At 46.7% G+C, this 130,931-nt stretch overlaps 3 protein-coding genes across 6 annotated transcripts; all 3 read left to right on the top strand.

The window, feature by feature from the left end:
- Positions 1–2,890: 2,890 nt before the first annotated feature.
- LOC122899098 (P2Y purinoceptor 6-like) lies at positions 2,891–3,922 on the top strand. Its single transcript, XM_044236755.1, has one exon. It carries the CDS (start codon positions 2,891–2,893, stop codon positions 3,920–3,922), a length of 1,032 nt encoding a protein of 343 aa, XP_044092690.1.
- A 45,169-nt stretch (positions 3,923–49,091) lies between these two features.
- Positions 49,092–110,824, top strand: DLGAP3 (DLG associated protein 3). Of its 2 annotated transcripts, XM_044237765.1 has the most exons (13): positions 52,663–52,906; positions 53,151–53,259; positions 70,600–70,683; positions 72,305–73,462; positions 77,853–78,058; positions 78,329–78,401; positions 90,470–90,683; positions 90,970–91,283; positions 91,650–91,735; positions 108,002–108,486; positions 109,424–109,515; positions 109,752–109,895; positions 110,606–110,824. In XM_044237765.1, the coding sequence occupies exons 4-13, from the start codon at positions 72,356–72,358 to the stop codon at positions 110,822–110,824; spliced, it is 2,940 nt and encodes a 979-aa protein (XP_044093700.1). In that variant the 5' UTR covers positions 52,663–52,906; positions 53,151–53,259; positions 70,600–70,683; positions 72,305–72,355. The 2 variants fall into 2 exon arrangements, with proteins under 2 accessions (XP_044093701.1, XP_044093700.1); XM_044237766.1 differs by lacking the exons at positions 52,663–52,906; positions 53,151–53,259 and adding an exon at positions 49,092–49,141.
- Positions 110,825–116,527: 5,703 nt separating this feature from the next.
- Positions 116,528–120,656, top strand: SMIM12 (small integral membrane protein 12). Of its 3 annotated transcripts, none has more exons than XM_044237762.1 (2): positions 116,528–116,625; positions 119,713–120,656. In XM_044237762.1, exon 2 carries the CDS (start codon positions 119,718–119,720, stop codon positions 119,994–119,996), a length of 279 nt encoding a protein of 92 aa, XP_044093697.1. In that variant the 5' UTR covers positions 116,528–116,625; positions 119,713–119,717; the 3' UTR covers positions 119,997–120,656. The 3 variants fall into 3 exon arrangements, with proteins under 3 accessions (XP_044093697.1, XP_044093699.1, XP_044093698.1); XM_044237764.1 differs by lacking the exon at positions 116,528–116,625 and adding an exon at positions 118,580–118,733; XM_044237763.1 differs by lacking the exon at positions 116,528–116,625 and adding an exon at positions 118,580–118,764.
- The last annotated feature ends 10,275 nt before the right edge of the window (positions 120,657–130,931 follow it).

Raw genomic sequence — 130,931 nt, 5'->3', positions numbered from 1 at the left:
TCTTTCCTTCTTGTGCCTAAGGGCAGAGTGGTTCGATCTAGACTGAGTGTGTGTTTGTATGTGTGTATATACATACCCTGGTATATCTGTAGTAGTACATAAAGATAGTCGTATACATAAAGTACATATAAAAAATGTGCTTGTGTACATTCACTACATAGAGTGTCAAAATAATCAGGAAGCCTCTTCTTTCACAGAGGTCCAGAGATGACATACCTTCAGTTTCTAGGTTGTGTAATTTGGCTACTTCACAATGACATCAAAGACTCATGATCTCTCAACTTTCTGCTCTGCTGCTTTTAATGTATTGGTCCTGCCCTCGGTGTTGCACGGAATACCCATGATGGACTTAGACTAGTAAAGGTTTGTGCACCCTGGTCGGCAATGAACAGAGAGGGTAGATGAAGGTTCCTGCCACTTACTAGCTTATTTGCAAAATAAAGCAATGACAGTAAACACTTCATAGAGTTGCTGGGAGGACTTAGTGGGCTGAAGTGCTTACAGTCCTGCCTGGACATAATAAGTGCTCAGTAAATGCTATTATTAAATAGCGTTTGTTATTAAATAGCCATTTGTTCTACAGATGAGAAAACCCATTCAGAAGGCTTAAGTGCCTGCCTGTCAGATCTGAGACTAGAATTAAGACTTGATTGACTCCAGAACCCACACTTTCCACCGCACCAGTTTCCCAAGTCAAAAGTGGGCAGGGATGACACCCCCTGTTCTCTTTGACAGGGTAAATGGGATGATCTGTCCGATGTGATTAAATCAGCCTTGCTTTCCAGAATTGCCCCTCTGCATGAAAATTCGGAAGCCCAAGAAAGTAGAACCTGGAACCCCTAGGATCCTGGCCTCTTACCATCTCTGCTCCTCCCAGAATGTGACGTCAGCCTTTCTCACAGGGCTGTAAGTAAAACCTCTCACAGCTGGCATTAGATCGAGGGTTCTTGTCTAGCACGGTTTGGCCTGTAAACTGATAAACAGCTCCAGGGCCCCCAGGCGCGGCTGTAGGGCCCTCCCCGCAGCTGTGGCAGAGGCAGTGGGCTGGCGGGCTAGCAGAATGGGTGGGCCAGCTGGTGTGGAGCAGTTGGGATTGACAGTAGCAGGAGTCTCTTGAGCCTCCTCCGTCTCTTGCTTCCTCAACCCAAGGAGAAGTCAGACCTCGGGAAATGTGCCCCCCAAACTGCTAACTAACCCTGGAACTTGGTTAGGTCAGCACCATGACATTCAGCTGCAAGGCCTTTCTTATACCTTTCTCTCCTCCATCCTGGGTCCTGGGCCCTCAAAGATGCTCCCTTCTCTTGGGACCCTGCCTGGACCCCACAAAACATCTCATAGCTGCCGCAGGTGGGCCCCAGCCCCTCCAGCTGTTGGGCCCATTCTTCAGGTGGTGTCCTGGGATTAGTTGGCTGATGGGAGGGTCTGAGATGTGTGGGTGGGAGTGGATTCTGCTCTGTCTCAGCTCCTTAAAGCCAGGCCCCCCAGAGCCCCAGAGATTGCTGCAGCAGCCAGAACAGCAGGAGGTAAGAGAGGACTGATGTGCTGGGATGGCAGGGGAGGTTCATAGTGGGCCAGCTGGGGGCGAAAATCATAGCGGACAGAGCCGAGAGGGAGGGGGAGAAGAGAATACCTTCAGGGTTCCAGAAAGGACTGCAGCCTCAGAGGTTCAAAGTATAAATTTTGGTATCGGAGGAACTGAGTTTTGGGACACCCTAGGAGGGTGACAATGCCAAAAATAGGGATAGGACCTTGGCTTGCGCACTTACCCCCCTTGGGGAAAGAAGAGGAATACGCCCAGATGTCTCTGTGTTGTTTTGTTTGCTCCGGGTGCCTGTGTGGGTGGTGTACACATTCATCTGCCTGCTGCCTGGAGGGGAAGGGAGCTAATGGTTATGAAGTGTCTCCCCAGTGTCAGCCACAGCGCTCAGAGTTTTACTTATGTTTCCTCATAATCCTCCCAACAACACTGTGAGGGAGGTATTTTAATCTCCACTTTAAGAGCAGAGAAGCCTGGCTCAGTGAAGCGGAGTAATTTGCCCAAGGTCATATGACAAATAAATGTGTGTATCTAGAATCTGCCTGATTCCTAGGCCTGTGCTCTTTTTTACTCTGCTGTCCAAAGTTTTGAATCAGACCCAGGACCTCTTTGTGGTCAATTCTGGGTCCAGAGGAAGGGAACAGGCTGGAAAGCCCGAGAGTTGTGGTAAGTTTTCAGCCCTGTCCCAGGGGATCCGGGCAACCGCCAGGAGAGGACCTTCAGCTACCCAAGTCCAAGGTCACTGTGCAGGGGCCTGTCCTCAGGGTCACTGCATCATAACCCTGTTCCTCCATCCATGCTTTGTGGAGGCAGGAGGATTGGGCTTTTTCTGGGAAGGATTCTATAGTCCATTCTGGTTTCTCCAGAACTCTGTTGGCTCAGCCTTGCTTGGGCTTACTGCAGATGCGCGTGCCTCCATATTATCCGAACCATCCTCCATCTGTGACGGGCGCTTCTACCCTCTCAGTCACCAAGGCTGGAAATTTCCAAGCTATCTAGGACTAAGCCTCTTTCTCATTTCCCCGCAGCTTGTCAGCAAGCCCATTCTACTCGAAATGACTCTGGAGTTCATCCCCTATTCTCCATTCTCGGGGCTGCCGGCTCAGCTCAGCCCTAAGCCTCTTTCACGCGGACTTCCTTGCTTCTAGTATCTCCTCCCTGCAACGACTGAGGCCGAGGAGGCCGGGGCCGAGGGAAGGTGGTATGGAGGGCTGCTTCTGTGGCTAGCCTCCGCCCTGACCTCTCTTCCGCCCAAGGTCTGAGATGAACGGCAGTGTTGGGGACCTGGGTGTCCGCGGCTGCAGCCCCTAGGATGACCCTGCTCGCTTCATCGTGGTGCCCGCTGCCTACACCATGGCTCTGGGCCTGGGGCTGCCGGACAATGTGGCCGCCCTGGCGGTGTTCGTCCGCAGCAGCCGGCGTCTGGGTCAGGCCCTGCGGCTCTACCTGCTCAACCTGGCCCTGGCCGACGTGCTCTTCACGCTCACGCTGCCGCTCTGGCTCACCTACTACCTGCGCCCGGTCCACTGGCCCTTCCCCGAGGCCGCCTGCCGCGCGGCTGGGGCCGCCTACTACTTGGCCACCTACGCGGCCGTGGCCTTCGCCGCGCTCCTCAGCTTGTGCCACTGCGGCTCCGTCCGCGGGCCCCGGCCCAGGGCCGCCTGCAGCCTCGCGCTGCGCCGCCGAGGACCCGCGCGCGCCGCCTGCGCCGCCGCCTGGCTGGCGGTCCTGGCCAGTGCCGCGCCCTCGCTGGCCGCGCCGCACGCGCTGGACCCCGGGCCAGGGGGCGCCGCTCGGTACCTGGAGCGCGTCTGGGCGCGCGCCGGCCTGGCCTACGCCACCGTGGCCTTCTTCGCCGCCGCCTTCCTGCTGGTGCTCGCGGCCTACGTGAGCCTGGAGCGGGCTCTCGGCGCGCCCTCGGGCCCCGGCCCGGTCCCCGCCGGCCCGCACCGGCGCGCGGCCAGGACCACGGTGCTGGGGCTCCTGCTGGTGTCCGCCCTCTGCCTGGCGCCCTACCACCTGCTGCTGGCGCCCTGGGTGGCCGGGCGGGAGGGCGCGGCGAGCAGCGACGGCTTTGGGTGCCGCGCCGCTTCCACCCTCGACGTCCTGCACGCCCTCAGCCGGGCGCTGTTGAGCCTCAACAGCTGCCTGGACCCGCTCATCTACTGCTTCTCCGTGTGCCGCTTCCGCCAGGACGGCTGCGCGCTGGGCTCTCGTCCGAGGCTGGGAGCGCGCGGCGCACACGCCGCCTCGCTGGCCGCCTCCTCGCGAGGCCCTGGCCTCTCCCACGCCTGCGGCACCCCTGCCACCCTGCGCGCAGGACACTGGATGGAGGAAGCCCTCGAAAGGACCCAGATTCCCGATCCTGACTCAACCACCGGCTAGCTGCCTCGCTGAAGGCTCCAGGCTCCCTGATGACAAGGAGATAGAACAGTCTTTGCCACGGGAATATTCCCTAGACGTTGGCATCTTTTGGATAGAGATAATATGCGGTGATCTGGCTCCTGCGTCCCGCTCAGCATTCTCTCATCTCCTTCTCTTCGTCCTCTGCCACCTCTGCCCCTCTCCGTGGGTTTAGTCACCTTCTCAGTCCCTGCAACAGACCAGTTTCCCTCCTTCAAAGCCTTTGTGCCTGACTTTCCCAGGAATGACACCCCTCTCTCTCCTTCACCAAGTTAATTCCTCTTTATCGTCACGTCCACGAAAGGAACGCTTTATAGGGAAACCCTTCTTGACCAGCAACACACATGCGAGCACACACAAGATTTTTGGGTTAGATCTGATTGTTCCTTCATAGCTATTTTCACAATTGTAATCAAGCAATTAAATTTTTTAAAGACTTTTTAAAAATTTATTTGATAGACAGAGATCACAAATAGGCAGAGAGGCAGGCAGAGAGAGGAGGGGAAACAGGCTCCCCACTGAGCAGAGAGCCCGATGCGGGGCTCGATCCTAGAAACCTGGGATCATGACCTGAGCCGAAGGCAGAGGCTTTAACCCACTGAGCCACCCAGGCGCCCCTATAATCAAGCAATTAGGTGGGGTAATTAATTTTTCCCCCTTCTAACTTGCCAGAATTTATTTATGTCGATCCAGAAGAAGGTGCCATTTTTGTAGAGCCAGAAAGGTTGAATATTGGCCGTTGTTCTTCCAGCCCAACTTAATAAATTCCGTGTTTACCTTATTCACTACTGTATCCCCTCTGCTTGCTACTGTGTCTTGCACACAGTAAGCCCTCAGTATATAAGGTGAATGAATGAAACCTGGAAATTATTAGCTTAAAATGCTCAAGGACTCACTCAGAAATTCCAGATTGCTAGATTTTCCTCAAGTTTTTTGGGGGGATTCTCCAAGCTTGTATTATCTGGATTCATTCTTAACTCAGTCTTGATGATTGCTTCCCTTTTTCTGTTGTTGGATACCTGCAATTCTGCTATCACCTCCACTGTGCCAAGACTCCTGTGCCAAGACTGGTGGTAACCACGCTGGAGATCTATCCTGCTATTAGCTGGGACAAGGATTGGCCAGAATTGCTGCCTTCTGCTTCAGCTGAACTGGGACTTTGTTAATGTGTGCAAATCCCTGCCAATGTCACCAGCCACCAGTGTTTTCCCTTCACATGCCTTGCCGACTCAGCAGTTGGCTTCAGTTGGGGAAGGGAGCCACTCCCACTTCTCAGCCATGTTACTAGAGGCCCCCCAGCAGGACTGCTTGGCTCTCAAGGAGTTTAGAACCATGATCGGGAGCAGTATGTTCATGTTGCCAAGTGGCTGGGTCAGGAAGGGCCCCCTAATGAGCTACCGGGTCTTACTTCTGAATTTGCCTTCTAATAATAACATTTGATAAATTCCTTCATTTCTTTTGATAAGTTACCTTCCGTTGGTCCCTTACTCCTTCTTTACATTTTTTTCTTTTACATTTTAAAAGTAATACATGTTTGAAAATAAATTCAAAGCATAGAAAAATGTGAAATAGAAAGTAAAGTTCCCCTAGTGGTAGCCATTGTTCATTTTTTTCTTGTGTGGATCTTTCTAGATTATATATTAATAGTCTTCACAAACCGACAAATGGGATAGTATTATAAAACTCTTCTGCAATTTTTTTCCTCATTTAATAATTTTGTACATCTCTTTATATCTTTTTACAATAATTATATTTTGTACATCTACCTCATTCTTTTTGATAGAGGCAGAGTATTCATTTTACTCAATTGTTTCACTGTTGCTTACACTTGTTTTCATTGTTTGCTTCTGTAAATGATGCAAATGTCCACAAATCTTTGCATACTTGTAAATCTGTAGAATAAATACCTGGCAATGAAATCGCTGGGTCAAGGAGCGTGTGTGCACTTAAGCTGTTTAATTACATCATCTAATTACCACCAGAAATGCTGCACTAATTACACACCCATCAACAGTTCGTTATAGGCCCTGTTTTACCACACCCTTACTGGAACTGGGTATTGTTACTGGCACTCTCTGAAATCTGGACACCTGTTTGCATAACAACTATGAGCATGGGTACTTTTTTCTCTTTTTCCTAGAAGGATGCTCAGTCTCCGCCATATTTATTTGAAACCTGGTGGGGGTGGGAGTGCGAAGGAAAGGGTGTCACCTAAGACATCATACCAGCCAAATCTTAGCCTGTCTTGCTTTTTGGAAGAATTAAACAGAAGAACAAATGAGACCCCAAAAGCACACTGGTAGGTCTATAATTATTAGAGAGATCTCCTTTGGGGATTATGTTGGTTCAGTCCATGCAATGGGGACCAGCATCTGGGCCAAGGTCAGGAGGCACCATTAGCCCACGTCATGAATTCATTTGCTCTGGTGGGATGAATTGCTCAGCCTGGGGGTCCATGAGAAACAATCTGGTGTCCCACATTAGGGCTGGCTGAGTCTCCTAAGGCTGAATTTGATTCTGTCCAAGTAAAAAATGAATCTCTATGGCCTCACCCATCCCTGTGATCTTGTACTACCTTGCTTTTAATGTGACTTTTCCTGTAGTAAAGTAGTCAGTTTCTTTTGGGAAATGTCTTACTTAGTCTTCTGTGTCTGACCTGGGGAAAAACAACTTGAGACTTCATTGCCTCTGGGAAGTCAGACCTGATGGAAAGAAAGCCACTGTCTAGAGTTACAGTGCGTGGGGATCATCTTCTTTCCTCCTTTTCCTCCTTCTGTTGACTCAGGAGAGTGGGATGTGGGGTGAGGACACAAAGGGAAAGAGCTGGAGGGATGAAGAACAGACTGAAGTCCTTTTGGATTATTAATCCCCTTACTTATTCCAGATCTTCAAGGATTTGACCTAAGACCCTCCCTCAACCCAGGACTGAGAAGAAGGGAGCCCAGGTTGGTTTGTCCTTGATTAGATGCTGGACATCCCCTTTCTCCAGGATCTGGGGAAAACTCATCTGCCAGGTGTTTTCAATAGCTATTAATTAATATGCCCTAGACTCCCTCTACCTCTTGCAGGCCAGGAATGCCCTATCCCTGGCCCTACCCACCTAGGCCCTTTGGTGTGGCAGTCCAAACATGGTTCCAAGAAGTTGCTGCTGACACAGAAAGAATCAATCTCCTCTTCTCTGCTGGACCCCACTCCCTCAGCTTAATAACAGTCTAGATCTCTGAACCCAGCCTAAACACATTCCTGTCCTTGGCCAGGGCTGGTCCAGGTTCTTGGCTCTGCATATACCTGGCTGGGCCCCTTGACCCAGTCTCCCAGACTTGGGTCATCCTTTTTGATGGCTGCAGTCTCTGTGACCTTACCTGTTCCCACTTGAGTCCTTACCTCCAACCCAGCTCCTTTGGCCTCTGTGGGGAAGCCCATTAGGTTTTACCTTAATTTCTTTCTCTGTCTTCAGGCCTCAAAGTGCTCTCTCTGGAACTGATGCTTTTCCCTGACATCTATTTCCCTTTCCTCTAACTCTAGAAGGATAGTGTTTTCCCCCCTGTGGCTGCAGCTATCCTTAAAAAAAAAAAAATTAATTAATTAATTAATTTGCAGTGTTTCAAGATTTATTGTTTAGGTACAACACCTAGTGCTCCACGCTATACATGCCCTCCTTAAAACCCACCACCAGGGCCACCCATCCCCCCACCTCCCTCCCCTCCAAAACCCTCAGTTTGTTTCTTGGAGTCCATAGTCTCTCATGGTTCATCTCTGCCTCGGATTTGCTCCAATTCACTTTTCCTTTCCTTCTCCCAATGTCCTTCATGTTATTCCTTATGCTCCACAAGTAAGTGAAACCATATGGTAATTTGTTTCTCTGCTTGACTTATTTCACTCAGCATAATCTCCTCCAGTCCCGCCCATGTTGATGCAAAAGTTGGGTATTCATCCTTTTTTTTTTTTTTTTTTAAAGATTTATTTATTTATTTATTTATTTGACAGAGAGAGATCACAAGTAGGCAGAGAGGCAGGCAGAGAAAGAGAGGAGGAAGCAGGCTCCCTGCTGAGCAGAGAGCCCGATGTGGGACTCGATCCCAGAATCCTGAGATCATGACCTGAGCCAAAGGCAGCAGCTTAACCCACTGAGCCACCCAGGCGCCCTATTCATCCTTTTTGATGGCTGAGTTATACTCCATTGTATATATGGGCCACATCTTCTTTATCCATTGGTCTGTTGAAGGGCATCTCAGCTCTTTGCAGTTTGGCGATTGTGACCATTGCTGCTTGAAAATTGGGGTATATATGGCCCTTCTTTTCACTACATCTGTATCTTTGGGGAAAATACCAAGTAGTGCAGTGGCTGCAACTATCCTTTACTGATCCTAAAACCACCTCCTGGACTTCATTCCAGCTTTAGGAACTACAACCCCCTTCCCACAACAAGCACCTGTAGGGCTTTCCCAGTTCTGCCTTTCCTGCTGTTGGTGTGGCATATGCCCACCACCTACACATAATAGAGACATATTGACATAAAATCTGCTTCCTCACCCCTCATTCTTAGTGAGCACTAGTCTAGTTCTGAAATGTACTTGCAGTTGGGGTGTTGGGTTCACATTGGTCCTTGGCATTTGTGGAGTGCTGGGCAAAAGTACAAATAGGGACTCACATACTATTACATCTAAATATTTAAAAGTTGTGAATTAGGTAATCTCTATACCCAATGTGAGGCTTCAACTTACACAACCCTGAAATCAAGAGTCGCATTCTCTTCTGACTGAGCCAACCAAAGCTAATGCATTGTTAAATAAAATGTGTTCCATTCTCCTATTTTAACAAATATAACTTCATAATGACAGGATAGGAAAATATGTGTAAAATTGTAGTTTTTAAGGACTGAAAGTCAACAAATTATAAAAAGTGAATGAATTAAATTTGACATATTATATTTAAACACTGTGTTTGAATCTTGTATAAGACATTATTGTCATAGAAAATATAAAATTTTTAATTTAATTTCTTGCTTGGAGTTCTTTCAGCTTTTTGGATCAATGCTTTGTAGAACTCATCATATTGGGACAAGTTTTGGTCATTGTTTCTTAAAATCATTTTGTGTCCTTTTCCCATTTTTCAGGTGTATTTAATGACTTTAAATTGTTCTATTGAGTCTGTTTATTTTTCCCAGTCTCTTTTTTTCCCCCTCTCTGTTCTTCATTTTGAACAATTTTTATTGTGTGTCTTCAACTTCACTGATCTTTTTTCTCCAGTGTCTGACTTGCTATTAATCTCATCCTTTTTCACATTGTAGTTTTATGTCTAGAAATTCCATTTGGTTATTTTAAAATCTTGACTTTCATTTCTCATTATGTTCATACTTTCCTCCAAGTTACTAAGTATATTTAACATAGTATGACAGTTATTTAAAGTCCTTCTTTGCTAATTCTATCATGTTTCTTATTTATGACCTTTGTTTCGATTTACTAATTTTTTCCCTAAGATTTTTAGAATTTATTTTACAAAGAGAGCACAAGTAGGGGTAGTGGCAGGCAGAGGGAGAGGGAGAAGCAGGGTCCCAAAGTGGAGCTTGATCCCAGGACTCCAGGATCATGACCTGAGCCGAAGGCAGATGCTTAATCAACTGAGCCACCCAGGTGCCCCTAATTTTTTTTCCTTTGATTATATGTCACATTTTCCTGATTATTGTTATGTCTGTTATTTTTTGTTGGACTTAGGCATTGTGAAAGTTATGCTATTGGTGTTGGTGTCTTCCTCTAAAAACTGTGGATTTTGTTTTATAAGATAGCTAAGTAACTTTCAGATTATATTGATCCTTTTGAGTCTTATATTTATAAGTTTTATCAGGGCTAGTTTGAAGTAACCTTTACTCTAGGGATAATTGAGCCATACTACCAGTGTATAATCCTCCTGAGATCTTAGTGAATGCCATGAGTGTTCAATGACGACTCTCCACTCTGGTTTGTCAGAGCTCAAATATTCTCCTAACCTTGTGGAACTTTGATGATTTTTCAGCTTGCCAACTACTTATGTGTTCTTTGCCCTGTCTTCTGGTGTGCATCTTTGTGTGAAAGACTTGGATGTCAGCATAAACTGAAAGAGACCCTAAGCAGATTTCTAAAGCTCTTTTCCAACAGAATTCCTCTGATTTGCAGCTACCCCAGGTTCCATGAATCCCAATTTTTGTTCTCTTCAACTAAACAAGATTTCCACACTTTGCTTAGGATCTTCTATTCTTCATTATGGTCCAGAGTGTATCCTCAGGCAGATAGCTGATGAATTTACTGGGCTCACTATGCTTGTTTTCCTCTTCTCAGATTCACAGTGTACTATTTGTTAATGTATGAAAGCAGTTGTTTCTTAGTTATTTTGGTGGAAAGGTGAGCATAATACCTATTACTCTGTCATTTTCAGAAGAAAAAGTTGAGACAGACACTGCTTTAAGATAGTGTGTAACTGGGCCAAAAATAGACAACTAGCTTGGTGGAATAGAATAGAGTGGAAGAAACAGGTCCAGACATATACAGTTCCTGATTTATACTTAAAATACCTCAGTGGAGGTAAAGGGAAGGCTTTTAAATAGATGATATAGGAGAAAATTAATCTTGATTCCTACCTCACACCATACCTAAAATTTAACTGGAGATGAAGCACAGACCTACATGTGAAAGGCAAAATTATGAAGCTTCTAAAAGAAGTAGGGTGAGAATATCTTCCCAGCCTTAAGGTAGGCAAAGATTTCTTAAATAAGGCATAAGAATAACTATAAAAGAAATAACGATGATTCTTTTTTTAAAAGATTTTTTTATATATTTCATACAAAGAGAGAGTGTGAGTGGGGAGAGGGCAAAATGAGAGGGAGAGAATCACAAGCACACTCCCCACTGAGCATGGAGCCTGATGTGGGACTCAATCCGGATGCTGAGATCATGAGCAGATCAAGACCAAGAGTCCAGTGCTTAACTGATTGAGCCACCCAGACACCTCAGTAATATATTTTTTTAAGTTTTTATTTGAGTTGAGTTGATACACAAAATTACATTAGTTTCAGAAGTACAACAGTAATTCAACAAGTCTATATGTTGTTCTCTGTTCACAAGTGTAGCTACCATCTGTCACCATATAACCCTATTGCAGCATCATTGACTATATTCCCTATGTTGTGCCTTTTTCTCCCATGACTTATCCAGTCCATAACTGAAAGCCTATATCTTCCTCTCCTCTTCACTCATTTTTGCTCATCCTCCATCTCCTTACCTCTGGTAACCATCAGTTTGTTCTCTGTATTTATAGGTTTGCCTGTGCTTTTTGTTTGTTTATTCATTTGTTGTTGTTGTTGTTGTTTTTTTAGATCCCAAATATGTGTGAAATCATATGGTATTTGTCTTTCTCAGTCTGACTTATTTCACTTAGCGTAATACCCGCTAGGTTCACCCATGTTGTTGCAAATGGCATGATCTCATCCTTTTCCATGGCTGCGTGAAAGGATGGTAATTTGACTTCATTATAATTACAAACTTCTCTTCAACAAATGACAAAATTAAGAAAGTGTGAAGACAAACCACAGACTTTTAGAGAATATTTGCAATACATAATTTAGAAAAAGCACTCTTAACGAATACATAATGAATCCCTTCAAATCAATAATTTAAAAAAAGACTGACAACTCAAGTTTTAAAAAGACAAAAATCTCAAACAGGCTGTTCACAAAAGAGGATATCCAAGTGGCTAATAAACCTTTGTAAAAGTGTTTGACATCATTATCTTTCAGGTGAAGTCAAATTAAGGCTCCAATGAGATACCATCTCCTACTTACACAATTTTAGAATGGCTAAAATTAAAAAAAAACTGACAAGTTCAAGTTGTTGAAGATGTAGAGAAACTAGACGTCTTATACATTGCTCATTGGTAGTATAACTTTATATAAACATTTAGAAAACTGTTTGGCAGCATATACTAAAGCTAAACAAACATGTGCTGCATGATTATAAACTCAGCTCCTCCGTGTATGCCCAAGAGAAATGCCTGCATATGTCCACTAAAAGATATACATGTAGCACATTCATAGCAGCATTTTCTTTGCCCCAGATTGGAAGCAAAACAAATGTTAGTTAAGAGTTGAATAAACTATGATGTAGTCATTTCTGGGATATTAAATAGCTATGAAAAAGATTTAACCACATTCAATAACATGGATGAATCTTACAGTTATAATGTTGAGCAAAATAGTCAGATACAGGGCCACTTGGGTGGCTCAGTGGGTTAAGCCTCTGCCTTCAGCTTGGGTCATGGTCTTGGGGTCCTGGGATCGAGCCCCGCATCGGGCTCTGCTCAGCAGGGAGCCTGCTTCCATTTCTCTCTGCCTGCCTCTCTACCTATTTGTGATCTCTGTCTGTCAAATAAATAAATAAAATCTTAAAAAAAAAGAGTCAGATACAAAAAATTACTCTGTATGGTTCTATTTTTATTTAAAGTACAGGCAAAGCTGCCTCTTTTTAATCAGATTATTTGTGGTTTTTTGGTGTTGAATTGCATTAAGTTCTTTATATATTTTGGATAATATTTTGGATATTAACCCCTTATCAGATATGTCACTTGCAGATATCTTCTCCCATTCAGTAGGTTGTATTTTTGTTTTGTTCATTGTTTCCTTTGCTGCACAGAAACTTTTCATTTTGTGATAATTATTTTTTACTTCCCTCATCTCGTAGTTCCCAACAAGTAATACAAGCTTGAGGATTCTGAGAAGATGGCAGAGGAAGAATCACCAGGAATCTGTCTCCCCTCTGAGAAGACAATTGCACTGGTAAAATCTGTCTGATGTAACTGTTTTGTAACTCTGGAGTCTATTGAAGCTTTGTAACTTCTGGGGGGAAAACTTAGGATGGTTAATTATGGTTAATTTTTGTCACTTCCAGTGCTTAGTACAATAGCACCATCCCCTCCCCCTCAGCTACATGGCAGAGAGCTGTGCACATGTTCTTGGAGCAAGTTGCACACAGTACATGGGAGATAGGGTAGGCAATAATGATCCTGTAACCCAAATATATCTGTGCTTTGATCACTAATTGTTGCTTCTGATCAAAGAGGTGCAGACAAAGAGCTGGGCAGTTATTGTTGTTGGACCTGTTCACCCCTCCCACCAGCCTTACTGTTGTTGAAAACACATCTCTTCTACTGAAGTGATTTGCAGGTGAGTTAAAGGCCTGAGTCGCTTTTTCCTCTTTCACTTTTTGCTTTTCCCTTTTTGGGAGCCAGACATTAAACATTAGACATTCAAAAGCAACTACATATACAGAGAAAATTAGAAAGCGACCACACTTGCCCAGAGAAAGGATCAGGGCGCCTGGGTGGCTCAGTGGGTTGAGCCGCTGCCTTCCGCTCGGGTCATGATCTCGGGGTCCTGGGATCGAGTCCCGCATTGGGCTCCCTGCTCGGCAGGGGTCCTGCTTCCCTTCCTCTCTCTCTGCCTGCCTCTCTGCCTACTTGTGATCTCTCTCTGTCAAATAAATAAATAAAATCTTAAAAAAAAAACCTAAGAAGACATTAAGCTTACACCTCATTCTGATCCTCAGCACTGAGACAGCCTAAAACAAACAAAAAAAAAAAACAAACACAACCCCCAGTAAACAAAAGCATAATAAAACCCAGCAAACCCTGGGGAAGAGGGAGACTCTGATTTCCTGAGTTACCATGATATTAGATTCAAATTTCTTGTGTTAAACAAAAACTGCCAAAGCACACAAAGAAACAGTGAAGTGTGGCCCATTCAAAGAAAGAAAAATAAGCCACCACAAACTGTCCCTGAAAAGCACCTAATGGCAGATCTACTAGACAAAGACTTTAAAGTAACTGTCTTAAAGTTGCTCAAGGAACTAGAGAAATATGTAGAGAAAATAAAGAAAAAGATGCATGAACAAATGAAATAACAATAAAGAGATAGAAGACCTAAAAGAAACCCAAAAGAAATTCTGGAGATGAAAAGTACACTAACTGAAATGAAAAATTCACTAGAGGGATTCAAAGGAAGATATAAGGAGGCAGAAAAAAGAATTGAAAACTTGAAGATAGGACATTTGGAAATCATTATTATTTTTAAAGATTTTTTTTTGACAGATAGATACATAGTAAGAGAGGGAACACAAGCAGAGGGAGTGGGAGAGGGAGAAGCAGGCTTCCCACTGAGCAGGGAGCCCATGCAGGGCTCTATCCCAGGACCCTGGGATCATGACCTGAGCCAAAGGCAGACACTTAACTGACTGAACCATCCAGGCACACTGGACAATGGAGATTACTGAGGATGAGAAACAGAAAAAAGAGATAAAAGAAAAGTGAACAGAATTTCAGGGATCTGTGGGATATAAACAGGTGGATTAACATAGGTATCCTGGGAGTCTTAGAAAGACTAGAGAGAGAGAAATGAGCAGAGAGAGTATTTGAGGAAATAATGGGTGAAAAATTCCCAAATTTGCTGAAAGACATGAATATAAATATCCTGGAAGCTCAATGAATCCAAGTAAAATGAATTCACAGAGACCTACACTAAGGCATATTGTAATCAAACATTTAAAAGACAGACATTCTTGAAAGCGGCAAGAGAGTGGTAAATCATCACATATAAAGAATTGTCAATAAGATTATCGGATTTTGCAGAAAATTTGCAGGCTGGAAAGTGGCCAATATATTCAAAGGGATAAAAGAAAAAAACTCTGTCAATCAAGAACCCTATATTGACAAAACTGTCCTTCAAAAATGAGGGAGAAATTAAGAGATTCTCAGATAAAAGCTGAGGGTATTGGTGGCCACTAGGCCTGTCCTACAAGACAGGTGGTGTCCTGCAAGGTGAAATGAAAGACACAGTAGACAGTAACTTATTTAAAGTTGTATGAAGAAATAAAGATGCCAGGAAATGTAAATACATAGGCAATTATAAGCACTAGTATTATTGATACAATGGTTTGTAATTGTATTTTTTATTAATTTTCTACATGGTTTAAAACACTAATACACTTATTTATTTAAAAAAAAAAAAGACTTTTGGGCACCTGGGTGGCTCAGTGGGTTAAGCCACTGCCTTTGGCTCAGGTCATGATCTCAGGGTCCTGGGATCCAGTCCCGCATCGGGTTCTCTGCTCAGCTGGGAGCCTGCTTACTCCTCTCTCTCTCTCTCTGCCTGCCTCTCTGCCTACTTGTGATCTCTGTCAAATAAATAAATAAAATATTAAAAAAATACTTTTAATTTTTTAGAGAGAGGAAGAGAGAGTAGGGGGAGGGGCAGAGGGAGAGACAGAACCTTAAGCAACTCTGTGTTGAGCATGGAGCCCATGTGGGGCTTGACCCCATGACACTGAGATTGTGACCTGAGCCCAGACCAAGAGCTGGATGCTCAACTGGCTGAGCCACCTGGGTGCCCCCAAACACTAATACATTTAAAGAAAAGAATTATTAATGTAAATCTTGTATTACTATAACTTTGGTTTGTAACTCCAATTCTTGTTTTTTACATAATTTCGGGTACTAATGCACTCATTCGTTTATGTTTTAGGGCACATAATGTATAAAAAAACAATTTTGTGACCTCAGCAACCAAAAGGGGTGGGGGACAGAGCTATAAAGGAGCAGTTTTTGTGTGTTATTGAAAATAAGCTGGTATAAATACAAATTAGAGTGTTATAACTTCAGGATGTTAAATGTAATCCCCATGGTAACCACAAAGAAAATAGCTCTAGAATATACACAAAAGGAAATGAAAAAGAAATCTAAATGTTTCCCTAAAAAAAAAAATCATCTAACGAAAAGGAACATAGTAATGTAGGAAATGAGGAACCAAAAAGCTAAGAGGCATGTAGAAAACAAATAGCACAATGACATAAGTAAGTCTCATTAGCAGTCATTACTTTAAATGTAAAGAGATGAAACTCCAATCAAAAGACAGAGCTTGGTAGAATGGATAAAAACACATGACTCAATGATACGGCATCTACAAGAGACTCAGTTGAGATCCAAAGGCACAAACAGTTTGTAAGTGAAAGGAAATGGTTCCATGCATTGCCATCCAAAATAGAGCAGGAGTGGCTATACTAATATCAGATAACATCATATTTAAATAAAATAAGTTTGCAGGAGACACAGAAGGACACTATATGGTAGTAAATGGTTTAATGCAGTAGGAAGATATAATGATTAAAGGCATACCTCATTTTAGTGCAATTTGCTTTTCTGCACTTGAGGATCCTGTGTTTCTCCTGATTGAAGACTTGTGGTAACCCTGCATTGAGCAAGTCTATCAGTGATATTTTTTCCAAGCCCAGATGGTAAATAGCATTTTTTTTTAGCAATAAAGTATTTTTTTAAAAAGATTTATTTATTTATTTTAGAGAGAAAGTATGAACAGGAGGGCTAGAGGGTGAGGGAGAGAGCATCTCAAGCAAACTCTGCACTGAGCATGGAGCTCAATGTGGGGCTGGATCCTATGACCCTGAGATCATTACCTGAGTTGAAATCAGGAGTCTGACAGTTAACTGACTGAGCCACCCAGGAGCCACTAAATATAACTTTAATATTCACTGGGAAACCAAAAAATTTGTTTGGCTCACTTTGTTGTGATATTTGTTGTATTGTGGTGGTCTGGAACCTTAGCCGCATTATCTCTGAGGTGTGCCTATAAAAACTTTTCACATATAGTGACAAATGATCAAAATATATGAAGCAGAAAAGGATAGAATTGAAGGGAGAAATAGACAGTTCTACAATCATACTGGAGACTTCAGTACCCCACTCTCAAGGAAATAGAAGGCTTAAATAACACAACACACCAACTGGATCCAACAGATGTATACAGAGCACTCTACCCACCAGCAGCATATAGATTCTTCTCAAGTGCATGTGCAACATTTTCCCGGACAGACCATATGTTAGGTCATACATTAAATCTCAATAGAGTTTAGGGGGCACCTGCGTGGCTCAGTGGGTTAAAGTCTCTGCCTTCGGCTCAGGTCATGATCCCAGGGTCCTGGGATCGAGCCCCACATCGGGATCTCTGCTCAGCAGGGAGCCTGCTTCCTCCTCTCTCTGTCTCTGCCTGCCTCTCTGCCTACTTCTGATCTCTATCTGTCAAATAAATAAATGAAATCTTTAAAAAAATCTCAATAGAGTTTAAAAGATAGATATCAACAAAGTATCTCTCTGACCACCATGAGATAAGGTGAAAAAAAATTTTTTTAAGAGTTTATTTATTTAGGGACGCCTGGGTGGCTCAGTTGGTTGGATGACTGCCTTCGGCTCAGGGCGTGATCCTGGAGTCCCAGGATCGAGTCCCACATCGGGCTCCCAGCTCCATGGGGAGTCTGCTTCGCTCTCTGACCTTCTCCTCGCTCATGCTCTCTCTCACTGTCTCTCTCTCTCAAATAAATAAATAAAATTAAAAAAAATCTTTAAAAAAAAAGAGTTTATTTATTTATTTGACAGACAAAGATCACAAGCAGGCAGAGAGGCAGGCAGAGAGTGAGAGGGAGACAGGCTCCCCGCTGAGCAGAGAGTCCAATGCGGGGCTTGATCCCAGGACCCTGGAATCATGACCTGAGCCAAAAGCAGAAGCTTTAACCCACTGAGCCACCCAGGGGCCCCTGATAAGGTGAAAATTAAGAAAAAACTAAAACAAAGATCTCAGGATTATGGAAATTAAATATATTTTTCAAATAATCAAAGGCTCGAAGAAGAAATCACAAGGGAAATTAGAAAATACTGAGTTGAGTGAAAATAAAAATGCAATATGTTGAAACTTATGAGAGAGCAAAAACAGTGGTAAGGGGAATATTTATAGTTATAAATGCTTATTAAAAACAGGAAGGATCTCGGGGTGCCTGAGTGTTTCAGTCAGTTAAGTGTCTGACTCTTGGTTTTGGCTCAGGTCATGATGTCATAGGTTGTGGGTTAGAGCCCTGCATTGGGCTTCTCATTCAGCAAGGAGTCTGCTTGAAACCTACTCTCCCTCTGCCCCTCCCCCTGCTTATGCTCCCTCGCTCAACAATCTGTGTCTCTCTCTATAAATAAATAAATAAATAAATAAATAAATCTTTGAAAGAAAAGGCAGGAATGATCTCTCAAATCCACAACATAACTTTACAACTTAAAGAACTAGAAAAAGAAGAATGAACTAAACCCAAAGCAAGCAGAAGTAAGGACACCATAAAGATTAAAGCAGAGATAAATGAAATAGAGAATAGAAAACAATAGAGAATATCAGTGAAACCAAGAGTTGTTTCTTTGAAAAGATTAACAAAAATGACAAATCTTTAGCTACATGGACTAAGAAAAAAAGAGAAATACTTGAATTACTAAAATCAGAAACAAAAGTGGGGGCATTCCTGCTGATTCTACAGAGATAAAAAAGGCTATTGAAGAGAACTATGACCAGGGCACCGGGGTGGCTCAGTAAACTAAGCCTCTGCCTTCGGCTCAGGTCCTGATCTCAGGGTCCTGGAATCAAGCCCCTCATCAGGCTCTCTGCTCGGCGGGGAGACTGCTTCCCCCTACTCTCTCTGCCTGCCTCTCTGCTTACTTGTGATTTCTCTTTCTGTCAAACAAATAAATGAAATCCTAAAAGAAAAAAGGGTATTATGAGAAAATGCATGTCAAAAAATTAGGTAGCCTATATGGACCACATCTTCCTTATCCATTCATCCGTTGAAGGGCATCTTGGTTCTTTCCATGGTTTGGCGACTGTGGCCATTGCTGCTATAAACATTGGGGTACAGATGGCCCTTCTTTTCATGACATCTGTGTCTTTGGGATAAATACCCAGGAGTGCAATTGCAGGGTCATAGGGAAGCTCTATTTTTAATTTCTTGAGGAATCTCCACACTGTTCTCCAAAGAGGCTGCACCAGCTTGCATTCCCACCAACAGTGTAAGAGGGTTCCCCTTTCTCCACATCCTCTCCAACACATGTTGTTTCCTGTTTTGTTAATTTTGGCCATTCTAACTGGTGTAAGGTGATATCTCAAGGAAGATGTGGTCCATATACACTATGGAGTATTATGCCTCCATCAGAAAGGATGAATACCCAACTTTTGTAGCAACATGGACGGGACTGGAAGAGATTATGCTGAGTGAAATAAGTCAAGCAGAGAGAGTCAATTATCATATGGTTTCACTTATTTGTGGAGCATAACAAATAGCATGGAGGACAAGGGGCGTTAGAGAGGAGTAGGGAATTTGGGTAAATTGGAAGGGGAAGTGAACCATGAGAGACTATGGACTCTGAAAAACAGTCTGAGGGGTTTGAAGTGGCGGGGGGGTGGGAGGTTGGGGTACCAGGTGGTGGGTATTATAGAGGGCACGGCTTGCATGGAGCACTGGGTGTGGTGAAAAAATAATGAATAATGTTTTTCTGAAAATAAATAAATTGGAAAAAAAATTAGGTAGCCTAGATGAAATGGACAAATACCCAGAAACACAAAACCTACCAAGACTACATCATGAAGAAATAGAAAAATCTGGAATGTAACTACTACAGTAAAGAGATTGAATCAATAATCAAAAATCTCCCAATGAAGAAAAGTCCTGGATGTGGTGGGTTCATTGAGGAATTCCACCAAAAATTACAGAATTAGTATTATTTCTGCTCAAATTCTTCTAAAAAATTTAAGACATAACACTTCTTTTTTTTTAAAAGATGTTTTTATTTATTTATTTGACAGAGAGAAATCACAAGTAGATGGAGAGGCAGGCAGAAAGAGAGAGGGAAGCAGGCTCCCTGCTGAGCAGAGAGCCCAATGCGGGACTCGATCCCAGGACCCTGAGATCGTGACCTGAGCCGAAGGCAGCGGCTTAACCCACTGAGCCACCCAGGCGCCCCAAGACATAACACTTCTTAATTCATTCTATGAGGCTAGAGCGACCCTGATATCAACCCAAAGGCACTACAAGACAAGAAAACTACAGACCAACATCTCATATGCAAAAATGCTCAACAAAATACTAGCAAACAGTTTTCAGGACTGTATTAAAGGATTATACACCATGACCAGGTGGAATTTATTCCTGAAATGCAAGGATTGTTCAACATATGAAAATGGATCACTGTAATACTCAACATCAACACGATGAAGGGAAAAAATCCACATAATCATCTCAATTGATGCATTTGACAAAATGCAACACCTTTTCATGATAAAAATACCCAACAAACTAGGAATAGAAGGGAACAACTTCAAGGTAATAAAAGCCATAATGAAAAAACCACAGCAAACATCACGCTCAATGATGGAATACTGAAAGTTTTCCTCTAAGACTAGGAACAGGCAAGGATGCCTAATTTCACCAGTTCTCTTCAGTATAGTACTGGAAGTCTTAGAGCAATTAGGCAAGAAAAAGAAATAAAAAGGCAACCTAGAGAATGGGAGAAAATATTTGCAAATCATATATCTGATAAGGGATTAATATTCAGAATATAAATAGAACTCCTAAAACCTAACCACAAAAAAACAAGCTGATTCAAAAGTTAGGAAAGGAGGGGGGTGACTGGCTTACTCAGTTGGAAGAATGTGAGGCTCTTGATTTCATGGTGGAGAGTTCAAGCCCCATGTTGGGTGTAGAGATTATTTAAATAAATAAGTGAAATTTAGGGGTGCCTGGGTGGCTCAGAGGGTTAAGCCTCTGCCTTTGGCTCAGGTCATGATCTCAGGGTCCTGGGATCGAGCCCCACATCCGGCTCTCTGCTCAGCAGGGAGGCTGCTTCCCCATCTCTCTCTGCCTACTTGTGATCTCTGTCTGTTGAATAAATAAATAAAATCTTTTAAAAAAAAGTGAAATATAAAAAAAAGAAACTTAGGAAAAGACTTGAATAGACATTTTTCCAAAGAACATATATGGATGGTTAATAAGCACATGAAAAGATGCTCCACATCACTAATTCCTGGGGAAATGCAAATCAAAATTATAATGAGATACCACCCCACACCCATTAGGATGGCTACTATCAAAAAACAATAATAGCAACAAAAAATAACAAGTGTTGGCAAGTATGTGGTGAAATTGGAAGCTTTGTACACAGTTGATGGGAATATGAAATGATACAGCGCTTGCAGAAGACAACATGGAGGTTTCTCAAAAAATTAAAAATAGAATGACCATATGATCCAGCAATTTCACTCTTGGATGTATAGTCAGAAGAACTGAAAGGAGGATCTTCAAAGGATAGTTGTACGCTCATGTTCATGGCAGTGTTAGTCATAATAGCTAAAATATGGAGCGACCCATGTGTCCATCAACAGATGAAAGGATAAGCAAAATGTGATATATACATATATTATACATATGTAATCATGGACTATTATGCAGCCTTGAAAAGTAGAGAAATTCTGCAGTATGCTGCAACATGAGTAAAACTTGAGGATGTCATGCTAAGTGAAAGAAGCCAGTCACAAAAAGGCAAATACTGTGAGACTCTATTTATTTATTTATTTTTAAAAGATTTTATTTATTTATTTGACAGGCAGAGATCACAAGTAGGTAGAGAGGCAGGCAGAGAGAGAGGAAGAAGCAGGCTCCCTGCTGAGCAGAGAGCCCAATGCAGGGCTCGATCCCAGGACCCTGGGATCATGACCTGAGCCGAAGGCAGCGGCTTTAACCCACTGAGCCACCCAGGCGCCCTGTGAGACTCTATTTAAATGAGGTACAAAGAATAGTCAAAATCCTAGAGACAGAATGTGTAATGGTGGTTTCCAGGGACCATCCAGAAGGCAGAATAAGGACTTATTGTTTAATAGGTATAGTGTTTCAGGGGCGCCTGGTGGCTCAGTCATTAAGTGTCTGCCTTCAGCTCAGGTCATGATCCCAGGGTCCCGGAATGGAGCCTGACATTGGGCTCCCCACTCAAAGGGAAGCCTGCTTCTCCCTCACCCATTCCCCCTGCTTGTGTTTCCTGTCTCACTGTGTCTCTCTCTTTGATATAAATAAATAAATAAATCATTAAGAAAATAGGTATAGAGTTTCAGTTTTATAAGATGAAAAGAGTTATAGGGATGTATAGTGGTGAAGGTTTCCCAGCAAAGTGAATATATTTAATATATATGAAATGTACACTAAAAATGGTTAAGATGGCAAAGTTTGTATTATGTGTATTTTATTATAAAAAAGGAAAAAAGTTTGTTGTTCAATGTGACTCTTGTTCCTGTACAATCTAGTTGAATGAAGTAATATTTACTTTTTGAAATTTTCTATGTAATTTCTTCTCTCACGATATTGCCCATTATATTACTAATCTCATTTTGAACTCTGTATCAGAAGTGATTATTCATTTTGTCATTACTATTTTTTTTCCATCATACGTGTTTGCCCATTCCATAATCAAATTTCAAAATCATCTCTACTATACCCAGAAAATAACTATTAATTTCTGGAAATGATAATAATTAATTGATATGTTAGTAACAGATCTAAACATAGTATTATTTTTTAAAGAATATCATGCCAACATTCTTTATCAACATTCATATTTGGTTTGTGCTATCAATTGTTGCTCCTTTTTTCCTTTTTGAAAGATTTTATTTATTTATTTGACAGAGAGAGAGATCACAAGTAGGCAGAGAGGCAGGCAGAGAGAGAGGGGGAAGCAGGCTCCCTGCTGAGCAGAGAGACCCATGTGGGGCTCGATCCCAGGACCCTGAGATCACGACTCGAGTGGAAGGCAGACGCCCAACTGACTGAGCCACCCAGGCACCCCAGTTGCTACTTTTTTCAAGACATCTTATTAGATATAATTTCAACAGTTCTCAATCCAGAGTGACTGAGGTACACATGTGTTATTGAATAAATTGTGTGTGTGTGTGTTGTGCAAGACTCTCCAAAACACAGGGACCAGAAATGGACTTATTTTCCTTCAATTTAAGGAGGATTCTATCTGAATCTGTGTTGTCTTTCCTAACATTTGGTCTGTCATAAGAAATTTTAAGTGTCTCAATATAGACAACAGTCCTCATTTCAAATATTTAGACCTATTGTCCCCCTAAGTGGGAATAGCCAGCATTTACTAAGTGTTTCCTACAACTCAGGCACAGTTCCACACATTTTATACTTATGTATTAGCAAGAACTGTATAAAAGTAGGTACTGCTATTAACCCTATTTTAAGATGAGGAGACTAGGGATAGAGAAGCTAAACAAATTGCTTAAAACATTAAAATATCTCAAGAATGTCAACACTCTGGTATTAAAATTTTCTCTCTTGAATCTAGGAGAAGCACAAAAACTCTTAGCATGGTTCCCAGTTCTTGTTTCAAAAAGTAAATCGAATTGATCTATCTCCAATATTTCCCTGGAGTTTTCCTACCATGGGTACACCTGAGTACTAGAGACAGTCTCCTGGGAGTCCCATGGGTATCTCCAACTCAATATGTTTAAAATCATACCAATAGTTTTCTCCTCAGTTTTGATTTTCCTCCTGTGATTTTTATTTCAGGGAATGGCCCTGCTCAGTCATCTGAGTCATATCCTGGGGTGATCTCAGGCTCTTCCTTTCTTCTCCAAGTCCTCCTTATTTAAACATATACTTTAGTGCTGTTAATGTGCTGTTTCTTGATTAGGACTGGTTATAGGCATGTTTACTTTGTGACGTATTTGTCAAGTGAACCACTTACAATTTCTGCATTGTATATAGGTATTACATATGTATGCACATTATCTATAACCCAGTTGCAATTCAATAGAATCATTTTATAAATTTGAAGATGTAATTTATTTAACATTTAATAAAGAAAAATTTACTTTTCTTTTTAGAGAGGGAGAGACAGAGGGAAAGGGACAGAGAGGATCCTAAGCAGACTGCATGCCAAGGATGGAGCTAGACGCAGGTCTCGAACCCACAACCCTGAGATCATGACCTGAACTGAAACCAAGAGTCAGGCACTTAACCGAATGAACCACCCAGGTGCCCCAAGAAAAATTTGCTTTTGAAAAATATCTTAAAAACTGCCCTAAAATGATATAAGTGTCACCGAATGTCATGGTTGAGTATGAACTGGTTCTCAGGTGTTTCTGAGAAAGGTTGAGCAAATCCTGATCTCTTTGTAACCATTCACATCTAGCGATTTACACAAGGCCTGACGAGCCCCTTGGAGAGAAGCCCTGAATTCTTTTCAGAGATACACAAATATGGCCGATGGGAGACGTGACCCTAACAGAAGCCAGATGATAGGGAAGGAGACTGGAAGCCACGGAGGGAAGACTCCCTATAAAAATGGGAAAAGTTGGGGGCGCCTGGGTGGCTCAGTGGGTTACGCCGCTGCCTTTGGCTCAGGTCATGATCTCGGGGTCCTGGGATCGAGTCCCGCATCGGGCTCTCTGCTCGGCAGGGAGCCTGCTTCCTCCTCTCTCTCTGCCTGCCTCTCTGCCCACTTGTAATCTCTCTCTGTCAAATAAATAAATAAAATCTTTTAAAAAAATGGGAAAAGTTGTTGAGCACATATGTAAACCAACTCCCACAATAGGAGGAGTTCTGGTTCCAGGCAGAGGACAGTGGCTGAGATCGTGAGACAGTGGCTCACGGACAGTGGCTCACAGATCAGAGACAGTGGCTGAGCCAGTCCAACGGTTCTAGCGGCAGGTGTGCATCCTGGGAAACATGGATTATGAGTTTGAATTGAAAGAGTTAGAGCACTGATCTCTAAAACACCAGGGGGCTCCATCCACCTTGCTGTGGCTCCCCTCCTCTCTTCCCCTGAGCATTTCTCAGCAGAGTCTCTTACTTCCAAGGAGTGAAGACATGGACTTTCTGCCTTGAGGGGCAATGCAGTGTCTAAGTTTCATGAGCTTCTGATTATAACTGAATTCTAGCTCTGCCAGCATGTGGCACAGCCGAGTTCCTGCTCCACTGGTGCCTAGGGGTGATGGTGGAGATAATATCCATAGGAAAGGAGTTTCAGTAGAAGTATGACTCTTGTGGAGACATTAGGTCCTGAGGTTATGGAGTCCCTGCCTGGATGTCTGTGGCAGTAAGTGAAAGAAGGATAGGACTAACAGCTCAAGCAATTTCACTGCAGGACCTCGCCAGCGGAGCATGACATAGAAAGAGCATTCTCTCTATTTCACGAGAGATAACTTTAATCTCAAGCAACAAGCCAAAGCAGCAGCATTTCAGCCCCACTCACAATGGTTCATGGCACTGATGGGAGCCAGTTGCCACTGTGGAGTGGCACTTCCAGGAATGACTGAGCCTTGAGCGTGCGGGTTTCTGGCTTGGCTCACCATGGGCTGACGCTCCCACATTTTGTTTGCTTGCAGAAATTCTGGGTTTTAATAAAGCGACCAGGATATAGTCGTAAACGTCGATGGGTGACATTTGTATTCACCAACTGGCAAAAGTTGAGATTTCTGATTATCTTTGTGCATTACGTATGTGTTTGCACGTGCGTGTGTGTGTGCACGTGTGTGTATTAAATTTGGTCTATACCCATGCTCTTGTTAGCATGTTGTTTCTTAAAACAAATTTGATCATTTCAGTCTTGCTTACATAAAAACTCTTCACTGACTCCTTATTGCTTAGTAGTTCAGCTCCTCAGCGAGGGTCACTGGACCCTCCGTAATTTTTACTCTTGCTTGTATCATTAATCTTATCTCTTGTGGGTATCCCCATGCAGTCTAATTAGCCTGAAACTTGGATTCCCACTTTCATTGAAGGTCTCTTATTTAAAGTTTTCTACAACTATTTTGGAAGTTACATACTCTCTTTCTGTCCTTTTGTAGATTACTCTTGCAATTTTTAGGTATTTATTTATACAGGTCTGAAGTTAATCTCCTTATCCTTCTTATCCCAAATACAAGGACCTTCGACACTTGAACCCTACCTTTTCCTTTTCAAAGATATAGGTTACCGTCGTATGTTTTTTTTTTTAAGATTTTATTTATTTATGTGACAGAGAGAGATCACAAGTAGGCAGAGAGGCAGGCAGAGAGAGAGAGAGAGAGTGGGAAGCAGACTCCCCGCTGAGCAGAGAGCCTGATGAGGGGCTTGACCCCAGGACCTTGAGATCATGACTTGAGCTGAAGGCAGAGGCTTAACCCACTGAGCTACCCAGGCACCCCCTGTCGTATGTCTTAATCCCATCTTTGAAAAACTCACTGGAGCATGTTATTACTATTTTATAAAGTCATAGTTTCTTTATGTGTACCCACATATTTGCCATTGCTTTGTTCTTTTATTTTTTAAGATTTTATTTATTTATTTGACAGACAGAGATTACAAGTAGGCAGAGAAGCAGACAGAGAGAGAGAGGAGGAAGCAGGCTCCCTGCTGAGCAGAGAGCTCGATGAGGGGCTCGATCCCAGGACACTGGGATCATGACCTGAACTGAAGGCAGAGACTTTAACCCACTGAGCCACCCAGGTGCCCCTGCGTTGTTCTTTATCACTTCTTGCATCCTAGACCTTCCATCTGAGATCACTTCTTACACATGGAATCATATTTTGTCCAAAGAACTTCCTTTATAATTTTCTTTAGGGAGGGTGAGCTAATGGCAGTCTTTTGAATTTTTTCTTTTGTGCAGTCTCTTTATTTCACCATAGTTCCTGAAAAGTCTTTTTAACTGTGCATAGATCTCTAGGCTGACTGCTCTGTTCCCTCGGCACATTGGACATACCATTCCACTGTCCTTGGGGTGTCTGTTGTCGCTTTGTGAAGTCAGTTGTCAGTTTATCTATTGTTTGTTTGAAGGCAAACTTTCTTTTCTTTGGCCGCTTTTAAATTTTTCTCTGTATCCTTGATTTTGCAGTTTTCAAAAAAAGGTTTTATTTATTTATTTGAGAGAGAGAATGAGACAATGAGTGGGGAGAGAGGGAGAGGGAAAGGGAGAAGCAGACTCCCCATTGAGCATGGAGTCTGATGTGGGACTTAATCCCAGGACCCTGAGATCATGACCTAAGCCCATAACTGACTGAATAACTATATTCAGGCTATAACTTGATTTTGCAGTTTTAACATGATGTCATAGATGTGGATTTATTTTTTATTTATCCTATTTGAAATTTGTTGGGCATCTGTTGTTTATCTTTATCAATTCTGTAAAGTCATCGGCTGCTAGCTCTTCACATATTGCCTCTGTTCCATTGTCTACCTCTTTTTGGGAGGCTTCTGACTTTATGCATGTTTGTCCATCTCATATTACCCTTCCTGTTTTGTGACCTCTCTCGGAGCTTTCTCTTTCTATAATCCCTTGCACATATATTCAACTCTTTCTGTTCACGGATTCTATTAGCACCTGCATCCAGTTGGCTGTAAAAACCCATTTATTGAGTTTCTAATTATAGTTATTATATTTTTCATTTCTAGAAGTTATATTTAGTTCCTTTTCTTATCTACTTGATCATTCGTTAAAATTCCAGTTCTTTGCTCATATTTCAAAATTGTCTTTTATTTTTTAATGAGTCTGAGACACACAGAATCAGATGGATCTTAATTCTAGGTTCATGGTCACTCACGGTCATCATTGGACACAGACCTCTTATTTTGAATATTAATGTATGTATGTATGTATGTATGTGTATATATTTATAAAAGAAGGTAATGAATGCTTGTAATCCCACCATCCAACCTAAAAACTAGAAGAGTTACCTATTTTCTTCTTCCCACCCTATAATTCTGCTTCCCCCTTCTGAAGTTTGTGATTATCTTTCACTTTTTAAAAAATGGTTTTATCAGGGCGCCTGGGTGGCTCAGTGGGTTAAGCCGCTGCCTTCGGCTCAGGTCATGATCTCAGGGTCTTGGGATCGAGTCCCGCATTGGGCTCTCTGCTCAGCAGGGAGCCTGCTTTCTCCTATCTGCCTGCCTCTCTGCCTGCCTCTCTGCCTACTTGTAATCTCTCTCTGTCAAATAAAAAAATAAAATATTTTAAAAAAATAAAAAAAAATGGTTTTATCAAATATATGTGTGACCTAAATATATTGTTTAGTTTGAATAGTTTCTGAATTTTGTGAAAAGAGTATTATGGCGGGTTGCCTGGGTGGCTCAGTCGTTATGCGTCTGCCTTCAGCTCAGGTCATGATCCCAGGGTCCTGGGATCCAGGCCCACAGTGGGCGCCCTGCTCAGAGGGAAGCCTGCTTCTCCCTTTCCCACTCCCCTGCTTGTGTTCCTTCTCTCGCTGTGTCTCTCTCAGTCAAATAAACAAATTAAATCTTTAAAAAAAGAGTATTATGGCATATATAATCTTCTGGGACTTTAAAAAATATCTACATTATATTAACTAAGACTTTTCTATATTTTTGCATACTCTATGTAATTTTCCATTGTGTGACTATTCCATGGTTATTTTATTCATTCTTCTCTTCGTGAGCATTTTGGTTGTTTCTACTTTTTTTTCTATTACCAACAGTCATGCTATGAATATTCCTGTATCTATGTCTTGATAAACATGACCAGAAGTTTCCACCAGGCACTTAACTAGGGGTGGAATGCCAGATTGTAGTATGTGAGACAAATAGCCGGTACACATCAGTAGAGCTACTGGCTAGTATCCAGTCTGGTTGGCCAGGCATCTGCTCTGACTGGTCAGTATCCATGTGGTATTGGCTATGAATATTTAGAATATTATCCCTAAGGGTCTATGAATGGCAAATGTCATGATCTAATGCCCACTTATTTTAAATGGTTATTCTAATTAATACTTCTACTAAAAATATATGAGATCCTATTGATCCACATGATCGCCAACATTTGGAATTGTCAGATATCTCGATTCTTGCCAACTGGATGGATATGGATTGGTATCTCATTCTGGTCTCGATTTGCATTTTCTGTTTACTGGTAATTTCAAGCATCTCTTTGGCTCTACGCATTTCCTCTGAGAATTCCCTGCTCATATATCTTTCTCATGTATCTTACTCATATATCATGTACTTTTCTATTCGATTGTCTTTTTCTTATTAATTGGAAGGGGGGTTTATATGAAGACATTTAAAAATCCTTGGTGCCAATTCTTTGCCAGTTATTTATGTTATGAATATCTCTGCCCCCTTTGTATTTTTCACTTTCTTTAAGATGATTTATGAAATAAAAAAGTAATCAAAAAATAAAAAAAATTATTTATGAATAGAAATTCTTCACTTTAATATAGTCAAATATATCAATTTTTTTCTAGATAGTACTTTCTGTATGTCTTGTTTAAGAAAATCTTCCAGGGGTGCCTGGGTGGCTCAGTCAGCTGGGTGACTAACTCTTGATTACAGCCTAAGCCATGATTTCCAGATCATGAGACTGAGCTTACACTGGGCTCCACACTGAGTATGAAGCCTGCTTGGGATTCTCTCTCTCCCTCTCCCTCTGTTCCCTCCCTTCTCCCCCTGCCCCAGCTTGTGCATATTTGTGAGCATATGTGCACACACACTCTCTCTCTTTCTCAAAAAACAAAAACAAAAACCAAAAAACAACTTCCCAATCCAAGTTCAGAAAGATATTTACCTATATTTCTGTGAGTTGTTACATTGATTTTATGGGTCAACATGACTGGATCATGTGGTACTCAGGTATTTGGTTAAATATTACATCTGGGTGTGTCTGTGAAGGTGTTTCTGGATGAGACTGACATTTCAGCAAAGCAGATTGCCTTCCCCCAAACTCAATGAGGTAAGTCGACCTCATCCAGTACATTGAAGCCTGAACAGAATGAAAAGGCTGAATAAGAAAGAATGGTCTGTGTCTGCTTGTCTTCAAGCTAGGACATGAGATTTTTGCCTTTGGACTTGGACTGCAACTGGAACTTATATCATCCACTCTCCTGGTTTTTAGACCTTTGGACTTGGACTAGAACTATACCATTAGTTCTCTTGGGTCTCCAATTTGTCTACAGTAGATCTTGGGACCTTTAGGTCCCCATAATTGCATGTGCCAATTACTTATAATAAATTTATATATATGTATATGCTTAATAAATATGTAAATTATATAATTATGTATTTATAGCTGGATATTTATATAACTCATAAACAAATATATATATTTGAATATTTAAAACATATTGAAATATATTTTGATATGTTGAATATATTTTTATATTATTTGAAGATCTTTTTGTTTTTAAGTAATCTCTACATCCAATGTGGGGCTTGAACTCACTACACTGAGATCAAGAGTCTCATGCTCTACCAACTTAACCAGCTAGGTTTACTGGTCTCATATATTTATATATCTTTAATAAATTTAGTAAATGCACTTTAAAATAAGAAAAAATATATATACATATAAAAATATATATCTATATATCTACCTATATCTTTTTTTTCCCACATGATAAGATTATTTTTATTTTTTTTCCAATTTATTTATTTTCAGAAAAACAGTATTCATTATTTTTTCACCACACCCAGTGCTCCATGCAAGCTGTGCCCTCTATAATACCCACCACCTGGTACCCCAACCTCCCACCCCCCCCGCCACTTCAAACCCCTCAGATTGTTTTTCAGAGTCCATAGTCTCTCATGGTTCACTTCCCCTTCCAATTTACCCAAAAGCACATACCCTCCCCAATGTCCATAACCCTACCCCCCTTCTCCCAACCCCCCTCCCCCCAGCAACCCACAGTTTGTTTCGTGAGATTAAGAGTCACTTATGGTTTGTCTCCCTCCCTATCCCATCTTGTTTCATGGATTCTTCTCCTACCCACTTAAGCCCCCATGTTGCATCACCACTCCCTCATATCAGGGAGATCATATGATAGTTATCTTTCTCCGCTTGACTTATTTCGCTAAGCATGATATGCTCTAGTTCCATCCATGTTGTCGCAAATGGCAAGATTTCGTTTCTTTTGATGGCTGCATAGTATTCCATTGTGTATATATACCACATCTTCTTGATCCATTCATCTGTTGATGGACATCTAGGTTCTTTCCATAGTTTGGCTATTGTGGACATTGCTGCTATAAACATTCGGGTGCACGTGCCCCTTTGGATCACTAAGTTTGTATCTTTAGGGTAAATTCCCAGTAGTGCAATTGCTGGGTCATAGGGCAGTTCTATTTTCAACATTTTGAGGAACCTCCATACTGTTTTCCAGAGTGGTTGCACCAGCTTGCATTCCCACCAACAGTGTAGGAGGGTTCCCCTTTCTCCGCATCCTCGCCAGCATCTGTCATTTCCTGACTTGTTGATTTTAGCCATTCTGACTGGTGTGAGGTGATATCTCATTGTGGTTTTGATTTGTATTTCCCTGATGCCGAGTGATATGGAGCACTTTTTCATGTGTCTGTTGGCCATCTGGATGTCTTCTTTGCAGAAACGTCTGTTCATGTCCTCTGCCCATTTCTTGATTGGATTATTTGTTCTTTGGGTGTTGAGTTTGTTAAGTTCTTTATAGATTTTGGACACTAGTCCTTTATCTGATATGTCGTTTGCAAATATCTTCTCCCATTCTGTCAGTTGCCTTTTGGTTTTGTTAACTGTTTCCTTTGCTGTGCAAAAGCTTTTGATTTTGATGAAATCCCAAAAGTTCATTTTTGCCCTTGCTTCCCTTGCCTTTGGCGATGTTCCTAGGAAGATGTTGCTGCGGCTGAGGTCGAAGAGGTTGCTGCCTGTATTCTCCTCAAGGATTTTGATGGATTCCTTTCTCACATTGAGGTCCTTAATCCATTTTGAATCTATTTTTGTGTGTGGTGTAAGGAAATGGTCCAATTTCATTTTTCTGCACGTGGCTGTCCAATTTTCCCAACACCATTTATTGAAGAGGCTGTCTTTTTTCCATTGGACATTCTTTCCTGCTTTGTCGAAGATTAGTTGACCATAGAGTTGAGGGTCTATTTCTGGGCTCTCTATTCTGTTCCATTGGTCTATGTGTCTGTTTTTATGCCAGTACCATGCTGTCTTGATGATGACAGCTTTGTAATAAAGCTTGAAGTCCGGAATTGTGATGCCACCAACTTTGGCTTTGTTTTTCAATATCCCTTTGGCTATTCGAGGTCTTTTCTGGTTCCATATAAATTTTAAAATTATTTGTTCCATTTCTTTGAAAAAGATGGATGGTACTTTGATAGGAATTGCATTAAATGTTATATCTACCTATATCTATATATCTCCTATGGATTCTGTGTCTTTGGAGAACCCTGACTAATACAACTTCAATTAAGACATTTGAGGGGCACCTGGGTGGCTCAGTGGGTTAAGCCTCTGCCTTCAGCTTGGGTCATGATCTCAGGGTCCTGGGATTGAGCCCCGCATCTGGCTCTCTGCTCAGTGGGGAGCCTGCTTCTCCTCTCTCTCTCTCTCTCTGCCTCTCTGCCTACTTGTGATCTCTGTCTGCCAAATAAATTAATTAAAAAAAAAAAGACATTTGAGTTTGTTTGACATCTAAGTCTTAAATCTAACTGGAGTTGAATTTTGTGTATTAGGTAGAGTAGGGATCTAATTAATTATTTTTCTAAATAGATCATCAGGTCTCTTCCTTTTCCTACTTATCTGCTTTGTCACCTCTGTTATACATCTAAATGCTATCTAGAAATCTGTTTTGAACAGTCCGATCATTTTGTCTCTCTGAGCCAGCACCACATGGTCTTGATGTTATACCTTCTTAATAAGTCCTGGTACCTGATAGGGCAAATCACAGCTCTTTATTCTCTTCTTTAGAAGTGTTTAAAGTAATTAACTAGATCTCTTAGTACCCAGTTTGGAGCTTTTAATACATTTTAATTTTAAAAGAACCCTGGATTCTTGGAAAAATGGCTATTTTTCATATCTGAATAGAAAATGTACAAAAGGAGTTGAAACACTTTCTAATAATAGAAAATGAGGAAATTACAAATATTTCTGGGATTGCAAATGACCCAGTAGCCAACTTGAACCTTGGTCAAAGATGGGGAAAATAAAGCATAAATAAAATAACTTTAACAGATTAAAATACATCAAATATGTTTAAATCCATAAGCATGTAATGATCCTAAAAAACCCTTTGGAATATGCTAATGAACCATTACTTTTATTTGGTTATCTTAACTTTGTATTGGGCTCAAAAAGACACAGTAAAATGCATCTTATATATATAGCTCTTAATATATACAATCTAAATGTATCATCTTAAATGGATCGCTTGATAAAATTTACATTTATATGCATCTTTGTAACTATCACTCAAAAGAAGGTAAAGAGTTATTCTTCTCAGCTCCTAATATGCGTATGAATCAACTGATGATTTTCAAGTTCTGATTCAGTGGGACTACTGTGAGACCTTGGATCTTGCATTTTAAAAAAACATTTTATTTATTTATTTATTTGAGGGAAAGAGCATAAGAGAGAACAGAGAGCACAAGCAGGATCGGGGAGGCAGAGGGAGAGGAAGAAGCAGGCCCCCCCCCCCCCCGCTACATTGAGTGGGAAGCCCAATGGAGGGTTCGTTTCCAGGACCCTGAGATCATGACCTGAGCTGAAGCAGATGCTCCACCGACTGAGTCATCCAGGTGCACACGAATCCCGCAATTTTAACAAGTACCCAGGTGATGCCAATACTGCTGATCTGTGGACCACATTTGAGAAGTCAGGATATAAATTCTCCTAGTTGTAATTTGTAGTAGTAGTAGTTTGTTTTTTGATGAATGATATTCATCTGTTAATAGAATTCATATTCTTACATTTATTAATTTATTTTCCATTGATGGTCAATTTGTTTCCAGTCTTAGGCCATTATGAATTAAACTGCCATGAACATTCTTGTACATGTATTTAGGTGGACATATACACTTATTTGGTGGGGAGTATATATCTAGGAGTAGAATTTCTGGGTCATAGGGTCTACATATATTTTTCTTTAGTAGATGTTGTCCAACAGTTTTCCAAAATGGCTGTAACATTTCACTCTTATCAGCAAGGTACCAGAATTCTTGTTGGTCCACAATTCACCAACAGTTGGTGTTGTTCTTGTTAAAATATAGTCTTTCTGTTGAGTGTGTGGTGGTATCCAGTTGAGGTTTATTTTGGCTAGTGGGAGATCCTCTTTTGAAGTTCCCACTCAAGTTTTTTTTCCCATTAAAATTTTTGGCTTTTTTGTTTTATATTGATTCATAGGGATTCTCCATATATTCTGGATTTGAGTTCTTAATTGAATACATGTATTGTAAATATCTTTTCCCAGTCTATGGTTTGTTTCATCACTATCTTTAAAGACCTTTTAATGAACATAAATTTAATTTTAACAATAGCTAATTTGTCAGTATTTTTTTCTTCAACCTTGGAAAGTTATGGTAAAATTCACATAACATAAAAAGTACCATCTTCACCATTTTTAAAAAAGATTTTATTTATTTATTTGACAGACATTACAAGTAGACAGAGAGGATGAGAGAGAGAAGTGGGGGGAAGCAGGCTCCCTGCTGAGGAAGGAGCCCAATGTGGGACTTTATCCCAGGACCCTGAGATCATGACCTGAGCCAAAAGCAGAGGCTTAGCCCACTGAGCCACCCAGGTGCCCCCATCATCACCATTTATAAGTGTACAATCAGTGGTGTTAAGTACATTCATACTGTTGTGTAATCATCACTACCATCCATTTCCAGGACTCTTTTACCCTTGCAAAACTGAAATTTCATACCCATTAAACAACTACTTCCCATTCCCTTCTTCCCTCAGTCTCTGGTAATCACCATTCTACTTTCTGTCTCTATGATTTTGATTACTCTTAGTACCTCATGTAAGTGGAATCAGACACTTACACTTATGGAATAATATAGTATTTGTCTTTCTATGACCAGCTTATTTCACTTAGCATAATGTCTTTCTTTGTCTCTTGTAAGGCTTTTTTTTCTTTTAAAGATTTTATTTATTTGTTTGTGTGTGTGTGTGGGAGAGAGAGAGAGTGAGCACAAGTAGGAGGAGTGGGAGACAGAGGGAGAAGCAGGCTCCCCGCTGAGGAAGGAGCCCAATGTGGGACTCAATCCCAGGACCCTGAGATCATGAGCCAAAGGCAGATGCTCAACCAACTAAGCCACCCGGGATCCCTTCTTATAATGTTTTTTTGATTTAAAGTTCATTTTGTTTAATATTAACATAGCCATTCCTGCTCTTATATTTACTGTCCTCTCTTGTGTTTAGTTGTTTTTTGTAGTGAAATGCTTACATTCCTTTCTCACTTCCTATTGTGTATATTTTGGAGCTCTTTTCTTTGTGGTTACTATGGGGATTTCATTTAAAAATTTAAAGTTATAGCACTCTAATTAGAATTTATACCAGCTTAACTTTAATGACACACAGAAAACTCTGTCACCACAATTTTGGTTGTTGACATCACAAAATTATATCTTGATATATGGTGTGTCCCCAAACAAGAACTAATAATTATTTTAAATGCATTAGTCTTCTAAATTATGTAGAAAACAAGACTTGAAGTGGCAAACTAAAGTTACAGTAATATAAGCTTTTACACCAATATGTTTTTCGTGAAGTGTATTAGTCTCCAAAGTCAAGTAGAAAACAAACAAAATGCAGTTACAAACCACTGTCACAATAATACCAGCTTTTATGATTGCTCAAGTTTTTACCTTTATTGAGATCTTTATTTCTCCACACAGCTTTGAGCTCCTATCGAGTGTCCTTTCATTTCAATCTGCAGGACTCCCTCAAGCATTTTTTTGTAGAGAAGGTCTAATGCTTAAAAACTTCCTCAGCTTTTGTTTATCTGGGAGTGTTTTAATTTCCTCCTCACTTTAACTTATTAAAAAGAAAGTTTTTAGGGCGCCTGGGTGACTCAGTGGGTTGAGCCGCTGTCTTCGGCTCAGGTCATGATCTCGGGATCCTGGGATCGAGTCCCGCATCGGGCTCTCTGCTCAGCAGGGAGCCTGCTTCCTCCTCTCTCTCTCTCTGCCTGCCTCTCTGCCTGCTTGTGATCTCTTTCTGTCAAATAAATAAATAAAATCTTTTAAAAAAAAGTTTTAAAAAATTTATTTAGAGAGAGGGGGTGGAGGGACAGGGACAAGCAGGCTCTGAGCTGAGCATGGAGCCCACTAGGGGGCTCAGCCTCATGACCTTGAGATCATGACCTGAGCTGAAACCAAAAGCTGGACGTTTAACCAACTAAGTCACTCAGGCCCCTTACCTCATCACTTTTAAAAAACAGTTTTATTAAGTGTGAGCTTTTAAACTGACAGTTTTAAAAAAAGATTTTATTTATTTATATGACAGACAGAGATCACAGGTAGGCAGAGAGGCAGGCCGAGAGAGAGGAGGAAGCAGGCTCCCTGCTGAGCTGAAAGCCCAATGCAGGACTTGATCCCAGGACCCTGGGATCATGACCTGAACCGAAGGCAGAGGCTTTAACCCACTGAGCCACCCAGGTGCCCTGACAGTTTTTTTTCTTTTAACACTTTTGATATATTGACTACTCTATTCTCATTTCCAGAGTTTCTGATAAGGAGTCTGCTTATGATCTTATTGAGGACTCCTTGGAATGTGACAGGTTACTTCTTTTTTTTTTTTTTTTAAAGATTTTATTTATTTATTTGACAGAGAGAAATCACAAGCAGATGGAGAGGCAGGCAGAGAGAGAGAGAGAGGGAAGCAGGCTCCCTGCTGAGCAGAGAGCCCGACGCGGGACTCGATCCCAGGACCCCGAGATCACGACCTGAGCCGAAGGCAGCGGCTCAACCCACTGAGCCACCCAGGTGCCCCAGTGACAGGTTACTTCTTTCTTGTGCCTTCAGAATTATTTCTTTTTTGTCTTTTGGCAGTGTGAATATAATGTGTCTCAGTGTGGGTCTCTTTGAGTTCCTCTTAGATTCATTGAGCATCTTGGATATTTATATGCATGCCTTTCACCAAATTTGGGAAGTTTTCAGCCAAGATTTCTTCAAATAGTCTCTCTGCCCTTTTCTCTTTTTTATCTCCTTCTGTGACTCCCACAATATATATGTTGGTCCCTTTGATGGTACCTCACAGGTTCCTTAAACTCTGTTAAAATAGCTTTTCAGGTTTTCTGTTTATGATATTTCCATTTTGTTCGTACATCATTTTTTAAAAACTTTCTCCACATCTTTCTTTAGTTTTTTGAGCATCTTTAAAATAGTTGTTTTAAAGTCTTTGTCTAGTAGAGCTACCATTAGGACTTTTTCAGGGACAGTTTCTGTTGGCTTATTATTTTTCTTTGAATGAGTCATACTTTTCTGTTTCTTTGTATGCTTTGTGATATATTGTTAAAAACTTGACATTTGTATCTAATAATGTGGTAACTCTGGAAATCAGAGTTGTCCCCTATCCCCAGGGTTTGCTCCTTCCTTCTTTCCTTTCCAGAGAGCATGCAAGTGGGGGCAGAGGGAGACGGAGAGAATCTTTTTTTTAAAATTTTCAAACACTGTATTTATTCCCAGCAACATCCACCTGAATTAGGTCTACTTTTTTAAAAAATTAAATTAATTAATTTATTTTCAGAAAAACAGTATTCATTATTTTTTCACCACACCCAGTGCTCCATACAATCTGTGCCCTCTATAATACCCACCACCTGTTACCCCAACTTCCCACCCCCCGCCACTTCAAACCCCTCAGTTGTTTTTCAGAGTCCATAGTCTCTCATGATTCACCACCCCTTCCAATTTACCCCAACTCCCTTCTCCTCTCTAACTTCCCATGTCCTCCATGATATTTGTTATGCTCCACAAGTAAGTGAAACCATATGATAGTTGACTCTCTCTGCTTGACTTATTTCACTCAGCATAATCTCTTCCAGTCCCGTCCACGTTGCTACAAAAGTTGGGTATTCGTCCTTTCTGATGGAGGCATAATACTCCATAGTGTATATGGACCACATCTTCCTTATCCATTCATCCGTTGAAGGGCATCTTGGTTCTTTCCACAGTTTGGCGACCATGGCCATTGCTGCTATAAACATTGGGGTACAGATGGCCCTTCTTTTCACTACATCTGTATCTTTGGGGTAAATACCCAGGAGTGCAATGGCAGGGTCATAGGGAAGCTCTATTTTTAATTTCTTGAGGAATCTCCACACTGTTCTCCAAAGAGTCTGCACCAACTTGCATTCCCACCAACAGTGGAAGAGGGTTCCCCTTTCTCCACATCCTCTCCAACACATGTTGTTTCCTGTTTTGTTAATTTTGGCCATTCTAACTGGTGTAAGGTGATATCTCAATGTGGTTTTAATTTGAATCTCCCTGAGGGCTAGTGATGATGAACATTTTTTCATGTGTCTGATAGCCATTTGTATGTCTTCATTGGAGAAGTGTCTGCTCATATCTTCTGCCCATTTTTTGATATGTTTGCCTGTTTCGTGTGTGTTGAGTTTGAGGAGTTCATTATAGATCCTGGATATCAACCTTTTGTCTGTACTGTCATTTGCAAATATCTTCTCCCATTCCGTGGGTTGCCTCTTTGTTTTTTTGACTGTTTCCTTTGCTGTGCAGAAGCTTTTGATTTTGATGAAGTCCCAAAAGTTTATTTTCGCTTTTGTTTCCTTTGCCTTTGGAGACATATCTTGAAAGAAGTTGCTGTGGCTGATATCGTAGAGATTACTGCCTATGTTCTCCTCTAGGATTCTGATGGATTCCTGTCTTACATTGAGGTGTTTTATCCATTTTGAGTTTATCTTTGTGTACAGTGTAAGAGAATGGCCGAGTTTCATTCTTCTACTTATAGCTGTCCAGTTTTCCCAGCACCATTTATTGAAGAGACTGTCTTTTTTCCACTGTGTATTTTTTCCTGTTTTGTTGAATATTAATTGACCATAGAGTTGAGGGTCCATATCTGGGCTCTCTACTCTAGAGATGGAGAGAATCTTAAGCAGACTCCATGCTGAGCACAGAGCTCAATGGGGCTCAATCTCATGACCTCAATCTCAGGTCATGACCTGAGCCATAATCAAGAGTCAGACACCCAACCAACTGAGCCACCCAGCAGCACCCTCCCCCTTTTCTTTATTTTTATTTTATTTATTTATTTTTTAAAAGATTTTATTTATTTACTTGATAGAGATCACAAGTAGGCAGAGAGGCAGGAGGAAACAGGCTCCCTGCTGAGCAGAGAGCCCGATGTGGGGCTCGATCCCAGGACCCTGGAATCATGACCTGAGCCGAAGGCAGAGGCATTAACCCACTGAGCCACCCAGGTGCCCTCCCCCTTTTCTTTAAACATAAATTCTTGTAAGCTGTTTCTGTGCCAAGGATCAACCTGAGGTCTAAACTTTAGGTCTTCTCAGCTGTTTTCTGAAGGTGTGCCTCTTTCTGGACATGCACAGTGGTAGTCTAATTTCTCCTATATATGTAGTTGCTTTTAAATAGCATAGTCTTTAATATCTGGTTCCCAAAAAGGGAAAAGAGAAAAATGAAGGGGGAAAAAGGCTCTAGACACTTAAATCCCCTGGAAGTCACTTTAGCCAGGGTGTAGGAGGGTGTCTTGCAACAATGGGAAGAAGCCCAACAACAATGGCCACCTCCTCTTTGTCTATATCCTGTTATTAGAAGTAACTTTCAGTGGTGGAGCATAGATCCCTGATATTTGAAAAAAGGGTCCTTTTGGCACTTTGGCTTCTGCAAGATGTCCCAAGAACATATGTACAGCTGCCTGTCACTCTTCTGGAGGTGGGGGATAGGCAAATGCTACTGTGCTAAAATTGCTGAATTTGACCAAAGTTAATAGCAATTCACTGTCAAAGTTTTTCATGGAAGCTGCAAACCTTTCAATAAACTCCAGAGTTCCAAAAGTAGTAACATCAGACAGATTCACCTATGCAATTTTTTCCTAGTTGAGGAGACAGGTTCTCTCTCTCTCTCTTTTTAAAGATTTTATTTATTTATTTGAGAGAGAGAAATTGAGAGAAGGGGCAGACAGAGAAGCAGATTTCTCTGATGCAGGACTTGATCCCAGAACCCTGGGATCATGACCTGAGCTGAAGGCAGACGTTTAACCAACTGAGCCACCCAGGCACCTGAGGAAACAGGCTCTTGGTGCTTTCTACTCCATCATCTTCCTAGAATCCTCTGTCAATATTTTATTATATAGTCATCATCTTTTTTATTCTGCTTAAGACTTTCCCACTCCAAGCTCATAAAGATATTTGCTTAAATTTTCACCCAGAAACTTTAATATTTTACCATTTGTATTTAGTTCTATAATCCATTTTGAATTGATTTTTTGTACTCAAGGTTTTTTTGGTTTTTTGTTTTTCATATTTTTTGAGGTCAAGGTTAATTTTTAACCAACTTATTATTTTTCAAACTTAAAACTAAAGGAAACAAATCAGCTGTTTTTCTTAACTTTTCTTTCTTGTTTTTCCTATATGAATATACATTAAGGTAATAAAATAATTGAGAAGAGAAATTTCTCTTCACAGAAGTGTTGCAGCTAATAATTGAGGAGGGAATTAAATAATTAGTATAACACCATTTTGCAAACTTTAATTCATAGAAGAGAGACATCATAAAAGAAAAGATTTCTAGATACAGTACATCTACTGATGGAAATATACAACATTACCTATAAAGAACTGTTGCCCCTGAATTGAACTTGCATCTAATCAAACCTCTAGATCTATTTACTAAATTATAAAAAATATGGAGGATAGAGAAATGTGACAACTCTGCAAACAAAACCCATCAACTATAGGAAATTCTCAAGATAAGCAATCTTCTTTCTGCAACAAATACATTTGCTGAAAAAAAAAATAGAAGGAATCTGTAGATTAAAAGAGTTAAGTGACATCAATCATTTATAATATATGGAAATCAGAGAAATTTGACTGCATATTTTACTAAATATTTGATTATATTTGATGAGTAAGGGATTATTGTTAAAGTTTTGGGTATGATGATCATATTATATTGAACAAAAAAGCTTGTATTTTAGAGATACATACTAAAATATTTGTTGAGAAGATACTATGGGGGCACCTGGGTGGCTCAGTGGGTTAAAGCCTCTGCCTTTGGCTCAGGTCATGGTCCCAGGGTCCTGGGATCAAGCCCCGCCTTGGGCTTTCTGCTCCGCGGGGAGCTTGCTTCCTCCCCTCTCTCTCTGCCTACCTGTGATCTCTCTCTGTCAAATAAATAAAAATGACAGATGCTGGCGAGGATGCGGAGAAAGGGGAACCCTCCTACACTGTTGGTGGGAATGCAAGTTGGTGCAACCACTCTGGAAAACAGCATGGAGGTTCCTCAAAATGTTGAAAATAGAACTGCCCTATGACCCAGCAATTGCACTACTGGGAATTTACCCTAAAGATACAAACTTAGTGATCCAAAGGGGCACGTGCACCCGAATGTTTATAGCAGCAATGTCCACAATAGCCAAACTATGGAAAGAACCTAGATGTCCATCAACAGATGAATGGATCAAGAAGATGTGGTATATATACACAATGGAATACTATGCAGCCATCAAAAGAAACGAAATCTTGCCATTTGCGACAACATGGATGGAACTAGAGCATATCATGCTTAGCGAAATAAGTCAAGCGGAGAAAGATAACTATCATATGATCTCCCTGATATGAGGAAATGGTGATGCAACATGGGGGCTTAAGTGGGTAGGAGAAGAATCCATGAAACAAGATGGGATAGGGAGGGAGACAAACCATAAGTGACTCTTAATCTCACGAAACAAACTGTGGGTTGCTGGGGGGAGGGGGGTTGGGAGAAGGGGGGTAGGGTTATGGACATTGGGGAGGGTATGTGCTTTTGGGTAAATTGGAAGGGGAAGTGAACCATGAGAGACTATGGACTCTGAAAAACAATCTGAGGGGTTTGAAGTGGCGGGGGGGTGGGAGGTTGGGGTACCAGGTGGTGGGTATTATAGAGGGCACAGCTTGCATGGAGCACTGGGTGTGGTGAAAAAATAATGAATACTGTTTTTCTGAAAATAAATAAATTGGAAAAAAAAAGTAACTATAGTAATATAACAAAAATAAAAAAAAAGAAAAGAAAAGATACTATGTCTAGGACTTGCTTCAAAATAATACAAAGAGAGGGAAGAGTGGAAGATATAAATTAAACAAGATTGGCCAGGAATTTATTATAATCGAATTGGATAATTGAGTAGATAAATGGGGGGGTGTATTGTATTATTCTCGTTTCTACATTTTTGGTGTGTGTGTTTGTGTTTGAAATTTATTGTGATAAAAAGTTTAAAAATTATGCCTCAGTCATTCTTGTTTGTTAACTTTTTCATATTGATTTTAGAACCAGCTTATCAAGTTACATGGTTTTTTATTGAAATTGCATCGAATCTAGGGATCAATACAAAAAGAACTGACATCATTATAAAGTTATAATTTTTTAATTCATGAATGTGAATTATCTTTCCATTGATTAGGTCTTTTTAAATGTCTTTCAATAAATATTTATACTTTCATATATCTTAGATTTATTATTAAATATCTAACATCCTGTAGATATTGTAAATGATGTACTTTTGCAAATTACATGTTTTACTATTGTGCTAATGGAAAAACATGCAAATAACTTTTTTATACTTATCTTCTATCCAGGCATCTTGCTAAATAGAGTTGCATCTAAAAATTTGTCTTTAGATTTAAAAAAAAATGATTTTATTTATTTATTTGACAGAGAGAGACACAGCAAGAGAGGGAACACAAGCAGGGGGAGTGTGAGGGAGAAGCAGGCTTCCCGCTGAAAAGGCAGCCCGGTATGGAGCTATCCCAGGACCCTGGGATCATGACCTGAGCCAAAGGCAGATGCTTAACAACTGAGCCACCCAAGAGCCCTGTCTTTAGATTTTTTTTTGTATTACCAAGTAAACAGTTATGTCATCTGAGAATAATGTTAGTTTTATTTTCCATCTTTAATCCTAGCATGCGTATGCCTAACAAACTGCCCTAAAAATACATAAAGGAAATTTGATAGGGCTACAATAGATATGAAATAAACAAATCCACCATCACACTGAGAGATTTCAATACATTTCCTTAGATCATTGATAAGTCAAGTAGATAAAAATCTACTAACTATGTTGAAGACATGAGCAATAAAATTGAATAACAGAGACTTGACATAAACATAATTCTGCTTCTTATGATTAGTACAAAATATTCTCCAGAACTCTCTTATTATCTATTGTTGCACAAATTCAGTGGTGTAAAAAAAAAAGCATTAAAAAAAATCTCAATGTCTGTGGGTCAGGAATTCAGAAGAAGATTGACTGGGTAGTTTTGGCTCAATATTTCTCATGAGATTCACAGAGATATTGTTAGTGACTGCAGTAATCTGATGGCTTGACTGAAGCAGGAGTATCTCCTTTCAAACTGATTCACCCAAATAATTAGTAAGTTGGTGCTAGTGGTTGGAAGAAGCCTCATTTCCTCATCATGTAAGTCTTTTCACAGTCTTACTGGAATATCTTCATGACATGGCATCTGGTTTCCCTTAGGGTGAGCAAACTCAGACAGCAAGGTGGAAGCTGCAAGGTGTTTTATGATTTAGCCTCAGAAGTCACATGCTATCATTTCTGCTATGTCCTATTGCTTGTACATATCAGCCTTATTATTCAATGTGGGAGGGGACTACCCAAGATATCTTGAGATGAGAATAATTGAGGGCCACCTTGAAAACTGATAACCATAAACACACGGATTAGATTTACAAACACTGATTATATATTAGTCACAGAGCAAGTTTCAACAAATTTCAAAGAATAAGTATCACAAAGGCAAGGATCTTTGATCACAATGCAATTAAATTAGAATTTAGTAACAAAAATATACACTAAATACTGCTATTTGTAAATGAAAAACACACTTTCAAGTAACTCATGTATTAAAGAAGAAATCATAATGGAAATTTTAAAATACTCAGAACTGAATGATAATAAAACATGTGAGGTACAGTGCAAATAGTTCATCAAGGATAACTTACAGCATTAAATATTTACACTAAAAAAGAAGAAAAGCTGAAGATTAAGAAACCAAGTTTCCAGTTTAAGTGGTGAGTTAAAGAATGAGTAAACCCAAAGAAAGTAGAAGTAAGTAGGTAAGAAAAATCAGAGCAGAAATCAAGAAATTAGAAGAGATTAGCAAAACTAACAAATCTTTACAATGATTAAAATATGGACAAATCTCTGTCAAAGAGAATCACAAAAATACAGAATCACAAATAAATATTATAAGGTAGGCACAATTACAGGGGAAGCAGAGATTCAAATGATAATGAGAGAATTTTGTCAACAGCTTTATGGGAATACATTTGAAAACCGAGACAAAATAGACATAGTATTAGAAAAAATAACTTATTAAAACTGACTCAAAAAGAAATAGAAAACCTGAAATAGTCCTTAAATAGTCCTGTTAAAGAAACAGAAACAATAGTAAAACAAAACAAAAAACTTCCATAAAGAAATCACTAGTTCCAGATGGTTTTGCTGATGTGTTTCACCAAACTTAGACATATCAGAGCATTCTAACCTTATTAAACTTTTTCAGAGAAAAGAAAAAAAAAAGATAGTACTCTTCCAACTCATTCTATAAAGCTTAGCTACCAAATAACTTAGATACCAAATCCTAATAACAAAAAAATGAAAGCATCAGACTTGTTTTATTCATTAACACAGATGTAACAATCCAAAACAAATATTACGTAATCAAATTCAATGATATATGTACAATAAATAACAAAACTCCTTGAGTAAGTTGAGGTTACTTCAGGAAACAAAATTTAAATATTGGGAAAATCTCTAAATGTAATTGATCACAACAGATTACAGGAGAAAAAAAAATATGGTCACGTCAAAAGATGCAGAAAAAGCCCTTGATAAAATTCAATGTCCATTCAATTAAAACTATATAAATTAGAACTAAAATTGAACTTCCTGTACTTGATCAAGAGGTTTCTCCAAAAACTCTACAATAAATACCATCCTAAAGAAGAAATGTCAGAGCATTAAAATTAGAAACAAGACAAACATACTCACCATTACCACTTCTTTCTAACATTGTGCTTTAGGATCTGGCCAGAACATTAAGAAAAGGAAAATAAGCCAAAGGCAACAAGATTATTTTAATTCTCTAAGTATATTAAACATGATTATTTTGTATTCCATGTCTTATAGTTTTAATTTAAATTATTTGCAGATGTCTTTCTGCTATTTGTTGTTTTAGCTGGTTCTTGTTCTCTATGTCATGTTTTCTTGTGTGTTTGGTGATCTTTGATTGTGTTCATTCATTTCCTTTGGAACTTTATCTGTGGAATTTATTTGAAGCCTTAGATTTATATTGGCTTCTGCCAGGTACCTGGGACACTACCAGTTTAGGACCATTGTATACTAAATTCTTGGTCTGAGGTTTTTCAGATCTTCTATATTAGATCGCATATGGATTGAGGTTTAAGTTGTAGTTACAGAGTCTTAGGAGGTGATTCTTCTTTCCTATACTCATTGCTATTGCTGAGGCTTAAAACAGTAATTTTGGAGGCACCTGGGTGGCTCAATTGTTTAAATGTAAGACTCTTTATTTTGGCTTGGGTCATGATCTCAGAGTTGGAGGATAGAGCCCTGCCTCAGGCTCCTTGCTCTCTATCAAACAGATAAATAAATAAATAAATAAATAAATAAAATTTGGAGAAAAAACCCAATAGTAATTTTCTTGCAACTTCCTGGATATTGGTATAGGGCAAGTTTTTTGTAGTTCACCTGTACCTTAGATTAGAGAGAGCCCTTTGGGATTCTAAATTAATGCAGGGGAGTGTTTGCCCAAGTTGGGAAGACCCTGTGCTTTATCTTCTTTCCCATATGCCCTGAGAGATCATGAAAACTGAAGTTCAATTTCATCTGTTAGCAAGTACCCCTATATCAGTTATTTATTGTCACAAAGTTATGGCATAACATACCATCAAAAAATTCAGTGGCTTAAATTAATAAGCATTTATTATTGCTCAAGAGTCCTAAAATTCATGGATGGTTCTTCTCATTCAGCAGGTCTCACTTAAGTGTCTGTAGTCAGCTACAGTTAGCTATATACCTCTGTTGCTCTTGGCTGGGCCCTCTCGTGTTTGCAGGTCAGCCAGCTATACATGATCAAGAGATGGTTGTTCAGGGGCACCTGGGTGGCTCAGTGGGTTAAAGCCTCTGCCTTCGGCTCAGGTCATAGTCCCAGGGTCCTGGGATTGAGCCCCACATCGGGCTCTCTGCTTGGTAGGAAGCCTGCTTCCTCCTCTCTCTCTCTCTGTCTGCCTCTCTGCCTACTTGTGATCTCTGTCAAATAAATAAATAAAATCTTAAAAAAAAAAAAAAGAAATGGTTGTTCTGATGGTCTCTTCAGGGAAAGCATGACTCTCTTGCACCTTGTCTCTTGTCTCCAGCAGACTATTCCAGGCTTATACCTATAGTGGAGGCAAGACTTCAAGAGAAAGACTAGAAGTTTGCAAGCTCTAAAGCTTAGGCTTAGAACTGGCACACCATGACATCCTCTCCATTCAATTGGTCAAAAGGTGTGGAAAAATAGAGTCCATCTCTTGATGCAGGGAGTTCCAAGTCATATGGCAAGGGACATGGATTCAAGGAGAGGTGAATTGGTGTCATTTTTGTAACCAATGGATCACAGCCCCCAAGACCAAAGTTGGCTTCAGTGCTCTGCATACTTCTCTGATTCTGCCTTCACTTAGATTTTGGCTGGGGTGTTTTTTATTTTCTTGCCTGCTCATTGATGCATTTAAGAAGATTAAAACTTTTTTTTTTTATCTACCATTTTTTAACACTTAACACGTTTCTGGTGGGAAGATCAGCTAAGCACTTAGTCTGCCATACTGCTTGAATGACAGACAGTTTGATGAGTTCTTGTCTCTGCACCTGTGTGGCTCTCTCCCCTAATTCTCTCTCCCAACTTGGAAATCTCCAAGGCCTCCTTTATGCTTCTTTGCTTCTTTGACGGCCCCTCTTCACTGAGGCAGAGCTGACTGTTGCCTCTAGACTCCAAGTATTTTGTGCCCATCTCTATTAAGACATGGGATCCCTAACACAGCAATCATAATTTGTGAAGTTCAGGGCCCATTGTTAAGAAATTATTAAGAATCTCAAGACAGTGACAGCACAGCATTAAACCAAGAGCGGGGCCTTTTAAAGTGTGGGGTTTTATGTGACTACATAGCTTACACTCCTACGAAGCTGGTTCTGAAAGTAATTATTGGTTACATCTCCATCTCCTTATACATTACTGGATGGCTGTGAAAGAACACTGCCCAGGGTAAGCCTGTTTGATTAATCTTAATCAGTAAATGGTTGTTGAATTAACAAATGAGAACTACACCATGTTCTCAATTCTAAAACACGTCAGCCCTTGCTTGGGTAACGGCTTTAAGAGGAGAAATAGAAAACCGTATTAAATGTCCCTATCCATTGTAAGATGTGTTCTAATTTCAGAATAGTTAGCAAAACGTACAACTTGGAACTCAGAAAACGTGGTGGTGCCTCTGGTGTCCTACCTGATGGCTTCATGGGAAACAAAATGGTTCTTTCAGTTCTAAAGCAGGTTCCTGGGACCAAGTTTCTACTTTATTTTCTGTCATATGTGTTCTTGCCTGGTCCCTGGGCTGGAAATGATCTGTAACCTTAGCTCATGATTGAAAATCCTTGTTGGAACCAGTCTTGTGGGCAGCAAGATAGGTAACCGTTCTGCCAGCGCCCCTCACACCGACTTCTAGATTTCCTTGGGGGAAGGGCTTCCCAAACTCCTTAATGTCATTTATGTCATATGGTATTTTTAAACATTTCTCTGGAGGAGGGGGATAGGGCTTAGCTCCCAGCTTTAACTCCTTTGAGCCTGTGACTTCTACTTTCCTTGCCTCAGTTTCCTCCTTTAAACAAGGAAGAGATCCAGCAACCCCAAAGGGTTACAGGGAAAAGGGAGTTGCTGGGTGAATGTTGAATCATAACTACTTCAAAGGTCTGTTCCTGGAGAGGAGGACAGTTGGTCTCCCAAAGCTCCCAAGCCCTCAATTCACCATCCCAAAGCTTTCAAGACCAGAAAACGTGGAGGAGGAAAGAGGGCTTTAAGGATACCCTCCTCTCCACCCCAACTTTCAGCGCCTGAGGCAATGTTCCCTCACACCCACCCTGGAAAATCAGAATCCAGGACCAGCCCTTTCCCCTCCATTTTCAGCCCCTCCCCCTGCGGCTTCCCCAACGCGCCCCCCCCCCCCAACCATTACAGCATCGCTTTGGGCGCCAAGACGGATTCCAGCCAGGAACTGCTGCAGTCAGCTTTCCTCCGCCTCTCCTGGCTCCTGCAGCTTGTGTCCTGGCTCTGCAGCCTCGGGCTGTGCTTCGGACAGTCCCCTTTCCCTTTCCCACCAACCCCGCCCCCGCCATGGCACAACCCCTGGCTCAGGGCCTAGAGGTGGGCGGGCACAGTGGGTACGGGTGGGGGCCCCAGCAAAGTCGGCAGGTATAGCGGGGTTCTCCCTCCACACTGGGAATGCCTGGGCTCTGCGGACTGTGGGTGGGGGACTCCTGTCTGTGGCTCTGAGGCCAGGCACAGCGACCCACTCTGGCGGGAGCTGGGGCAGAGAAAGGGGGCTCCTTGAACCCAGGCCAGGAGCCGAAGTCGGGTAGCTGACCGGGAAAACCCGAAGAGTCTCCTAAGGGGATGTGTATAGGGCGCTGTGTGTGACATTCAGGGTGTGACTGTGCCTCGGTGGGCGCGAGCCCGTGCCTGTGAGGCTGTGCGACTGTCTCCCCAACCGCCTGCCGCTGGGCTTGGGTCCCTGTGCCCAGGTCCGGCTGTGCGTGGTCGTGACACCGTGCGCCTGTTCCTGGGTCCGGCGGACGCGGACCTAGTGGTCCCCGGGGAGGGGAGCTGGTTGGCACCCCGGAGCTGGGCCTCCCCAGCGCTATCGCTCAGCCCAGCGGGCGCTCCTCGGAGACCCCGGCGGCCGTCGGCCGGCTGCGACCTCGGCCCTACTGGGTCCGGTGCGGGGGCAGGGAGCTCGGTCCCCCTCCCTCTCCCGGGCTCCGGGCTCGGCAGCCCTGCGCGGGGGCGGGGGCGGGGGCGGAGCGCGCGGGCGGGATCCCCCCGCCTCCCCTTCCTGGTCCCCGGGAAATCCAGCCTCCGTGGCTTGGCCGCCTCCCGCTCCCGCGCCCGCTGCCGCTCGGCGCTCGCTCGGGGCTCCGCAGCCGGCGCGGCCCCTCCGCTGGGGGCTCCGCAGTGCCGGGCCCCGTCCCTGGCCGCCCGCCCGCCGCCGCAGCGCCCCCGGCCCGGGCCGCCGGCACCATGTAACCCGGCCGGAGCCCGAGCCGGGCCAGGTAAGCCGCGGGGAGGGGTGGGGACGGGGCCGCGCTCGCGGCGCCCTCTGCAGCGCCCCCCAGCCTCGGCCTGGATGCGGCCCCGGCGCCGCCCACGCCCCGGGCTCCCGCGGCCTCGGCTCCGGGCCCCGGGAGGAGCGGGGGGACCTGGGCCTCCTCCGCCGCCCCCCGACCCCGCCCCCGCCCCGGCCTGGCGGCCCCCGGCCTGACCCGGAGCACCCGCGGGGGGACCAGGCGGAGCACGGACCGGCTCTCCGGGGTAGAGCCGCGGGGGTCGGCCAGCCCCGGCCCAGTTTTGGCCGGGGCTGGAGGCTCGGTTTTGGGAGGGAGTAGCCAGCCGGTTTGTGGGGGGAAGTGATGGTGCTGGGGAGATCCGGAGAGAAGTTTCCTTTGCAGGTGTGTGAGTGTGAGTGCGTGTCACTGTGCCTGTGATGAGTGTGTGAGTGTGTCACCGTGTGGGTCTCTGGGTGATTGTGTATGCCAGTGAGTGTATGCAGTGTGTGCGTGTGTCATTGTGGGTGAGTGTGTGCGTGTCAGTGGGTGTACGCAGTGTGAGTATGGAGTGTGTTACTGTGAATGTATCTGTAGACATGTGTGTGAATTAGTGTGTGTGTTGTCACCGTATGTGCCTGTGTATGTCTCTGTGAGTGTGTGTGTGTGTGAATAGGATGTGTGTGGGTCAGTGTGACTGTGAGTGGGTCCAGGTATCTGTGGCCTCTGTGTGTGTGTGTGTGTGTGTGTGTTGTGTGTGTGTGTGTGTGTGTTGGCTGTGTGAGAATGTATCTGAGCACAGGGTTCACTCTGAATCACTGACACCTGGGCTTTGTCCCTCCTTCCCCCCAGGGGATTCCTGGTGGTGGTCCCGGAGGCAAGGGACAGGGAGATCAGACTTTCTGAAGTCAGATCATCCCTCCTCCCTGGGGACTCCTCACCCCCAACTCAGGCAAAATCTGCATTGATCTCCCCACCTTGATCCTCACCTTCACCTACCTCCAGGGGTACCCTCTGTGATGCTATTCCTGTGTGCTTCCTGCCTGCTGGGGCCCCTGGTGGTAGTAGGGCCAGGGGTGAGCTGGAGTGTGTGTGCTGCTTCTTGGGGCCTAGGAACTTGTGTCATCCCAGTAATGTTCACCAAGGGCCCTTTAGTGCCAGTAGCTGAGGAGGCCAGGTGCAAGCTTCTGTCCTGCTGTTAGTCATCAGAGCAGGTGGCTGTCTCCCAGACTTCCAAGTCCTAAATTTCCAAGTTCTGGGTCATTTGTTCAGTCCCTGGGCTCCAGGTGGGTCTGGGCTAAAGCTCTTTGAAGTAATAATAGTAAGAAGACAATGCCCTTGTATCAGTCCATGGCTTTTGAAAAATACTCCACTCTCACCTCTTTCTTATCGCCCCAGTAGCCTCAGAAGCAAGCAGGACAGGGTAAGGTATATGAAATTGCCAGTATTCAACTGTTTTTCTTTTTTACCTACCAAAACAGCAATTTCATGTAGTTCAACTTAATATAACGCCAATGTACAGATGAGGATGTTGAGGCTCAAGAGGGAAATTGTGTTTCTCATGATTTCACCCTGGCTCATCAGCAAGACAGAAAGACTCCAACCCAGGTCTTTGGGTGATTCAGAGTTGGGCTGAGCCAAGGTTAAAGAGTGGTACTCCCTGGTGTGTTCTCTCTGACCCTGGGGGCACTGATCTCCCACTTCCACCCAGCTTTTCCTGAGTGCTGGGGCTACTTCTGCACCCAGCTGCCAAGGCCTAAAAGGGAGAGAGGGGGAGAAGAGAGGAGGGAGGGAAGGGAGAGAGGCTTCGTGAGTTGGCAGTGAATCAGGGTCTAAAAAGGGAGCTGGGAGGGCTAGGGTGGCAGGTGTTTCTAAAAGGAACATGAACATAGGATGAACAGCGTCAGATAAAAACCCTGCAACCCCACCCCCACTGCCCCACTGATCTAGCAGGCAGTGCCCACTGCATTTTATGCCAGGGGGCTCACGTCCAAGGAGTGAGCTTGTGTATAGGAGAGGAATCTTAGAATTGACTTGGCCTAATCCTTTAATTATAAAGTGAGGACACTGAAGTCCAGAGAAGGGAGGGGACTTGCCCAAGGTCACACAGCAAACTTGTGTGCTCCTGGCTAGTCTTAGCCCAGGAACTTTCCAACCCTCCATGTTACTTTCCATTCCTGGAACTCCCACCCCACACCCCCGCCTCCATCCATGCCCATCAGAGCTGAGAAGAGGGGATTTGAGGAGAAGAATCAAAGACTCAATAAGCCTAAGCCTCTAAATCCTTTAACCTGGGACCCTTTTAAAAGAGAGAGCTAGATGTTATTGGGGATGGGGATTCATAACCATACCCACCACTGACTAAGCCATGGGTTTGTCTTGATTTCTGCCAGTGAGGGGTTGGAGCTGCTAAAGGCCAGACTCCCAGCCTTTCTTCTGGGCAGTGCCTGCTTTCAGCTGCTGCCTGGCATCTCACATCATCTCTCTCCAGCTTTTGTTGGGGCTTGAGCTGGCTGAGCTCCATTTTCCTTCATCCCACCCAGTTTCTGATGCATTTTGCCTCTAGCTGGACTGACAATTCCTTATTTCATGGGTTCCCGTTGGGTGAAGAAACTTCTGGGGCTTTTCTGGGTTTGGAAGGGTCTGTAATTGCCCTTAAACCCTTTCTAATTAAACTTCCAGGAGTCTAGGGTAAATGATGAGATAATTGTCCCCATTTTACAGATGGGAACACTGAAATTCAGAGAGGGGTCTTCTATCTTGTGGTTTTTTTCCTTTTAATTCACTAAGATCAGTAGAAGAAGTTCTTGGAGTGAGGGGACGAAGGAGGAAAATGACAACAGAACCTTTTGTCTAGAGGGGCTTCTATAGACTCTTTCTAGTGTATTATACATCTCCACAGTCAGGAAACCTTTCCAGAGTCTGATTTTATTCCCACTTGGTGGATTCAACGTGTTATCTCAGTGGGAGTTGGAAGAACAGCTGTGTACCCTCCACTATACAAGCATTATGTCTTGATTCCTTCTTTACCCACCTGCCCCCCCCCCCCCAGTCTGAAGACTGCTGGCTCAGCGGGCCTCCTGCTGTCTGGGGAGTCTGGGTTTGAGCTGGGGTGAGGCAGTGGCACCATCGTTATGGTAACGAGCTGCCAGCTCATTGTTGCTAATAACTTGTCAAGTCCCTGGGCTCAGATGCAGCATGCCCTCCCACCAGCCCTTCTCCCCATGTCACAGAAAGAAAAAGTGAGGCTGTGAGGGAGGGGCCGACAAATAAGGGTGTGTGTGGGGGCAGTGGAAGGCCTTGTCCTTGGGTTACAGCTTGAGAGCTAGGGGTAGGTCCCTTAGGGGCTGATTTGCACATTTGATTACATAAGTTTGTGTATGATTGCAGGGGCTGTTACGGTGAATATATCCAGAACATACTTGTATAGACCTGTACATGCTAGCTGACATGTTCATGTGCTTTTACACAGCAACCCACATGTAAACATACTTCCAAGCACCAGAACATGCTTGTGCATGAATACTGCCTCTACCATCTGCACATAAGGCACCCAAGCAATCTGGGTTTGTGGGGGTGTCCAGGTATGTGGGTGGGGATCTGATCTTTTTCTGAGGCAGCTTCAAAGTGTCTTGTTAACAAAGGGACAGAATGGTACCAGGGTTCCTTCTTCCTTCCAGTCAAGAGCTCAGAATGGGAGTGGGCTGGGAATGATGTGAGGGGCTCAAGCATCTAGCTCCTGAAGGCCCCTGCCTCTGTGTCCTTTGAGCTCAGGTATCCCCTGCTCTCCCTCCCGCCCCCCACTCTCTGTTCTTTCTCATCCTCTCCTCTTTCTATGTGTAAATATTAAAGAGCTGAGCCTGCAGGGCTGATAGACATGGGGAGAGAATGAAATTAAAAAGGATTCCCTTGCCCCCATCCCAACACCCCCACCCTCCAGTCCCCCGCTCCTGCCTCCTCCCCTTTCCCTTCTCCCCTCCCCTCAATCAGTGCTTCCACATGTCTCTCCTCCCCCCAGTCCAGATGGGAGCTGGCTCCTTCAGAAAGGGGGCTCAGATCAGGGTGTGGGGAGCTACCTCTCTCTGCCTCCCCCCACCACATCTGCCTACAGGGCTGGGAGCCCCCACGTGAGTATTTCTCTTATCTTTGGGGTGCTGGTTAAGAAGGAAAAGTGGTTTTTAGGACCAGCTGTGAGTGGCGTTGAGAGGCTCTGGGCTTAAAGGAGGTGGGTGGGGTCCTCTCTCTAGGCTCCCTCAGGGAAGCCTCGTGTCTGGGTTTCTTTTCTCTCTTTGGACACAGGGAAGGGAGCAACACCAGGTGCTCCGGTGGATGGGCGCGAATGTGGGACGGGCAGGGGAGAGGGGCTTCTGTTCTGAAGAGCACCGGTGTGTGGTCGGGTAAATCTGGCATCCTGGGTTTCTGGCAGTGTCGCCAGGGCAGTCGCGCCAGGAGTGGCGCTGGGAGCTGTCCCGAGTGCTGAACGGGACACTGCAGGGATTTGCTCCTTCCGAACTGTCTTGGGTCTTGAATGGAGCTGCATTGGGACCCGATGATGGAAATGTGATTAGGCAGTGCTGAGGGCTCACTAGAAAAAATTCTCCCAGATGACCCATTTTCCAAGGACGGAGTCCCTGGATGGAAAGATAGATTTTGGGATCCTCCTTCTGGCTTTAGGCCTCACAGTTAGTTATTAGTGGTATTTGAAAACAAACAAACAAACAAAACTCTTTTCCTGTTTCAGTTCCCCCCTCTCCCCTTTCCCCAATCAGCTTTCTGTTAGTGTGGGGGTAGGAATGTGGCTGTAAGCTCTCTTCTCCTGGATAGTTTTTAGTGCAACAAGCTTAGGAGTACGGCCACCAGCTTTTCTCCTACTGGGTCCCACAAGTTCAGGCTCAAGGCAGTTCTGGATTAGGAGAGTTTAGGTTTTGCTATTTAGGCCTGGAGTAGATAGGGCTCAGGAGTTCAGGACAATTTGATTGACTTTGTGGCACCCCTCTGCCATCTGTCCAGCATACTTTGGAGTTGAGGACAAGGGACAGTGAAATATTCTGCAAGCCTGTCTCATTCTCTGCCCACCCAAGCCACAGCTCAGAGCAGCATTTGGGAGAGACTTTTGTTGGGGAGGAAGATTTCCAAGCAAAGGATTCAAGGAGTGGGTGGGGTTGTTCAATGCCATGGAGCAGAGAAGGAGGAGGCTAGTGGAGACAGGGCAATGGGAAAAGAGGAAGATCTGGGGAAGAAAAAAAAAAAAGCCTTGCAAATTAGGGGATAGGGTCTAGGTTTCAATCTTCAGCTTCCTTGGAAATCTTTTCCTCACTAACCTAAAATCATCTTAATTTTCTGGATTCTTGTGCTTTGTCTTTGTAACTCTGAAGGGAATAGAGCAAGGAGTTATTTCTCCCAGTCCCTTCCCTTGTCATCTCAGGGGGATGAGAGCCAAATGTCAGGATATGCAGATGAGACTGTGGGGAACAACAGGCAGGAAGGGTTGATGGCAGCTTCACCTCCCATCCCAAGAGCACAATCAAATATTCAAATGGGTTCCTTCTTGAGGGTAGAGCAGAGAGGATTTCCAGATGATGCTGGGCAAAAATTGGGTGTGGCAGGGAGTTCAAGAAAAGGAGGAAGTATCTGGGGACCCCAAACCAAGCCACTTCATTCTTTCCCAGGTGTTTCCTTCTAGTTAATAAGGAGCCCATCACCCATCATGTTTTTGATGTAACTCATGAAGACGATTCTTCTCTCCTCTAGCTGCTGGGGAGGAGCTGAGTTTTCCTATGCTGTGGGTGCTGGGAGGTGGTGGGTGTGGGTGTGGGTGCCTGTTTGGGGAGGGGAGGTGTTTGTGCTCCACTAAGCTCCTTTGGTTATATAACAGCTTTGATAAGACTTTACTTTGGAGCTGCTACTGCCTGAAGCAGTCACCCCTCCACCCCCACATGGAATACTGGATGTCCACCTCCCTGTCCCTGGCCCCTTGGAGAGTCCTGCTCTTCATGATCCAATGTTCCAGCAGCCACTTTCCTGCTGGGAGTTGTCTTCAGTTCCCCTCTCTGCTCCCTGCCCAGCTTCTGTCTTTTAAACCTTGCTTCTTTTGTTATCTTGAGCCAAGGTCATCACCTTTACATTTTTAAGCCTTATGGTCTGGCCTCTTTTTTTAAGCCTCAGGGTCTTTGGGCTGGGATAGAAGGGGTACACTGGACCTCATGAAGTTGTCCTCTAGGGAAGAAGAGAGGCGTTCCAGGAGGTTTTAGGGCCCAGAGATAATTTTCTGACTGTTCCCTCCTGTGCCCCGGTAACTGTTTTGGAGCCTGGGAGCAGTGGACTATACCCAGAGGTACTAGGAGGAAAAACTCTGGTCTTGATATTTTCTTTTGATTTCTCCTTGTTGGATTAAAGACTTGCAAATGTGTGTGGGGGGCGGGGGTGGGGGTTGCCTCTTGGGTGGAGAAGAAGTGCACTTATTCCAAGGTGCACCTGTTTCGTTGCTGCAGATGCCCCAGGTTGTCTGAGGAAATATTGGTTACTACAGGCGTGGGACAAGGGGATAACAGCCCATTTTTAGAATGACTTTTTTTTTTTTTCCTGAGAGTGGGTGGGAATGGGGTGTGTCCAGGAGTGGGGCATATCCTATTGATAGTAGGAACAACTTTCCAAATGGAGAAGTGGGAGCCTGGCAAGAAAAAGAGAAAGTGCAAACTTGCGATGCCGCTTGGAAAGAATATGGACTCCTGGCTTTGTGCGCAGGATAGAAACCAGGGGAGGGGCTGGATAGCTCTGCTATTCTGGTGCAGATGCATGTGTATTGCTGCCTGCGAGTGGGTCTGTCTGTGACTGTGCACATGTACACACATATGCATGAGTAAGCTGTGTGAATGTGTTCAGACACATTTGTGATTTTGTGTAGAAGGTGGTCACATGTATACATATAACTTTATGTGTGCGTCCATGTATTTATGGGAGTTTGGAGGCAATGGCTTAATTAAACCTATGTGTGTGTATGTGTGTGTGTGCGCGCGCGCGTGTGTGTGTTGGGGTGTTCACCCAACAATGCATATAGGTGAGTGTTTACATGTGATCGTGTCTGTGGGGACACATATGTGCACCCATGAATTAATAGCATGTGAATATATCTCCATAAGCTAGGTCACGTGAATTAATGTGGCAGAGAGAAAGAATGAGAGAGAGAGAGTGAGCGATTTGGGCTGAATATTGGAGCTGTCCAAAAGCTGTTTTCCCACACACTTGAATTTGATCCACTCTGATGCCTGTGGCTCTTCTCCAGAAAGCAGCCTCCTGAGGTGTCTCAAATTCTCATGTCACAGGGACCCAGTGGTTCCTCACTGCCATCCATGTGATGGGGATTTGCTGAGGAGAAACCCATCCAGGCCTTGGGGACAATGCAGTGAGGGAACCCAACCCAAGGCTGATCAGATACCATGGTACTGAGGAGCGTATGTGGGGAGAGGGTCTGGGAACTTAAACGTTAACATGATGACAAACACTTTAAGAATCAAGCAGAACAAGGGGGAGCTTCATGGGTGAAGGGAGCAGGAATATTAGAGAGGCCTAAATGTGCATATGAGTCTCACACCTGGCAGGGCATGTGGTGATACATGTGTACAATGAATATTATTTGTCTAGGCTTTAATATGTTTATCTTGACATGAATGCACTTTCTAACACGTACACGCATGAACGAATCCATAGGAATGTATATACCAACACAGGGCTTGTCTACAGGTCATGCAGGCTAACAAACTACATATGAAGGGAGTGTGCAGAAATACGTAGGTATATGCTAATGTTGGCCTGATGGCAACTGGTGAACGCACACCTGTGACCTCACTCACCCACTCACATGTTAACAAGAGTCTGCAAATTGTCCCTTTTCTACCACCTGTGCCTCACCCAATGCCTCCATTCATTCAGCCAGTGTTTATTTTATGCCTGTGATCTGCTACATTGTGTGCTGGCCACTGGGGATGGTCCTCGACCTCAGGTAACTTATGATCTAGAGAAGGTAAAAGACCTACAACCAAGTAAGAGAGTGTTAAGGAAAGTAGGAGGACATAAGTGTTCACTGGGGGGTGGCGGGGACCTATAGAGAGGTTGGTCAGTTCTGGAGCCGGAAAAGGAGGGGTTTGGTAAAGGATCCATGGGAAAGGAGGCCTTTGAGCCACAGTTTGAATTTGGAACAGGAGTCCCCCGGGTGGACAACTGCAGGAAAAGGTGTTTCAGTGACAGGAAATGGCCCAACTGGTCTCCCTACTCCCACCGTTGTCGGCCCCTCCTCCACAGATTCTCCCCTGCAAAAGCAGCCTGAGTACGATGAAGTCATGCCTTTCCAATGGCTTTTCATCTCAGAGGGAAATCCAGAATGTTTAGTGGGGCATGAGGCACAGAAGTGCTGTGTGTGAAGTAGCCTCCGGTGACCTCCCTGATCTCAGGTGCAGCCCCTACAAGGGCTTCCTTTTGGTTCCAGAAAGATGGTAAGCACAGTCCCCCCTCAAGGCCATTGTACTCATTTTTGCCTCAGCTTGAAATGTTCTTCCCCCAGGTAGCCATGTGATTTGCTCTCTCACTTTATTCATCTTTGCTCAAAAGTCATTTTTTTTTTTTTGAGAGGCCTCACCCATGGTCTTAGATATCCCCTTGTCTTTCTGTCCCCTCACCCCACTCCATTACTAAATATATTTGAGTCGAGCCCAAGGTTGATCAGATTCTGTGGTGCTCAGGGATGTATGTAGGGAATATACGTCCTCTACAGTCTAATACACGTTCTGTACTAGAAAATGAACTTCTTCAGAATGGGGCTTTGTCCATCGTGTTCACTGCTCTACTCCTGTGTCCAGAGGAGCGTGTGGCTCCGCTCATACTCAATACGTATTTGTCAAATCAACACTTTTTAGGTAGATGAGGCTAGCAGCGCACGAGGAGAACAGGTGGGGTTGGACCAAGATGCGGGGCAAAGAGACCAGTGAGGAACCCTCTGACATAGCTTTGGTGAGAACTCAGGAGGAGGACCGCTTTGATGTCAAACACTGGAGGTGGAGAAAAGGAGATGGAACGTGGGCACTCTCACGCACACGTGTGCACACGTATGATTTTTAGCCAGATCTCTTGTCTTAGCTGGAGAAGGCTAAGGAAGAAAGTAAAAATGTCTTTATGTGTGTGCAGTGTGTATGTTAGGAACACTCCAGGGCAAGCTGGACAGGCTCCAGCTAACCTTGGCTGACCACTCTCCCATCCTTTTGGATCTTGGCACCACCACCACACCTATGCCCACCCCTGCCAGCTAGGCGGCAGAGGGCTGCCGTGTAGGGGTCCCTCTGGTTCCATTTGGTCAGTGATACAGGGCTTCTGCCTTAGGGAACAACGTCCTGAACAGTGGGAGGGGTCTTAGGAAGACTTAGGTACACTGGGACAGAGGCATGCGGACCCCCAGAGGAGTGCTCAGAGCCCTTGAGCTCAGGCGTGGTCCAGACTTTCTGAGGCCGGATGTGGAGGGAGGAAGGGCAGCCTGTTCAGACAGCATTTTCCCTCCTCTCTTCCTCTCCCTGCTCCATTAGGGGCCCTCACTCCTGGTGGGGGTGGGTGCCTTGGCCAAGTATGGGCTCAGGAGTGAGTGCCCCCCCCCCCCGGCTGTGATGTGAATTCAGGTGTGTGGGGGTACCCGCGGAAAAGGGAGACGATTTCCAGAGCACAGGCCAGGGGTTTGGGGGTTGGGGAGGAATCTCTCTTAGAGTCTCAACTTTGGCCGTTATCCTCTCTCCCAAGAGACATGGGGACTCGCGCTCGCGTAGCACAGTGAGGGACTGAGGTTAGACCTCAGGCGGGGCCAATAGGCGGCTAGCGGGAAGGGACAGAGACTTGAGGCGCGGGGAAAGCTGGGAGGAGGGCCGGCTGAGAAAGGGAAGAAATGGGAGTGGTGGGTCAGCCCCGCCCGGCGCGGCTCCCCGACCTGGGGTGGGGGCGGTGGAGGCCTTAAATCCTCTTTGAGGGTTCCTCCCCCAGACCTCCAGGCTTGCGCCGGCGTTGCCTCATTGCCCCAGAGGCCAGGGCTAGAGTTCCTCGCAGGTTTTAGGTGTCTGGGGGCCTTCTGCCGGTCTCCTCTCCATCTGGACCAGGGGCGGGGGCGCTGCCGCCGCTCCCCTCCCACCTGGGCTCGGAGCTTGGGGGTTGGGCCGGAGCTGCCGCCAGAGCCGCCCACCTGCCCGCGGTGTCATGGCAACGACTCTGCCCACGTGGACGAAGAGGAAAGGGAGAAGAGAGGAGAGGAGGTATCACGACAGACAGGAGGCTGGGAGGAGGCTCCTCGGGGTCCTGCGTGCTGGAGCCCCCACCCTGCCAGTGGTCCGGTCCTAGCTGCTTTCACCCCAGAGCCCCCAGGGCAGGGTGGGGCTTGAGCGCCAGCCCTGGCCTCAGAGTGCGCATGTCCTTGGGAGTCCTGAGTAATGCTGATGACCTTGGCCTCCTGTGCTGGGGGCCTCCCCGGGCAGCCTCCTGGGGGAGATGGGGCTCTGGCATGTGCAGATCTCTCCTCTCCCTACCCTGCAAGTCGGGGATGGTGCCTGGGGCTGAGGGGATGAGAGCCCGACCTACTTCTCCATTTTCTCACTATTTTTCAAAAGGAAAATGACCCACTTTTCAGCCAATGGGACTGGGGCCTGCTCCCAGGCTGATTCCCTGAGCCCCCCTGCCCGGGCCTCTGCCCCATCCTCAGCCTATTAGCCACGTGCTGGACCCACTTCTGAAGGAAGCAGGTGCACCTGTGTGGAGGGGTCCTTCCCAGCCATCTGCACCAGGGTGGGGAGGGGCCTGCTCTGAGTGATGCAGGGGTATGCCAGGGCCCTACTGATCCTATGTCAGCTCCACTTTGGGTGGACCCCATTGGCAGCCACAGTCCTGTGCAGTTTGAGAGTCCTGCCTGCCATCTCCATACACTCCCAGGATGCATCTCTGGAGGGGCAGGAAGGTTCTGGGAAGGCTAGAGGAGGGCCACTCTGTATTAGTGGATGACAGTATGCTCTTTTCTCAAGCGTGGACAGGAAAGGCCTGCGGCCCTTGAGAACCATGTCTGTCTGTCTCTCTGCCTGCCTGCTAGAGCTCCTCCCGGAGAACACTCCTAGAGGGTTCTGTCTGTGCTTTTCTTCCTAAGCCCCTCCCTCTTTCTAGGATATTGGTCTGGGCCTCAGAGCCCCCTCCCTCCCTCAGCTATATTGGCCTGGGCTGGCTTGGGGGGTGATTAGGGATTTAATTATTTAGTTTCTCCAGCTCAATAGATTAATTCCATCCATCACAGGCAGGCTGAATCTTCTCCCCCTTTCATGGCTGCCTGGCCAACCCCAGAGGGAGGGAGCATCATTGCTCACCTGGGCCTAGTACTGGATCTGGGAATGATGGATAACGTTCTTGTTGGGGGAGGCTTTGGTGTATGACGTTGAACAGATGTGGGTGCCTACATGATGCGAAATGGACATGTATATTTATTGTATGGGGATAAACACACGAATGAACAGGTATGCAAGGTTTGTATCTGGGCAGCTTCTGTGCGTACAAGCATCAACGTCCACTGGATGAAAGTGCAGAAGTGTGTGAACCCGTGTGGGAATGTGTTCGTGTGTATCTTTGCATGTTACGTGGTGATGACTGTACATATGACAAGTGCCACGTGAGTTGTGTCGGGTGATCTGCATGGCTTTGTAATCTGACATATGTTCAGCTGTGAATAAGCAGCACATGCCGGTGTGCGAGGGAGGGACGGCAGGGATGGAGGTTTTCTGAGGCTGAGTGATGAGTCGGCACACTGGGGGTCCACTGGGGGGGCCTCATCAAACCATGCCGGTCAGAGAGCCATGCTACTTTTGACCTGCCGGGGCTTGGTCTCTCCGTGGTTGAGAATGTTAGGCCTGGTCTCAGACCAGATTCCCATCCCTCTTCCACTACCTTGGTGACCTTGGGCAATTTTCTTTGCATTTCTAAGCCTCAATGCCTCATCTGTAAAATGGAAGTAAAAATGCTAGCTCCTACAAAGGAGAGTTTGTGAGGGCGACACGAAGAAGTCCAACAAAAGTGCTTGACCCCATGCCTTTTTAGTTGTAGGCACTCAAAGAGCTGTACCTCGGACTCCAGAGTTGAAAGGCTCCAGGGGTTTTCTGTCTGAGATGTGGTCAGTGCTTGAGTTCATTCTATAGCATCCACCAAAGCAGCCCTCCCTCCAGCCTCTGCTTGCATGCCTCACTAGATAGGATATGCCCAGTTCTTCTGGAAGCCCACTACCCTGGAGCAGCTCTGCCTGCTGGGGAGTTCTGGTTCAGCTGTACACAGTCATTTCCCCCTGCCTTCTTCTGTTTCTCTTCTACTCCTGTGCCCCAGCTGAGGGTTACTCCTTCTTGATGGTGCAATCACATATCCTGAACTTATTGAGCACCTACTGTAGGCCAGGTCTTGTCCATACTGAGACAGATCAGATGGATTTGGTTTTCAAGAGGCTCACAATCTGCAGACAGTGTTTTGCAGGTTAAAGTAGGTGTTGATGTATGGACCTTAAGATGAGGTAGCAACTGCTGTGTCCTGGGATTGATGGCAGGATGGAGGGGTATTCACTCATAGGTAAGTTTTCTTGGAAGAGCATCTCAGAGGGCAAATTGGGGAGGACAGGCCATCCATACAGAAGGCTCTCTTCTCTCCATGCTGTCTCCCCCTGTGGTCCTGGCTCCTGCTGAGCCCAGAAGTCTGGAGAGGAGAGCAGAGGCTAAGATAACCTGGAGGCTGGGACAGGATCAGGCAGAGCTGAGAGAAGTGGGAGGTGTTACCCCATGAACCTGGCAGCCTGCCAACCAACCAGCATTCATGGGGCCCTGCAGGGCCTAGCCCTGTGTGTGACTCCCCTGTAGGAGAGGCCCAGAGGAGGAACCAGGCCCTGACGCAGGCAGGCCTTGTCTAAGTTCACACAGATTGCCTTATGGGATGGTGTGTTAACCCCAGAGGCAGACCTAAACTCTGGACTCCATCAGACAGCTGGGCCAGAGTGTAGGAAAGACCATGGGCCTGCCTGAGAAGCTGCTGCCCAGGGGATCGTTGCCGTGGCCTTGGGATCCTACCTGTTGTTCTCTGATGGCTCTGGCAGGAGGAAATCTGGAATCCAGAGCAGCAGTGGCAGCCCAAATTTCATCAAACACATACAAATCACAGAAGGCTCTAGGGTGCCAAAGTCAGGAGACTTTGGAAAACTATGTGTCCGTTGCCTTGGATAGATCAGCTTATTTTCTTTATTGCCACAACCTCAGGAGGTACATATCCCTGTACAGATGAGCCAACTGAGACTCAGATAAACAAGTTTTTCAGGGTCACGCAGATAGGCTGCAATACAATAGTTGGAGACAGATGACTGTCTTTCCAATACCCAGCAATAGGGTCACTGGGCTTTCCTTTCCGGATCCCAGCCGGAGGAGACACCACCATCCCTGGCTGCAGGAATCGGTGGGGCCTGCAAATCAAGAGCCTCTAGTTGTCTCAGGTGCCACTACCTTGGGCCACCAGGGCTGCTGTGTTATCTTCAGCATGCTCAAGGTGTGGAGGATCTTCAAAAGAAGCTCAGGCATGGGTAAAGCATAAAACAAATGAGTGTTCAGAGCACTCATTTGATCCAAACCCAAGTCAGGCATGGCTATAGCCTCTGCCCAAGGCCATTTGAGAAATCCTCTTAGAGACCCTGCTTCCAGACCTCACACATTTTAGCGACCCGCCCCCCCTCCATTGTTAATAGCACTGATGGACATTTTACCTGCACTATCTCAATCCTTGTGATGTCTTGATGAGAAGGGAACCCTTCTTGCTCCCATGTGGAACTTGAAGAACCTGAACTCAAGAAGATGAAGGGCATTTCCTTAAGCCCCATGTCTAGTAAGTTGTGGACCCAAGACAGGAACCCAAATAGTTAAACTTGAGACCCACAGTCTCTCTCACTCAGTGCCCCTGACCAGGGTCCGATAGGAGTCCAGTCCTGGGAGTCCTGCTTTGCAGCTGTGGGCAGGGATGACTTCCCCAAGAAGACTTCTGGAGACCTTCAGGAGGGAGAGCGTGGACATGACAAGAAGAGCTGGAGAATTGGTTCATTTGGCAGAAAGGGAAGAGCAGGCCAAAAGCAGTTGGCCATGGCTGTAGTTAGGGAGCATGAGATGGTGTTGGGGTTCAGGCTGAATTGTGCCTTGTGGGGCCTTTGGCAGCCCTGGAGGAGGAGGAGGAAGCCTGAACGTTGCTTCTGGTATCTCTTGGCTCTGTGGCCTCGGCTGGGAGAGGAGCTGGGGCCCAGAGAGTCTGAATGAAGGGACCTACTTGGGGGTGACTGGTAGACCCCAAACCCTGAGAGTCCCTCCACAGAGTCTCATTCTTCTTTGTTGTGTGGGGAGAGTCATTTCCCCGACTCTTTCTTCCTCTTTCCCCCAAACGCCTTCCTTGAACTATGCAAAGGGGCACATCTAGAGAGACTCAGGTGCAGCTGGAAAACAAACCATCAGTATCTGCCCAGTCGAGAGGGGCTAGATAAGTAAGATGAGCAGGGCTGGGTTTGGAGGCTGGGTTTCTATTACCAAATCCTTCAGGGGCTCTCTAGAACATTTAGAGGGAAAGGAATAGAGGTCCATTCTGTGGGCTGTTGAGCCCACAGGAGACAAGTGGATGAAGGTGGCAAGTGAGACTTTCACTCCTGCAAATACAGATAAATTTTAAAAAAATTATTTATTTACTTGAGAGGGAGAGAGAGAGAGAGAGAGCGAGCGCGCAGGAGTTGGGGGGGAGGGTCAGAGGGAGAGAGAATCCCAAGGAGACTCCTCTCTAGGTGTGAAGCTTGATGTGGGCTTCAGACCTCTGAGATCAGGACCTGAGCCAAAATCAAGACCCAGCCACTTAACTGGTAAGCCACCCTGGTGCCTTCAAAATAGATAATTTTTGAGCACTGATTAATGCCAGGCATTGTTTGAGACACGCAGAATCCTGTAGCACCTGAGACAGACATAGTCTGTGTCCTGGTGGGACTTATGTTGGACTATCAGCAGACATACTATAAACATGCAATAGATAAAGAAAATAATTTCAAAGAGGAGTAAGTGCTAGGAAGACAACGAAACAGGGTGATGTAGAGTGTACCTGGGGGATGGGGTTCAGCTTCTGTTAGTGAGTGGTCAGGGAAGGCCTCTCTGAGCTGAGACCTGAAAGATGAGGCAGAGGAAGCCATGGGAATATCTGGGGCAGAGCGTTCCAGCAGAGGGAACATCAAGTGCAAAGCCCCCTGACGTGGGATTTTCAAAGAAATTGTAGGTAGTGCGGCTTATTCACAGATGGAGCACTGTCCAGTGGGTCAGGAGATGGATTTAGACTTGGCTCTGCCTAAATGTCTGGAGTGTTTTGGAGCAGTAAGCCCATTTTCTGTAAAATTCCTACCCTAACCCCCACAGGAAGAGTTGATGAAATAAAGTAATAAAAGGGAATGAAAAAGACCCCGAGCCTCCCTGCTTCTGTCCCTCCTGCCTTCTTCTCCATCTTCTGGGGGCGGTAAGGGTAGAGGAGCTGTTTTCTGGGGTCTAAAGGCTGGGTTTGGGTACAAGACATACTGCATCTTCAGCAACAGGGCTGGTGGTGGGATTGAGAGAGGCCAGGGACAAGGGCACCAGACCAGTTACTAGAGATCCGGCCAAAGGCAGTTGGGCCAAGCCAGGGCTGGAAGGGCTCAAGGGGGCTCAGGCAGAGCTGGATGCAGAAGGAGGCAGGCAGCCGGGAGGAGGAATGCCTGGCCATGTGCAGAGGAGTATGGGCTACAGGTCCTCGGCTTTGTGTTAAGGCTCCCCAGCAGCTAGCCCTTTTATAGTGGACCTAAAACCCCCACCACATATGCTGCTGTCAGGATAGGGGATGGTGGAGAACTGGACAGGGAAACTGAGGCAGAGTCCTGGCCATTCCGGTTGGCACAGGGAAAAGGGATGGGCAGCCAAAGCCGGAAACTTTGGGGTCCCTAGAGTACACATGGCTGATGGAGGAGGCCAGGCCTGCAGCAGCAGAATGATTTCTAGGCTTCACTTGCTGCAAGTTCTGTTGTGTTGGAACTGGTATGGGAATGATCTCACAGGTTCCAGTGTGAGGGGACCAGATGGGGCTGATCCCCAGCAAGAGAGCCACTGTGCCCCTTTGCTGCCATCTGGACTATTGTGTCCAGCTTGTAGCTTGCCCGGACGCTTTGTGGGGAAGGCATAAATTGGTTAATACTTGATTTTTGGAATCTTTGTCTGCTTTGCCCAGGACATGGCCTTGTGTCAGCCTCTGAGACGTTGGCTGTTGCCATACACTCCTGGTTCCCTGGTGCTTAGGTGTGGACAGTCTTGACTAAGACTTGCTTTTTCCTAGCAGAATACCTTTGGTCTTACATGGTTGTCCAGGAGAGATTAAGTGACCCACCCAAGGGTCACACAGTAAGCCAATGGAGAAGTAAAAAAATAAAAAATAAGAAAGCACAGATAATGAGAAGTCCTTTCCTTAAGCATCCACCAGGTGCCCGGTACAGTACTAAGGGCTTTATGTGGTTTACCTGGTTAACCAGCACGTTGTGGTTAATCGCTTTCTGTTTTGTGTGTTTTTTTTTAGTAAGTTTTTATTTATTTATTTGATAGACAGAGATCACAAGTAGGCAGAGAGGCAGGCAGAGAGAGAGGGGGAAGCAGGCTCCCTGTTGAGCAGAGAGCCTGATGCAGGGCTTGATCCCAGGACCCTGAGATCATGACCTGAGCTGAAGGCAGAGGCTTTAACCCACTGAGCCACCCAGGTGCCCCCGTTAATTGCTTTCTGATAGCTCTAATATCACCACCATTTTACAGATGAAAAAAATAGGCTAAGAGAGGAGAATCGCCTGCCCAGGTACACAGAACTAGTGAGTGAGTGGAAAGGGACTGGAACCCAGACAGTCTGACCACAAAGGCAGCACCCATAACTGCTTTGATCCAGGGAGTTTGTGAGTTGCCAGAGTCTCAAGAAAGGAAAAGCACCTGAGTTGGCTGGACAGGGCCCTGGGGGAGAGAAGAGGAAGACACACTGACTCTATCCTCTGCAGCCCTTTTCCTTCCTCCATGTTCCATTCTTTTTCTGGAAGGTAATTGCTTGGGGCAGTGACAGCCTCCTGGCGAATTACACAGCTGGTTTCCCAGTGAGATTTGTAACAACAACCCCGCCAGCCTGGCAGCCCCCAGCAAGTTCCGGTTTAAGAAACTAATTGCTGGATTGTGTAGTTGGTGCTAAATTGGGTAATTTCTTGGTGACGGCATGCGTGCCAGTTCTTCCATTCCCAGATAGATTCGAGCTGCATCAGAGAATTTGTCATACACAGCACCCTCCCAGACTCCTCCTTCCCAGCTAGCTTAGGCTGCTTCTCTGGGCCCAAAGGTTTACCATCTGGGCAGCTCTCTGTGTCCTGGGATGGTAGACAGATGCCTTGGTGCAGGAAAATGGGGGAAAATAGCACCAGCCCCCAGAGTTGTCATAGGGCTTTAGGGACCTTCCTTTATTCTGTACTTATCTGACCTTGGACTTAGAACAGACTCAGCACTCCCCTGCACAGGGGAGAAGGGGAAACCACACTCTGGTTAACTCTGGAAGGGTATGGGTCTGGGTGAGGTTCTGTTTTTTGTTTTTTGGTTTTTTTTCCCCTTTTTTCTTCTTTTAACAGATTCACTGTCATTACTGTGTTTACTTCAGAATGGCGTTTAGTAAGGTTGGCTTCTCTGGGCTAGCAGCCCAAGTCAGAGGGAAGCTAAAGCTTGGGGGCGGAGGGGGCAGCACTGGGTTTGACTTTGGGCTTTGCCACCACCTCTAGGACCTGGGCCTCTCTCAGCCTCAGTTTCTTTTTCTATAAAATGGAAGTGGGGGGAGGTGATATTAGGTATCTCTTGGAATAGTTGTGGGAGGTACGTAAGATGCCGTAAGTGAAAGGCTTGCATTCACCCAACAAACACCTGCCCTTGTACCAAGCATCGTTCTAGGGGTTGGGGTGATGCGGTATGATGGACGAAACCCCTGCACTTCCCTGGAGCTTCCATTCTAGTGGGAAGGCGGACAGTCTCCAAATCATGCCAAATGAAAATGGTAACAGTATAGGAGCTATACAGGGTGTGCCTTGAGAGCAAACAGCAGGGAGATCTGACCTAGTCAGGGAGGCCAGAGAAAGCTGCCCCCGAGGAAGCAACAACAAGGCTGAGATCTGAAGGGTGTGTAGGAGTTAACAAGGCAGGGGTGGGCCGGCAAAGCTTTCTGGGCGGGGTTGTGGGAACCGGTCCCTGATGGGAGGGATCATGGGACTGCAGAAAGACTGGCCTGGTTGGAGCAGAGGAAGCAAGGGGGAGCATGTGATGAGAGGGTTGTTGGAAACGTAGGAAGGGCCGGACCCTGCAGGCCTTGGTGGACAGGTTATGGCATTTTATCTTAAGAACATCAATAAACCATTGATGAGTTTTAAACAGAGAAGTGACATGATTGGATTTCTGGGACCATTTGGATTGGAAGCAGAGTAGGAAAGGGAGACTAGTTAGGAACTTTTGCAGACGCTCAGATAGGAGACGGTGTTCTGAGTTAATTGGATTAGTTAGCAGTGCTCTCTACTTACAAACACAGGAAATCTGGCCAACAATGGTTTAAAGAGTTCATTCCTTACCTCATTTAGGCCCAGAGGAATGCAACTGCTTGTGTTGGTTCCAGGGCTCAGTGATTCCAGGACTAGCATTTCTGTGACTCTCTAGGCCTTTCTCTCATGTTGGCAAGATAGCTGCCTTAGCTCCAGGCATCATGGTTATATTCAAGCCTAGAAGAACGGGGCGGAAGGATGGTACTAGCAGGCTCCACCCCTTTATCATAAAGGCAACCTATTCCCCAGAAACCATCAGATTTTTATATGTATATGTGTGTGTGTGTGTGTGTATTTAGCCAAAAGTGAATTGTGTGGCCTCCAGTTACTGGGGGTGTTGGGAAAGGGGAAAGAAGGTTGAAAATGAGTTTTAGCTAGTCATATAGTGGATACAGCTAGTGGATATGGAAATAAGTGGGCAGATCTATTTTCAGGAAGCAAAATCCATAAGACTTGATGATGGGTGGAATTCTGAGTCCCATTCTTGCTTGTTTTGCCTCCCTATCGATTAGTAATAGGGAGGGAGCAGGAGAATTGGCGGCAAAGCGTACTATATAGGAGGAAGACTATATAATTCAGTCTACGTCGATGAAATGTTTTCTTTAGAAAATCCATAACCTGGGTATCTCCTTCCCTCAGTAATTTTTGTATTTGATTACAGTTTAGTATTTGGACACTGGGGATTTTGGAAATCCAGAATAAAGTCTTCACATGAGAGATTATATTGTGTAATCTTTTAGGGTTTATAAAATGGCTTGATATACATTTTATTATTTGATATGAAGATCCTGGGAGAGAAATGAGCAGGCATCATTAAGTCACTTATCTAGTGTCACATGCCTTCTGGTGTCAGAACTTGCAGTTTTTCCACCAGACAGTGCTGCCCTATAGGACACGGGTAAGGGAGGTGAGGATAACTCATCTGGAGAGGAGCAATTACAGGGGCCTGTCTCCCCTGAGACTAGAGCTGGGAGAACATGGATTGATGCTAAAGAGACTGAAGCTTCATAAGATCTTGATGGCGGCTCAGAGGCTTGGCAGCAGCACCTGTGTGTTGGCAGGGGGACCATGGCGGGGGGAAGCCTGGGAATGTCGACCATTGGGAAGCTCCGAGTGAGACTCCAGGTCGATGTGACCACGAACAAAGCAAATGAGATGGTCTGGGCTTCTGCCAATGTGGACTTTCATGCTGTGAGTCTCGAACGTGGGTTCTGCCTGGGGCAAGAGGAGGAGGACCATGATGTGGGTGAAGGACAAGCAATCAAAATTTCTTTCTAAAGCAGGGAGATGCCTTCAAGAGCTTTTCCAGCAACTGCTTGTGAGGCTCTTTTGGTCTGAAGTTGCCTCTGCTTCCCCAGAGAAGGCAAGTGGAGGAGAAGAACTATTGTCTAGAGTCAGGCAGATGATGTCTCTGAGGTCACCTCTGGTTCCCTGCAGGCAAGGTAACCAACAGCTCCTTCAGTCCAGGCCACAGGGTGGACCAGGGACAGGGTATGCCTCATCCTCTCCTCTATGGAAGATTTCCAGGACAGTCCACAATTCTCTTCATTGTCTCACATCCTTCAGGGTCAGGAAGTTCTTCCTGATGTCTGACTGTGTCTCTTCCACTACTATTAATCACGCCTGCAAAGCTAGCTCTTCTTCCTGACATCCTTGTGTCTAATAATGGCATCATTAGTCTTCCAGTCACGGCTGCTGCAAACTTCAGAGTCGTCTTCCTTCCTGACTCTCTCTCCCCCACTTCATCCCAGTATTTGCCAAACCCTAAGTGTCTGCTGGAACTCTCGCAGCCCACCCCTAAGAATTCCTTATTTGCCCACCTCTTCTGCCTTTGTGCCTTCTGTTTCTTTCTCTGGGAATTCTCTCTCCCCCGTCGCTTTGTCTTTGGAATACACAGCCATCTTGTTCTCCATCCTGAACACATTCTTCTCTGGGAATCCTCCTCAATTTCCCTCTGTTGGGTCTGGTCTTGTTTTCATCTGAACTGGTGTAATGTTTTGCTACCCCCTTCCAGTCCATTTATTCATCTACTTGGTGAACGTTTATTAAGGACCTGCTCTAGACAAAGCCCTAAGTTAGGTGTTGGAGATTCGGAGATAATTAGGATATGGTTCCTACCCTGCAGAAGACCACATTCTTGCTGGGGAGACAGAAACTGAAACAGACAATTTCAGTGCAGTGTTATGGTTTCTTTCATGGGGGAACCAAGGGTGTTATGAAAGCCTAATAGAGAGACATAACCCAGAATGAGAATGTAGAAAGTCTTTGAGGGTAGGTGGGGCTTCATCTGAGGAAGGGTTAGCCAAGGGAAAGAGATGAGGGGAGTAGATGGAAGGAGATTCTAGGAGGAGGGTGCTGCTTGTGCAAAAATAAAAGGACCTAAAATAACCCTGTCGTGTAGGATTGTTCCCTTGTTGGACTATAAGCCTCTCGATGACAGAGACCACACTTAGATCACCTCTATACACTTCTCACTCAGTCTTGCTTATGATAGCTGCTCAACAAATTTTGTGGAATGGAATGGTATTTGAGGGCAATGAAAAAGAATTGCAGTGGCTCAGCACCACGGACAGATCACACAGACACCTGCTGTTGGAGGTAGTCCAACCTGTGAGCTCATTTGCATGTATTTGCATAATGAAGCCGATTTCATTTCCCTGGGGGTCCAAAGGCTCTGCATCATGGGGGATCCAATCAGTCTTGGTTTGGGGGGTTGGGAAGGGAAACTGTCAGGGCCAGAAACTGGTCCTCTGAGGACTCTGGGACAATCTCTTCCTTGGCTCACTGCCCTTTTCTTTTCCATCAGGCGCTGGTGATCCTGAGGCCTTCTGAAGTTAGGATTTTGTCTGGTGGTGGGGATCCTGACACTGAGGATGGGAAGCCCCGGATGGTGAGTGGTAGGAGTCTGGGAGATGGGGAGTAGATCGAGGTTCTGAAATCAGAATAAGTTGGGGCATTCTGGAAGCAGCCCGACACAGTGGGTATGGAGAGGTGGTGGTGGAGAAGAAGGGAGGCCAGGTCTTGGAGGTGCTGCTGTCTGGAGTCTTTGAAGCTGTCATCCCCTCCTGGTCAGCAGATGGCCCAGGAGCCTGGTCTGGGATGAGGGAGGGCACCGTCTGCCAGCTCCTCAGTCCCTGTCCCTCCTGCTGACACCCCCCCCCCCCCGCTGTAGCTCCTGTCCTGGCAACTCTGCGGACCTGATTGGAGGCGGTTCTTGCTGAGAGTTGACCTCTCTGTCCTGTAGCCTTGGCAAGCCTGGGATGGTGGCCAGGGGCACGGGTTTCAATGCTTTCTCTCCGTCACCTCCCCATCCTGCCAGCCCACTGTTCCTGGGAGGAGGAACTCCTGAGTTCCAATCCCAGCGTACTGTTTAGATGCTGCTTTGGAAAGCCAGTGTTCCTCCTCTTTGGGGTTTCTCTTCCCTTGGTGACTCCCCTATAGTGGAATGGGGGTGGCCGATGGGGGTAAAAGGCAGAGGGGAACTTTCACTGGGGAACACTTGGAACCCAGGAGACGAAGAAGCAGTCATCTTAGGTTATTTCTTCCTGTCTCAGCCCTGGAGTGGGTGGGTGGGGGGTTGTGGGAGGGAGGAGAATGAGCCTGCAGCCAGATGGAAGGAACAGGGTGTGGAAGGAAGGGGAGGGGGTGGATGTGTAGATGTGGGTCCAGTATTTTGTTTGGTTACTGCTGCTGGAGGCTGTGACCCTGGGGCCTGACTCTTCACAGCAGTGGATATGGCTGGGATTGGGGCAGATGTGTGGCTCTGGATCAATTTGCTCAAAGCCAGCTTGTTTTTTTTTAAAAGGTGATTTTTTATTTTTTTATTCATTTAAAAAATATTTATTTATTTATTTATTTATTTGACACAGAGAGAGATCACAAGTAGGCAGAGAAGCAGGCAGAGAGAGAGAGAGGAAGGGAAGCAGGCTCCCAGCTGAGCAGAGAGTCCGATGTGGGGCTCGATCCCAGGACCCTGAGATCATGACCTGAGCTGAAGGCAGAGGCTTTAGCCCACTGAGCCACCCAGTTGCCCCCCAAAGCCAGCTTGTTAAAAGCCAGTTTACCTAATGACTGGTTTCTTTAGGGAGGAAAAAAAAATGTGTGTGTGTATGTGTATATATATATATATCTGTATATGAGTGTATATATATATATATCTGTATATGTGTATGTATGTATGTATATATATATTATGTCTTTTTGGGTGTCCTTTTATTTTTGGTAACCTAAGAATTTTTACAAACCCGTTTGGCTGAGGGCATTTTATCTTGTGAATAAGTACTTATCAAATTTGCAGCATTTGAGGAATGATGGCATTATTTTGTGTCCTTGTGAGTGTCTTTGTCTAGTATGACTGTTTTAAGGCATTTTAAGCTCATGTGGGGAAAGATAGTATAATTAATCACAATAAATTGGTATGCATTACCTAAAGGGATACCAGACACCTAAGAATGGAGATTTAGGGGAAGTGACCTGTTCAGTCTGAATCTTTTTTCTCCTTATTTTCCCAGGAGGTTCCTGGGGCCTGGCCCCCAGCACTATGAAGAGCCCTTGCTGAGGCCATGAGGGGTTACCATGGCGACCGCGGTAGCCATCCCCGCCCAGCCCGCTTTGCCGACCAGCAGCATATGGACGTGGGCCCAGCTGCCAGGGCCCCGTACCTGCTGGGCTCCGGGGAGGCCTTCTCCACTGAGCCCCGCTTCTGTGCCCCGAGAGCTGGCCTGGGACACCTTTCTCCGGAAGGGCCCCTGAGCCTGAGTGAGGGGCCATCAGTAGGCCCCGAGGGAGGGCCTGGGGGGGCCGGGGTTGGGGGGGGTAGCAGCACCTTCCCCAGGATGTACCCTGGCCAGGGCCCCTTCGACACCTGTGAAGACTGTGTGGGCCACCCTCAGGGCAAGGGTGCCCCCCGCCTGCCTTCTACACTCCTGGACCAGTTTGAAAAGCAGTTGCCAGTTCAACAAGATGGCTTCCACACGCTCCCATACCAGCGAGGTCCGGCAGGGGCCGGGCCTGGGCCAGGGCCAGCATCCGGCACTGCCCCAGAGGCCCGCAGCGAGAGCCCTAGCCGCATACGGCACCTGGTTCACTCTGTGCAGAAGCTCTTTGCCAAGTCCCACTCTTTGGAAGCCCCAGGGAAGCGGGACTATAACGGGCCCAAGGCTGAGGGAAGAGGTGGCTCTGGAGGAGACAGCTACCCTGGCCTGGGCTCTGGAGGCCCCCACACCTCCCACCACCACCATCACCACCACCACCACCACCACCACCAGTCCAGGCACGGCAAGAGGAGCAAGAGCAAGGACCGCAAGGGGGATGGGCGGCACCAGTCCAAGTCCGCTGGCTGGTGGAGCTCCGATGACAACTTGGACAGCGATAGTGGCTTCCTGGCGGGTGGGCGGCCCCCTGGGGAGCCTGGTGGTCCCTTCTGCCTGGAGGCTCCAGACGGGTCCTACCGGGACTTGAGCTTCAAGGGGCGCTCAGGCGGGTCGGAAGGCCGTTGTCTTGCCTGCACTGGCATGTCCATGTCACTGGATGGACAATCGGTCAAGCGAAGTGCCTGGCATACCATGATGGTCAACCAGGGCCGGGATGGATACCCAGGGGCCGGGCCAGGCAAGGGGCTCCTGGGTCCGGAGGCCAAGGCCAAAGCCAGGACTTATCATTATCTGCAGGTGAGGCTTTGGTGAGGGTGGGGCACAGGGTCCTCAACCTTCTGCAGTGCTGTCACCCAGTAGTTACCAAAAGGGTTGGATGGGAGTCAGTTGTCCCTGAGGTGGAGGCCTGGAGGTGGGGAGGTTCTGCCCTGCCTCACTGTGTCTCTTGGAGCCCCTTTTGGAGTCTCGCTTTCCCCATTTGTACAAGGGAGGGCCCCTTCTATTCTGACATTATGTGTCACTGCCAGGAAGACTTCCCTTCGACCTGCTGCTTGGACAAGCTGTGCTGGCCTCTGTCTCATGAGCTCAGAGGCAGAATGAGGTTGAGGGTAGGCAGTGGGCAGGACAGCGTGGCACTCCCTGGCTGTAGCTTTCCTTGAGATTGGAGGTCAGCAGTTGGAAAGCAGTTCTCCTGCCCCTAGGCCTTCTCCAGACCTCTTTTCTGCTCTGATCTGGGTGGTCCAGATACTGTTTGACTATGAAGGTCAGTTATTTCCAGAATCTGCCTCTGCTGAGGTTTGTCATGCTGGGGTGCCTGAGGTAGGACGCCATGAGGCCATGGAAGAGCTCTGGGAGCCTGTCCTGTGGGTTTTCCTGGGCTGGGGACACACCGAAGTCTGAGCCCACGATACAACACCAGGGCGGGGCTTCCAGGGAGTGGATGGAGCAGGTGATGGATGGCATGCTGTCCCCCTCCTTTCTCTCCACTTGTGCGGTGTCTGCAGATTAGGTGAGGAGCTCCTCCTCCTCCTCTTTATGGTATCCTTATCCATCCCACGCTGTCCCCTCTCCACCTCCTTACTAAGGTGGGGTCAGGGCCCTTCTCACCATCAAGCTTTCTCTTCTCTCCCTCTCACCCCTCTCCTATTCCTCCTGGCTTGCCTTTTTTTTTTTTTTTTAAGTTTTATTTATTTAAGCAATCTCTGAACCCAACATAGAGCTCAAACTCATGAACCCAGCATCAAGAGTGGCATGCTCTTCTGTCTAAGCCAGCCAGGCACCCGCTGGCTTGCTTTTTGAGGCCCCCCATAGGTTTAGGAGGAAAAGTCAACACAAGTTCTGGAAGTCTAGCAGACTTAAGAGTTGCCCCCCGAACCCCACATGCCACATATTTAATCCACAGTCATTCCCTCGGGGAGCATTTCCTGGGGGCTGAGGATGCAGAGATGACGACACAGAGGCTGCTTGTGAAGAGCTTACAGGGTTGGGGTGGGGTAGACAAGGAGGCAGGTAGAACAGAGCGATGAGGCTGTGATAGGAGAGAGCCCTCAGCGCCATGGGAGCATAGAGAAGGCACCGCACCCCCCGGGGGTGGCAGTGGCTGGGGGCTGCTCAGAGCAGCGTGCGAGGGAGGAGGACGCTGGAGCTGAATCCCAGTGGAGCTGGAGTTGGTCGAGCACAGACGTGGATTAAGGGACTTCCAGAAAGAGACTACAGCATGTTCAGAGGTACAGAGAATTGACCTTGCATGTACCTTTTGGGTGTCCCTGGCCTTGCCGGTAAGTTCTTCACACGTTAGAGCTCTTCTGGGTGGAGAACTTCCGAGAGAGCTCAAGGGAAAAAACAGGGCCACGTGGAAGCAGACAGTAGGGAAGTTGGGAGACTTGTAGGATTCAGGACTTCTGGATTGCCCCCTCCCTGGGTAGAGAGGTTCTCTAAACTGGGAATTGAAGGGTCCAGCAGAACGGGCCGAGCAGAGGACACGAACTGTCCTTCTCCCAGATCTGAGCCCTGGTCATCCCCGGAGCCTCCCTGCCACACCGCTGCTCCCTGCTGCTTCTCCAGGGCTGCCCTGACCTCTCTGGGGGCTTCCTTTTTAACATGCACCTCACAGTGTCCTGCAGAAGAGCGAGCAGCCGCAGTGGCTGTGGAGCGGGAGCCCTGCAGTGTGGCAGAGTGTGCCCTGGCTGTCCCATCTGCTGGCCTGCCTCTCTGCTCACCCGGGGCTCCTCTCTGGAGAGAGGCAGGGAAGGGAATGATCCCTCAGGGCATGGGGGTTCAAGGTATTTTAGGATTGCAAAGTCAGAGCCCTGGGTGGGGGAAGGAATGGATTTCAGGGGCCATGCCCCAAAGCAGGGGAAGCTGCCCCCATCAGACTAGGTGTCTTTGTTGGATCCTTAACCTCTTTGTTTTGAGACCCTATTTCTCCCATTGGACCCCAGCTCTCCCTCAACCCTCTGCTGAACCCCTCCTTCTACCAGAGCCCTTGTTTCTTTATGGAGTCTTGTCTCCTCCCTGTGTTCCCATCTTCTAACTGAGCTCCAGCCTCCTTGCTGAGTCATGCCCCTCTCTGTGGGTTCTGTCCATCTTGGGACCCCATTCAATCCCTGGGTCACTGTTCTCATCTTGATTTCTGTCCCCTCACCTAGCCCCCCCCCCCATAGTCATTGTCCCTCCCTGAACTCTATGCTCTCCCTGGCTCTTGACCCGTCTTAAAGTCTCCATCCTCACCCCATTCAACCTGTTCCTTACAACAGGTGTTTGAAATCTTCCCTACCTGCCCCAGCCCTGTCCCCATGCCTCTGCTTGTACGTCATTCTTCCTAGTGTGGGCCAACCATCACAGCCTCCCTCGCCTTCCTGTCAGCCCACCTACAGACTCATCTAGATCCCCAGCCACCCCCTTTCCCTTCCTTCTTGGCTCAGAGAAAAAGCCAGGGCCACTCATCACCATCCCATGCTGATTCCTCCAGCAGGACTTGAGCGCATCTTCTCAGGATCCCCTCTACCCCTGAGCTGACCATCCCCTACCTCCATCCCTTCCCACATTTAAAGATTGTCTTGGTCTTTGCTGGCTCTTTCTCTTATCCTGGAAATATGCTCAGGTCTCTCATCCTAAAAAGTCCTTCCTTACCTCCATAGCCCCTGTCATCTCTTGTCTTCCCTTCATACCCAAGCTCTTAGAGCATAGATTCTTCATCTTCACTTCCTTTCATTCTCCCCTTGATGACAGTCTGACATCCACATCCCCTGCCCTCTAAAATGTTCTGGCAGTAGTCTCCAGTGGTCTTTTGAGGGCTCTCCTTGAAAGGCACCTTTCAATGCTTATAATAATAACAATAGCTAACATTTACTGGGGACTTACTATGTGCTGGGCACACTATGTTGGCTTACTTACCCTTCCCACCAGCTCTGGGGCGTTGGCATAATTGCCATTACCAGTTTGCAGACGAGGAAACTGAGAGAGTCATCATTTTTGCTCAAGTTCATCTAGGAAGTGATGGGGTGAAAATCTGAACATGGATCTAGCTCCTGAGCCCGAATTACTAACCTCTGAATGTACTGTGGCATTTGACATTATCAACTCCTTTTATTCTGGAACTGTCTCCTGTTTCCATGACATGGCATTCTCCTGACTTCCCTCCTACCCCTCTGCCCACTCTTTCTCAGGTGACTTCATAGGCTTTTCTTCCTTTCTTTGCAGTCCCCTTTTTAAATGTCAGTGGATCCCTCCCCAGCGCTCTCTCTTTCCCCTGGGCTGTTTCATTCACCCCTGTGGATTCAGCTGCTGCCCATGACTCCCACGTGTCTGCCTCCAGCCCAGATCTCTCCGCCGCTGAACTCCAGAACCGAACACCCAACCACCTGCTCAGTATTTCACTGCCAAACTTAAGATGCTCAACCCTAACCTATCACCTCTCCCCCAAACCTGTTTCTCTGGGATTCTGTGGCTCAGTGAGCGACAGCACCATCCCCCGGGTCCTCAGCCAGCAGCCTCCCAGTCATCTGCGGCTCCTCCCCGCCCCCTCGCCCCCTCGCCCCCTACGTCTAATCAGACTCACTGATGCTCCTTAACACCTCATTTCCATCTCCTCGTCCCCCTCATTGTCATGGTCTTAATTTAGGCTCATCATCTCTTGCCTGGCTAACAGCATCAGCCTCCTAATTGGTCTCCCTCCTGCCATTCCATCCCTTGCCCTGCTCCAGGCCCTACACAGTGCATCCCCCCCTCTGGACCGTCAGAGCACTCTTTCTGAAACAAATCTGATGGCACTTGCCTGCTTAGAGCCCTCTGTGGCTCCTCAGAGAGGGAAGGGGGGAAGGGTTGGAGGATTTGGGATGTCGGCAGGTTAAGAGGAGGAAGGAGGAAGAGAGGTGAAAGGTGGGGGCTCGTGATACTTCGCTGCTGGGCTGGGTCAACAGAGGTCACTTTGGCCTCTGATCTCCATCCTCTTGGCTCCTGGCATATCACCTTAATTAAGTAGTAAGCAGTCCATGAAAGATGATGAGGCATCTCCTGTAAGGGAGGGGACAGCCTGAAACCTTACCTCTGGCTCTGCTTCTGCCTGTCCCTGTGCCAGCCCTGCTCCAGCTAGCAGAGCGCCTCCTGCTGGCAGTGGGGACAGAGGGTCCTGGCTTCTAGATGTAGCAGGGACACATCCGAGAGACAGAAGCCCCTGTCCCCGCAGGTGCCGCAAGATGACTGGGGGGGTTACCCCACTGGGGGCAAGGACGGGGAGATCCCCTGCCGCAGGATGAGGAGCGGCAGCTACATCAAGGCCATGGGGGATGAGGAGAGTGGAGACTCGGATGGCAGCCCCAAGACGTCTCCCAAAGCAATGGCCCGGCGCTTCACCGCCCGCCGCTCCTCCAGCGTGGACCAGGCCCGGATCAAGTAAGGGCAGGGAGGGCCAGGGCTTGGGCTGGGAAGCTGATCCTGGCGGGGGGGCGGAGGGAGGTTCCCTCCTTAGGGTTCAAGTGGGGAGTCTCGCCCTGCTCCACATAAAGAGGGGGTCCCTGGTGCCTCTTTGGGACAGTACCTTTACCCAAAAGTCTCCTGGGAGGATCCCTTTCCGAGGGATGGAACCTGCTCAGGGACCCCAATGCTGTTATTCCCCTTTCTCTCAGACCCCTGTTCTGAATACGGAATTTTGTTCTTTCCCAGCTGCTGTGTCCCACCCCGGATCCATCCCCGGAGCTCCATCCCTGGCTACAGCCGTTCCCTCACCACCGGACAGGTAGGGACCATCCAGCACGACTGAAGGAAAGGGTGGGAAGTGGGGTTCACTCTCATACTCAGCCTATACCTTAAAATCAGAGGTCCAGCCCCTGGACAGAGCACAGGTCTGGTTCTGGGGGAGCTGGGAAGCCTGCCTTGGGATTTCTGGAGCTGATTCAGACTGTGGGGGGGGGCGTTGTCTCAGTCACATCCTTCAAAACCACCAAGGATCCTCAAAGTGATGAGTTTGTAGGGGTGACATCAGGTCTCTGGGGTTCCCCAGCCATGTCCTGGCCTGAATAGTCTCAGCTCGCCCAGTGCAAAGGGCAGGCCTGTGGTACAGACGGGGGATAGGCAGAGATGCAGTCTGAGAGATGCCCACACTTGAGCTCTTTCCCCACCAGTCACCACCCCTGTGGGACCGTTAGTGAGACCCAGCAGAGCCTCTGGTTTTTCACCTTTAAAATGACAGTAGTAATGATATTTATCTCAGGGCCTTTGCGAGAGTTCAGTGAGAACATGTATGCAAACACAAGATGCCTGGCCCTCAATTGGTACTTTATAAATGTGAGTTCCTTCTCTAAGTGTGGTCTTTCCCCTTAACTAAGCAGAGGCACGCATGATTACATGCATGACATGGACTGGGATTCTAGCTCAGCCACTTACCCTCTGAGTGACCCGGGGCAGATTATTTGACTTTTTTGAGCCCCACTTTCTCTATTTAAAAATAGGCATCGTAATAGCGTTCTTGGCACATAGCCAGCACTCAGGAAAGGTTAGCTATTTTTACTGTTTGCTGGGGGAAAAAAAAAGCAATGCAAAAAAGCAATGCAGAAGTCTGTCCGGATTGGCTTCTCTTGTTTGCTGCTGCGGTCTTTGTTACATTTCCTGAATCAGGGAATCTGACGGGCACAGCTGTCTTTTCACATCAGACTAGCCTGTTGGCTAAACCCAGTGGTTAATGCTCAGTCCTCATTTTACTTGACCCATCAGCAACATCTAACATAGATGATGGCTCTCTCCTTCTTGAAACACCATACTCAGTTTGCTTTGACGACTCCATACCTTTTAGGTTCTCTTAGATTCTCACTCTGGATGTTTATGCTCAGTCTTGCTATGGGTGTCTCTCCAACTCTCCAGGATCTGAACACTGGATTTTTCTAGGGCTTAATTCCTGGACTTCTCTGGACACTCCCTCCTTAGGTGAGCTCACTCGGGCTCATGGCTTTGAATATTATTGAGGGCCTGATGACTTCCAAATGTGTATCTCCAGCCCCAGATCCTTCCATAATTGCCAGGCGTGTGTGTCTAACTGTGTATTGAAATTTCAGTTGGATGTTTAATAGACACTTCAAACTTAAGATATCCACAGTGGAGCTGTTGGTACCCTTATCCCCTACTCCTTCCCCTGCAAAGTGTCCTCTTCCATCTGTCTTCCCTGCTTCAGATCATGGCAAATTTATCCTTCTAGGAGCTCAGATCCAAAAGCCTGAAGTCAGTCTTGACTCCTTTCTCTTTTTCACCTCTCCCCATCCAGTCCTTCAGCAAATCCTGTTGGTCCCACCTTCCAAGCATATCCAGGATCCAAGCACTTCTCACCACCTCCATTGTCATTACTCCAGTCTATATCACCATGGCTTCTTTCCAAGCTATTGCCCTGCCCACTAAGTGGTCTCCTGCATGTGCTCTTGCTCCAATTCATTTTCTCTCAGCACAGCCCTGAGTGATCATTTCAAAATAGAATTGCATTCACTCAAAACCCTCGCCTTACACAGAGGACTTTGCTATGACTTATGAAGCCCTGCGTGACCTAACCCTTGCTCCCTGTTAGTCCCTCTCCTAACACTGTTCCCTCCCTTCGTCCACTCCAGCCACGCTAGTTACCCTCTGACACCACAGGTGTGCTCCAGCTTTTTGTCTCCTTCTGTTTGAGCTTTGTCTTTCATAAATAGTTTAAGGAATTTATCTTACATCTACTTTGACAATTGCTTGAGGGCTTAGTACATTTATATTTATTGTGATTACTGATATGCCTGGATGTGTTGTGTTGTTTTATTTTGTGCTCTATTTCTCCTGCTTTTTGGATGATGCTTTTCTACTCCTTTGCTACCTTCTTTTGTATTAGTTTCTTCGTTTTTTTAAATACCAAATCCCACACTACTTTGTTTGGCAGTTCTATATTCTAGTTTCATTCTGGTAGTTACTCTTGTAATTTTCATGTGCACATCTGACTTAGCAAAGTCTAAATTTGACAATTTCTTCTATCCTTAGGACGCTTCTGTTTTGACCACCTCTTCCTTTCTTACTTGTACGTGTTGTCTGATATCTTAGTTCCACCTTCTTTTTACCTCTCCAAGTTAGTCTTTATTATTTTTGCTACATTTTATGCTCTTAGTACTTGATTACATAGACTCACATTTGTACCTCCCCCATATCTTCTCACAGGTCATTCCTTCCTTTGAAATATTCCTCAGTGATTTTTTCAGTCAGTTTCTGTTAGTAGCAAACTTTGTTTTTAACAAAAAAAAATGGAGTCTACCCTCATTATTTAACATAAATCAGCTTATTTTAGAATCTTAGGTCAACATTTATTTTCTCTCAGCGTTTTGAAGATATTCTTTTGTCATCTGTCTTCTGTTGTTGCCTTTGGGAAGTCTGCAATCAATCTAATTGTCTTTGTGGATAGTTTTCATTTCTTTCTGATTGCTGTTGAGATCGTGTGTTTGATTTTGGTGTTCTGCAGTTTCACTATGATATGTGTGTATGTTCCCTGAATCTGAAGATTAATGCTGTTCATCAAATCTGGAAAATTCTCTCATGGTTAGTGTTTGCTGGTACATCTTTTTTCTTCATTTTACTTTCAACCTACTTGCACTTTTTCAAAAAATCCAATCTAACAATTTCTGCCTTCTGAATGAGTCTTTCTTGTTCATTCACATTTAATGTGATTATTGATATGATTGGATTGTATCATGTCATTGTTTTTCCTCTTTTCGTTCTTTGCTGTCTTTTGTATCAAATAAATGTTTTAGTGTACCATTTGAATTTCTTTATTATTAATTCCTTTTTACTATATTATTTGAGTTATTAGAGTTGCTCTAGGACTTATAATATGTATCATAACCGATTAAATCTAATTAATTCTGATAAAATATAGAAACGCTCCAATGTATCTCTTCTTTTTCCTCTCCTCATTTGTGCTATTATTGTCATGTATCTTTCCTGTGTATATGTTCTAAATCTAACAATTATTATAAAACGTAATGATGATGTTATAATAATAATTTTGTAAAATTTTGTGCCTTTCAAAGAAGTTGAGAGAAAAAAAGGAGCAGAGTATATTTACAGAGTCTTTTATGTTTGTCATTTTTTGTCCCTTTCATCTCTTCCTGTGGATTTGAGTTACCATTAAGTATCCGTCCCTTTTAGCCTGAAGAACTTCCGTGAATATTTCTTGTAAGATAGGTAACAAATTCTTCAGTCTATATGTCTTTGGAAACATCTTTAATTTTACTTCATTTTTGAAGAACAGTTTTGCTGAATATAGAATTCCTGGTTGGCAGTTTTTACTTTCAGCATTTTGAATATACCATTCTACTCCCTTGATGCTTATTGTTCTGACGAGAAGCCGGTTGTTAATCATATTACTGTCTTTTTGTGTGTGATGAATTGTTTTTCCCTTGCGCTGTTAAGATTTTCTCTTTGTCTATGGCTTTCAACATTTTGATTGTAATGTATCTGGCTATGAATCTCTTTGTATTTAACCTTGAGCTTCTTTAATCTGTAGATTAATGTTTTTTGTCACATTTGGAAAGTTTTGAGCTGTTATTTCTTCAAGTATCTTTTTCTCCCCCTTTCTCTCTTCTTCCTTTGGGATTTCTATCACATGTATACTGCCTTGCTTGTTATTGTCCCATAGGTCTCTGAGGTTCTGTTTATTTGTATTCTTTTTTTTCTCTCCATTCTTCACATTGGATAATTTATACTGATCAAGTTTACTGATCATTTTTGATGCTGAGCCCTTCTAGTGAAAAAGAAGGGCACTTCAGTTATTGTACTTTTCAGCTCCAGAATTTCCATTTGGATCTTAAAAAAATTCTTTTTGTTGTGATTTTTTTAAAATCCATGTAGTCATTGCTGTGCTTTCTTTTAAACCTTTAAACATTTCCCTTAGTTCTTTTAACATATTTGTAATAGCTGCTTTGCAGATTTTGTCTGATAAATCAAACGTTTCAGGACATTCACATTTTCTTGTTTATTTGCATGTCTCATGATTTTTTTTGTTGTATATTGAATATTTTAAGTAATATATTGCAGTGACTTTGGATTCATATTTTACCTTTTTAAAACTTAAGAAATTAATATTCTAGTTCATTAACATACAGTGCAATATTGGTTTCAGGAGTAGAATTCAGTGGATTTATCACTTACATTAACAGCTAGGACTCATCACAACAATTGCCCTCCTTAATTCCCAACACTCCTCTAGCCCATCCTCCACCCACCTCCCTCCATTAACCCTCAGTTTGTTCTCTACTGTTAAGAGTCTCTTATTTTTTTTCTCTCTCCCTCTTTCCCCTTCTCGCCACTCTTATGTTCATCTGTTTTGTTTCTTAAATTCCACATATGAGTGAAGTCATATGGTATTTGTCTTTCTCTGGTTGAATTATTTCACTTAGCATAATACACTGTAGCTCCATCCACATAGTTGAAAATGGCAAGATTTCATTCTTTTTTTTTTTCCAATTTATTTATTTTCAGAAAAACAGTATTCATTATTTTTTCACCACACCCAGTGCTCCATGCAAGCTGTGCCCTCTATAATACCCACCACCTGGTACCCCAACCTCCCACCCCCCCGCCACTTCAAACCCCTCAGATTGTTTTTCAGAGTCCATAGTCTCTCATGGTTCACCAAGATTTCATTCTTTTTGATGGCTGTGTAATATTCCATAGTTTATATATGTGTGTGTGTGTGTATACACACACACACGTCTTCTTTACTGATTTTTGTCAGTCAGTGGACATTTGGGCTCTCTCCATAGTTTGGCTATTGTTGACAATGCTGCTGTAAACATTAGGGTCCATGTACACCTTCAGATCTGTATTTTTTTTAATCCTTTGGGTAAATCCTAGTAATGCATTTGCTGGATTGTAGGGTAGTTCTATTTTTAACTTTTTGAGGAGCCTCCAAATATTCTCTAGTGACTGCACTAGTTTGCATTCCCACCAACAGTGCAAGAGGGTTCCTCTTTGTCCACATCCTTGCCAACACCTGTTGTTTCTTGTGTTGTTAATTTTAGCCATTCTGACTGGTGTGAGGTGGTATCTCAGCATGGTTTTGATTTGTATTTCCCTGATGGTGAGTGATGTTGAGCATCTTTTCGTGTGTCTATTAGCCATCTGGATGTCTTTTTTGGAAAAGTGTCTCTTCATTTTTTCTGCTCATTTCTTAACTGTATTATTTGTTTCTTGGATGTTGAGTTGGTAAGTTTTTATAGATTTTGGATACTAATCCTTGAGCATATTTGTCATTTGCAAATATCTTCTCCTATTCTGTAGGATGCCTTTTAGTTTTGTTGATTGTTTCCTTTGCTGTGCAGAAACTTTTTATCTTGAAGAAGTCCCAGTAGTTTATTTTTGCTTTTGTTTCCCTTGCCTCTGGCAACATGTCTAGTAAGAAGTTGCTATTATGTCTGGGTGCCTGGGTGGCTCAGATAGTTAAGTGTCTTCCTTTTGCTCAGGTCATAATCCCAGGGTCCTGGGATTGAGCCCCAAGTCAGGCTCCCCGCTCAGCAGAGAGCCTGTTTCTTCTTCTCCTTTTGCTTGCTTCTCCCCCTTCTTGAGCTCACGCTTTCTCGCTGGCAAATAAATAAATAAATAAATCTTAAAAAAAAAAGTTACTGTGGCCAAGGTCAAAGAGGTTGATGCCTGTGTTCTCCTCTAGGATTTTGATGGTTTCCTGTCTCACGTTTCAGTCTTTCATCCATTTTGAATTTATTTCTGTGTATGGTGTAAGAAAGTGGTCTGATTTCATTCTTCTGCATGGGGCTGTCCAGTTTTCCCAGCACCATTTGTTGGAGAGATTGCCTTTTTTCCATTGGATATCACTTCCTGCTTTGTCGAAGATCAGTTGGCCATAGAGTTGTGGGTTCTTACTTTACCTCTTGAAGATTGCTCTTGCTTTGTTTATGTGTTTGTTGATCCCTGGACTAAATCTGTGAACTCGGTCTTCTTTGCTAAATGTGGCCTCTGATAGATTCACCATTTTTTTTTCTTTCTTGTTTTTATTTTTAAGCCTGGTTTCCTAGAGGGTTTGCCCTTGTGTCTGCATAGCTTAGTGTTCAGCCAGAGCTTGTGTCCCAAAACCTTGAGCCTATGGTTCTATGTGTGGACTAGGGAGTACAAACTTCAGACTGTTTTTCAGCCTACCCTGGATTTTACTTTTTTGCCAGGCTCTCTCTTGTCACTGCTACACATGAACACAAGCTCCACTGGCCAGAGAGGTGTGGGCAGCTCGAGGCCTCTCTGTCTCTGTTGTGCATGCACTCATCTCTGCTCAACCCAGCGTATGTGGAATGCTCATCAAACCTTCTCTGGTTATCACATGTCCTGGAACTCCTCTTTTACATCCCTGCCTAGTCTGCCAGTCCATTGCTTGCCCCAAACAGTGCTGCAATCTCAGCTTTGCCTTGCTGTATTCCTGTTCTCCCCCTAGTTTCCCCTCTGTCCCCCACCCCCTGTGTAGTTCTTGACACCATACAACTATGTTCCAAATTAAGTGAGCCCCTTTTGGCAATGGCAGTGAAGCAGCTGCTTTTCACAGCCTGTCTCACCCTGGCTGAACTATTGCAAGGGTTGTAACTGGGAATTTGAGTAATGGGAGCAGCCTCAGGCAAGGACGCCACGGACTCCCGCTGTTCAGTCACTTTCAGGTCTACGCTTCTTTGTTGTATACCTTTGATTGATTTCCAGAGTGATGAAGTGGTTGTCTTTGACAGTTTTGTCAGCTTTATAGCTGTCTTGCCTGTCACTCTGTCATGCGTGAAGTCAGAAGTCTGCAAAGTTCTCCATCAGTCTAATTAACTCTTCAGATATTGCGGCTTCTATGTTCTATCTAGCCTCTCACCTGGAGCTCCTATTCGTTGTATGTGGGACCTTCTTACTCTTTCCTACGTGCATCTTAACCTGTTGTTCATAATTTCCATCTCTTTGCCTCTCTGTGCTGCCTTCTGGGTGAGTTCCTCAGATGTATCATCTGATTTACCAATTTTCTCTTCAGTTGTGTGTCATCTACTATTTAACTCATTAACTGTGCTTTTAATTTGACTTTGTTTCAGTTCTAGAAATCTGGTTTGGTTCCTTTTAAATCTTTCTAGGCTTCTTTTCAAAACTTTTATTCTCTCCTTATGTTTTCAGTTTTATCTTTTAAGTTCTAGAAGTTTTAAACATAGTTAATTTTATTTTTAAAAAGCATTTTATTTATTTATTCAGGAGAGACAGAGAGAGAGAGGGAGGCAGAGACAGAGGGAGAAGCAGGCTCCCCGTGGAACAGGGAGCTTGATGCGGGACTCGATTCCAGGACCCTGGGATCATGACCGGAGCCAAAGGCAGAGGCTTAACCAACCAACTGAGCCACCCAGGAGCCCCAGAAATTTTAAACATAGTTTAAAAGCTAATCTGTTTTAGCTAAGGAAACACTAGCTGCAGTAACAGATAAAGCTTGCATTCTCAATGACTTTACTTAATAAAGCTTAGTTTTTGTTTCTATCTCAGTTTGCGTTAGTTGTCTATTGCTACACAATCTATTACTCTCAAACGTAGTGTCTTAACACAACAAATAATTATTATCTCAGCATTTCTGTGGGTCAGGAATCTGAGTGCAGCTTAGGTGGGTGCCTTCTGGGTCAGGTGACTCACATGGCTTCAGTCAAGGCGTTGGCCAGGGCTGTAGTCATCTCAAGGCTTGACTGGAGGAATATCTCCTAACTCACTCACTCACATGGCTGTTGGCAGGCCTCGGATGCTCATTGGCTATTGGCCAGGGTCATCAGTTTTTTTGACATGTGGGACTCACCATAGGGCTACTCATAACATAGTAGCTTGCTTCTCCCAGAGCAGACTCTGAGAGAGAGTGTTCAAGGTGGAAGCCATAGTCTTTTTGTAATATAATCTCAGAAGTGACAGTCCATGTTCTATTCGTTATAGTAAGTCTAGTTCATAGTCAAGATGAGGGCCTACACGAGGGTGTTAATGCCAGGAGGTGGAGATCTTTAGGGGCCGTGTCAGACCTAGTATACCACATGGTCTGGTGTGAACTCATTTTCAGTGAAACTTTTTTTTAAAATTTTTTTATTTATTTGACAGACAGAGATCACAAGTAGGCAGAGAGGCAGGCAGAGAGAGAGGGGGAAGCAGGTTTCCTGCTGAGCAGAGAGCTGGATGCGGGGCTCGATCCCAGGACCCTGGGATCATGACCTGAGCTGAAGGCAGAGGCTTTAACCCACTGAGCCATCCAGGCGCCCCTTCAGTGGAACTTTATCTGTGAGAATCTTGAACAGTCTGGGTTAGGAGTGGGTCCCTCAGAAAATATTTTGCAGTTGTTTCTGCTAGACTATTCTTGGTTTGGGACAATTTCATGTTCATTTTTAATTTACAGGGAGGTGTCTGGGCCGTGTAGGCCCACAGGCCCACAGAGTCCTGTGTCTGAGTGAAGACCAGCTTGTGGGTACAAAAATCTTAGGAGATTAGCCTATTTTCCCCTCCCTCCAATGCTTAGACTACTGACTGGCTTCTTGTCATCAGCCTGTGCTGATAATTGATTTCTTTTTTTTTCTTAGTCTACCATTCATGAAAGATTTTCCCTTTCCCACGTTTATGGAGGTTCTCATTCCTAATGCTGTGTTTCATGTGGACCCAATGCCTTCCTCCTACACCCAAGTGGTTGTTAATACCTAAGTCCTTTGGTCCCTCAGACCAGCAAACAGTGCCCCCACCTCCCACCACCACTGGACTGTTTGCAGTACTGACTCACACAGTTAATATTCTGATTTTCTAGTCTTCTCTTTGCTTTTGTCCCCTGGGGACATATCTTTCTTTCTTGTAAGCTCAGCTATGCATATAAAACATTCCTTATGTTTTATCCAGTATTTCAGAGTGTTTTGAAATGGGAGTGTTTTCCAAGGTTAGCTAAATTATGGCATGGGTAAAGTGTACAGGATGCTGTCCAGCTCCCAGAGGACCCCACTGACTCTAGCACAGACAGTTTTCAATTAGACCCAAGCCAAGTATTTTCCTCTATATATCCCACATTCTTGGAAATACTTACTGATCCCAAGTCTGGTTTGGACAGAGGCTAATGTTCCCATTTTCTAAGAGGATACTTTGACTTTAACTCTACTGAAAGTGGGTCTGAGGGTAGCAAGTTGGAAGGCAGTGCAGGGATAACAGGAGAATTCACAGCACAATGTTACAGTTTTATAATCATAATACAGTAAAGATCAACACAGGTGCAGTATTCCTCTGGGAGTCTATATAAGTCTGTGTTTCCCTGAGGTCCTGGTCCCTTGTGGGAACTTCAGAATCTTGTCTTCACCAATAGAGGTGGAAAGGATGTGGCCCCAGGGAGTTTCTCATCCCCCCTCTCTGTCTGCTTTGGATGGAGTTGGCCACAGGAATAGCATATGGTTGGGATTTCAAGAGCTTCAGAAATGCTGGGAAGGAGAGGCCTCTCAAAGGTATTGTCAGTGTGATTTAAGAACCTCTTACTACTACTAATAGCCTATTATGTTTATTGAGCATCTGCTATATGCCAGATATTACGCCTAACACTTCACACACAGAAGAGGCTTGGAGATACAGATACAAGCTGCAGAATGAGATTCCTTCCATCTGTGGGATCCAAAATTGAGACCAGAATATTCTCTACTGGGTTTAGATCAACTATCATGTGCCCCAGAAGCAATCCTCTGAACTGGATTGGTTCTGGTTGGGGAATATCTTGAGCATAACCTAGAAATAGCAGGAGTTAGATCAGCTTCTGAGCTTCAGGAAATACCCAGGCACTGCTGGTTCTTTGTACCCCAGGGGTCCAGAGATAGGAAACTGAGAGGTGGACTTGCAGAGGGTCACGATGAAAGCCATGGCTGCCCCAGGAGTGTGGCTTGTGCCACACATAGTGCAACTTCACTTCTACAGGATCTTGAATGGATTTTTCCGTGACCTGTGATTTCTCTACACTTGTAATGAAGTTCCTTTAGAATGGGGGGGCTGCAGAAAGAAGTCCATACACTCCTTTTTGGTATCCGGGCCCACACTGGAACCTCTGAATCTGAATTTCCAGCAAATTGTGTCCCTGAGTTTCAAGGTAGCCAAAGTGAAGAGGGGTATATAGTTAGAGAGCCCAGGGTTCAGGTCCTTGGGATGGAGCTTGAGTTAACATAGGTTTAAAAGGTCCCCAGGAGATTCTGATTCAGCCTGGCAAAAGAGCCACTGGCATTTGACTTCAGCTAATCACTTACAAGCTGGGCATCGTTGTCAACTCATCTGCCCCATCTGAGCCTTAGTTTGCCCCTTGGTAGAACTGGATGGGAATTTCTACTCAGTTGGGAGTAGAATTTAGTGATATCATGTTATGCTTTGGAGGTGGAGTTATGGAAACATTGAGCTGCATTTTATACGTGGATCAAACCACTACGTTATCTGTTGATTTCACACAAATATGATGTTACGAATCCTTCCTGGGAGATGTCACAAGATGCAGCCAGGTGACATTTGCTGTCACATTTGCCGTGTGGATACTGCTGAGGACCTTGTCGGAGACTTCATCCAATGCCCTCCGCATAATCACTTGGTGGGGGGAGGGGGATTTCTCTCGGCCTCTGTAACAGGAATGGTTGTGGTTGTAATGAGTGGTGGCCTATTTCCAGGTAGACCCTGAGACCTTCACATGCCGTTGACCAAGGGCTGGGTGTGTATCAGTACCTGCACCAAGTGCCTATGTTTTTCTTTGAGTCCCTTAGGTAGTAGCGCCCCCCCATGAAGATGGTACCATTATCATTCCCATTGGGCAGGTGACTCAACAGCCCCAAAGCTTTAAGTAGTTTTCCCAGGCCACACTACTGGGTGGTAGTAGAGCCAACTCTTGAGTCTAGGTTGGTCTCCTTCTATAGGCTCTGCAGACAACCTGTGGGCTATACTCCTTGATGCTTTTGAAGCTCAGGGTCAAGTGTGCTCATATCCTGTGCTCTGGAGGTAGGGCTTCTCCCTGGGACCACCCACCTTTATTTTTCCTTTGTGCCACTTTTCTCATATAATATGAAAAGAAGCTGCAAACTCCATAGTACATTTAGTCTTAGTGCAGTGCTGTGGGACATGGTTCCATGAACAGAGTTTTTGTTTTGCATTTTCCTTAGTTGCTTTAATTTTTTTTACACACCATGGATTCTGTACCACAAAATATCAACATGAAAACAAGAACCTCAGTCAGCAATGGCTGAACTTGCCTTAGAGGATGAGCGTAGGGAAGGAACCAGCAGGCCAAATCAGAACCCTAGTCAGTGGGAGAAGGCTTGGAACACTTGAAGGTTAATAATTTTTGCTCCATCACTTACCCACTGGTTTCTGCGCAGCCCCGTGGTATGTGTCTCCATAGGTTGCTGTCAAGCAATTTTGTAATGGAATAGATCATAAATAATAAAATAAAAGGTGACTTTCCCTGCATTTCCCCACCTCCAGATTGGGCTGGAGGGGGACATCCCTGGTCCTCTCTCTCATGATTAGGTGAGAGAAATGTGAGGGGCTGGACTTGGTGAAGAGGAAGATGGGGTGGTCCCAGGAGTATAGGAGAGGCACAGATGGGATGGAGGGAGGAGTATTTAAAGGAAAGACTAGACCCTAAGATGAGCCCCAAGGCAGGCCTGGACAGCAGCACACGGCGGTGGTGCCTCTGTTTTTCTTTGCACGGAGTGAGGGTTTCTTTTCGTTCAAAGGCAGTGTGAGACCATACATTACTAAGGCAAAGCGCCTCACAGATACTTGCTTCCATCCCAGCACCCCAGTAACTCTTCTCCCTACCCCTGTCCCCAGCTCAGTGACGAGCTGAACCAGCAGCTGGAGGCCGTGTGCGGGTCCGTGTTCGGGGAGCTGGAGTCCCAGGCGGTGGATGCCCTGGACCTGCCCGGCTGTTTCCGCATGCGGAGCCACAGCTACCTCCGGGCCATCCAGGCCGGCTGCTCTCAAGACGACGACTGCCTGCCCCTCCTTGCTGCCCCTGCCTCTGTCTCAGGGAGGCCCGGCTCCTGTGAGTGTGCCCTCTCTGCCCCTGGCCCGCCCCTAGCTTGGAGAGCGAGCCGGCGTGCTGGTGCGGGCCCAGGCTACAGCTGTGCTGCGTGACCTTGGGCAGCCGGCTTGCCTCTCTGGGCCGGGCGCTGGGGAGAGCGAGCCTCGACACGTGGAGTCCGCGTGCCTGCTGGGTCCTCCGGCGCCGTGGGTGTGTGTGTGTGAGGGGTCGGTCGGTGGGTGGGTGGGCCACAGACACCAGCCGGGCGCGTTTCTCACCCGCTGCGTTTCTGCGTTCATGGCCACAGCCTTCAACTTCAGAAAGGCCCCGTCCCCCATCCCGCCGGGGAGCCAGGCCCCGCCCCGCATCTCCATCACCGCCCAGAGCAGCACCGACTCCGCCCACGAGAGCTTCACGGCGGCCGAGGGCCCCGCCCGGCGCTGCAGCTCCGCGGACGGGCTGGACGGCCCGGCCATGGGCGCGCGCACCCTGGAGTTGGCGCCGGTGCCACCCCGGGCCAGCCCCAAGCCCCCTACACTCATCATCAAGACCATTCCCGGCAGGGAGGAGCTGCGGAGCCTGGCGCGGCAGCGGAAGTGGCGGCCGTCCATAGGGGTGCAGGTATGGAAGCAGGAGGTGGCGAAGCAAGGTCAGGCCCTGGCCTGTTGGGGACGCGCTGAAGGGGTTGGGGCGGTTTCTCTGAGCTGCACGTAGCCCCCGTGTCTGGCCATCGACTGGACTGTTAAAACCAGTGCCAGCCCCACTCCCTTGTCTCTTGTCCTGGAGACGTCACCTCTACTGGGGTTGGGGAGTGGTGGCCAGTTTGACGCCTCTCACCTCCTGGGTCACTTTTCTTGTTCAGGCAGACTGTCTTGGCAGAAGCTGCCCCCTGGCTTGGGGCTTAGCTTCAGCTCCCCCCGCTCCTCCAGGGAGGGCTTGTATCCCAGGTCTAGCCCTGGCCACTGACTCTCGCAATCCTGCCGCCAGGTGGAGACGATCTCAGACTCAGACACTGAGAACAGGAGTCGAAGGGAGTTCCACTCCATCGGAGTCCAGGTGGAAGAGGACAAGAGGTAGGTCTGGGTGGGGCCATCTCAGCCTTCCCCGGGGAGAAGAAGAGAGAGGACCGCATAAGGCCCTCTGCATAAGGTCCAGCCTGCCTGCATGCCCTCTCATTCTGGAGGGGAAACCAAGCCCTTCTGATGGCGAGCAGCCCCACAATATCCTCAGACCTGTTACCCCGGGCAGTCATCAGACCTAAAGTGAGTTCTCCTTGTATGCATGCCTGTCCCGGCTGCTCCGAGGTGACAGGAGTGGTTGGAGGAAGGGGTAGTAGGGAGAGGTAACAGGTAGGTGCTGAGCAGGCCTGCAACAACCGTCCTTTACGGGGGATAACAGGATTTTTCCAGTCCCTCGTTGCTTCCTGTGGTGTACAAGTATGTGAGCTCACAAAGAAACAAATAAACATGAAGATTGCCTCTCAGGAGCCCCTGGCAAATGTCACACTCCTCCTCACTGTGCTTCCTCAAGCATTTAACCAGTCAGGGGTACCCATGATATGCCCGAGTCTGTGGTGTGCCTGAGATGGTAGAATTACTAGCAGCCACTCTTCTGGCATGACGTGGCCTCCAGAAACATGGTTTCCTTAATTCCCAGCTGAAAAATCAGCATTTTCAGCTCTGGAAGGGTTACTGGGAGGAGGCCCTTGGTCTTTGGCTTCCTGTGGGAAGACACTTGGTCTAATGGCCATGTGGCATTGCCACCGTGGCCCATCTGTCCTCGGGTGGCAGTGTCCCCAGGCCAGTGGCTCTAAGTAGGGCGTCTGTAAGGGTTTCATGGTCATCTGGACATCTGGAAAACTAGACTCCTAGCAGCAGCCCCTCATAGGTCTGTTCCCAGTTGCCATTGTTGGGCCTTTTGCCTTCCACTCAAGTTCCCCTAGCTATTTCTGGGAGTCCCTGGGAGTATGGATTGTGTGGGCCCCTGATCAAGTCTTTTTGGGGTTCCCGTGGGCTTCACTATTTTTCTCCATGCATACTCCAGCTTCTTGCAGTTCCATACGCTCCTGAGGCTGTGAGTGCCTCCATCAAACGTGAAAATAGTTGCCTTGTTGCCCCTATTATTCCTGAAGGCTAGTGTTCTCCAAACTCTTTTTTTTTTTTTTTAAGATTTATTTACTGAGGCACCTGGGTACTTCAGTCGGTTAAGTGTCCAACTCTCAGTTTCAGTTCAGATCGTGATCTCAGGTTCATGAGATTGAGCCCTGTGTGGGGCTCTGTGCTCATCAGTGAGTCTGCCTGGCTCTCTCCCTCCCCTTCTGCCCCTCTCCCATCAAATAAATAAATAAATAAATATAAGTCTTTGAAGATCTTATTTACTTATTTAAGAGAGAGAGAGAGAGAGAATCTTCAAGCAGACTCCTTGCTGAGCCAGGAGCCCTATGCAGGGCTTGAACACATGACCCATGAGATCATGTCCTGAGCTAAAACCAAGAGTCAGATGCTCAACCGACTGAGACACCCAGGCACCCCTCTTTCAAACTCTTAATATTCCACAAAGATCTCAGAAAATTAGCACTTCATGGCAAACGCAATTCACAAGTCCATGACCTGAGCTCTTGTGAGGTGGGGTGGGAGGCATGGAGGGATGTAACTCTGTGTTGAGAACTCTTCTCCCAACTCTGGTGCTGCCCCAGGGACCATCAACCAAACCCATTGCCCCCACTTAGTCTCTTATAAGGTTTCTTGGTCCTTCATCCAGTTAGGCCCCTGGGGGTCCAGGGGTTCCTCTTAACAAGCCTGAATCCTGGGAGGACTGCAGTAGGCATTCTACTGAGATTCAGGCTAAATCAGCAAACTCTGTCATTTGTTCATTCATTCATTCATTCAGAAAAATACTTATTGCGCATCTGTTATATGGCTGTTCCTGTTGAAGGCTCAGGGAAACATCAAAGAAATGAGTCTGGCTCTCATAGAAGTCATGGTCTAGAAGGGAATCGAGGCAATGAATAAAGGTTTCACAACTAAAAATATGATTATACATTATGGTATAATATGTCATGGGATATTATTATATGTTATGGTGAGACTATGAAAGCAGAAAGCTCAGAGAGAAGGGATCTTCTTTAGGGTGAGCGGGTGACATTTAAGCTGAGACTCGAGGATTGACAAGAAACACTTAGGTGGAGGTTGGGGGTGGAAGCGTTGCAGAAAGAGGGAATAGCATATGTGAAGGTGCTAGATAGAGCAGGACAGAATTTGACACGCAGCAGGAACCGAAAGAAGGTTCTGGGGTGGTGTGAAATGGATGGGGCAGCGGTGAGGGAGTGGATCAGAGAAGAGGCAGGCAGTAGGTCGTGCAGAGCACGGGAGTGATAAAGAACTGGAATTTAATTATAACTGATGAATAGCCATTAAAAGGTGAAAGGAGCATGACAGGATCTAATTTATGTTTACAAAAGATCACTAGCTGCTAAGTGGAGAATGAATTTGAGGGAAATAATAGTGAGCGTGGGGAAGCTAGTAAGCAGGAATGTTTCCTGATCCAGAAGAAAGGTGACAGTCTTTTGCATTATGGGGGATCTCTCTTTCTATTGTATTTTATAATTGGGCACTACTGGGGTATGGGAAGATCGTAAAGCTTTATACAGCGATTTTGTATTTAACAACATTGGTGCTGTCTCTTAGTGGGACTCATAGTTTACCTGAAAATCATGATGGGTTTTAGTTAGTCATGTTTTCTGTAAATGAGGATATTTCTGTCTTTTACTTTCTAAATTTAAATTCAATTAATTAACATATCATGTATTAGTGGTTCAGAGGTAGAGGTCAGTGATTCATCAGTCTTCTATAATAATACCCAGTGCTCACTACATCACGTGCCCTCCTTAATGTCCGTCACCTTGTTACCGCATCCTCCCACCCCTCTTCCCTCCAGCAATCCTCAGTTTGTTTCCTATGTTTAAGAGTCTCTTACAGTTTCTCTCCCTCTCTGATTTAGTCTTCTTTTATTTTTTCAAAGGAGGATATTTCTTTCTTTCTTTCGAGAGAGAGAGAGCTTATGCACGAGTTGGGGGAAGGGCAGGAGAGGGAGAGAGAGAATCTTTTTTTTTTTTTTTTTAAAGATTTTATTTATTTATTTGACAGAAAGAGATCACAGTAGGCAGAGAGGCAGGCAGAGAGAGGGAAGGGAAGCAGGCCCCTGCTGAGCAGAGAGCCCGATGTGGGACTCGATCCCAGGACCCTGAGATCATGACCCGAGCCGAAGGCAGCGGCTTAACCCACTGAGCCACCCAGGTGCCCGGGAGAGAGAGAATCTTAAGCAGGCTCTGAGCTGGTTGTGACAGGGGTCTTGATCTCATGACCCTGAGATCATGACCTGAGCCGAAATCAAGAGTTAGATGCTTAATTGCCTGAACCACACAGGTGCCATTAGAATGATATTTCTTTTAATATCCTTTTCTTATAATAATGCATTGAATAGGACTTCTAGTTCACCGTTGAGTGGAACAGTCTTGTCCCATTCCTGACATTAGTGGATAACTTCTCAAATCCTACACATAAGTAAAATGATGTTTGGTACAGATTTTGATGGATACTATTTATCACGTTAAGGATACTATTTATCATGTTAAGGATACTATTTATCACATTAAGTTCCTAGCAGGCTAAGAGGTTTCACTTTTATTTCTGTTTAAACAGAAAACAAGAGTGGCATTTTATTGAATGTTTTTTCAGAATCTACTTAGATGATAATAGATTTTCTCCTTTCATCTGTGAAATGTTGATCCGTTATTTCATTCCTGGGATGAACCCTGCTTGATGCTGTTATCAGTTTGGATGAAGTTTGGCTGGAACAGGACCTCAGTAGTCTCTTCAGTGCATTTGTCTCTCACTTAGAAAAAAAGAAGCAGCATGGATGTTGAAGTGCATTGTCAGAATCCAGGCTTTTTCCGTCTTGCTGCCCTTTTACTCTGTGTATCACCTCTGTCCTGGGAGCTGAAGTTCAGGCTCCAGCCATCCTGTCTGCATTCTGAGAAGTACCAAGGAGGAAGATTTCCTGAAAGTTACACTGGCACTGGCTGAAACCTCATCTGGTGGTTCCATCTACTGCAAGGGAGTCTGTGGTATGGAGTCTTAGTTGGGAAGCAAGGCACAATGAGCAGAGCACATAGCTGAAAATCAGGGTCCTTATGACTAAAGACCAGAATGGGCATATGGAATTCTAGCAGTTCTTGTCACAGTCTTGCTGTGTTATTTTTTATATACGTTACTGGAGTTTTGAATAGCCATTACTTTGAGATTTTTATAATCTGTATTCACAAGTGATATTAGCTAACGATTTTGCTTTATTGTGGTTATTTAGTTCAGGTATTTAGGGGATGCTGGACTCCTGAAATGAATTTGGTAGCATTCTCTGTGTTTCTGTTCCTTGGAACAATTTGTGTAAATGAAGAATTATCTAGTTCTTAAAGGTTGAGTAAAGGTTGCCTCTGTAAAACTATCTAGGCCTGATGCCTTTTGGGAATAGGAGGAGCTTTTGGAATTACAGCTTCAGTTTCTTGTGTGGTTATTGACTTGCTCTTGTTTTCCTTTTCTTTTTGAGTCAATTTTGGTGATTTATATTTTTCTATAAGATGGGCCATTTTACAAAAATTGAGTTTTCAAAAATTTTTGGCACAAATATTCTTTCAGTGTTATAGTGTTATAATTTCATATGTTTTCATTGTATCTGTAGTTCATTTCCCCTCTTTTCATTCCTAGTACTACATATGTATGTCTTACCTCTATTTCTTAATCAGTCTTGTCTGAGGTTTTATTATTTTATCATTTTAATATATTCTTATTTATGAAAAATTATTTTATTTTATTTTTTTAAAGAGAGAGAGTGAGTATGTGTGCAAGTGGGTGGGGGGTGGGTAGAGGGAGAGGGAGAAAGAGAATCTTAAGCAGGCTCTTTAGCTAGCATGGAGCCTGTTGTGGGGCTCAGTCTCACCACCCTGAGATCATGACCTGGGGATCATGACCCCAGCTGAAATCAAGAGTCTGGTGCTTAGCTGACTGAGCCACTGAGGCATCTCTTAATATATTTTTTAAAGTTATATTTTATCAGTCTTTAAAAACTCGCCTTTGGATTTGGTTGGTGTCTCTATTGTTTCTCTCTCTTTTATCTTTTTCTTTTTCCTACTATCTTTGTCTTTTTTTTTTTTTTTTTAACAACATCTTGAACATTGTTTCTTATTTTCCACCATGTGTTTTTAAGGCTATAAATTCCCTTTTAACTATACTGCTAAGCTTATAAGTTTAGAGATGCAGTATTTCCATTGTTCAGTTCTAAATAGCTTGTAGCTATTATCATAATTTCCTTTTACACCAAGGAATTATTTTGAAGATTTTTTTTTAAGTTTCCAAATTTTGTTGGGAGGGAGGGTTTGGGAGCTCCCTTTTCACTACTGACTTCTAAATTTGCTGCAGAATACAATGCATTCTATGTAATATTTTTATTACTTAGAATTTGTTGAGGCTTCTTCTGTTTTTTATGTATATATAATATATATCTACATGATATATATATATATATATCTTATATAGATGGTCAGACTTAACGTATTATATTTTTCAAGTGTTTGAATTTTTTTTTTTTTTTTTTGGATGTTTGATCTGCCAGTTCTGAGAGAGTTGTATCAAAAATGTCTCAGCATGTGGTGCCTGGGTTGCTCAGTTCGTTAAGCGTCTGAGTCTTGATTTCGGCTCAGGTCATGGTCTCAGGGCTGTGGAGACCCAGAACAGGCTCTGGGCTGGGCATGGTGGGGCCTGCTTAAGATTCTTTCTCCCTCTCTGCCCCCACCCTTCTCTCTTAAAAAAAAAAAAAAAAGTCTCACTCTGATTGTGGATATGTCATTTCCCCTGGTAATTTTATTAATTTTTTCTTTAGCTTGAAGATACTATTCATAAGTATTCAGGTTTATGATTGTTATATCTTCTTTGTGGGTTGGTTCTTTTATCATAAATAGGCTCCTTTTCATCCTTGCTCTGGGTTTTTGCCTCCAAGTCTATTTTGCTTGATTTTACTAGTATGGCTGCTTTCTTTTGGTTAATTTGCCAAAATATCTTTTCCCATTTTTTGATTATCATCCTCCCCATACCCTTATGTTGTAGATCTGTTGCTTGTAAGCCAAATGGAGCTAAAGTTCAATAGACATATTTAATCTATTTATATATCTCTTTATTACTGATTTATTTGGACTTATTTTTATTATCTCTTTAAAAATTTTATATTTGATATGCTCTTTCTTCCTTTTTTTTTTTTTTTAACTTCAAGTAATCTCTATGCCCAGCATGGGGCTTGAACTCACCATCCCAAGATCAAGAGTCACATGCTTCACCAGCTGAGCCGGTCAAGTGTCCGGTCATGGGTTTTCTTTGCTTTCCTCCTCCCTTAATTTTCTGTCTTCTATTGAACTGATCAAAATTACTTTATTTCTCTTTGTCCTCCTCCTGGTTTGGAAGCTTACATTTTCTATCGTGATTTTCCTCAAAATTTTAGCAAATGTACTTAATTTAATGTTTTTCTAATAAAGTCTAAAATTAGTGAGTGTATCTGTCCTTTGTAGGCAAACGCCAAGAACCTTGGAACACTTTAATTTCCTTCTTAACTTCCTCCTCCCATCTTCCATGTTGTATTTGTCTAGTATTTGGATTATACCTCTTTAAAAAAAAAAAACCAAAACTGCTAAATCAGTTGTTTTTATATCTTTTATGGTTTAATGGTTTAGATTTACAAACATGTCTTAACAATTTATGTGTTCACTATTACTTGTCACTACCCACTCCTTCCTCATGGGTTCTGTGTTTTTTAAAGTACTGCTTGAGCTGGGACCAGTTTTAGAGTTCCTGTCTCAGCTTGAGGTTTCTGCATGTCAGTGGTGGTACTCATTGGAACCCACACCCACACACAAAGCAGCCTTAATGTTCTTATTCTCAGCATCCTACTTCCTGGCCACATTCCTGGAGCATGACCTGAGTCCACGTTGTGAGTGAAATTGACCCTTCTTGGCTGCTGGCTTTATGCACAGGGTTTCCTTCCAGCATCCCAGGATGCATGGATTTGGGGGCTCTCCTCTCATCCTCTGGGCACTACCATCTAGCCTCTAACATATGTCTGGCCCAATATTCCTATGGCTCACTTGGCTTAGATTCCCGCTTACTTCTTAGGTTTTGATTTTCCTTTTTGTCTCTAGTACCTGAAGATATCTCTCTTCCTATATTCAAGCATGGCCTTATAGCAGAAACACCTTTTGACTTCATTTTATCTGGCATTTCTGTGTGTTTGCGGGTGTGTGCGTGTGTGTGAGTGGGAGTTTCTTAAGTTAGCTCAGTCTACTGTACTGATCAGTTGTCTGGACCAGGCTGATAGCTGCAGATACAGAGAGAAGCGGACCAATTTGAGAAGCATTTTGGAGCAAAGTCACAGAAGGGTGGAGACAGGCAGAGAGTGAGGTCTTCCTTGCTCCTGTGTAGGTATTTGTGAGGTCTTGGTGGGGTGAACTGGGGAGGGGGATGTCTGAAGAACTGAATTGCCCGGCACAGGTGATCATACTGGGAAACCAAGGGGGTGACAGGTGGGTAGAGGAGAAATCTGGCACATGTCTCTGGCCAGGCTCCCTTGCCTGTCTGCTGCAGGCATCCTAGTTATACACCTGCACTGTCCTTTCTGTCCCTTATGTCCCTGGCACTTTAAGTCTGACATACCACACACCATGCCCCAAATGGTACATAAAAGCGAGCCATGACTACCAGCAGCCTCTCTAGGCAAATATCCAGGAGCCCCCACCTGCCGCCGCCCCATTTTCTTGGACTTTCTTATCCTGACTCCCGTCTCACTGCTCCCCGGATCTGTTGTCTGTCTCTGCACATGGGTTTTAGAAATTGCCGGGGAGGGGGGCACCTGGGTGGCTCAGTTGTTAGGTGTCTGCCTTTGGTTAAGGTCGTGATCCCAGAGTTCTGGGATCGAGCCCCACATTGGGCTCTCTGCTCGGCGGGGAACATGCTTCTCCCTCTCCCTCTCCCTCTGCTGTGTTCCCTCTCTTGCTGTGTCTCTTTCTGTCAAATAAATAAATAAAACCCTAAAAGGAAAAAAAAGAGATTGCCGGGAGGAAAGATCTCTCCTTTTCTACCTTTCAGTATGTTCCCTGCCAGCCTGTTGGGTGAAGAATTCAGATTTATTGCTCCTTATAACTGTCTTTGGTGGGTTTTTGCAGTTGCCCCACCATCAGTGGTAACTTGGTTTGGAAATACACAGGGGTGGGTGTTGGTGCTTTTTTACTTCCATCTCCTCTGCACTTCCACCAAAATTCATTTGCCCACAGATATTTATTGGGTCCCTGTTATTTGTCAAGTACTTTGCTGGGCTCTGTGGATACAAAGGTATGTGGAACTAGGGGTGCCTGGGTGGCTCAGTGGGTTAACCTCTGCCTTCGGTTCAGGTCATGATCTCAGGGTCCTGGGATCGAGCCCCACATCGGGCTCTCTGCTCAGCGAGGAGCCTACTCCCTGGCCCCCTGTCTGCCTCTCTTCCTACTTATGATCGCTGTCTGTCAAGTAAATTAAAAAAAATTTTAAAACAAACAAACAAACAAACCCAAAAAACAAAGGTACGTGGAACCAGACAGCCCTTGCCCTGTAAAGCATACTGCCATGTTAATCTGAGGAGTTCATAAATGGTGTAGAAGTATGTCTTGGATGGTGCTACAAAGGAGAGATTTGTGCACAGTGAGGGTGTATCATAGGGGACTTTAAACTATCAGAGGGGTTTAGTGTGACTTCCCTGAGGAAGTGACATTCGGGCAGAGATCTCAGTGAACAATTAATGCAATCTAACAAGGTGAACAAAAACTAACTAGGTGGAAGTGGGAGATAAGAGTGTTGCAGGTGGAAGGAATAGCATGTGCTAAGGCCCCGTGGTGGGAGGGAGCATACTTAAGGAACAGTTATCAGCACTGTCACATCCTACAGCATCTGTCTATGTAGACCCAGCATTTTATTCTGTCTCTGGGTCAGAATAAAAGAATGCATCAAATATCCTTGCTAAACATCAGAAGACTATTCCTGGGGTCCTTGAAGAACATAGAAACCATGTCGTTTTTGCCTCAAACTCTTAACTATAGGGATTCCCTTGTATCTTTTACCTCTAGAGCCTCCCTATTAAGACCTTATCTTAAATTCCATATTTAGCAAAAACAAACAAATTAAGCAAACACCGGAATGCTCAGTTAAATTTGGGTATTAGATATGAATGTTGAAAAATTTTTTTGTAAGTAGTTCCCAAATATTGCATGAAATATGCTAAAAAATTGTTATTTATCTGAAATTCAAATTTAAAAGGGAGTCCTGTGTTTTATCTAGCAACCCTACTTATAACCAATTAAGCCCAAACAGGGCCAGCAGGAGAACTCTATGTAGGAAGGCCACCCCCTTCCCATCACTCTTTCCTTAGCATCATGATAATTTCTGGCTTTGGGCTGAAAGAAAAGGGCCCCTTGAGGCCCGGGAAGGAAGCTTCCATCCTCATGAATATTTTTTTAAAATATTTTATTTATTTGTCAGAGAGAAAGGGAGAGAGAGAGAGAGAGAGAGAGCGTGCGCACACAAGGGGGGTGGGCCAGGAGGGTGGCAGGCAGAGGGAGAAGCAGGCTCCCTGCTGAGCAAGGATGCAAGTCCCCCAGGGCATCATGACCTGAGCCACAGGTAGACGCTTGACTGACTGAGCCACCCAGGCGCCCCTTCATGAGTTTGTACTCCCAGAACAGTCATGTGAAAGCAATGCACTGTGGACTGACCACAAGCTGTGGGTGTGGATACTGCCTCCTTTCCTCAGACTTCTACTGAAGGACAGTTCCTGACTCACTCACTCTTCCTAAATCTCCCACCCTGATCCCATCTTGGCATCACTCTCACAGCCCCCAGACTGGGGTGATAGACTCAGGACTTGATTGATTGATCATATGTTTAAACCCTTAGATGCTTTCTCATGTAGTACTCAGCTAGTACAATGGCTGTGTCTTGCTGCAGTGCTACCGCCCTACCCCCTCCCTGCCCAGTGCCTCCTCCCCACCCCCTGCCAGCTTGCTGCCAAATACTCCTGGTAAAGCCTTTTGACAACTCCTGGATGTGGAACATTCTCTGGACACTGTGTCTCTTGGGATAAACCAGTTTCTTCCCAGAGCCCTTTGTGTTATCCCTTAGAGAATCACAGTAGAAATGTCACCCTGAAATAACCAGATAAGAACTTCCAGAATCATCAGGAATGTGATCATTGTCACCCCCAAAGAGCTCGAGGCGGGGGGACCTCCTCAACCTTGTTAAAAAGCTCGGGGAGAAAATATTGTGACAGGCCTTGTTGTGAATTAGTGATGACTCACCACGGAGGCCGGTTTCTGTCCTGTGTTTACAGCTGTTGGGAAGACCACAGCAAATACTGCCAAATCCAGAACTAGATAGGGGCATAAGCTCTGGACTTCACTACCCTGAAAATTCATCTGATATCGTTAGGATTAGGTTTGGCTGTGAGTTACGGAAAGCCCCCAAATAAACAGAAGTTTATTTCTCTCCTGCTTAGAAGTCCAGAGATTCATTTAGAGCTGGTGGGTGCTGTGCAGTGTCAGGACCCAGCCTCCTTCTATCTGTTCCTTCTCCATCCTCAACACTTGGCTTCCAACTCATATTCCCAGATGGCTGCTTGAGTCCAGCCATCGTGTCTGCATTCTGGTCAGCAGGGAGGAGGAAGGAACAAAAAAATGGCACATTTTCCTTTTAAGAACGTTTCCTGGAAGTTGCACATACCCTTCTGTTTATAACCTGTGAAATAGGACTTCGCCATATGGCTATACCAGGGAAACTGGTAACAGAGTCATTACTTGAAGTGGCCATGTGTCCAGCTTCAAACTGTGGGATCCTATTACTGAGGACAAAAGGGAGAAGGGATATTGGGGGATGAGTAGTGGTCTCTACCATCCTTCCTTCCAGCCAGCCAGTCCCACCAACCAACTCCCCAACCAACTCCCCCCACCCCCATCAACCAACCACTCAGCCAACATTTATGTGAGGAATGGCTCTATTTATAAGGGAGACAAATGCAAATTACTAACTATAATACAGTGTGCTTTGGAGTATAAAAGAGGTTTTATTCCGAAAGCTGTGTGAGAACAGATGGAAGTGATCAGCGGCAATCACAATAATTAATAACCACAGTGCCCTCGTTGGGTTCTCAGTGCTACATTCCCATCATTGTGTTTGTCCAGCCCCCTTTCTTTTCAGGGAGAGCTACGAACCTCCGGGCCTTTCCATATAATAGCTAACATTTACAATGGATAGGCCAGGTGCCGGTCTCAATTCTTTACAATATATTATCTCATGAGAATTCTGTGATCATTCTCATGGGTAGACAAGGAAATCGAGGCATAAGCCGTAGAGCTGAGTTTTCACTCCAGGCAGTGCCTGTGCTTAGCTGCTTGGCGGGGCGACTTCCCACAAAGCTGCCCATTCTCATTTTTTCCCTGACCCTGCCCCACCCCCACATCTCCGGCAGACCACACCTCCCCACTCACTTCACTGTAATGGTTGGGGTCATCCGGTGGGAGCTCTCTCCACTTCTGGACCAACCCCCAACTTCCTTGCCTCCCTTCCCTCGCCTCTGCCTCTGCCACCAGTCCTGCCTGAGGTTTAGGCATCGTCTCCCCGGTTACAGCCGCCCCCTCCCTCAGTCCTGGGGAGGCAATGGAGTGGACTGGAGTGGCGAAAGCACTGGCCTCCGTAGCCGGACTGGGCTACATTAGTAACTGTCGGATCGTAAGAATCCACCTTTCCTCCTTAAGCCTCTGTTCTCCCATCTGTAAATAGGGATGATAGTAACACTTACTGTGAAACCGCTTCTGAGTTTTGAGCATATTTTTATGCAAAGTACTTAGTCGGACGCATAGTAAGTGCTCAAAGGATGTTGGTTATTCTTTATACTCCTTATGGTCGGTCCTTGGACGACCGCCTCTTTCTTTCTTTTCCATCTTTAATCGATTTCTCTTTACAGTGCTGTGTTAGTTTCCTATTGCTGCTGTAATTATCACAAGTTTGGCATCATCAAATAATACATTTTTGTTATCTTGCATTTCTAGGGGTCAGAAGTCTGAACTGTGTTTCACTGAGTTAAAATCAAGGTGTTGGCAGGACTGATGCCTTTTGGAGCTCTGGGAAAAATCCGTTTTGTCACTTTTTCCTGTTTATAGAGGTTATCCACATTCCTTGGCTCGAAGCGCACTTCTTTCTTCAGAGCCCCAGTGGCAGGCTGAGTCCCCACACTCCATCATTCCAACCTTGATTCTGTCATCCCATCTCCTCTGATTTGGATATACCTGTCTCCCTCTTTCACTCACAAGAACCTTGGTGATTAAATCCAGACGCTTCTTGTCATGGAAAGATCCTTAACATAATCATATCTGCAGGGTCCATTTTGCCGTGGAAAGTAACCTACTCAGAGCCTCCAGGAGCTAGGATGTGGACCTCTTCAATCATTACTCTGCATACCCTGCAGTTTCTCTCCTCTCGAGATATGGAATGGGAGCACCATCCTAAATAAAACATCCCTCTCTTTCCCTCCCTCCCCCAGCTTTATTGAGATATAATTGAAAAATAACCAAAATATCCCTCCCTTATAGGTACACTGTCTTGTCTTTTCCTCCTTTCTCAACCAAGCTCTTTGAAAAAATTGTCTTGCCTAGTTTTCTAGACCTCCTGCCAACCTCCTCCATCTGTGTCAGCCCCGTACCCCACCAAACTGACTCTTGCCTTGGTTCCCAGTGGCTTCCATTTTGCTAAATCAACGGACACCATTTTCCATGTTGATTATTTATTCCTTCTTCAGACTCTCTGTCTCTGTTCTGCTTTTAGGTGACTTTGCCCTGGTTTCCTTTCTCTTCCTCTCTGGCTTAAACGCCTGTGGGGCTATATTGTCTCCACCAGCCCCTGAAATGTCCATGTTCCCCAGGGCTTTATATCTTTGTTACATTGCTCTTTTCTTGGGTGACCACATTCCACACGTGCTGGTTTTATTATTTATTTTTAATTCTGATTTTTAAAAATACTTTATTTTTAAAATAAATAACATAGGGCTCGATCCTATGACCCTGAGATCAAGAGCTGCATGCTCCACTGACTGAGCCAGCCAGGTGCTTCTCACTACTGGTTTTATTATTTTATTTTATTTTTCTTCCAAATTTTTATTTAAATTCAAGTTGGTTAACATATAGTGTAGAATTGGCTTCAGGAGTAGATTTTTTTTTTTTTAAAGATTTTTATATATTTGAGATAGAAGCACGTGACGAGGAGGGGCAGAGGGGGATGGAGAAAGAATCTGAAATTGACTCTGCGCTGAGCGGGGAGCCTGATGTGGGGTTTGATCCCACAGCCTTGAGATCATAACCTGAGCTGAAACCAAGAGACGGACGCTTAACTAAGCCACCCATGCACCCTTAGGAGTAGAATTTAGTGATGGATCTTTTACATACGACACCTAGTTCTCATTACCTCAAACCCTCTGTAATGCCCATCACCCATTTAGCTCATGTCTCCACCTGCACCCCCCTCCAGCGACCCTCAGTTTGTTCTCTCTAGTTAAGGGGCTCTTATGGTTTGCCTCACACTGCTGGTTTTAAATACCACTTGACAAAAACTCCTATTGGGACTGTGCCGATCTCTGGCCATCAGTTGGGAGTATTGGTGAAGACTGTGCTTCTAGGCATCCCATGAGCTCCTCAACTCTTTTGGTCTTCCTTGAGGTAGATATGGTGAGGCGATCTCATGGAGGTCGTGACTTGAGAACCATGAAGCGTGGGGTACTTAGGCATCTTCTGTTCCAGACCATGTGGCCTGTCACCATCCAGACCAGTTGTGATCTTCTCAGGACCCTGAGAGGCTTGGTGGAAGGCAGCACATGCAGTGGGGCTGAGAGACAGATCCATATTTTGTGAGGGAGACCAGGGAAGCAGATAGGGAAGGCAGGCCTTCGATGATGTCTTCACTGGGGCAAGCCCCACCTTTACGTGTGTGGTTTGCAACTGCTGGAGCTCTGAAGGAGCCAAAGGCGGACCGGAGCTCAGAGGCACGAAAACATTGGCGGTAGAGCCAACGTGTCAGAACATTTCAGTTAGACACATGATACTCTCACTGGAGACAGAGAACAAATTAAGCAGAAAAGTTGGGGCTGCTTCCACACCCAAGAAGGCTGCTGAGGGCGGTACAGTGCTAAGGACGAGATGACTTGAGTTGGAAATGGCCAGAGAGGGAGGAGGAGGAAGGCCATTCTAGAAAAAGGAATAGCACGTGCAAAGGCATCGAGTCAGGGCTAATATCATCTACTTGGGGAACAAGAAGAATGTGGCGAGGGGGCTGGGGGGGTGAGGTTGGAGAGGAGGACTGCTTCCGGACTAGATGTCAGCATTGGGTGAATGCCAGCGGAGGGGGATTGAAATTTTTCTTTTGGCATCAGGGAGCTGGGGAAGAGTTTTGGGCTGGGGAATGCGCTGGGCAAAGGGCAGCTTTAGGAAGACTGCTCTGGATTGGTGAGGGAATGTTGGGCCCCTGATCTGAAAATATGTAAGGGTTAATTTTTGAGAGCGGTAATACTTTGGTGCTTACTGGTCCATTTCTATCATTTTAGGTAGTATATATGTGTGCGTGTGTATTTATATATAGTCATATCTCATGTAATATATTTTACACACACACACACACACACACACAGACACACACACACTAGATGGAAGGTGAGCGACTCCCCAAAGGCGCACAGCAACAGAGCCAGCATTAGAACTCAGATCTCACTCCTCATCCGGTGCTTTTCTTTTGTGCTGAGTGGAGGCAGAAGTGTCTTGAAAGGAGGCTGATTCCATGGCAAGGCAGAGAGTGGAACAAATCCTGACCAGGGCAGGACAGGGTGGATGCCGGGGTGAAGACCATGTGGGAGGCAGTGAGGATATGTTCTTGCTTTCTCTTTCTCTCTCTCTGGGTGGGGGTGGGGACACAGGGCTTGTTGGAGACTGCACATGAGTGCATCTCTCTTTCCTGGGTCCTGCAGCATCCTTCTGGGCCTGGTTTCTATGACAACAGGCTCCCAGCAGGCAGCCCGCCAGCTGGAGGGAAGCAGGCAGGCAAGGCAGGCAGGGAGAGAAGGCCTGGGCAGCAGGAGGAAGGCTGAAGTTGTGGGGGTTGGAGGACACTCCAGGGAAGCTAGAGGGGTCCCCCAAGACCACCTCACTCCCTCTCTTTTCAGACCATAATGGGGTGGAGGTGGCTTAGGACAGATGGGTCTGTCTTTTATGCTCCTGAAATTTCCAGATGTCCAACTTTTGTTTACCTCTCCCCACCACCCCCACATTCCTAACTCCCACTTCTTCAAGGATTGTCGGACCCCAGCTCCATGGCTTCAGGGACCATGGGCTTTCGCATAGGAAAGAACTCTGAACTGGGGGAGGGGGTGACAAAGAACAAGGCCAACTGACATTCTGTTTTGCAGAGGATTTGCATATTAACTCAAAGACAAGAAATTTCCAGGCCCCATGTCATTCCTGCCAACAACTTAATTCACCTCCACTGGCTCTGGCTGACTATGTCTGGCCGGGCTCTGGGCTGGGCTGTGGGGGTCCCTAGAGGAGAAGTCCTTTCAGCTGCAAGCTCTTCCCACTCTTGGGCCTCTCCCAGGCAGTTCTTCCTGATGTTCTAGCAGCTGGTGTGGTGGGAAGTGCTTGGGCTGTGGAGTCAGCCACCCTGGGTAGCTACTCTGTAGCGAGGTGACCACAGTCCTCTCCCCCTTCTAGTTTACCCATTTCTGAAGGGCTGAAGACAAACTCCTGCCCTTGGTGCAAACTAGCAAAGGGTTACTATTTGTTAAAATGCTGAAATCCTTCTGTGGTCACTGGGAAAGAGCTGCTAACCTGGCCCTTCTCTCGCCTCTTGGCTCTGCCCCACAGTCCAGCTTCTGGAGGTCCTGCTCCGTCCCTCTGGGTGTGTCCATTCTGATTTGGTCGGTGGTGCCAGCATCTCTTCTGCCCCTGGAGTACAGATCGTTAGATATTTTGAATATCAGCCCTGTCCAGAGGCAGTGCAGCAGGAATTCTGTACCCCCCTGCAGGGACTCTGTATTTAAAGGTCAAGAGTTAATATCCATCCCACTGTAGGTTTCTTTTCTCATTCCTTTTCCTTTTGGCCTGGGGCGGGGCGAGGGGAGGTTGCCCGGGGTGGGGGGCAGGGATGTGACTGGGCAGGAGCAGCGATGACTGCCACTTCTCTCACCAGGCGGGCAAGGTTCAAGCGCTCCAACAGTGTGACCGCGGGTGTGCAGGCGGACCTGGAGCTGGAGGGCCTGGCCGGTCTGGCCACAGTGGCCACAGAAGACAAGGCCCTGCAGTTTGGACGCTCCTTCCAGAGGCACGCTTCTGAGCCCCAGCCCGGGCCCCGGGCCCCCACCTACTCAGTCTTCCGCACGGTCCACACGCAGGGCCAGTGGGCCTACCGCGAGGGCTACCCACTGCCGTATGAGCCGCCGGCCACTGATGGGTCGCCAGGCCCTGCCCCTGCCCCCACCCCCGGCCCTGGGTCCAGCCGCCGTGACTCCTGGATGGAGCGCGGCTCACGTAGCCTCCCCGACTCAGGCCGCACGTCCCCTTGCCCGCGGGACGGCGAGTGGTTCATCAAGATGCTGAGGGCGGAGGTGGAGAAGCTGGAGCATTGGTGCCAGCAGATGGAGCGGGAGGCGGAGGACTATGAGCTGCCCGAGGAGAGTGAGTGAGGGGTCCTGCATGCGCGAAGGGATCGTGGCTGGGGCTGCGCGGTGCTGTGGAATGGGAGAGCACTCCGCCTGGGCTTGAGTGTGCGTCCTCGTGGTTTGCTTCTTTGACCTGGATCTCCGTGGGTCCCCCTTGGCCGCAGGGCGTGCTGGGAGCTCTTGGAAGGAAGCGGGGAAACAGCTTCAGAGGACAGGGTGGGTCTGGGCAAGGGACCAGGTGGAAGGGCACGGCAGGGCCAAGTCACCCAGCCCATGGAGGTCAAGGGGACTCTGTTCCCATCTCGCTGGTATGGGAATCCAGGACTGACCCAGGGAGTGGGACCACACTATAAGGTGGAGGGCGAGGCAGTGCACAAGGTCAGATCACCGTCTGAGGCCTAGGTGAAGGACATTCTGCCCCAAGACATAGCTCTGGACTGAGGGAGGCCACAGCCCTTCCCTCCAAGTCCATCTGAGGGGAGACACAGCCATACCTCAGAATCCCTAAGTTGATGGGATGGTGACTACGAAGATGAGAGTCATGCACATGAAACTTTCAGTAACTCTTGATGAGTCAAAGAATCACCTACTGATGAGTGACAAAGTTCTGCCAATGGGTGGTCACCGAGCTGGTGCCTGGGTAAGCCTGGAGGGCCAGGTGGGGGCTGGTTTCCCTCTGTTCCATGACACAGGAGGAAAGGAGGACACAGGAAGATAAGTGCTTACGAAATGGAGGTTGTCTGAAGAAACGCTGGTGTCTGAGGATCCAGCCTTCTTGGTGCAGTGGGTTAGGAGCCATTTGTTAGGGACTTGGGGATGGGATGGGGAGGGGGTTGGAGGGGACAGACAGAGAGTGCCAGATAAGGCAAGGTTGAGTCATTCCGGGCAGACTTCTCAGAGGCTGGGAAATGAGAGGCATCCGTCCCTCCTCTGAATCTGCTTCTGCTCCCCAGTCCTGGAGAAGATCCGCAGTGCCGTGGGCAGCACACAGCTTCTCCTGTCCCAGAAGGTTCAGCAGTTCTTCCGGCTATGTCAGCAAAGCATGGTGAGTGCCCATGGGCTGGAGCCCCCCAGGAAGGTATATGCCTGGAGGTGAGACCAGGTGTTTGTGCCCAAGACAGAGTGGCCTGGGTTCTTTCTTGTTTCCCTACCTCCCCCTCCCCTAGACCCCATTCTCCCAGGCTGAACTTCCTGGTGGGGATGGATGGGGCTTTCTCTGGACCTGGCTGGGGTGCAGACCTTCCTGACCAGCTGTCTCTCCTCTGTCTCCCTCTATTGAAGGACCCCACTGCGTTCCCCGTGCCCACCTTCCAGGACCTGGCGGGTTTTTGGGACCTCCTGCAGCTCTCTATAGAGGATGTGACCCTCAAGTTCCTGGAGCTACAGCAACTCAAGGCCAACAGCTGGAAACTCTTGGAGCCCAAGGTAGGGGGAGAGTCCCTTCAAGCCAAGAGGCCAGACCCTGGAAAATGCCCTTTCCCACAGAGGCCTGTGTGGGGAGAGGAAGGGAGCCAAGGGCATTCACGGGCAGCAAAGGCAGTCCTGGATCCGTGATGGTGACCGTCTGCTTCTAATAGGACCACACTCTTGGTCATGGCCATCTGCTTGGCCTTGTGCCCATTACTGCCTGAGCTGCCAGAACCCTATAGCCACCTCCGACCAGCTGTAGTCTGAGGAAGCAGAACTAAAGCTTCCAGAAGAGGGGACTGCCCTTAGTTTGGAGCTAGGCACGGAGGGGATCTTGGGGGGCCCCTCAGCACTCACTGCACTATACATTGTCTGTGATGAGGCCCAGATGCCTGGTAGCGAACCCCCATTGCCCTGCGTGAGTCGGGGCCAATGCATTCCTCCCGACTGGAGGGAAATCGCCACTTCTCACCTAAGTCCCTGGAGGAGCCCGGGAGGAGCGAGCGCTCGGACGCGAGTTGTCGCGAACGGCGCCACCAGGGGGCGCCCGGATTCGTAATTTTTAATGAAAAGTGGCTTTTGACCTTGTCCCAGACACACCTGGGGCTTCGGGCCGCCCTCCCGCGTCGGAGCCGCGCGGTGTCAGTCCCCTGGGGCGGCGGAGGCGGGAGCGGGGAATGGGGGGGGCCCCGCCCGGAGACTGAGCCGCCAACCCCCTCTCCCGGCAGGAGGAGAAGAAGGTCCCTCCGCCGATACCAAAGAAGCCCTCGCGGGGCCGGGGCGTGCCGGTGAAGGAGCGCTCCCTGGACTCGGTAGACCGGCAGCGGCAGGAAGCGCGCAAGCGGCTCCTGGCGGCCAAGCGCGCCGCCTCCTTCCGCCACAGCTCGGCCACCGAGAGTGCGGACAGCATCGAGATCTACATCCCCGAGGCCCAGACCAGGCTGTGACCGGCCCGGCCCGCCCGGCCCGGGCCCGGGCCCGCGGTTTTCTACCCGTACTGTACACCCAGCGTCGAGGTCACTGTGAACGCGGGCTGCCCCGTGCGCCCGCCCCGCCGGCACCGCACGCCCCGGCTCCTCCTGCCCGTCACACTCTCGTGGGTTTTTTACCTTCCTGACCCCACGCGAAGGCGCCCGGGCTGGGCTGGGGGCCGTGCCTCTCCGCCCTGCGCCCCCACCTGGACCCCCTTCTCTCCTGGTCCGACGCTTCGTCCCCACCTCCTCCCCACGGGCACCATCTCTGCCATTACCCCTTCCCCCCACGGGCCAGGCCGGGCCGGGTCCCCCATCTGGGCTCTGCGTCCCCTCTCCCCACCCCGCGGGGCTGGGCTTCGTGGGGATCAAGCTTCGTGGCTTTTTATGAAGAATCCCGAACCCCACCTAGGAGCCTGCCCCACCCTCCCAGGGGCTCACCCTCAGCCCTCAGCCCATCGGGCCCAGGGACCACAGTGGCTGGACCAACCCAGGACCAGGGCGCCTGGGCCTCTCCCCTTTCCCAGCTGCTGGGGAGGGGAGATGGGGCTTCCCCTCACCACACCTGTGGCTGTTCCCACATCCCCTTGAGTATCCCAGGAAAAATAAAACGGCAGAACTGCACTCGAGCCGGCTGCTCTCTCCAGAAGGAGCCACCCCTGCCCCGTGTGTGGAAGCCAGGAGTGTGTGTGGGGTGGGTAGGAGAACAGCGGGGGGGTGGGGGTGGGGAGGCAGGGGGCGGGGGAATGGAGGGAAGGCAGGCCCGGAGCCACTCCCTCTGTTTGGGGAGGACGTGGTAGCCTGGGCCAGCCGGGGCAAAGGGGATTCGGCCCCCTGGAGGCCGCAGAAGAACCTGAGCCCTCCTGGAGGGACCCAAGGGCCGAGGAGGGAAGGGTTTTCTCTCTACCACTCCTAGTTCAATCCATTTCTCTTTCTGCTCCCCACTGCTCCCAGGCTTCCTCCCGCAACAGGCAGCCCAGAGCCCTGGCCAACCTGCCTGTGCTCCATAAACAGGGAGTGCTGTTATTCTTAGATACTGATGGATACTGGTTTCCCTTCCCCTAAGCGTCTGGTGTTGCCTCTGCTCCTCCCCACCTGATCAGCAGCAGAAACGCTTTTCGATTTAGTGTTATCACCTTTTTTGATAACTCCTCTGGATGGGCACTTTGGTGGGGGTTCCTAGGGGAGAAGGAGCTTTCCTGGGAAGTTAAGTAACAACCCTGAGCTAGTAGTGTGGGCTAATGTTTTTGGGATGTTTGCTCTGGGCCAGGTGGTGGGGTGGAGGGGGGAGGGCTTTACATGAATGTAGCTCATCTTTAGGACAGGTGAGAAAGGTGCTCAGGAGGGGTTCTGTGACCTGTCCAATGTCACAGGGAGGGCTAGGAGTGGTGGACCAGGTCTGTCTCACGCCAAACCCGGAGCTTTTAGTTCTACAGCTTTCCAAGCCCAGAAGGGTTTGGTGGCAGCCCCCACCTGGTCTGGCAGCCCCATCCATGTGTCACCCTGAGGCAGGAAGAAGAGCCACCCAAGGCTTTGACTGCCCTTCTGGGCCACACTGGACTAGGCCATTCTCATTCATTTATTCAGCAGGCGTTTATCAAGGACCACTGTTGGCACTGGCCAGCACCTGGGAGATGGCCCTGAACAAGTGTAGTTTCTACACTTCTGGTGCTAACAGACAAGTAAACAAGCAGTTACAGAATAAGGGTGAGTGCTGGAAAGAGCTACTGGAGGAGGGCCAGCTCTGGGAAGAATGCTCCAAGATCAGACAACAGTTGTGCAAAGGCCAGGAGAAGAAAGAGCATCCGGAGTGCAGAGGCGTGACCATGCTGGGCTTTTGGGTCAACTTGAGACAGGTGGGCCTGGGTCCTCAGAGCCACGGGGAGCCATGCATGGAAGGGTTTTGAATAGGTTTTTATGGGCCAGTGTGGGAGGCCACCTGAAAAGCAAGAAATCTTACACACACACTTATATGAGACTACCAGAAGGTGGAGTGAACCCCATATGATCCAAATTCCCGCAAGTGAGTCAGCTTGGAGCTATTCTCACACAGATTCCTGGGCCCTGTCTAACATTGGGAATAGACTCTCTGCCCCCAAGTGAGTTTTTAACAGGTGGGCAAGGTGGTTTTGATGGGCAGCCAGGCTTGAGACACTTAGGTTGGATGACCATCCCAGAGTTTCCACTGGAAATGCCCATTTGTCTATTTCCCCTGGACTTGCCAAGGGAGCCTTTAGCTGGGTCACTTCACCTCTCTGAGACTGAGTTTTCCCATCTCTAAAACTGGAACATGGGCAAGGTTTGCACTAGATGGTACTCAGAGTAATCCTGGAAGCAGATATTGTTGTTACCATCATTTACAGGTGAGAAAACTAAGGCTTCGAGAGTTTAAACAACTTACCCCAAATCACAAAGCCAAGAAGTGGCTGAATCTGTGTTTAACCTTCTACACTCTACAGCTCTTTATGGGTCTATGTTTTTTTGCAGAATCTGGGCTTGGTCCTGGGCCAGGACCATGAAGTATAAATGGGATGGGGACAGAGGAGCAACGCAACCCTGAACAAGTATAGTTAACATCTTGCTACAGACATGGCATCTTAATCTCCCCATGTGGGAGTCTCCCCTGGGGAGCCCAGCACCACGGACAAGTGAAGGATTAGGTCCAGTCCCTGTGCTTTCGATTGGTCCCAGCTGGGCAAAGCCAGGCACATAAACAGAATGGCATGTACAGAGGCATGTACATCTCCCAGAGATGCTGAGGAGACCAGAGGAGGAAACCTCTAGCAGCTGGTTGAGTCTGGGAAATCTTCCTGCAAGAGGGCCTTTTGAACTGGGTCTTGCAGGATGAGTTAGAGTTTTGCAGCCGAAGAAGAGAGGGAGGACATTCATTTCAGGCAAAGGGATCAGCTTGGGCAAGTGCACAGTAGGGTATGTGTGTGTAGGATCGTGGGAGGAGCAGAGACTGGAGGGAGGTGACAGGCTTGGATGGGGTGGAGAGGGTATGAGGAGACGTGACCAGAGGGGACCCATGGGAAGAGAGGCGGTTTAAACTGGAGATTTCATTTTTTTTTTAAAGATTTTATTTATTTGACAGACAGAGATCACAAGTAGGCAGAGAGAGAGATGGGGAAGCAGGCTTCTCGCTGAGCAAAGAGCCCGATTCGGGGCTCGATCCCAGGACCCTGGGATCATGACCTGAGCCGAAGGCAGAGGCTTTAACCCACTGAGCCACCCAGGCACCCCCGAGATTTCATTTTTTTTAAAAAAAGATTTTATTTACTTATTTGAGAGAAAGAGAGAGAGAGAGAGAGAGCGCGCAAGCATGCACAAGCAGGGGGAGTAGAAGAGGAAGGAGCAGGCTCCCCACGGAGCAGGGAGGCCAACACAGGGCTCAATCCCAGGACCCTGGGATTATGACCTGAGCTGAAGGTCAATGCTTAACCAACCGAACCACCCAGGCTCCCTGGAAATTTCATGGTTTTATGTAAGTTTTTGAAAGACCCCTTTGGCTAAGAATGGAACTGGACTGGAGGGAGCAATGGAAGGTGGAAGGTGGAAGGAGACCATTGAGGGAGTCGCTAAGGTCGTTCATGTAAGAGATGAGTGATGAAGAACTTGAGAGACGTCCAGGAGAGACAGGTGCTCCGAACTGAGTTTGGGAAATAGTGCAAAGATAGATTTTGAAAACGTTAGTTAGGGTTTTGGCTTAGTGAATAAGTAAAACCATAAGTGAACATAGGACATTACAGAAGGATGAATCAATTTGGGGAATACTAAACATACCAGTGACCATTTGTTGAACACTCAGGAGGCGCCAAGTATCATGCCAAGCTTTTTATACACATTAGGTCGCTAGGACTCAGAACCATCCTTGAGGACAGGTACTCTCATTGCATTTGTTTAAACGAAGAGTGTAAACCGCCTTTCTGAGATTAGCAGGCTGCAGGGGCAGGATTTGAACCCACTTTTGATTCCTAGGTCTGTGCTCTCAAGCCCCACTCCATTCTGCCTGACCGAACTTCTAGCCCTCACTTGAGACTCAGCTCAAGGGCAGGTTCCTCTGGTGAGCCCTCCCTGATTCTTCCTGGGTTTCTCCTCTGTGAGACCTATGCATGCTTCTGTGGTCACGTTTCTCACACTCCCTTGGCAGTTTGTAGAGCCCTCTGCTTCCCCAGCGGTTGGTCTGAGAACTCCTGAAGGCAGGGGTGGTTCATTTTTGCATCCTCAGTGTTTAGCACGTGTCCATTGGCTGGCTGAATGCTAATTGTTCTGGGCAATTGTCTTCCCTTCTCTTTTCTATACATTCATTTAGGGAACAAGTTCTGCTAGTAATAGTTTCTTACATATTTCTCTGTGCTGTTTCTTTCTATCTCCGCTGCCAGAGCTTAGCACTGACCTCTTTGAGATCATAGAAGAAGGACATCTAACGTATGATGGAATCTAGGAGGCTTCCTCTGGAGGTATTCCTTAAGCTTGAAAAATGAGCCAGAGCTATTTTGGTAAAGAAAGGCACTCCAGGTAGATAAAAACGCATAATAAATGAAGGCACAGAGGTGTGAAACAGTCTGCATGGGGGACTATGAGGGGTTTAGCCTGTGTTACTAAAGATAAAGAAATATGCTTGGCTGAGACTTGTGGAACAGAGGTGAGAAGGCAGGGCTAGTGGAGGTGTTATTTCCTCTATACAGTTGACCCCTGAACAATGACAGCGCTAAGGGCACCCACCCCCACAACAGTGGAAAATCCATGTATAACTTTGACACCCCCCAAACTTAATTACTAATAGCCTACTGTTGACCAGATTCCTTCCTGATAAAATAAACAGTTGATTAACATGTATTTTGTATGTTATATGTATCATGTATTGTATTCCTATAATATAATAAACTGGAGAAAAGAAAATATTATTAAGAAAATCATAACAAAGAATGTATTTCTAGTACTATTCTGCATTTATTGAAAAAAAAATAACTAAAAACAACCCACGTGTAAATGGATCCACACAGTTTTAAGCCCCTGTTGTTCAGAGGTCAACTGTACCTGATGAAATAGATGTCTGTACAGGGCATGGGGGGACACAGGAGGAATGAATACTTGTATCTGAGGGGTAAGGCAAGACTTAGGTTTCACTGTATTTCAATTCTTTGTATACCGACAACAGAACCATTTTATTTCCTGTGGCTATGTCCTGGCGCAGCACTTAACATGCATTATCTCATCAAACCCTCACAACATCGTGAAATAGGTGTTATTACCTTTATGCATAAGAGGGAAAGGAGGCTCTGGCCGATTAATAGTGTTCCCAAGGTCACGTGGCTAGAAAATTGGCCTACATCAAAGAGTTCTTAGAGTTCTAGACTATATCCTGCTAAGGAGATCTTCTTGGAATCAACGAACGTGTCTTTTATTTTTGTGTGTCCAGACCTAGGACTTAGAGACGACCAATAAACATCAGTTTAATAAATGAATGGATGACGTTCCACTTTTCTCCACGCGAAAAGCACGTGACGTCATTGGGAATCCCTCCAAGCCACGAGGGGGCGCAGTCCCCATCTCCGCGCAGCGGAGCCCGGGGCGTACGCTCAGCTCCCTCCGGCCCTTTGACTGGAGCTCAGCCTATCGGCGCGCTCGGAGAGAGCTGGCGCCGGTGGGCGGGGTCCCGGGGCCAAGCCCCGCGGGCCGCTGGGAGGGGCGACGTCGGTGCTCCCCGCGAGCGAGCTAGCGAGAAGGCGGGCGGAGGGCGGGGGCAGGACCGTGGAGTGCGGGCTGCGGCGCAGGTGAGCGCGAGGTCCCAGCGGGCAGTTCCCTCTCCCCGAGCGGCCGCCGGGGCCGCCCGTTGTCAGGTGACGGCTCCTGGCAGTGAGTGACCTCTGAGTTAGGGAAGGGTGTCGGCTCCCGCCCTGACTGGGCCTGACATCTTCCCAGGGCTCGGGGGGCCGAGTCTGGGCGCCCAGCAGACCCCCGGCGGCCAGCGCTTCTCGGGGTCAGGCAGGGGGGTGAGAACGGAGGCTGCCGAGGCCACGAGGGTGGTGAGATACGGGCAGGGGACCGGGAACCCAGAGGAGAGAGAAGGCCAGATTCTTGGGACTCGGACCTCAGTTGCGCTCGCATCCCTGGGCCGGGCTCGAGTGACGGTCAGGGCCAGTCCTTCCACCCTGTCAGGTCTCCTCTGTCCCTCGGACTGCGGCTTCGGGTCTCATTGGGCTCAGGGGCGCCCGCACAAGGGCAGGTTTCCTAGCCACCCACTTGACCTTTACCGGACACTCAGGCTTCCTCTGTGCCGGGTTGGAAAGACGTTCGAGTATTTGCGGGACGCTTTTGCCGCCTTCATTTTGATACCCTGGGGATGACTTGTTAGGGAGTGTTTAACTTCTTGCATCAGCAAAGTAGCCTGCTGTATTCCTGCCGCCCTGTGAGGGCGAGGGGTTGGGCGTCTGCTGAGGTTTTACACTGGTGCGTTGTTAGAGCTGTCATTCATTCACTTAACAAACTTTTCTGGGAGCACTTTATGGCAGACAGGGCAGGAAGGTGGGGGATGGATGGGTCACAGTGAGGGCCGTAGAGACATGGTCGTTGCCCTTTTGGAGCTTCAGTGTTTTGAGAAAGGCAGACAGGTGGGGTAGGCCTCCAGGGTAAGGTCTGACAAGGAGAAAGTGGTTCTAACTGTTGAATAAATGAATGCATTGACTTATTTGGGAATGATTAGAATGTGGGCGGGACATCAGAGAGAGCCCTTTGCTGCATGTGGGAGATGCTATGAATTATGGACTCATGTTTGGTTTGTTTTACAACAAATTGGGGATCTGAGTGGAGGATTGCTGTTTAGGGTACATATTTACTTATGCATAGCTTGCATAAAAGGTAGAAAAGAAAATGAAGTATTAGGTTTGAGGTTCTTCAGGGGTGTTTCTTTTAACATCGTCTGAGTCCTATAATCTCACATATCTCTGAGTAATCTTAGAGTTTGCCAAAAGGGAGACTTCCATATAGTGACATGCCAAGTTGATGGAAAAAAATTGCAGGAAGCACTCCCCAAGTCCAATATTTGGACAGAAACAGTACACGTATCTGCAGTATGTTCTTGCCACTAGAAAGAGCGCAAGCGTTGAAGTTTGGAGAGGCCTGGATTCAGAAGCAGTGGTTCTGTCACTTCTAGTGATCTTGGACAAGTTTGCATAATGCCCCTGAGCCTTTGTGGCCTTAGACGCAAACCTGGGCTAATAATTCCTACCTCATAGAGATGTTGTTAAGATCAGGTGATGACCAGCGGGTGACTTGTCCAGCATAGGCCTGGTGCTGAGACAAAGGACCCAGGGGGGAACATTGAAGCTGCTACAAGCTTTTCCCTGATAATGGTCCGTGACAGTCTTGGGTCCACAGAATGCTGGTATTTCTTCGAAGAGAATTGGAACCAAAGAAAGAGCATCATTCTGTTCTTGGTGAGATTTCAGTTGTACACTTTAGAGATAGCCAAGTTGGAGAAACACCTACCTAGGTGCAAATGGAGTGAGTGATCTTTTGTTTGAAACTTTGGGGCAAGTTATTTAACCTTCTGATAATACCATCTACCTCATTGAGTGCACATGAGGGTAAAAGGAGATACTGTATTTAAAGTGCTTAGCCCAAGGACTGGCACATAGGTCCTCAGTAAATGGTAGCTATCATTATTATGATAATGTAAGTAATCTTTTCTTTTTTTTTTTAAGAGACTTTATTAGTGAGCAAGAGAGAGCAAGTAGGGGGAGGAATAGAAGGAGAGAAACAAGCAGAGCTGTCCTCTACTCTGAGCATGGAGCTGGGCTCGGGACTCGATCTGACAACCTTGAAATCATGACCTGAGCTGAAATCAAGAGTCAGAGGCTTAACCAACTGAGCCACCCAGGTGGTCCGTGAATAATCTTTGATAACTGTTAATGGTAATAGTCTTGAGACTAAATGGCCATTAGAGTGAACCAGTTTGTGTATTTCTGTATTTTTTTTTTTGGTAATGTCTTCATTTCAGGGCGCTCCAGAGCCATTCCACTCTCCCCTGCACCCTGCCATGGCTTTTACAATGTGTGTGTGTATGTGTGTGTGTGTGTGTGTGTGTGTGTGTGTGTGTGTGTTTTAAAACAGAATAATTCAAGGCCTATCATGTTCAGAGTATGTATAATGTGTTGGTGATATATTTAGGAGTTTATTATGCAAATATGAGGGTATGGGTTTGGTTGGAGGGAATGTATTTTGAAAGGGGTATGGACAGCAGTTTTGCAAAGTGTAGGTATGTCTCATTTTTAGAAAGATCAAGTTCAGAATAGGAAAAAATAATTATCTAAAATCCAGAATGGCTGAGTAATGGATTAGGGTTTTGGCCATTCTTTGTGTGAGGTAAAGGAACTACTTCTCATTATCTGGGAGCCAGGAGAGTCACAGTGGGACTATACACAGTGGGAAAAGTGTGGCTGGCTCTGTTCATGGAGAAATTGCTTAGAGCAGAGGAAGGCTCTTTTCCATTTCTGAAATGTCGGTAAAGTGTGGAGGGAGGGCCTGGGGCCAGTCACAGGCTTGAATCTTTGTTAGGTAAGCTCAGAGGTTCTCTTGTGGGGAACACTGTCAAACACGGTTGCATAATGGTCAAAGAGTATAATACATAAAATAGAGATTCCTGCCCTCTTCCTCAATAATCATGTCTTTCAGAATTTTCTAGATTGTTTTGGGGCCCTAACTGTTGCCCAAGCAATGTACCCTCTTGCATGACTGTGTGGTAGATGCTCAGTCAATTGTGCCAGGCTGCCTAGCGAAAGGAGATCCCTGGTGGGTTGTCTGTATTCGGTGGGAAGGGGGATGCTGGTTTCTCCCTAATGCTGCCTTGTGCTTTTCTGCAGATGTCATGTGGCCTGTGCTTTGGACCGTGGTGCGTACCTATGCTCCCTATGTCACATTTCCTGTGGCCTTTGTGGTCGGGGCTGTGGGTTACCACCTGGAATGGTTCATCCGGGGGAAGGATCCCCAGCCTGTGGAGGAGGAGAAGAGCATCTCTGAGCGCCGGGAGGACCGCAAGCTGGATGAACTGCTAGGCAAGGACCATACCCAGGTGGTGAGCCTTAAGGACAAGCTGGAATTTGCCCCTAAAGCTGTCCTGAACAGAAACCGCCCGGAGAAGAATTAACGAAGGACACAGAGCCCTATGGGTCCTTGTATGGGCCATGACTGGCCCTGCCACCATGTCTACCCTGCTCCAGAACCCACATGGGATTTGCTGTGTTGCTCATTCTTGCCCCTCCCATACCACCCAGCCCCACATACACTGGCCGCTCTTCTGTTGCCAGGCGGACACGTGAACAGCTGAGGGGCCAGGAGAGAGGAGGGGCCTTGAGGGTTCTGGCCTGAAGACTGCATGTGTTGTATGTGGTCGAAACTGCTCAGGCTTCTGCGCTTCTGGGCGCACTTTGGGGAGGAGTGTCATGAAATGAATGGTGGCTGGCTGTTTCTTTGGGGAGGTACTTTGGCTTCAAGTGGGAGTGGCTGGGGTTGGCATGCTGCCTTAAGAGGGATGCCTACATGCCTAGGTCCAGTGTACACTGGGAAGAATTCAAAAAGCTGCCTGACTCCCTTCACTAGTTTGCCCTCTTCTTGTACTCATTCTTCCTGAAATTCTGTCCTGTCAGCTCAGGAATGAGACTCCCTGGGGAGAAAAGCCTTTTACTGTCCTTGGAAGCCCAGGCTGTTTGCCTTGGGACAGGTGAATTTGCTTGAAAACAGACACCCCCCCATCACTGTATGGTACAAAACTTCATTAAAGTTGCACCTGACAACCATATTGATCTAATCCGATCTTCCAGATGGTGTTGGAGTCTCCTTAGGTGTTACGCAAGTGCAGGCATCTCAGGGTTGGATAACATTGACCTTTAACCAAGGGCTTTGGGGCCCAGGCACTGAGTCCTGGAGGTGCAGGTTTCCAGGAACCTTTTTGTCATGATGAGATGAGGTTTATAGGACCTTCAAAAATGTGAATTCAGTGTAGACCAGGGAGATTAACGGTTGCTATCAAAATTTTCAACTATACACAGACATACATTTTCTCCTGTAAAAGTAATACATATACATGAAAGAACATTTGGTAGAGATTGAAAAAATGGTTGCCCCTACTCCAGGGCTCCAGTACAACTAAAAAGGTAGCATTTTGTTACCTTTCACTAATTCTTGGCATAGTTTTTTAATTTTTTTAAAAAGATTTTTATTTACTTGAGAGAGAGAGTACACAAACAGGGGAGGGGTAGAGGAAGAGAGAAGCAGACTCCCTGCTGAGCAGGGAACTTGACTTGGGGCTCCATCCCAGGACCCTGGGTCCATGACCTGAGCCGAAGGGAGATGCTAAACTAATTGAGCCACCCGGATGCTCTTTTATTTTAAGATTCTTACCGTTACTATCCATTTAATTTTATATATTTTTTACATAGTGTTTTATATTGTAATCATTTTTCTGTCTTACCACATGGTCTCCATAATCATAGTTGTTTTTAATAGCTGCATGATTGCCCATGAAGTGGGAATAAAGCATAGTTCGTTTTTTATAATTTCCCAGTTGCCGGACACTTGGGTTGTTTTTGATTGTTCACTAGTGTAAGTAAGTATCACAATGACTGTCTTTTATAAGGCTTCTCCTGCATTTGCAGTAAATGGCAGGACCAGTAAATGGTATTTTGGATGAAGTGGGATGAGCAGTTTCAATTCTAAATGTCTTTCCTGCATGGCTGCAGGGGTTTATACTAAATGCTTCCTCATGAGATGTTACTGGAGCTGTTGGAAGGGCAGTGAGAGCAGAGGGCAGGAAGAGGCATGAGGACCTATTGTCTCGTGAAGTCCACTGACATTTAACCTAAGTGAGGAGAAGGAAGGAAGGAGCACATGATGAAGAATGCACAGTCTTTAAAAACGGGGGAGGGTGTCTGTCCTGCTTCTCTTATCTTTGGATCTGAGGCCTCATGGTGTTAACAGGCAGGCGAAGGTGGGAAGCTGAAGGAGTAGAGATGCTAGCTGTGGAGTGGGAGGAGCTGGGAAGATGTGGAAGGTGGTAGCCAGAGAGGAGGAGAGAGTAAGTCGCTAGTGGCTCCTCCTCCGTCCCTGAGGCTAGTGGGCAGGCTGAAATGAGCTGCTGTTGCTTTTAGGGAATAAATCTGATGGGGATTGGAGGGGGTGAGCGTCGCCCGCTGAGGTAAGGGTGAGATTTCTTGTTCTGAAAGGATGTGCCAACCTCAGCTTGGTTAGTCACTGGCTGGTGGGCGGGCCTCAGTGACAGCCCAGTGCTGCCCCCCTGTGGCCTTTCTGAGAGAGAAGAAGCCTGGCATTGCTTCCCTGGGCTTCAGGAGGAGTAACAACGTCCTGCCCACAGGGGTCAGTCGGGTGACTTCAGTGAGCAGGCCAGGCCAGGAACTAGATGGACAGGCCTGACTAAAGAGGGTGGTGGCCATATGGCCTTTTCCAATCTGTGCTGTTTGCCCAATGATGCTAAAATTTTCAGTTTTTTTCCCTAAAAGATGCTGGAAATTTAGATTTTTGTGCAATTTTTTTGAAATTTGGTTTATAAGTGTTGGCATTTTATTTTGTTTCTTTTTAAATTCTAAGCATGCTCACATACCCATGGCATTAATTTGACCCAAGGGCTACCGATTTTATGACCTCCCAAACTAGCCTGTCCTTCCAGTGAAGTCTGAGAGGTATCCAATTTTTTCCCCCCCAATAATCTAACAACTTGGTGGCAAATATTAGGGCCCAGGAGTGGTTTCTCTTGAAACACTTCTGGGTGTCATGCACGTGTGTTGTTTAATATCTATTTAAGCAGAACACTGGGGGACAGAAAACCTACAGAAATGGCAGCAGCAGAGTTTTCCCACAGCCTGAGACTTTTCTGGACTTGCAGATATTTCAGAGGAAGCCTGCCATGGCTCCTGTGCCTCCTCCCAGGGCCTGGCCACAGGAGCCCCATCTTTGGAAACCCAAGTTGTTCCCTTCCAGCCATCTCACTTTATGCCCCCTTTTAAGTAATTTCATTTCCTAGGGCTTGCCCTCACTGAATCTCTTCCTCTGGCAAGTCTATTAATATCCGCAGCTGGGTCTCTCTTTCCCACGGCCGCCTGGGACCTGCTGCCACTGAGGGGGCGTGGACATGGTGCATGATTTCTTGCCTCTGCTTGGGAGACTTTGGGTAGCAGGGATTCTGAGGATGTGGGCAAAGGCAGGCTGAGCTTGCTGGGATGCCCCAGGGTACTGGTTTTCTTCCATGCTTGCTGATTCACCTTGGAGGCATGTATCCCATTGTTGGGCTGGCCCAGCAGTCACAATTCACTGAAACACATTAGTGAGTAGCAGCGCTGGGTGCTTTTTGCTTGGTGCCCCCCCCCCCCACCTTGGGTGTTTTCCTGGCCCAGTGATGGTGGCGGCTTTAGAGGGGGGTTATCCTGTCTGAGCTGGGTAGGATTCACTTCTCTCCCTCTCAGCCGCCCAGTGTCTGGTGCTTTTCCACTCTCTAGAGCCTTTCCTGTGCCTGTTGCTGTGTTAGCACAAGTCAGCTGGGCAGCCGCCAGGATAAGCCTGCCAGGGAGCCCTTTGACTCTTGTCGGCCTCCCAGGGTTCCAGGCTGCTGGGGCTGGTGGCCGGGTGAAACGCTGTGGCATGGGGCTCCCTGGAGCTGCCTGGGAGCTGGGCAGCAGTGATGGAACAGCTCCTGTCTTGCCTCCCTTTTCCTTTTCAATGTTCGTGTGGCTGCCTGTGCACTGGCAGAGTGGCAAGCCAGGCTGTGCGGCAGAGGAGAATAGAGTGTGCTCTGCAGTCTGACAGACCAGAGTTACGAACGCTGCCTCAAGGACTAGCTGACCCTGGGCTAGTCACTTGGCCTTTCTGAGCCTCACTGTCCTCATCTGTCAAATGGGCATATGAATACCTATTTTCTGCTGAGTCGTAGCAAGTCCAAGGTAACTTATGTGAGGTTTTTAGTAGAGTCCATGGCAACCAGTAGGTGTCGATGTTAGCTGCTTTCATTTGACTGTAGGAAAAGCCTCCACTTCCTGCAGTAGTGGCGTGTATCCTTGTGATCCCAGTGAAGTGGGGATCCGGAGGCAGGAGCAGCCTTGGCTGGGAGATTGATGATGGGGACCCTCATGGGCCTGGCAGTGGAGGGGGGCTTAGGAAAACTTTACAGAAAGGACCATGTTGCATAAGAACCCAGCTGGCCAGACCCGTGTTGCTTAGTAGGCATCCCACTGGTGCCGTCTGCGGGGTCAGAGATGGAAAGTGGGGAGCAGAATGCCCAGGAGTCATGGATCAGGAGCACAGGTAGAGGAAAGAGCCATGGATTTGAGGGCAAGGAAACTGGGTGACCTGGGACATGACCTTTCACTTCTGGCCTTGGCTTCTCTGCCTGCAAACTGGGGATGTGAGTGTGTTCCCTGCTGATGGTGTAAAAAGAGGGGGAAACTAGCTCCGAGAGTGTTTTGGAAATGTGCAAGTGCTAGGCTCTAGCCCAGTGAAGCCTCACTGCGCATCGGGGTGATAGCCAGGCTGGGTAATGAAATCAAAATAAATGCTCTTTACTTCCTTTTCTGTCCACGGTCTCTCCAAGTATCTGCTAAAAAGCAGTCTTTGGTATATCAGCTTTTAAGAAAGAAGAAGAGTAGTTGAATGGCCGTCCCATATTGTACGATGGGTCTGCAGATAGCTCCGTAATCTAGTGTGTGACTGGGAGAAGTCCCTTTGCTTCTCCGAGCGTCCTCTTTGGAGTGGGGTTAGTTCTGTCTCCCTCACGGAGCTGGGACGATCGAGGGGATGTTTGGAAAACACCCAGCATGGTGTTTGGTGTGGAGCCTATCCTCCTGTCCTGTTTCTCAGGCTATCTGTGACTCCCCTGTCCCCTTGGGCGTTCCCTCAACAGCCTGCGGCCACCCTCCTCTGCCTGGCCCATCTCTCCTCTCCCTGCATCAGGGCCGCATTATCTTGCCTCAACTTCCTGTTCCTGCTGGCATCTTCTTTCTCTAGTACATCTTTGATGAGGTCACTGCTTGAAGACCTCCATGGCTTCTTTGAGCCTCTTGCCCCAGCCTCCCTCCCGCCATCCCCGGGACAGAAGCCAGCCTTTACCTCTTCCTGAATGTATTGTGCTTGTTCAAACCTGGGTGCCTCCATGTGCACCATGCATTGTGCCTCCTTGGCTCTTTGGCGAACTACTGTTCCGTGCTAAGATTTGTCAGGTGTAGGTCCGTACCCGCTTTCCAAAGCAGGGGCTGCACCTCCCTTCCTGCTTCTCCAGCCCTGGGGTCATGCTACTGTGGCATTTATGACAAGGCACTGTAACAGGTGTGTGTCTGTCCCCCCCACCCCTGCCCAAGACTGCGAGTTCCTCCAGGGCAGGGGCCTCGTCTTAGTCACCTCTCTGCCCCTTGCAGAGGGCCTGGCACAGAGTCCTTTCAAATCAATGTGGGGTGAATGCAGAGGTCCTCGAGTTTGATTTGGGGTTGGAGCAGGTACTGGGCTGGGCGTGGAGAAGAGCCCCTCTGGAAGACAGGGAGCAGGGCCGCCCACAGCCTTGAGCTCATGGCAGCAGTGTTCTGGTAATAAGCTAAACCCAAAGAGACCTCCGGCTTAAATTTCCCAGGGGAAGAGGGGCTTGGGCAGAGGGCAGGCTTTCCCCACTGGGTGGGACCTGGCCTGGTAGAGCCCGTGATGAATTTGACCCTGATGACTCTGTAGTGGGGAACAATGTCCTCAGGAAAGCATTCAGGAAACCCTTCGTGTAGTAGTGATCAAAGCTCTGCGGCGGCTCAGCAGGGTGGATGGGACGCTCCAAGGAGCCAGCAGGGCCCTGGGTCGGAGCCCAGGGAGTCACTTAATGCCCTTCCCAGGTGGGGAGCTCCCTCAGCCTTCGCAGAACTGTGGGCCAGTCTGGGGGGACACGGAAATCCTGGGGAGGCCTGGGAATGCCTGGGAGTCTGAGGGAGCCCCTGCTTCTGGAGTGTCCCCGTTTCGTCTGCCTTTATCCCTTAGGCCTGGGGTGGGGTGGGGGCGGGCTGATCGGCGAGGCGCCCTTTAGCTTCCTCGTTTCACCTCACAGCTGATGCAAACCTTCCTGTGTTCACAGGAGGCCGTTTTCACTTGTCCCTCATCCCCAAGGACTTCAGTCAGAAGGGAGAAGAGCAGTGGTTCTCCTCCTGCTAACAAAGGGCATTGGAGGCTCCAAGCGGGAAATGGCTCACCCCAGATAACACCAGGAATTCTTGGCAGAGCTGGGCTTGTAGCCACCCTGTGCCCCCTCCCCTTCCCAGTTTACGTATTGTCATCACACCAGACTGAGGTCAGGTGGCCTGCAGACCTTTGACTTGATGAGGGAAGCACCCTTTGAGTGCCTGCTGGCCAGAGGGCACAGCTCGGGTGCAGCTCAGGCCCTCCCTTTGCGGGCGGCTCCAGGGACTTAGCTGGGATGGAGGCTGCCAGCTGCCTCGCCTACCCCTCCTCGTACATACGCAGCCCAAAGATAAACCTTTAGGGGTAGTGCTGCCTCTTTGATGTTCTCCAGATTGTTTTCCCCACGTGCGGGAGGGTAGGAGGTCACAGTCTTTCCCACAGATGGAGCCCTGTGTGTTTATAGTTTGGTCAGTCTATGACAAGGTGGATTTTTTATCTGCTGCGGTCCCTAAATTCCTGTCTTTGGCTGGCTCTCATCCCCCTGACTGTGCTGGGGCCTCTGTGGGCTCAGAACCCAGCCCTCCCCTTCCCCTCCAAGAAACGCAGCTCTGCAGTTAGGCTGTTTGGGTTCAAAGCCCACTACTGCCCCCTACAGCTCTGAGGCCTCTGCCAAGCCGCTTGGCTCCTCGGGTTCAATCCCACTTGTCAGATGGGCTAATGTGCGACTTGGCTCAGAGGGGTTATTGTGAAGACTAAGGGACAACACACAAGGCATTTGGAACCAAGGCTCACTGATGGTCAGCACTGGGGAAAGGTGGCTATTTTAGTTGGTAGTTTTTATGTTCCATGCAGGTATTCTTGCCTCAAGACCCTGTTCTCCTTCTGGGCTGAAAGGGAGTGCCCGAGGGTAGAGGGGAAACGGGTGCAGAGAGGGCTGGCAGGAGGCCAGGGCGTCCTAGTCCTTAGCCCTTTCGCCCTTTGGCTTTGCGCTTTGATGCTTCTTTGCTCCCTGCCGCCCTCACCCGCCAGTTCCCTCTGTACTGCCTTGGCATCTCATAGCACCCACGACTCTGGTTGGGTCCCCGATCCCCACACAGCCTTGCCTTGGGTGGCGCACCGATTGGCCTGCAGGCAGATGAGGTTTCTGGAGGAGGCTGTAGAAGCTGGGCATCCGAGGGGTAGGGCCAAGCCGAAGGGCTCCTGCTGGGGTTATTGTGGCTCTCGGAGGGGCAGCCCTGCCAGAGCCCTCCTCCTGCTCCCCGAGCCCAGGGGAGGCTCTTAGTTTGTGAGGGCTGCTGCAATGCCATACCACAGGCTGGGTGGCTTCAACAACAAACATTACCCTCCTCTCAGTTCTCGGGGCTGGAAGTCTGAGATCAGGTGTGGCCTCTCTCCTTGACTTGGGGATAGCTGCCCACTTACTACCCTTACATGGTGGTCCCTCTGGGCCCGTGACAACTCCTTGGTGTCTTTTGTGTCCAAATCTCCTATTCTTAGAAAGACCATAGTCAGGTTGGATTAGGACCCACTCTCATGGCTTCATCTAATTTAATCACCTCGTTAAAGGCCTTATCTCCAAATATAGTCACAGTATGAGGTTGCTGGTGGGGGGGGTCACGGCTTTAACATAGGAGTTTTGCAGGAACACAGTTGAGCCTGTAACAGGAGAGTAGGGCAGGGCTGGGAAGAGGCTGCTTCAGCCACAGCAGAGAGCCTTGGGCAGGGAGTACCCAGCCCCTTGAGGTGGGGGCCCACTGGTCTCAGGCACTGCCATGGTCCTGGGGTGAAGCTAGTACTGCCCCCCCAACTCCTCTCCCTAAGGGGCCTAGGGTAGGAACTATACGCCTGAGGCCGGAAGACTCTGCGAGCTGATTATCCCTGTGGTCTCTGGGGTGAAGGAACAGTCAGCGGGCCCCAGGCATGGGTCCTGTCCTTCCCCTGCCTTATCAGAGCCTGGACGCCCTTCCGCCTCCAGGCAGCCGCTCCAGGCCTGGCCATGGCCCCAGGCTCTCCCAGTGGGGGCTGGCTTTGCGGGGATAACTCAGCTGCCCTTGTTTTAGCTGAACTTTGCAACTCACAGCAGTACCCTTTCAGGTTGGGAGTGGTAGAAAGGCACCAAGAATCTGAGTATCGTTTCTATTATTTTTCCAGAAGATATACTTGCCTGATTGGGTAGGTTCATGCTGATATTCTCATATAGAATTTTTCCTTTGAGCTCATGTGTTTTTTTGATAAAAGCAGAGCTGGGTGGGAAAATGACCCAGATGTTTGCTGGGATTCAGAATTGGTCACAGGTAAAGGGCCAGCACCTTGCCTTGGTCTGGAGCCCACCTCCGTGTCACTTTTCACGCAGCCCCATTAGGTAGACTAGCGAACATTTTAGGGGTCTCTGATGGTACGCTGCCTTTCCCCAGTCGTTGGTATGTCCCTCCAGGCCCCGTGGCCCTGAGGGTCAGGGGGGCAGAGCCAGCAGTGCGGGCAGGGGTAACAGGATGCTTTAGGACAGGCTGTTAGCCACCTCTTGCCCATCTAATTCCATGAGTCCCAGGATTGCGTTGTTTCTGGCTTCTTGGAGAAGAGCAAGCTGATGGGCACCCTGTTTCTCCTGTGGGCCTCTCTGATCTCAGGCACCCAAGGCAGACAAATCCCAGCCAAGAAAAGGGAGACGAACTTGCTTGCTGCGCTGTAGGCGAAGCACCCTGGTTGGGCTGGATGTTTCACTGCATCTCACTTAATCCTCCCAAGCGGCCTGCAGGGGTTGTCTCCACGGAAGGACGTTGGAATCTGAGACTCAGAGGCCGAGCTACCCTCTACGTCACAGCTGGAGAAGGTGGTGGCACTTACGCCCAGGTCTGCAGACTTCCGAGTTCTTTTCTACCCCAGGGAGGCCTGGCTGTCCCTCTTGATTTCACGGTGCGCTTGGCCTTTTTTCCCCAGAGACAGGAGGGGGCAGGGTGGAGGGGGGAAAATTGATGGGGGCTTTCTCCCCTCCTTTTCATCCCCAGAGACCTCTTTGCTCTCCCTGTTCCTGGACCCGGTGGGCCTGGGTCTCCTCAGCAGCTCAGCTGCAGCTCTCAGGTCTCCAGCGGCCAGCCGGGAATAAAGGGCTTGTCACCCCTTGTCACCCCTTGACCTCTTGTCCTGCCTTCTCGCTGCAGCCCCCACCACCCAGGCAACCACAATGGCCTGAGGCTGATTCAGTGCCTCCTTTATCGACAGTGGAAAACAATACTCAGGGGCAGGCTCCTGGCAGGGTGGGTACAGCCCCCTGCCCTCCCTAGAGTTGCTTCACCAGTGCCAGGAAGCCGGGGAAGGACTTTCAGTGTTGGGGGTATGGGGTGCAAGTCCCAAGAGGGTGTGTGAGGGGAGGGGATAAATGGTACCCTCCCGGTTGCCCGAGACCTCAACCTATCTCCCAGTGCCAAGCAGGGCCAGGGTGGTACGGCTCCTCCTCTCAGCTGGGTGACCTGGGGCCAGTGGTTTAACTTCTCGGTGCCCTTGTCTTGAGCATGAGGCTCTACCATTAATGTCCCCAGGTAATAGAAGGAAAAGCTCTTTACTTGCTGCCCGACTCCACAGAAGTTGCTCAGTTGCATTGGCTCCTAGTTGCCCCAGTCTTGCTCTCCCTAATCAGTCTCTGTGGGGAGCCAAGGCACATGGGGAGGCACACCCTGGGAAAGGCTTTTCTGGAGTCTAGCTGGAGCCTGGAGGGAGAGGAGGCCTCCCCACTCTCTTGTTGCGCTGGGCTTTTTGAGACACAGAGGATGCCAATGTCATGGTGACCATCCACTCTGGGAAGAGAAGGTCGAAAGGATGACTGAAGGAACATTTGTAAGCCTGTCGAAGGTTATCGTTCAGAGGAGAGCTGTGTTCGGTGTGCACCAGAGGAAAGTGAGGAGACATGGGAAAGCCTTTCCCAGCAGAGGCCCGAGATCCTGGAATTGGGGGTGGGGGCTGTTATTGAAGAAGGCCACGCAATCTTTAAAAATAGGTCATTTTGTTCTGCCTGGGCTTGGGTGGGGTTTGGCCAGGAGGTGGAGGAACTGGTCAGAGACCAGCAGGGAATTGACCCTTGCATCAGAAATGAGGTGAGATGGGTACTCTTCTTGGGGTGGGGGTGGAGAGTTGAATCCTGCCCGGGCCGGGGGGTGGGGGGGTCATGCGGGGAAGCCCTGCCAATGCCTCTGCTCTCAGCCCTGCCGAGCTGTATTTTCGGAGACAGCACAGGAAGTGGGCCTTCACAATGTCAGGATACAGGAAGCTATCGGACTATTGAAGGCCACTTCCTGTGAGCTGGTCATTCACATACATTTGTCACCGGCTATCAGGACTTGTGGGCCCTGCCATTGTCTGGAGGGGCTGCAAAAGCCGGGGGGCCGCCAGCGAAGGCTCTTGGACACAGAATGCACTATTGTGCTGAACTGGCAGCACCCCATGGGGTGGGGAGGAAAGCGGTGGGTAAGAAGGGGACGCCTGCCTCTCATTGTCACTGACTGCACAATGGGTTTGGGGGCTGGGGGTCTGCCCCTGTTCATGGGAGCCTGAACTTTGGAGAAGGGATGCCTGCAGAGGGAGCCTGGCTTCGGGCCCAATGCCGGGCAGAGCAGGAGAGAAGTTGAAGCCCTTTACTAGCTGGGTGCGTTTTCTAGATCTCTGCTAAGAGCCAGTGGGATCTAAAACAGGGTGGGAGTCAGGCAGACCTAGATTTTGAAGTCAGACTCTGCCACTGTCACTTGTGTGACTTTGGGCAGGTTGCCTCACCTGTCTGAGCCTCAGGCCTGCTCCTATAAACCAAGAATTGTCGTCACTACCTCGTGCGGGTGATCAGACGGTCTGCTGAGGTTCTTAGCTTGGTGCCTGGCATGAAATGAGATGTCTAAGAAATGTTAGTTCCTTCTCCACCCTCATCTCCTTCCCTTCCAGCTCACTT

Source organism: Neovison vison, chromosome 2 (assembly GCF_020171115.1).
Source record: "Neovison vison isolate M4711 chromosome 2, ASM_NN_V1, whole genome shotgun sequence".
NCBI lineage: Eukaryota > Metazoa > Chordata > Mammalia > Carnivora > Mustelidae > Neogale > Neogale vison.
The sequence above is the reverse complement of the archived record's forward strand: the minus strand, read 5'-3'. Positions and strand labels throughout refer to the sequence as shown.

Coding starts and splice junctions, on each gene's coding strand:
- SMIM12 (XM_044237762.1), top strand. CDS start 119,718: ATGTGGCCTGTGCTTTGGACCGTGGTGCGTACCTATGCTCCCTATGTC.
- DLGAP3 (XM_044237766.1), top strand. CDS start 72,356: ATGAGGGGTTACCATGGCGACCGCGGTAGCCATCCCCGCCCAGCCCGC. Junction 91,736..108,001: donor CAGGTGGAAGAGGACAAGAG/GTAGGTCTGGGT, acceptor TTCTCTCACCAG/GCGGGCAAGGTTCAAGCGCT. Junction 108,487..109,423: donor CTATGAGCTGCCCGAGGAGA/GTGAGTGAGGGG, acceptor TCTGCTCCCCAG/TCCTGGAGAAGATCCGCAGT.
- LOC122899098 (XM_044236755.1), top strand. CDS start 2,891: ATGGCTCTGGGCCTGGGGCTGCCGGACAATGTGGCCGCCCTGGCGGTG.